Source organism: Macaca mulatta, chromosome 16, assembly GCF_049350105.2.
Source record: "Macaca mulatta isolate MMU2019108-1 chromosome 16, T2T-MMU8v2.0, whole genome shotgun sequence".
Classification (NCBI taxonomy): domain Eukaryota; kingdom Metazoa; phylum Chordata; class Mammalia; order Primates; family Cercopithecidae; genus Macaca; species Macaca mulatta.
Genome location: NC_133421.1, coordinates 17,611,870 through 17,752,140, shown reverse-complemented (window position 1 = coordinate 17,752,140; position 140,271 = coordinate 17,611,870). Strand labels below are relative to the sequence as shown.

Below are 140,271 nucleotides of genomic sequence, written 5' to 3'. Positions count from 1 at the left end.
AAGACTTTCAGGCAATTTGATTATGAATATGTGACAAAATTTCACTATAGTCTTGCTACAACAACAAAGGCCTCTGACAGACCAAGTCAAAGATTTCTCTCTTGGTAGAAACAATGGGGGAAAATGACTACATAATCACTATTTAGACTGCATACAAAAGAAATGCCTAATTAAAGATCTTGATAGACTCTTGACTGATAGCTGATATTCATCTTGGTGAGTGGGGATCTAGCTTCTCAGGAGAGTGTCTTAATTCGATGACAAACTATCAAAAAATTGCTTAAATTTTTTGTTGGGGTCAGGGGTAGGAGACAGAATCTCCCTCTGTCACCCAGGCTGGAGAGCAGTGGTACGATCATAGCTCACTGTAGCCTTGATTCCTGGGCTCAAGGATCCTCCTGCCTCAGCCACCAAATAGTTAAGACTGCAGGTGCATGCCACCACATGAGGGAATTTTTTAAAGTTTTGTGGAGATGGAGGGTCTTGCTATGTTGTCCAGACTGGTCTCAAACTCCCAGCCTCAAGCGATCCTCCCAACTTGGCCTTCCAGAGTGCTGGGATTACAGGCATCAGCCACCACTCCTGACCCAAATATTTTATTAGGGATACTACTGTCTTCCTTGAGAAGGTTGTGAATTACATTACCCAAAAATATTCCACCTCAAGCCAAGTTTAGGACAATTTTTCTTTTATAATAACCACAGTTGGATTGCTGTATCTAGGATATATGCATATTAAATTTTGTTTCTAAAGGGGTTATACCAGTTTACAGTCTTGCCAACAGTGGGAGAAAGTTCCTATTGCTCTACATCCTATCCAATACTTGATATTGTCTGAATTTTTAGGTTTTTTTTTTTTTCCCCTAGAAATGGGGGTCTCACTTGTTGCCCAGGCTGTTAAACTCTCAGCCTCAAGCAACTCTTCCACCTTGGCCTCTTAAAATGTTGGAATTACAGGAGTGAGCCACCACACTTGGCTTTTTTTTTTGCCCATATGGAGGTTGTGAAATGGCATCTTGTCATGGGTTTATTTTATTTATTTATATATTTTGAGGCAGAGTCTCACTCTGTCACCCAGGCTGGAGGGCAGTGGCACCATCTCATCTCACTGCAACCTCCGCCTCCTAGGTTCAAGTGATTCTCCTGCCTCAGCCTCCAGAGTAGCTAGGATTACAGGCATGTGCCACCATACCAGGCTGACTTTGTGTTTTTAGTAGAGACAGGATTTCACATGTTGGCCAGGCTGGTCTTGAACTCCTGACCTCAGGTGACCCACCCTTCTCTGCCTTCCAAAGTACTGGAATTACAGGTGTGAGCCACTGTGCCCAGCCTTATCTTTTTAAAAGAATAGTTTGGCTATTCCAGGTCCTTTCCATTTACATATACATTTTAAGAATAGTTCGTCAGGCCGGGCACGGTGGCTCAAGCCTGTAATCCCAGCACTTTGGGAGGCTGAGACGGGCGGATCACAAGGTCAGGAGATCAAGACCATCCTGGCTAACACGGCGAAACCCCGTCTCTACTAAAAACACAAAAAAAATTAGCCGGGCGAGGTGGCGGCGCCTGTGGTCCCAGCTACTCAGGAGGCTGAGGCAGGAGAATGGCGGGAACCCGGGAGGCAGAGCTTGCAGTGAGCTGAGATCCGGCCACTGCACTCCAGCCTGGGCGGCAGAGCGAGACTCCGTCTCAAAAAAAAAAAAAAAAAAAAAAAAGAATAGTTCGTCAATTTCTATTTTTAAAACAGGCCGGATGCAGTGGCTTATGGCTATAATCCCGACATTTTAGGAGGTCAAGATGAGAGGATCACTTGAAGCCAGGAGTTTGAGACCAGTCTGGACAACATAGGAAGAGACCTCATCTCTACTTTAAAAAAAAAAAAAAAAAAAAAAAATTAGTCCGGCAAGATGACTTATCTTTGTGTCCTAGCTACTTGGGAGGGTGAGGTGAGAATTGCTTGAACCCTGGAGTTCAAGGTTGCCGTACCTATGAATGTACCACTGCACTCCAGCCTAGGTGACACAGTGAGACCTTGTCTTAAAAAAAAAAAAGTCGGCCAGATGCAGTGGCTCACGCCTGTAATCCCAGCACTTTGGGAGGCTGAGGCAGGCAGATCACCTGAAGTCAGGAATTCGAGACCAGCCTGGCCAACATGGAAAAATCCCGTCTGTAATAAACATACAAAATGAGCTGGGTGTGGTAGTGCATGCCTGTAATCTCAGCTACTCAGGAGGCTGAGGCAGGATAATCACTTGAACCCAGAAGGCGGAGGCTGCAGTGAGCCGAGATTTGCGCCATTGCACTCCAGACGAAGTTTTGCAACAAGAGCAAAACTTCACCTCAACAACAACAACAACAAAATTATTTCCTAGGCTGGGTGAGGTGGCTCACGCCTGTAATCCCACCACTATGGGAGGCCAAGGTGGGTGGATCATCTGAGGTCAGGAGTTCAAGACCAGCCTGGCCAACATGGCAAAACCCCATTGTGATGGTTAATAATGAGTGTGAAGTTGATTGGCTTGAAGGATACAAAGTATTGATCCTGGGTGTGTCTGTGAGGGTGTTGCCAAAAGAGATTAACATTTGAGTCAGTGGGCTGGGGAAGGCAGATCCACACTTAATCTGGTGGGCACAATCTAATCAGCTGCCAGTGAATATAAAGCAGGCAGGAAAACATGAAAAGGAGAGATGGGCCTGGCCTCCCAGGCTATATCTTTCTTTTTAATTTTTGAGACAAGAGTCTCACTCTGTCGCCTGGGCTGGAATGCAGTGGCATGATGTCAGCTCACTGCAACCTCCGCGTCTTGGGTTCAAGCGATTCTCCTGCCTCAGCCTCCTGAGTAGCTGGGATTACAGGTGCCAACCATGACACCCGGCTATTTTTTATATTTTTAATAGAGGTGGGAGTTCCCTATGTTGGCCAGGTTGGTCTTGAACTTCTGATCTCAGGTGATCCGCCCACCTTGGACTCCCAAAGTGTTAGGATTACAGGTGTGAACCACTGATTCTGGCCCCAGCCTACATCTTTCTCCTGTGCTGGATTCTTCCTGCCCTCGAATGTTGGACTCCAAGCTCTTCAGTTTTGGGACTGGGACTGGCTCTCCTTGCTCCTCAGCTTGCAGACGGCCTATTGTGGGACCTTGTGATCATATAAGTGAATAGTTAATAAACTCTCCATTATGTGTATATATGTATATATACACACACACACATATAACCCCGTTATGTGCATGTCTATATATACATCCTATTAGTCCTGTCCCTCTAGGAGAACCCTGATTAATATACCCCTCTCTGCTAAAAATACAAAAATTAGCCAGGCACGTTGGCAGTCCCAGCTACCCAGGAGGCTGAGGCAGGAGAATCGCTTGAACCCCAGAGGCGGAGGTTGCAGTGAACTGAGATGGCGCCACTGTACTCCAGCCTGGGCAGCAGAGTGAGACACCATCTAAAAAAAAAAAACTTCCCGTTGACCAGGTCTGAAAAAATTGAAAAAAGAAAAAATAGGCTGGGCACGGTGGCTCACGCCTGTAATCCCAGCACTTTGGGAGGCCAAGACGGGCAGATAACGAGGTCAGGAGATCAAGACCATCCTGGCTAACATGATCTTGTGAAACCCCGTCTCTACTAAAAATATAAAAAATTAGCCAGGTGAGGTGGCGGGCGCCTGTGGTCCCAGCTACTCCGGAGGCTGAGGCAGGAGAATGGCCTGAACCCAGGGGGCGGAGCTTGCAGTGAGCTGAGATCGCGCCACTGCACTCCAGCCTGAGCGACAGAGCAAGACTCCATCTCAAAAAAAAAAAAAAAAGAAAGAAAAAAAAAAAGAAAAAATAATAATAAAAAAATCTTTTACTTTTACTTACTGGGATACCTTCATGCTCACTGAGGATTTACCTAACTATATATAAATATGTACAGAATATAAACAGATACATTTCTATACATGCTTATACCTGTGAAACAATCACCATAATCAAGATAATAAACATTTCCCTCACCCCTAAAAGTTTTTCCTGCCTTTATAATCCATCCCATCTCATTCCTCCTCCTTGCCTCCATCCTCAAGTGATCACTGATCTTTCTCTTTCATTAGTTTGCATTTTCTAGAATTTGATATGGAATGAAATCATACAGCTTATACCCTTTTTTGGTCTGGGTTCTTTCACTCAGCATAATTATTTTTGAGATTCATCTATGTTATGTGTATCAAAGGTTCATTTCTTTTTACTACTGAGTAGTATTCCATTGTATATACTACAATTCATTTTTATTTTGTTATTATTTTTGAGACGGAGTCTCGCTCTGTCACCTAGGCTAGAGTGCAATGGCGTGATCTTAGCTCACTGCAACCTCCGCCTCCCAGGTTCAAGCAATTCTCCTGCCTCAGCCTCCCGAGTAGCTGGGACTAAAGGCGAGCACCACCATGCTGGGCTAATTTTTGTATTTTTAGTAGAGATGGGGTTTCACCATGTTGGCCAGGCTGCTCTCAAACTCCTGACCTCAAGCAATCTGCCTGCCTCGGCCTCCCAAAGTGCTAGGATTACAGGTGTGAGCCACCACACTCGGCCTACAATTCATTTTTTAAATCACATGACCTTATTATGTGCCCTTCTCTTCGCACTGGCTGGGGGAGAAAAACTAAAAACCTCCCTCAAAACCCCACTAAATCTATGGCCTACCTCTACCAAAGGAAAAACTTCAAAACCAGCATTTTGTACACTAATCTCATTCCTAACTGTATTTTCTCTTTTCCTTTCCCTTTGTATATGTTCCTTGTCCACTTATCTTTATTTTATTTTGTTATATATATATTTAATTCAGTTACCTTGGATATTTTCTGGAACAAGAACTAATTACAAGTAAACAAGGCCAGGCGCAGTGGCTCATGCCTGTAATCCCAACACTTTGGGAGGCCAAGGCGGGTGGATCACTTGAGGTCAGGAGTTCAAGACTAGCCTGGCCAACATGGTGAAACCCCATTTCTACTAAAAATACAAAAAATTAGCTAGGCGTGGTGGCACATACCTGTAATCCCAGCTACTCAGGAGGCTGAGGCAGGAGAATCACTTGAACCCGGGAGGCGGAGGTTGCAGTGAGCTGAGATCTCGCCACTGCACTCCAGCCTGGGCTACAGAGTGAGACTCCATCTCAAAAAAATAATAAATAAATGAATACAAGTAAACAATGCTCTGTTTTTATTTGACTATATCAGTTCCTTCCTCCTGCTTTCTTTAGGGACACTGGCTTTTGTAGACTGAGCCTACTTATAGATGCTCATCATATCCTGCTTGGACAAATGCCACAATCTCTGAAGTGCTGTAATCTAATCTTCCTTCTAATCACCTGCTATGATGTCACCAAGTTATCATTCTAAAATAGAAATCTGATCATGTCATTCCCATGCAATACACAGGAAGAAGTCTTAAGTTCTTAATATAGCAAGGTGGGCCCTTCATTTGTCGCTCATTCATTCAATAAATATTTACTGGCTGGGCACGGTGGCTCACGCCTATAATCCTAACACTTTGGAAAGCCGAGGTGGGTGGATCACTTGAATCCAGCAGTTCAAGACCCATGTGGGCAATATGGCAAAACTCTCTCTCTGCCAAAAAAAAAAAAAAATATATATATATATATATATATGAAAAATTAGCTGAGCATGGTGGTGTGTGTCTGTAGTCCCAGCTACTTGGGAAGCTGAGGTGGGTGGATCCCTTGAGGCTGGGAGGTCGAAGCTGCAGTGATTGCGCCACTGCACTCCAGTCTGGGTGACAACTGAGACCGTGTCTCAAAAAAAAAAAAAAAAAAAAGATTAATTACTTACAAATAAATATTTACTAAGTCCTGATTATGTAGAAGGCACTATGCCAGCTGGCTACGTGTGGAGATATGGTGATAAACTAGATAGACAAGGCCTGTACCCTCGCGGAGTTTACGTTCCACTTGGGGGAAAACAAAGAGATAAGCAACCAATCAAGCAGTAAAGTTACAGATTGAACAAATACAAAATAGTTCTTTTTTTTTTTTTTTTTTGAGACAGAGTCTCGCTCTGTCACTCAGGCTGGAGAGCAGTGGTGTGATCTTGGCTCACTGCAACCTCTGCCTCCCAGGTTCAAATGATTCTCCTGCCTCAGCCTCCCAAGTAGCTGAAATTACAGGTGCCCACCACCACGCTCGACTAATTTTTATATTTTTAGTAGAGATGGGGTCTACTACCACATCCAGCTAATTTCTGTATTTTTAATAGACACAAGGTTTCAACATGTTGGCCAGGTTGGCTGCCTCGACCTCCCAAAGTGCTGGGATTGCAGGCATGAGCCACTGGTACCCAGCCTAATATGAAATTGTTGAGAAAGAAATAACCTGGGTGTTATGACTGAGATGCAGGAGCAGAGGTGGATGTCAGAGGTCTTTCTGTGGTGGCAACATTTACTCTGCCTAAAATATGGAACAGAAATGGCCATGAGAAGAGTTTTAGGCAAAGGAAACATTGGTTGCAAAGGTCCACACGTGGGAAAAAACCTGGTGTTTCCTAAGAACTACAGATGGCCAGGATGGCTGGAGATGACGAGGCTGCTGGCGAGTTGAGCCCTGGCTGCTTCTCCCATGGAAAACCACAGGCCCACAAGCAGCTGCCCTAAATTCCAGCTATAAATTGCTCCCCACTATTTCCTCAATACTCTATGCCTTCTCATCTTTCACCTATTCCCTCCTGCCTTGTGACTGGGTTTCTAAATAACGCCTTCTCTGAAATGTTCTGGTTCCCCTCCTGCCCTACTCCAGACCGCTAAACGGCCCCTTCCTCCTCTGTGCCTCCACAGAAGTCTGTATGTGCCTCTGATTGGTCTGTCTCAGTCAGCAATCAGTTAGTTTTCTACATAGCTAATATTTATTGAGTGCTTTCAACACCCAGGATCTGTTCTAAGCATTTTAGCCATATTAACGCAACCATATGAGGCAAGTCCATTTAATCCTCAAAAACTTGGCCAAGTGGCTCACGCCTATAATCCTAGCACTCTGGGAGGCCGAGGCAGGCAGATCACCTGAGATCAGGAGTTTGAGACCAGCCTGGCCAACATAGTAGAACCCTGTCTCTACTAAAAATACAAAAATCAGCCAGGTATGGTGGTACATGCCTGTAATCCCAGCTACTCGGGAGGCTGAGACAGGAGAATTGCTTGAACCCGTGAGGCGGAGGCTGCAGTGAGCCAAGATTGTGCCACTGCACTCCAGCCTGGGCAAGTCAGAGTGAGACTGCATCTCAAAAATCAATCAATCAATCAATAAACCTCAACACGAATCAACTCAATGAATTCTCCAACAACTCCTTAAGGTGGATACTGTTAGTCCTCACAATGACCCCCTTACGGGCACCAAGACCATCTTTCTCTTGGGTGGAGTCCATATCCTGTCTCAGTCAGCAATCTAAATGCCTCCCACACCCAGAACTTGCTCAACAAACGTCTGCTGACTGGATGAATGACCTAGTATCTTTCTCTTGGCTCAGGATTCAAACTTCAAGAGCATAACAATGCCCAGGAATAGCTGGCTGGAGGAATTTACGATAATGGTTGTAAATGCATTGTAGTATATACACATCAATGAGAACATAATATAAAGGCTGATTTAATATGTATAATCACTGTATTTCAAATTTATGTATCAGAGATTGTTTTATATATATATACACACACATATATACACACACACACACACATATATATATATATATATATATATATGTATTAGGTCCCCTAAGTGTAATCTATGTTTAAATGCAACACAGCTGGCCATAAATCTAATGGGTCTCGCTCTGTCACCCAGGTCAGAGTGCAATGGCATAATCTTAGCTTACTGAAACCTCCTCCCGGGTTCAAGAGATTCTCCTGGCCAGGCGCGGTGGCTCAAGCCTGTAATCCCAGCACTTTGGGAGGCCGAGACGGGCGGATCACGAGGTCAGGAGATCGAGACCATCCTGGCTAACACAATGAAACCCCGTCTCTACTAAAAATACAAAAAAATTAGCCGGGCGAGGTGGCGGGCGCCTGTAGTCCCAGCTACTCGGGAGGCTGAGGCAGGAGAATGGCGTAAACCCGGGAGGCGGAGCTTGCAGTGAGCAGAGATAGCGCCACTGCACTCCAGCCTGGGTGACAGAGCGAGACTCCGTCTCAAGAAAAAAAAAAAAAAAAGAGATTCTCCTGCCTCAGCCTCACAAGTAGCTGGGATTACAGGCACCCGCCACCACACCTGGCTAATTTTTTGTATTTTTACTAAAGACTAGGTTTCCCCATGTTGGCCAGGGTGGTCTCAACTCCTGGCATCAAGTGATCCGCCCGCCTTGGCCTCCCAAAGTGCTGGGATTACAAGTATGAACCACCGCGCCCAATCTAATCTATGTTTAAATGTCCTATCTCGGCTGACTGCAACCTCCACCTCCTGGGCTCAAGCAATCCTCCCACCTCATCATCCCAGATAGCTAGGACTACAGGTGCATGCCACTACACCCAGTTGTTTTGTATTTTTGTAGAGATGGGGTTTTGCCATGTTGCTCAAACTCCTGAGTTTAGCTCAAGGAATTCACCCGTCTCAGCCTCCAAAAGTGCTGGGATTACAAGAGTGAGCCACCGTGCCCATCCATAACAGAACTTTCTGACAGCTTGGGAAATTGCTACAGCAAGCCTCAGTTTCTTAGTTTCTTGACTAGGCTTGAGAATTCCCTAGAAAAGCATAGGAAAAAAAAAAATCAGTCTCCCAAAGGGCAGCTCTGAAAAGGCAATGGAAACTAGGCAAAAAGACAAAGATTTAAGACTCACCTTAATTTCACAAGGTAGGATAACATCTAGTCCACATTTTTTTCTTTACAGATAGGGAAACCAAAGGTTAAAAATGAGTAAATCAGGCTGGGCACGGTGGCTCACACCTATAATCCCAGTACTTTGGGATGCCAAGGCGGGCAAATCACAAGGTCAAGAGTTTGAGACTAGCCTGACCAATATGGTGAAACCCCGTCTCTACTAAAAATACAAAAAAAAAAAAGGCCGGGCGCGGTGGCTCAAGCCTGTAATCCCAGCACTTTGGGAGGCCGAGGCGGGCGGATCACAAGGTCAGGAGATCGAGACCACAGTGAAACCCCGTCTCTACTAAAAATACAAAAAATTAGCCGGGCGCGGTGGCGGGCGCCTGTAGTCCTAGCTACTCAGGAGGCTGAGGCAGGAGAATGGCCTGAACCCAGGAGGCGGAGCTTGCAGTGAGCCGAGATCGCGCCACTGCACTCCAGCCTGGGCAATAGCGTGAGACTCCGTCTCAAAAAAAAAAAAAAAAAAATTAGCTGGGCTTAGTGGCGGGCACCTGTAGTCGAGCTACTCGGGAGACTGAGGCAGGAGAATCGCTTGAATCCAGTAGGCAGAAGTTACAGTGAGCTGAGATCGCACCACTGCAGTCCCACCTGGGCGACAGAGCGAGACTCCATCTCAAAAAAAAAAAAATGCCAGGTGCGGTGGCTCACGCCTGTAATCCCAGCAATTTGGAAGGTCAAAGTGGGTGGATCACCTGAGGTCAGGAGTTCGAGACCAGCCTAACAAACATGGTGAAACCCCCCTCTTTACTAAATACAAAAAATTAGCGGGGTGTGGTGGTGCATGCTGTAATCCCAGCTACTTGGGAGGCTGAGACAGGAGAATCACTTGAACTTGGGAGGCGGAGGATGCAGTGAGTCAAGATTGCGCCATTGTACTACAGCCTGGGCAACAAGAGAAACTGTACCTCTAAAAAAAAAAAAAAAAAAAAAAGGAAAGGAAGAAAAAAATGGTGCAACTGCTATGGAAAACAGTATGGTGATGCCGCAAAAATTAAAAATTGATCTTTTCTGCATTTTGGAAAAGAAAAAAATAAAATTTTAAATTAAAAACTTTTTTTTTTTTTTTTTTGAGATAGAATCTCGCTCTGTCACCCAGGCTGGAGTGCAGTGGTGCAATCTCAGCTCACTGCAAGCTCTGCCTCCTGGGCTCACGCCATTCTCCTGCCTCAGCCTCCCGAGTAACTGGGACTACAGGTGCCCGCCACCATGCCAGGGCTAATTTTTTTGTATTTTTAACAGAGACAGGGTTTCACCATGTTAGCCATGATGGTCTCAATCTTCTGACCTTGTGATCTGCCCGCCTTGGCCTTCCAAAGTGCTGGGATTACAGGCATGAGCCACCATACCCAGCCAAAAACATTTTTTTTACAGAGACAAGATCTCACTATATTGCTCAGGCTGGTCTCAAACTCCTAAGTTCAACTGATCCTCCTGACTTGGCCTCCCAAAGTGCTGGGATTACAGACGAGAGCCACCATTTTGGGCCAGGCACTGTGGCTTGCGCCTGTAATCTCAGCACTTTGGCAGGCTGAGGTGGGAGGACTGCTTGGGGCTAGAAGTTTGAGACCAGCCTGGGCAACATAGTGAGATTCCTGTTGCTACAAAAAATTTAAAAATTAGTCAGGCATGGTGGTACATGCCTATAGCCCCGGCTACTCTGGGAGCTGACATGGAAGGATCCCTTGAGTCTGGGACATCAAGGCTACAGTGGGCTGTCATTGTACCACTGCACTTTAGCCTGGGCAACAAAGCAAGACCCTGTCACCAAAAAAAAAAAATTTTTTTTTACATTGAATTACCATATGGTCCAGCAATTCCACTTCTGGGTATATACCCCAAAAGATCTGAAAGGACTTGAACAGATATTTGTACACCCATGTTCATTGCAGTATTATTCACAATAGCTAAAATGTAGAAACAACCCAAGTGTCCATCAACAGATGAATGGATAAAGAAAATGAGGTACATACAAGGGAATATTAGTCTTAAAAAAGGAGGCCGGGTGCGGTGGCTCACACCTGTAATCCTAGCACTTTGGGAGGCCGAGATGGGCAAATTACTTGAAGTCAGGAGTTCAAGACCAGCCTGGCCAACATGGTGAAACCCCGTCTCTACTAAAATACAAAAAAAATTAGCCGGGCATGATGGCGGGTGCCTGTAATCCCAGCTACTTAGGAGGCTGAGATGGGAGAATTGCTTGAACCTGGGAGACAGTAGTTGCAGTGAGCTGAGATCTTGCCACTGTACTCCAGCCTGGGCAACTGAGCAAGACTCCATCTCAAAAAAAGAGGGAAATTCTGTCACATGCTGAAACATGGATGAACCTTGAGGACATTATGCTAAATGAAATAAGCCAGTCCAGGCATGGTGGCTCATATCTGCAATCCCAGCACTTTGGGAGGCCGAGGTTGGAAATCGCTTGAACTCAGGAGTTTGAGACCAGCCTGGGCAACATGGTGAAACCCCATCTCTACAAAAAATACCAAAATATTAGCCTGGTGTGGTGATGTGTGCCTACAGCCCCAGCTACTCGGGGACTGAGGCAGGAGGATCACTTGAGCCTGGGAGGTCGAGGCTGTAGTGAGTCACGTTTGCACTACCGCACTCCAGCCTAGGTAACAAAGCAAGGCCCTATCTCAAAAATAAATAATTAAATAAGCCAGTAACAAAAAAAACACATATTGTACAATTCCACTTATATGAGGCATTAAAGTGGTCAAACTCATAGAGACAGAAAGTAGAATGGTGGATGCCAGGGTTGGGAGGAGGGGGAAAAGGGAGTTATTATTCGATGTAGACAGAGCTTCAGTTTTACAAGATGAAAAAGTGCCACAGAACATCTGTTGCACATGGCCAGGCGCAGTGGCTCACACCTGTAATCCCAGCACTTTGGGAGGCCAAGGCAGGTGGATCACTTGAGGTCAGGAGTTTGAGACCAGCCTGACCAACATGGTGAAACCCTGTCTTTATTAAAAATACAAAAATTAGCTGGGCGTGGTGGTGGGCACCTGTAATCCCAGCTATTTGGGAGGCTGAGGCAGGCGAACTGCTTAAACCCGGGAGATGGAGGTTGCAGTGAGCCGAGATCGCGCCACTACACTCCAGCCTGGGCAACAAGAGCAAAACTCCGTCTCAAAACAAACAAAAAAACAAACAAAACTGTTGCACAATAATATGAATATAGTTAACACTAGCAAATTGTACAATCAAAATTGGGGGTAAATGTCAGGTTATGTGTTTTTTTTTTTTTTTTTTTTTTCTGAGACGGAAATCTTGCTTTGTTGTCCAGGCTAGAGTGCAGTGGCGCAATCTCGGCTCACTGCCAGCTCCACCTCCCAGGTTCACGCCGTTCTCCTGCCTCAGCCTCTCGAGGACTACAGGTGCCCACCACCATGCCCAGCTAATTTTTTGTATTTTTAGTAGAGACAGGGTTTCACCGTGTTAGCCAGGATGGTCTCAATCTCCTGACCTCGTGATTCACCTGCCTCGGCCTCCCAAAGTGCTGGGATTACAGGTGTGAGCCACCGCGCCGGGCCAGGTTATGTATTTTTTTTAAATCACAATTTAAAATTTAAAAATAAAGGTTTTTTTTTTTTTTTGAGACAGAGTTTCGTTCTTATTGCCCAGGCTAGAGTGCAATGCCAACATCTTGGCTCACTGCAACCTCCGCCTCCCAGGTTCAAGTGATTCTCCTGTCTCAGCTTCCCAAGTAGCTGGGATTACAGGCATGCGCCACCATGCCTGGCTAATTTTGTATTTTAGTATAGATGGGGTTTCACCATGTTGGCCAGGCTGGTTTCAAACCCCTGACCTCAGGTGATCCACTGCCTGTCCTCAGGTGATCTGGCCTCCCAAAGTGCTGAGATTACAGGTGTAAGCCACCATGCCTGGGCCAAAAAAAAAAGGTTTTTAAATGCTTAAGCAAATTGGGAATTATATGGTATTTGGTTTGTTACCTCCAGCTTTCATGAATTTATGTAATATTTCATAACAATATTGTAGCCAGGCAGAGCGGCTTGTATGTGTAATCCCACCTACTTGGAAGGCTGACACAGGAGGAGTGCTTGAGCCCAGGAGTTGGAGGCTGAAGTAAGCTATGATTGCACCACTGCACTCCAGTCTGGGCAACAGATACTCTAAAATAGATAATAAATATGTTAAAAAAAATTTTAAGTAGCTATTTTTTGTTTGTTTGTATTTGAGATGGAGTCTCACTCTGTCACCTAGGCTGGAGTGCAGTGGCGTGATCTCAGCTCACTGCAACCTCCACCTCCTGGGTTCAAGGGATTCTCATGCCTCAGCCTCCCAAGTAGTTGGGATCACAGGAATGCGTCACCACGCCCAGATAATTTTTGTATTTTTAGTAGAGATGGGTTTTGCCATGGTGGCCAGGCTGGTCTTGAACTGCTGGGACTCAAGTGATCCACCTGCCTCAGCCTCCCAAACTGCTGCAATCTGCCTAAAGTAGCTATTTTTTAATGGATAGATTTCTGTACTTTTCAGGCCTAACATGAAAACAGTACAGAATTTTGCTCTGTGTTCCTTTGGGCATTCAATATCAAAGTTTCTCACTTGCTTGTAAAAAAATCAGGAGTCCATTACATAATTGTATTGAAATAGCCAAATGTGAAATATAAAGGAATTGACAAATCAGAGATTAATGCCACATTTTAAACATCACCAAATAATGTCAAGAAAACAACTATGAACTTTTAATTGGAACCACAGTTTTCTCACAGATTTTCATTAAAAGGCATCTAGCCAAGTAAAATCACTTAGATCTCAGAATCAATCCCCCTTTGTTTCTTTTGAAGGAACTGCCAGGGCAAATACCATTTGCCTATGGAGATGAAATACAGTACTCTACTGTCTTTTTGCTTTGTGTTTCAAGGCTGTCACAAAATTTCTTTTTTCCAGTTGAACAAAAGAGAAAATTGCATTTTCGTCACTGAACAAACACTTATTGAGCACAGTGCCTACTGTGCCAGATTACCAAATTCTTGATCTTAAGTTACCAAATTACCTACTTTGGGAAAACACTGAACCAGGAGCCTGTATGACTGACTATAAGTTCCGGCAACTGCTAGAACTTCCCAGTGAAGTCATTATACCAGTCATGAGATCTGCCTTCTAGCTCATTCCTCGATCAACATGTATGATTCAGGAGGAGCTGCTTGTTGGTGAAACAAATTTCAGAATCACTGTTAGGCTAACAAAAAGGAAAATCCATACTTTGTATAATCAAATAAACGTTTTATAAACCACCTCCCAAGTCGTTCAAAATCACTTCCAAAATTAAACTGTTTATTTCTATCTCCTGCTTATTCACGTCAGGAGACAGTAGATCCTGGTTTTACTTAATTTAACTGAAAGCTGTCTAGGTGTTAACTCATATACCAGCTCATTTGTCGACAGCTTCCCAACGTTATGATCAGGTATGTTGAATTTAGTAATTAGCGACCTTTCTAAGTGATGTTTACTTAATTGTATTAATATGCACATTTCTAGACTACTTCTTACATTATGAAGGTTGGTATCACGTGAAAAACAGGCAATTTCATGTTTACTTCCACCCCACCCCCGTGACTCTGCCAGGCACCAGGATCCAAACACATCTGCCTTACTCACCCTCCTTGGGTTATCTCCTTGCAGGACGAGTGGCCACACCCAGGGTGTAGGGAAACCCGTCACTTGGTCCTAGCTGGTTAACCCCACCCTTGCACAACAAGCACGTCAATGGGAGCAGTATCAGCTACTTTCTTATAGGTGAATTACCGTTTCTTGAAATGGGGTTTCGGCTCCCTAATCTGCACTTTTTTTTCTTACCAGTTTGGAGAAACAACAGGGAAGGACTGGATTTGCAGGTATTGCAGGAGCCAGAGAGAAGCCCAGCCACTGTCACCCTGGACTCTAGCCTCGCCTCTCTGGGCCTGGTGGTGAGGGGCTTCAGCAACAGGTGCCCGGGCCCTGCCGAGGGTCCCACTCTGAACTCCAGATTTACAGACTGTCCTAGGGCCGTGATGAGGATTAAGACAACACAATTAAGAGCACTCTGACTACAGAAGCATGATTTAAAGCTCCACAACCCTGCAATAACCATGAACAAAAATAAAAAATGGCTAGTCCGCCAGGCACGGTGGTTCATGCCTGTAATCCTAGCACTTTGGGAGCCCGAGGGAGGCAGATCTCTTGAGCCCAAGAGTTCAATAACAGCATGGGTAACATAGCAAGACTCTGATCTACCAAAAAAAAAAAAAATCAAAAAAATTAGACCGGGCACGGTGGCTCACACCTGTAATCCCAGCACTTTGGGAGGCCGAGGCAGACAGATCACCTGAGGTCAGGAGTTCAAGACCAGCCTGACCAACATGGTGAAACCCCACCTGTACTGAAAAATACAAAAATTAGCCGGGCATGGTGGCAAGCACTTGTAATCCCAGCTACTCAGGAAGCTGAGGCAGGAGAATCGCTTGAATCAGGGAGGCGGAGGTTGCAGTGAGCCACATCATGCCACTGGCCTTCAGGTTGGGTGACAGAGCGAGTCTCTGTCTCAAAAAATAAATACAAAATTTAAAAGCCAGGCGTGTTCCACACCTGTGGTCCCAGCTGCTTGGGAGGCTGAGGTGGAGGATAACTTGAACCCTGGAGGTCGAGGCTGCAGTGAGCAATGATCACGCCACTGCACTCCAGCATGCGGGACAGAGCCAGACTTTGTCTCAAAAAAGCAAAAACAACTGGCCAGTGTATGAGGGGCTCGCGTTGTTTGTTTGTTGAGACGGAGTCTCGCTCTGTCGCCAGGCTGGAGTGCAGTGGCGCGATCTCGGCTTACTGCAATCTCTGCCTCCTGGGTTCAAGCAATTATCTGCCTCAGCCTCCCAAGTAGCTGGGATTACAGGCGCCTGCCACCACGCCAGGCTAATTTTTAAAACATTTTTAGTAGAGATAGGGTTTCACCATCTTGGCCAGGCTGGTCTTGAACTCCTGACCTCGTGATCCACCCGCCTCGGCCTCCCAGAGTGCTGGGATTACAGGCGTGAGCCCCCGCGCCCGACCAGGGGCGCGTGTTTTTTAAAACATGGGACAGGGAACTGTGCTTCACAATCACCACCAGGTGTCGCGACATCAGGTGCCATGCCGTCCCGCTTCTGAGGCACGGCGGCCCACTCTGGGAGGCCGAGGCGGGTGGATTACCTGAGGTACGGAGTTCGAGACCAGCCTGTCCAACATGGTGAAACCCCGTCTCTACTAAACATACAAAAAATTAGCCAGACGTGGTGGCGCATGCCTGTAATCCCAGCTACTCGGGAGGCTGAGGCAGGAGAATCACTTGAACCCGGGAGGCGGAGGTTGCGGTGAGCCGAGATCGCGCCATTGCACTCCAGCCTGGGAAACAAGAGCGAAACTCCCTCTCAGTAAAAAAAAAAAAGAAAAAAAAAGGAAAAAAAACAAACACCCTCCTCCTTCTCCCGCCGGAAATACCCTCTTTCAGGAAGGCGCGCCCGTGCGGCGCACGCGCACTCAGTTACTTAGCAACGTCGGCGCTAAACCACCCCAGGCGGAGCCCAGCAACAATAGAGTCACTGCGTCCCCCACCAATCAGCGCCGATCTCGCCTTCGCATACCTAACCAATCAGTGCCGGCGCTGCAAGGAAGTTTCCAGAGCTTTCGAGGAAGGTTTCTTTAACTCGAATTCATCCGCCCTATAATTTTCTTATATTTTCCTAAAGAAGGAAGAGAAGCGCATAGAGAAGAAGGGACATAATTTGTTGGGATCCTTCCTTACGGCTATGAGGAATTTGTGGCTCAGTTGAAAAGCCTAAACTACGTCTCGGGAGTTTGGGCGCGGAGAACTACTTTCAGTGGCGCACGGAGACGGCGTCTACGTAAGAAGTGATAAGTAACGCAACACACGTTGTATAAATTTGCGCTCCGCCAAACGGGAGCATTCAGGGGCGGCCGGCTTTGTTGGGTGTGCTTGGTTTGGTGTCCCTGCGGCTGACCGTGATTGGTGATTCGCAGCATCTTCGTAACCGCTAACAGGTACTGTCCCGCTGCCATTACGACCTCCGGTGGCGTGAGAGGGGGGAATGGGTGAAGTCAAGCTGGAGGCTTTTTGGGGTTGGGTGGGCCGCTGAGGGGAGGGCGTGGGGGAGGGGAGGGCGAGGTGACGCGGCGCCGGGCCTTTCTGGGAGAGAGGGCCTTGTTGACCTGAGGGGGGCGAGGGCGGTTACCGCGCGCGCGGGCGCGCGCCGAGGGAAACTGAAGGACGCTTAACCGACGGCGATTTCCTCGCGTTTACTTCGGGGGAAGGCGGAAAAGAGGTAGTTTGTGTGGCTTTTGGAAACCTTTACTTAAGAAAGGTGCCCCTTGTGTTTCAATGGGATTTTTACTTCGCGAGTCTTGTGGGTTCGGTTTTGTTTTCAGTTTACCTAACACTGTGCTTAGGTTTGAGGCGGATTGGAGTTCGGTCGGGGGAGTTTGAATATCCGGAACTGTTAGTGGAGAAAGCTGTGGACGCCTTGTTAGAGAGTGCTTTGAATTCTCCGCGGTTGACGTTGAAACCTTGAGTGACGAATTTCATATTAAGTGACTTAGTCTGGTATAAATGAGGGGAGATTTGCGGAATGTTAACGTGTTTAAGGCATTTTGAAGGAATAGTTGCTAACTTTGAAGCTTATTAGATGAAGCAAGAATTCTTGAAGCAAGAAATACAATAATCTTGAGATGACACGCTTATGTTTTACTTTTAAACTAGGTCAAAATGCAGATCTTCGTGAAGACCCTGACCGGCAAGACCATCACCCTTGAGGTGGAGCCCAGTGACACCATCGAAAATGTGAAGGCCAAAATCCAGGATAAGGAAGGCATCCCCCCCGACCAGCAGAGGCTCATCTTTGCAGGCAAGCAGCTGGAAGATGGCCGCACTCTTTCTGACTACAACATCCAGAAAGAGTCGACCCTGCACCTTGTCCTGCGCCTGAGAGGTGGTATGCAGATCTTCGTGAAGACCCTGACCGGCAAGACCATCACCCTGGAAGTGGAGCCCAGTGACACCATCGAAAATGTGAAGGCCAAGATCCAGGATAAAGAAGGCATCCCTCCCGACCAGCAGAGGCTCATCTTTGCAGGCAAGCAGCTGGAAGATGGCCGCACTCTTTCTGACTACAACATCCAGAAGGAGTCGACCCTGCACCTGGTCCTGCGCCTGAGAGGTGGTATGCAGATCTTCGTGAAAACCCTGACCGGCAAGACCATCACCCTGGAGGTGGAGCCCAGTGACACCATCGAAAATGTGAAGGCCAAGATCCAAGATAAAGAAGGCATCCCCCCCGACCAGCAGAGGCTCATCTTTGCAGGCAAGCAGCTGGAAGATGGCCGCACTCTTTCTGACTACAACATCCAGAAGGAGTCAACCCTGCACCTGGTCCTGCGCCTGAGGGGTGGCTGTTAATTCTTAAGTCTTGCGTTTGCAGTGCCCAGTGATGGCATTACTCTGCACTATAGCCATTTGCCCCAACTTAAGTTTAGAAATTACAAGTTTCAGTAATAGCTGAACCTGTTCAAAATGTTAATAAAGGTTTCGTTGCATGGTAGCATACTTGGTGTTTTGTCATGAAATTCTGTAGTGATGTGTGGGTACACTTAAAACTAGTGAAAATGTCGAGGGGGAGGGATTTAATTTTGAGATTGGTATTGTGCCCAAAGTGAAGTCACTTGACTCTAGAGTTGGGTGAGCTGAGGGGTAAGAGCTTTCTTTGCTGTAAGTCATTACAAGTTAGGATCCTGGATTAATGGCGAACTTTCTGAAGCTCGAATTTAAAGTCTGTTGGGAGGCCGAGGCGGGCGCATCACGAAATCGAGACTATCCTGGCTAAGATGGTGAAACCCTGTCTACTTAAAAAAATTAGCTGGGCGTGGTGTCGCGTTCCTGTAGTTCCAGCTACTTGGGAGGCTGAGGCAGGAGAATCACTTGAACCTGGGAGGCAGAGGTTGTAGTGAGCCGAGCTCGTGCCACTGCACCCCAGCCTGGTGACAGAGCAACACTCCATCTCAAAAAGTTGGATAGGCAGGCTTTTTTTAAAAGAGGGTCTTGCTCTGTAGTCCAGACTGGTGTACGGTGGTACATTGATAGCTCACTATCATTCCTGGGCTCAAGTGATTGCAGGCATTTTCTTTACATTGAAGGAAAGCAAATGTGCTTGCCTAGACCTAATCAAAGATGGCCGGAGAAATAAAGTTTTGACGCTGCTTGAATAGTGGTAACTGCTTTCAATTCTGCAATTACTGAGTGACTATCGGTTGTGTGTTTATTGCTCTGTAGTGTATTACAGCAAAGTGTTTAACCTGGGTAGTAATACGGGACCATTAATGTCTCTGCTGTGTATGTTTTAACTGATGAGCCAAGAAAGCAGCTAATCAGAGTATGGAAGAAGACTGGCTGTGGAGAAAGATGGCTTGCAGGTACTTAATGTTTAAAACGGTATCCTGATCTAAGACAATCTTCCTGATTTGATGAATTAGGTGACAAATTAGAGTGGTTCCTCACACTTTTTTTTAAACTCACAATCTTACTCTTGCCCCAGACTGGAGTGCAATGGTGCGATCTCGGCTCACTGCAACCTCCACCTCCCAGGTTCAAGCAGTTCGCGTGCCTCAGCCCCCCACATAGCTGGGGACTACAGGGGCACACCAGCTAATTTGTGTATTTTCAGTAGAGATGGGGTTTTACCATGTTGACCAGGTTGGTCTCAGACTTCTGGCTTCAAGTGATCCGCCCACCTTGGCCTCCCAAAGTGCCTGGATTATAGGCATGAGCCACCACACCTGGCCACACTGTTCTTAAGGACTAACAGCTTAACTTTATTGTGAAAAGATTGCAACAACAAATGAGATTTTACCTGTATTTGGTAAAAATGCTTATCCTTGTCTCAGTCTGGCAACATAAGCAGTTCTTAGGCTTCTATGCCAATGGATACCAGGCAGTAATACATGCACAGTGCTAATAGAAAATATTTGAGGGAGTAAGGGTGTACTAAGGAAGTTCTCAATCCTCCCCCTTCACTATCTTCTGTAATATAACTTCAGTAAATGTGATTTTTGGCACAAAATTGGGAGTGGTTGTGGGGAGCCCTGTTTGGTTTTTTCAGGTTTATAGTAGAGAAATAACATTTTCTGGTACTAAAACTGGCATGGTTTAAGCGCATACTTAGGACTTTAAATCACTGGCCAGTTAATCTCTAGTTAGTGGTTTGGCATGCAAAAAGTACCCATGGGTATATTACACAAATGCAGGAATAGCGTATCTATAAATACGCCTTTGATATTCATGGTGTACCTGAGAATGGTTTCACGCATAATTTTAGGTAATCTGCCTTAGTCACTCTGGTTTTACCGTTCTTTGCCCACAGTTCCTGTCTCATAACTTCTATAGCCCTTGTTATAGTCATGTTGGGTGTGTGAGGCCACAGGAAACTCACCTAACTTGTGCCCTTTTACCTTCCCTAAGACAGGACTCCTAATCTTCCCCTACCTTTCTGTGAGTCCTAAGACCCCCATTTCAGAGAGGGTTCTGTCCTATACCCTGGGGAAAGGAATGCTGTCATCGTGAAGCCTCCCTAGAAAACCAAGAGGACTGAGTTTGGATATCTGAACACATGGAGGTTCCTGGAGGATGGCACACCCAGGCAAGGCATTAAAGCTTTGCACCCCTTCCCCCATACCTTGTCCTATGCATCTCTTCATCTGAGTCCTTTGTAATACCTTTATAATAAACCAGTCAACGTGGCCAGGCATGGTGGCTTATGCCTATAATCCCAGCACTTTGGGAGGTGGAGGCGGGAGGATCATTTGAGGCTAGAGCTTGAGGCCAGACTAGGCAATTGGCTGTTTACCAAAAAAAAAAAAAGTTTAAATGGGCATGGTGGCATATGCCTGTAGTCCTAGCTACTTGGGAAGCTGAGGTGGAAGGATTGCTTGAGTTTAGGAGTTCCAGGTCAGCCTAACATAGCAAGATCTTGTCACTAAAAACCTAGCTCTTCAAACCTGGAAAATTAGAACATTTCACTGAATACCTAAAAACTATTATCTGGGGCAATAGGGCTTAAAAATACTGTGCAGTCATTTCTCCCAAAGCATCGCTGTCTGACACGATAGGCTCATAGGTCTGTAGTCTGGTGAATCCTTCAGAAGAAGATTCAGCTATTGCTCTTTAGTTCTCTTTTGGAATATCTTCTTTTCTTTTTTTGGGGGGGGGGGAATCAATCTTATTTTCTGTAGAAATCCCCCTCTAAGTAATTCATGGATCTCAGCAAATTCAGTCTGCACACAAATGAGCAATTTTGAGACAGAGTCTCACTCTGTAGACCAAGCCAGAGTGCAGTGGCACGATCTTGGCTCACTGCAACCTCCGCCTCCCAGGTTCAAGCAATTCTTGTGCCTCAGCCTCCTGAGTAACGGATTACAAGAGTGGTCACCACACCTGGTTAATTTTTTTTTTTTTTTTTTTTTTTTTTTTTTTTTTTTTTTTTTTTTTGAGACGGAGTCTCGCTCTGTCACCCAGGCTGGAGTGCAGTGGCCGGATCTCAGCTCACTGCAAGCTCCTCCTCTCGGGTTCACGCCATTCTCCTGCCTCAGCCTCCCGAGTAGCTGGGACTACAGGCACCCGCCACTTCGCCCGGCTAGTTTTTTGTATTTTTAGTAGAGATGGGGTTTCACCTATGTTAACCAGGATGGTCTCGATCTCCTGACCTCGTGATCCGCCCATCTCGGCCTCCCAAAGTGCTGGGATTACAGGCTTGAGCCACCGCGCCCGGCCAATTTTTGTATTTTTTATTAAAGACAGAGGGTCACCATGTTGGCCAGGCTGGTCTTGAACTCCTGACTTCAGGTGATCCACCTGCCTCGGCCCCCCAAAGTGCTGTGATCGCAGGCATGAGCCACCGCACCTGGCCAGGGAAAGGCTCTTTAAATATGTGTTGGAGGCCTGGTCTATGGCCTGATGCCAGTCCAAAATAGTTTTTGTCAGCTCTCAGGTAAATAAAAATGATAACAGTGGCCAGGTGTGGTGGTTCATGCCTGTAATTGCAGCACTTTGGGAGGACGGGGTGCGGGGGTGTGGGGGGCGTGCGGATCACGAGGCCAGGAGTTCGAGACCAGCCTGACCTACATGGTGAAACCCCGTCTTTACTAAAAATACAAAAAATTAGGTGGATGTGGTGTCACGCGCCTGTAATCCCAGCTACTCAGAAGTGTGAGGCAGGATAATTACTTGAACCCAGGAGGCAGAGATTTCAGTGAGACATGTCCTCTGTAAAAATGTTGTGGTCTAATGGTTTAGTGTGGCTCTGGATACAAGACTTCTTGAGTCAAATCTGGCTAACTACTTACAAGCTTGTAACGCTGGGCAACTAATTTATCCTGTCAGTACATCAAATTCCTCATCTATAAAAATTGGGTTAATTACACCTGTCTCAGAGTAGTTATAATTACATGTGAAGTACTTAAAACAATGTTAAAAACTTGGCCAGGTGAGGTGACTCATGCCTGTAGTCCCAACTACTTGGAAAACAAGCAGAATGGCTTGAGCCCAGGACAGGGCTGCAGTGAGTTACGGGTAATGCCACTGCACTGCACTCCAGCCTGGGCAACAGAATGAAACCCTGTCTCTAAAAACAAAACCAAAAACCCCACACACTTGCATAGTGCTTAATATGCTATTTTTTGTAATAAAATTACCAATCAAAAAGAGATGATAGGTTGGGTGCTGTGGCTCACACCTGTGTAATCTTAGCACTTTAGGAGCCCGAGGTGGGAGGATCGCTTGAACCTGGTAGTTTGAGATCAGCCTGGCGACATAGTAAGAACTCATCTCTACAAAAAATAAAATAAAACAATAATAATAAGGCAGGAGGATCACAGCAACGAGGTTAAGACTGTAATGAGCTGTGATCTTGCCACTGCACTCCAGCCTGGGTGATGGGAATGAGACCCTATCTAAAAAAAAAAAAAAAAAGGTGGTAATGCAATAAGTAAACTGAATGAAGGTGATGGGAACTTCATGGGGCAATATCCAATAGAGTAAAAATTGCTATAGGAAAAAAATATGCCTAAGCACAAAGACGGGTGGGCCACTGTTAACAATGGTTGCTTCAGGAGAATAGAGGAGTAGTTTTAAAGGCAGGCATATTTCAGCTCCTCTCTAGATATTCTTAAATTTGGCACCCACATAACATAAGCATTGTTCACAAGTACCCCATGTTTAACAGCCAGCAATGTAACTCAGCCCTGAAGTCAGACTGTGTTTCTGAATTGGATAGAGTAGACATTTTGCACGAGTCTCTGGTTCAATCTCTATCACTCCTATAGGGCCTCTAGAAACTCTATCTCATGAGACTTCCTGAACCTCAACATACTTTATTTAAGCTATACCTTATTCATTCCTCAAAGAATCTGAGGGGGCACTTCATGACTCCATTTTAATCGGGCCCAGCTAACTCTAAATGGAAGCTTTAGATCCATGTTGGGTTCTGGGAAAGGACCTTATACTTAGTGCAGCAATAATTACTTAGTGATATAAGTACTTAGTTTCCTTAGTCCAACAATAAGTACTTAGCTTCTTCAGTGCAACAAGGAAGTAGGTTTTGAGGTTTTTCCTTTTTTCATACTTTTTTCTTTTCTTTTTTGAGACAAAGCCTCTCTCTGTCATCCTGGCTAGAGTGCGGTGGTGTGATCTCGGCTCACTGCAACCTCCACCTCATGGGTTCAAGCAATTTTCCTGCCTCAGCCTCCCGAGTAGCTGGGTTTTATACTTTCTTAATCTCCCACCTTTTTTTTTTTTTTTTTTTTTTTTTTTTGAGATGGAGTCTTGCTCTTGTCTCCCAGGCTGGAGTGCAGTGGCACGATCTCGGCTCACTGTAACTTCTGCCTCCCAGGTTCAAGCGATTCTCCTGTCTCAGCCTCCCATGTAGCTGGGATTACAGGTGCCCATAGCCACGTCCGGCTAATTGCTGTATTTTTAGTAGAGACGGGGTTTCATCATGTTGGTCAGGCTGGTGTCGAACTCCTGACCTCCACTGATTTGCCAACCTCGGCCTCCCAAAGTGTTGGGATTACAAGCGTGAGCCACCGTGCCCAGCTCATCTCCCACTTTTTTTTTCCTTTTTTCTTTTTTGATAAGGCGTTTCACTCTTGTTGCCCAGGCTGGAGTGCAATGGCGCGATCTTGGCTCACTACAACCTCCACCTCCCAGGTTCAAGTGATTCTCCTGTCTCAGCCTCCTGAGTAGCTGGGATTACAGGCATGCACCACCACACCCGGCTAATTTTGTATTTTTAGTAGAGACAGGGTTTCACCATGTTGGTCAGGCTGGTCTCAAACTCCTGACCTCAGGTGATCCGCCCACCTCAGCCTCCCAAAGTGCTGGGATTATAGGTGTGAGCCACTGTGCCTGGCCTCCCACTTTTTTTAATATCAAAAGTTGGGTGGTGAAGTTCACTCTCCAGCCAGCAGGTCCTAGCCAGCTTCTATAAAATTCTAAAACCTATTCTAACCACACAACACTAACCAGGACCCGTTTTAAGAAACACCATTATCTTCAGAAATTTCTGATGTCAGTGTTTCCCCAAACTGTATCTTCCAAACGTTACAACCACTATGAAAAAGGATGCTGTGATCACAAGGAGCTTGGGAAGTTATCCATTATCTCCCTCCGGAAGACCTACAATGTCCTACAATGTACATTAGCATATTGAAGTCTCCAAGGAGTGCTACCTTATAGGAACTGGTTTAACATTGTTTAACCCAGTGTTTTCCAATTTTCAATTTCACTTATTGAGCCACAGCGCCCGGCCTTACTTTTTTTTTTTGATGGGGGAGACAAAGTCTTGGTCTGTCACCTAAGCTGAAGTACAGTGGGGCAATCTTGCCTCACTGCAACCTCCACCTCCTGCGTTCAAGAGATTCTCCTGCCTCACCCTGCCGAGTAGCTGGGATTACAGGCATGTGTCACCATGCCCAGCTAATTTTTGTATTTTTAGTAGAGACAGGGTTTCACCAGTTTGGCCAGGCTGGTCTTGAATTCCTGGCCTCAAACGATCCACCCACTTCAGCCTCTCAAAATGTTGGGATTACAGGTGTGAGTCATTGCGTCTGGCCATCACTCTTTTTTTTTTTGTCCCCAAGGCTGGAGTGCAGTGGCGCCATCTCAGCTCACTGCAACCTCCACCTCCCGGGTTCATGTGATTCTAACAGGAGGTGACATATTATTATTAATGAACTGTAATAGTTAACTCTTAATTGCACTTACCATGCAATAGGCATTATTCTAAGATTTTACATGCACTGGCTTGTTTGATTTTCACAACTATCCACCCACTCAGGCACACAGAAATGGGGTTTGAGCCTAGGCAGGCTGGCTCCAGAGTTCTTGCTGTTAATGATTCAAGATAAAATCTCCTGAGAGAATAAGCAGAAGACAGTCATATAAGGATCTGGAAAAGAACATTCCAGAAAATTTTGAGCAAGGCTCAAGTTTTTGAGGCTAGCCGGCACCGAGATATTTGGAGATCCACCTACCTCAGCCTCCCAAGTAGCTGGGACTACAGGTGCGCACCACCATGCCCAGCTAATTTTTGTATTTTTAGTAGAGACAGGGTTTTACCATGTTGGCCAGGATGGTCTCAATCTCTTGACCTTATGATCCACCCGCCTTGCCTCCCAAAGTGCTGGGATTACAGGCGTGAGCCACTGTGCCTGGCCATCACTTTCTTTTTTAATGACTTAACATTTTTCATACTTTGAGAAACAGTGTTCAAGCCATCCCTCTCTCCTGTCTCCATATCTAGTACTACTGATTGTGCTTGGTTCTAGGCGTGTTTCAATGACAGAAACATGCTGCTGTGAATTTGAGGCAGGCTGCACACTGGTCTTGGATCTTCTACTTTTAAAATAGAACAATAGGGCCAGGCGTGGTGGCTCACGCCTGTAATCCCAGCACTTTGGGAGGCTGAGGCGGGCAGATCACAAGGTCAGAAGATCGAGACCATCCTGGCTAACACGGTGAAACCCCGTCTCTACTAAAAATATAAAAAATTAGCCAGGCCTGGTGGTGGGTGCCTGTAGTCCCAGCTACTTAAGGGGCTGAGGCAGGAGAATGGTGTGAACCCAGGAGGAGGAGCACGCAGTGAGCCGAGATCGCGCCACCGCACTTCAGCCTGGGCAACAGAGCAAGACTCCATCTCAAAAAAAAAAAAAAAAAACAGGCCAGGCACGATGACTCACATCTGTAATCCCAGCACTTTGGGAGGACGAGGTAGTTGGATCACCTGAGATCAGGAGTTCGCTACCAGCCTGGCCAACATGGTGAAACCCCGTCTCTACTAAAAATACAAAAATTAGCCGGGCATAGTGGTGGGCACCTGTAATTCCAGCTACTCAGGAGGCTGAGGCAGGAGAATCACAGGAACTCGGGGCAGGAGAATCACAGGAACTCGGGGCAGCAGAGGTTGCAGCGAGCTGAGATTCCGCCACTGCACTCCAGCCTGGGTGACGGAGTGAGACTTTGTCTCAAAAAAAAAAAAAAAAAGAAAGAAAGAAAGAAAAGAAAAGAAAAAAAATGTATGAAAAAAGGAAAAGCAAGACTACGTCTCAAAAAAAAAAAGAACAATTCAAATACTGGGGAGACGAAGTCTTGGTCTGTCACCCAAGCTGAAGTACAGTGGCATGATCTTGGCTCACTGCCACCTCCACCTGCCAGGTTCTGAGGCGGAAAATTAAAGAAAAATAAAATTTAAAAGAAAGAGAAATAAATTGTCCTGTATTAGGCTGACTTGTCCCAGAGGTGGCAACAGGCACAGCCCAGACCCAGGAAAAGTCTTGATAATATTATCTAATGTGTTCTGGAGACTCCCAGCACTCCCTCAACATGGGAGAAGAAAAACAGATTTTCCTTTGTTTCATGGAATGAGTTTATGGATTCTTGTTCTCTGTAACTAATGATTTCAAGTATTCTGTTTTATCTAAGAAGTACAACGAAGGTCACAAGAAGCCCGAGTAGGCCTGAACTACAGCTGCCTGGGCACCATAGTGAAGGTTATAGGATAAGCCTGTGCCCAGACAAACCTAGATAACGGACATCTGGGTTGCTTGGCAACAGTCATGTGCAATCCTGTCTTTGTCCTGCCTCTGTATGCCTGATTTCATGCCACCATAACCTTGCTTCAAGCTAGCCCACCCCCTTTTGTGAAGTGTGTATAAAAGTCAGGTGCTGTCTTTATTCTGGGCCCAGTCTTTTAGATATGAGTCAGCCGGGCCTGAGTGCACTCAATAAAGATTCTCCTATTTCAACCCGAGATCTCTCTTGTCCTCCTGAATCCTGCAACAGTTCAAGCAATTCTCCTGCCTCAGCCTCCCGAGTAGCTGGGACTACAGGTGTGCGCCACCACACCCAGCTAATTTTTGTGTTTTTAGTAGAGACAGGGTTTCACCATGTTAGTCAGGCTGGTCTTGAACTCCTAATCTCAGGTGATCCACATGCCTCGGCCTCCCAAAGTGCTGGGATTACAGGTGTGAATCACTGCACCCGGCCAATTTTTTGTATTTTTAGTAGAGATGGGGTTTCACCGTGTTAGCCAGGATGGTCTGTATATCCTGACCTCATGATCTGCCTGCCTTGGCCTCCCAAAGTGCTGGGATTACAGGCGTGAGCCACCATGCCCGGCTTATAGATTATCTTAATCAGTTGCCACTTGGCTGCAGGTTGTCTTTAAGCATATGTTACCAGACAAATTAACAGACACATTTCAACATGGAATTTTTTTTTTTTTTTTTTTTTTTTTTGAGACAGAGTCTCACTCTGTCGCCCAGGGTAAAGTGTAGTGGCATGATCTCAGCTCATTGCCACCTCTGCCTCTTAGGTTCAATGGATTCTCCTACTTCAGCCTCCTGAGTAGCTGGGACTATAGGCGCATGCCACCACATCTGGCTAATTTTTGTATTATTTAGTATAGATGGGGTTTCACCATATTGGCCAGGCTGGTCTCAAACTGTTGACCTCGTGATCCGCCCACCTCGGCCTCCCAAAGTTCTGGGATTACAGGAGTGAACCACCGTGCCGGGCCTGGACATGGAATTTAAAAAAATTATCTAATTGGTTGTTTTCTTCTTTTTGAGACAGAGTCTCACTCTATCGCCTAGGCTGGAGTGCAGTGGTGCAATTTTGGCTCACTGCAACCTCTGCCATTTTTTGAGGCAGAGTCTCACTCTTGCCCAGAATGGAGTGCAGTGGTGTGATCTCGGCTCACTGCAACCTCTGCTTCCAAGGGTCCAGTGATTCTCATGCCTCAGCCTCTGGATAGCTGGGATTACAGGCATGCACCACCATGCCCAGCTAATTTTTTTTTTTTTTTGAGATGGAGTCTTGCTCTGTCGCCCAGGCTGGAGTATGGTGGCATGATCTCAGCTCACTGTAACCTCCACCTCATGGGTTCAAGTGATTCTCTTACCTCAGCCTCCTGAGTAACTAGGATTACAGGCGCACACCGCCATGCCCAGCTAATTTTTTTTATTTTTAGTAGAGATGGGGTTTCACCATGATGGCCAAGCTGATTTCGAACTCCTGACCTCAAGCGATCCACCTGCCTCAGACTCCCAAAGTGCTAGGATTACAGGTGTGCCCTGCCTAATTTTTGTATTTTTAGTAGAGACAGGGTTTCACCATGTTTGGCCAGGCTGGTCTCGAACTCCTGACCTCAGGTGATTAGCCCCTCTCTTACAGGCCTGAGCCACCCCGCCCGGTCCTGGTTTTGTTTTGTTTTTTCAAAACAGGGTCTCACTCTGTTGCCCAGGTTGGAGTGCAGTGGCCCAATCTCTGCTCATTGCAACCTCTACCTCCCGGGTTCAAGCGACCCTTCTGCTTTACTTTCCGAAGTAGCTGGGATTATTGGTGCCCGTCGCCACACTCTGCTTTTCGTATTTTTAGTAGAGATGGTGTTTTGCCATGTTGGCCAGGTTGGTCTCAAACTCTTGACCTCAAGTGTTCCGCCTGCCTCTGTCCCCCAAAGTACTGCATTTACAGGCATTAAGCCACCATGACCAGCCTGATTGGTTTTGTAAAATACAAAAGTGATAACAAGCTCTTGATAAAAATACATTTAGTGGCATATAAGAGTATCCAGCAGGCTGGGCACATGTCTCACACCTGTAATCCCAGTACTTTGGGAGGCCAAGGCGGGCGGATCACTTGAGGTCAGGAATTCAAGACCAGCCTGGCCAACATGGTGAAACCCTGTCTCTACTAAAAACACAAAAATTAGCCAGGCATGGTGGTGCACGCCGTAGTACCAGCTACTAGGGAGACTGAGGTAGGAGAATTGCTTGAACCTGGGAAGCGGAGGTTGCAGTGAGCCAAGATCTCACCATTGCATTCCAGCCTGGCAGTTGCAAAAAAAAAAAAAAAAAAAAAGATATCCAGTAAAAACTCCCCTCTAACCTTTCCTTGTATCCCCAGAAAAAAACCGTTTAATGAGAGTATATGTTTTCATTTATTTATTCATTCAACAAATATTAGGTGTTTGCTGTTTTTTAAAAAAATTTAATTTAATTTTTTAGAGACAGGGTCTCACTCTGTGGCCCTGCCTGGAGTGCAGTGACACAATCATAGCTTACTGCAGCCTTAAACTCCCGGGCTGAAGCCATCCTCGCACCTTAGCCTCCCGAGTAGCTAGGACTACAGGCACCTGCCACTAAGCCAGGCTCATTAAAAAACTTTTTCTTCTTCTTTCTCTTTTTTTTTTTTTTTTTGATATGGAGTCTGGCTCTGTAGCCCAGGCTGGAGTGCAGTGGTGCGATCTCGGCTCACTGCAACCTCCGCCTTCCGGTTTCAAGCAATTCCCTGCCTCAGCCTTCGGAGTAGCTGGGATTACAGGTGTCTGCCATCACGTCCAGCTAATTTTTTGTATTTTTTGTAATTTTTTGTATTTTCGGTAGAGACCATCTTGGCCAGGCTGGTCTTGAACTCCTGACCTCGGGTGATCCACCCGTCTCGGCCTCCCAAAGTGCTGGGATTACAGGTGTGAGCCACGGCGCCAGGACTTTTTTTTTTTTTAATGGAGTCTTGTTCTGTTGCCCAGGCTGGTGTGCAGTGGCGCGATCTCGGCTCACTGCAGGCTCCACCTTCCGGGTTCACGCCATTCTCCTGTCTCAGCCTCCCAAGTAGTTGGGACTGCAGGCGCCCACCACCACGCCCGGCTAATTTTTTTGTATTTTTAGTAGAGACGGGGGTTTCACCGTGTTAGCCAGGATGGTCTCGATTTCCTGACTTCGTGATCCGCCCGCCTCGGCCTCCCAAAGTGCTGTGATTGCAGGCGTGAGCCACCGCGCCCGGCCGAGACCTTTTTCTTTTTTTTTTCTTTTAAAGAGATGGGATCTCACCGGGCACTGTGGCTCACGTCTATAATCCCCAGGATTTTTGGAGGCCGACACAAGGGGATCGCTTGAACCCAGGAGTCGAGACCAGCCTGGACGACATAGCGAGACTTCGTTTCTGAAAAAAATACAAGCATTTTGAACCCGGGAGGCGGAGGTTGCAGTGAGCCGAGATCACGCCACTGCACTCCAACCTGGGCGACAGAGCGAGATTCCGTCTCAAAAACAAAACAAAACAAAACAAAAAAACAAAAAAACAAGCATTTGGCAGGCATGGTGGTGCACACGCCTGTGGTCCCAGCCACTTTGGAGGCTGAGGTGGGAGGATCACTTGAGCCAGGGAGTTCGAGGCTGCAGTGAGCGGTGATCGCGCTGGGGGACAGAGCCAGAACTTATCTCAAAAAAAAAAAAAAAAAAAAAAAAAAAAAAGAAAGAAAGAAAAAGAAAAACAAAAAACTGGCCAGTGTGTGAGGGGCGCGCGTTTTTAAGATGTGAGAGGGAATTGTGCTTCACGGTCACCACCAGGTGTCGCGACATCGGGTGCCGCGCCGTCCCGCGTCTGTGGCGCGGTGGCCTGTCTGAGAAACTGGCTGCAGAGCCCGCTTTTCCTAGCCTACTGCCCGAAAACGCAGAATTTGGGGAATTGGAACTTTGGAGGCCGGAGCGAAAGACCTCTCCTTCTCCCGCCGGAAATACCCCTCTTTTCGGGAAGCGCGCCCCTGCCTTCCAGAAAGGAAGGACCGTGATCGCGCCACTGCACTCAAGCCTCTGGGTGACAGAGCGAGGAGACCCTGTCTCCAAAACACAAACAAACAAAAAAGGTAATAGGGGGCCGGGCGCGGTGACTCAAGCCTATAATCCCAGCACTTTGGGAGGCCGAGGCTGGTGGATCATCTGCGGTCAGGAGTTCGAGACCAGCCTGGCCAACATGGTGAAACCCCGTCTCTACTAAAAAAACACACACACAAAAATAGCTGGGCATGGTGGCGGGTGCCTGTAATCCCAGCTACTCGGGAAGCTGAGGCAGGAGAATCGCTTGAACCCGGGAGGCAGAGGTCGCAGTGGGTTGAGATCACACCATTGCACTCCAGCCTGGGCCACAAGAATGAAACTCTGTCTCAAAAAAAAAAAAAAAAAAAAAAAAAAAAAAGGTAATAGGAACATTGCTGGTAATTGCTGTGTGAGGACACTGTAATGCCACATTTATACCTGTCTTTCTGAACTTCTATGCCAATGTAAACATGCATATGTGTATAGATATCTCCATATATAGTTACTCCCACCTTGTTCACGGCTGCATTTACACTAGATATAACATTTTCTCCTTCAAATAATGTTATTGCTAACTATGAATGTAATACATGCTCAGTGTAGGAAATTTGGGAAATATAGGAAAAGAAAGCACTCATTATCCCTACGATCCAAGTATATTCAGTTTGGCATGTTTCCTCTTTTCCCAGTATTAATTTTTTACTTAAATAAAAACAAATACAATGCAGTTGTAAGGACTCAACCAGCAGATACATAGTGAGTAAAAACATTGAAGTCCTTTTTCAGCGTCCTTTCCCAGCTGTCCTCTTCCCACGCATCTTTTTCTGTGCCACTTGCTAGAAGTTTGGTGTATTTACCACCAGATTGTTTTCAATGTGTCACATATGTTTGTGTTATATAAAAACATACTTTAAAAATTATATATAAATGGAATTATACATTACATACCCATCTTTCTTAGAGACATTTCCATGCTAGCACATATAGATGTGCCTTATTCTTTTTAAACTGCTGCAAAACATTTCATGGTATAGATACACCATATTTTATCCTTCTCCTTGCTGATGGTATTTAGATTGTTTCTAATTTTTTACTATTAATACTGCAATTAACATCCTTGTAAATGTCTCTTGTCACAAATGTGCAAGTATTTCTTCAGGATATACTAGAAGTAGAATTGCTGTATCAAAGATTATGTCATTTAAAAATTGGGGATTATTACAAAATTACCCTTCGAAAGACTGTACAACAAACAATGGAATATTATTCAGCCTTAAAAGGAAGAAAATTCATTTAGCAGAGCAGAAACTGAAAAATAAAAAAAGGAACTCCTGACTGGGTGCGGTGGCTCATGCCTGTAATTCCAGCACTTTGGGAGGCCGAGGTGGGCGGATCACGAGGTCAACAGATGGAGACTATCTTGGCCAACATGGTGAAACCTCGTCTCTACTAAAAATACAAAAATTAGCTGGGCGTGGTGGCACGCACCTGTAGTCCCACTCAGCTACTTGGGAGGCTGAGGCAGGAGAATCGCTTGAATCTGGGAAGCAGAGGTTGCAGTGAGCCGAGATCAGGGCACTGCACTTCAGCCTGGAGGCAGAGAGAGACTCTGTCTCAAAAAAAAAAAAAAAAAAAAAAAAGAACTCCTGCTAGGCGCGGTGGCTTATGCCAGTAACCCCAACATTTTGGAAGGCCAAGGAGGGCAGATCACTCGAGGTCGGGAGTTCCAGACCCGCCTGGCTAATATGGTGAAACCCCGTCTCTACTAAAAATGCAAAAATTAGCTGGGTGTGGTGGCGCACGCCTGTAATCCCAGTTACTCCGGAGGCTGAGGTAGGGGAATCGCTTGAACCCAGGAGGCAGAAGTTGCAGTGAGCTGAGATTGAGCCACTGCACTCTAGCCTGGGCTACAGAGCGAGACTCCACCTCAAAAAAAAAAAAAAGATCAGCCTTGCCAACATGGTGAAACTTGTCTCTACTACAAATACAAAAATTAGCCGGGTGTCATGGCAGGCGCCTGCAATCCCAGCTACTCTGAAAGCTGAGGCAGGAGAATCTCTTGAACGTAGGAGGAACTTCTGACACATATTACCACATGGATGAATCTTAAAGACATTACATTAAATGAAACAAGACAGACACAAAAGGACAAATACTGTGTGATTCCACTATATGAGGTAGCTAGAGTAGTCAAACTCATAAAGACAGAAAGTAGAAGGGTGGGTGCCAGGGACTGGGAAAGGAGGGAATGGGGAGTTAGTGTTTAGTGGGGAAAAAGACGAAAAGAGTTCTGGAGATGGATAGTGGTGATGGTCACACACAATGAATATTAATTACTGCTACCAAACTGTACGCTTAAAAATGGCTTAAATGGCACATTTTTTGTTATTGTTGACCACAATTTTTAAAAAGACTGTACCAATATCAATTCCCACCAATACTGCATAAGAGAGAGTATCTAGTCCTCCACCACTTCATTAATATTATACTTTGGACACATTGAGGGGCAAAAACAACACTTTATTGTTTTAATTTGCATGTGCCTGATTACTTCTGAGATTGGATCCCTTTTAAATGTTTATTTAACATTAATTTGTCTTGTGAATTATCTGTTCATTTCCTTTGCCCAATTTTAGTATGAATTTGTACGACTTCTTTATATATTCTAACAACTAATAATTTATCTAATTGTGGTAAATATTGTCTTTCAGACTTACTTCACTTTTTTTTTTTTTTTTTTTTGAGACAGTCTTACTCTGCTGTCTAGGCTGGAGTGCAGTGGTGTGATCTCTGCTCACTGCAGCCTTCACCTCCGGGGTTCAAGACTCTCGAGTAGCTGGGCTTACAGGTGCACGCCACCACACCCAGCTAATTTTTGTATTTTTAGTAGAGACAGGGTTTCACCATGTTGGCCAGGCTGGTCTCGAACTCCTGGCCTCAAGTGATCCGCCTGCCTCACCCTCCCACAGTGCTGGGATTACAGGCGTGAGCCACTACGCCTGGCCTTACTTCACTGCTCAATTGTGGTGTCCTTTGTAAAAACAGACATTTTTAATTAAAAAAAAAAAAAAAAGCTCCCATCTCTCCAAAAATACAAAATTAGCTGGGGGTGGTAACACACACCTGTTGGCCCAGCTATTCGGGAGACTGAGGTGGGAGGATCACCTGAGCCCAGGGGTCGAGGCTGCAGTGAGCTGTGATCTCCCCACTGCTCTCCAGCTGGGGTGACAGAGCAAGACCCTGTCTCAATCATCATCATCATCATCTGACAATCTTTTTCTTTATGGCTTCTGGGCCAAAGGATTAAATGAAGGTTTAAGGCTTGTTGATAACTATTAATAACACACATTAAAAAAAAAAACAAAAACTATACATAACACACATTTGAAATCTACGGCACATTGCCTGAAGTTAGCATGTTGGGTTCTGGTTCTGTCTCTTGCTTGAACAGTGTTTGGAACGAACAGACCAGGGTGCTCCCTCTTCCAGCCTCTGATCGCCTCCCAACTCCTTTCCACTTGCAGCCTCCGACGCCATCTTCTTGGCAACCTCCTGCTTCTGGGCCCAGCCAACACTGTTTTTGTGGTTATCTGCTTCTTGTCCCCAAGCATGAGCTCCCAGATGTGTCAGAATGATTCCGCCCAGGCAGAGGCAGCCACCAACTGCCTGGTCAACCGGCATCTCTCTGAGCTTCTACTTCGGCTGCGACTATGTGGCTCTGGAAGGCAAACTGGCCAAGTGTCTCTGGAAGATGCAAAGTCAGAGTGGCGGCTCACTCTTTTGTAGGACCTGCAGATGAGATGAGTGGGATAAAACCCTGGACGCCGCAGGGGCAGCCTTGGCCCTGGAGTGGAGCCTGAACTAGCCTCTTCTGGGTCTTCATGCCCCAGGTTCTGCTGGCACAGACCTCAGGACTTCCTAGAGAGGCCTTTCCTAGATGTGGTAGTGAAACTTGTCAAGAGAGTGGATGATCGCCTGACCTCTGCGGGCTGGCCGCCAGGAACCAGGCCAGGCGACTGTCTTTTCCAAAGTCTTGCCACCCTCAAGCACGACTGGGAGCCTAGCGAGCCCAGCGACCTCTGAGAGGCTCCTTTCAAAGGATCAGCGTTTCTGCCTGCCTGAGCCTCCCACTCCAGCCACTAGGCGGCTACCACCCTGGAGCCCTCGCCCAAGCCTCACCCAAGCCAGGGACAAAAGGGGCAGGGGCTGGGGTGGGGAAATCAAATTCATGACCTTCTTAGGGTAAGGATGTTCCAGGAAGAGGAAACCTGCCATCCCACAACCCCTAGACCATAATAGCATTTATTCCCTCCAGGGATCAACAAACCAGTGATCGAGAGACTGTGGAGCCATTGAAATCTGCTAATTAAGGCCGGGCATGGTGGCTCACGCCTGTTGGCACTTTGGGAGGCCAAGGCGGGAGGATCACGAGGTCAGGAGTTCGAGACCAGCCTGGCCAACATAGCAAAACCCCATCTCTACTAAAAATACAAAAAAAAAATTAGCCAGGTGTGGTGGTGGGTGCCTGGAATCCCAGCTATTCAGGAGCCTGAGGCAGGAGAACCACTTGAACCTGGGAGGCAGAGGTTGCAGTGAGCCAATATCGTGCCATTGTACTCCAGCCTGGGCGACAAGAGCAAGACTCCGTCTCATAAAAAAAAAAAAAAGAATCTACTGATTAATGCCTATCTTAACTCCAGTGTCAGTAGTAGCTTTGACAAACGCCTTTTATATCACATGACTATACTTTGCCAAGCATACTGAACACTATTATAATTGTTTCCTAATACCCCATGTGATACCCCCATGCTTCTTCATAAGTTCGTAACACATTTAAAAATAGCATGATGCCGGGGGCGGTGGCTCATGCCTGTAATCCCAGCACTTTGGGAGGCTGAGGCGGGTGGATCACCTGAGGTTGGGAGTTCAAGACCAACCTGACCAACATGGAGAAACCCTGTCTCTACTAAAAATACAAAATTAGCCAGGCGTGGTGGCCCAGGCCTGTAATCCTAGCTAATTGGGAGGCTGAGGCAGGAGAATCGCTTGAACCCAGGAGGCAGAGGTTGTGGTGAACCGAGATTGCATCAGTGCACTCCAGCCCGGGCAACAAGAGCAAAACTCCGTCTCAAAAAAAAAAAAAAAAAAAAGAATTAGCTGGGCATGGCGGGTGGGAGCCTGTAATCCCAGCTACTAGGGAGGCTGAGGCAGGAGAATTGCTTGAACCCAGGAGGCAGAGGTTGTGGTAAGCCGAGATCGTGCCATTGCACTACAGCCTGGACAACAAGAGCGAATCTCCATCTCAAAAAGAAAAAAAAAAAAAATTCAGATAATCTGTAACGGTAAAAAGAAAAGAGTAAAATTACCCAAATAAATTACCAAATTCCCATCATCTGGAGGTAACTACTGATAGCACAGATTTTTTAAAAATGGGTTATCATATAATGCTTTCTATTTTTTATCCTGCTTTTTTAAACTTTTCTTTTTTTTTTTTTTCTTTTTTTTTTTTTTTTGAGACGGAGTCTCACGCTGTTGCCCAGGCTGGAGTGCAGTGGCGCGATCTCGGCTCATTGCAAGCTCCGCCTCCTGGGTTCACGCCATTCTCCTGCCTCAGCCTCCTGAGTAGCTGGGACTACAGGCGCCCGCCACCGCGCCCGGCTAATTTTTTGTATTTTTAGTAGAGACGGGGTTTCACTGTGGTCTCGATCTCCTGACCTCGTGATCCGCCTGCCTCGGCCTCCCAAAGTGCTGGGATTACAGGCTTGAGCCACCGCGCCAGGCCAAAACTTTTCTACTTAACATTGCTTTATTCTAATAAATATATATCTTCATTTAAATAGCTGCATAGCTTTCTGTTGTATATATCATAATTTATTTAAATCATACTAATGGGGCACTTATAAACAACTCTATGATATAAATGCATCTCTTCGCCGGGCGTGGTGGCTCACGCCTGTAATCCCAGCACTTTGGGAGGCCGAGACGGGCGGATCACGAGGTCAGGAGATCGAGACCATCCTGGCTAACACGGTGAAACCCCGTCTCTACTAAAAAGAAGTACAAAAAACTAGCCGGGCGAGGTGGCGGGCGCCTGTCGTCCCAGCTACTCGGGAGGCTGAGGCGGGAGAATGGCGTAAACCCGGGAGGCGGAGCTTGCAGTGAGCGGAGATCCGGCCACTGCACTCCAGCCTGGGCGACAGAGCGAGACTCCGTCTCAAAAAAAAAAATAAATAAATAAATAAATAAATGCATCTCTTCATATATTTATATATGTGTGTGTGTGTGTGTGTGTGTGTGTGTGTGTGTGTGTGTGTGTGTGTATTTAGAGATAGGCTCCCACTCTGCTGCCCAGGCTTGTGTGCAGTGGTACCATCATAGCTAACTGTAACCTCAAATTCTGGGGTCAAGTAATCTTCCCACCTCAGCTTCCTGAGTAGCTGGGACCACAGGCACGTGCCACCATGCCTGGCTAATTTATTTTTATTTTTAAGTTTTTGTAGAGCTGGGTTGTCACCATATTGCCCAGGCCGGTCTCAAACTCATGGCCTCAAGTGATCCTCCTACCTCAGCCTCCTAAAGCATTGAGATTTAGAGGCAGGAACCACTGTGCCCAGTCTCTTGACATATTTTGTAAATAAAAAACAAGGAAGAAATGTTTACAACAGAGGCGTGTGCCACCATGCCCAGCTAATTTTTTGTATTTTTAGTAGAGACAGGGTTTCACCATATTGGCCAGGTTGGTCTCAAACTCCTGACCTCAAGTGATCCGCCCACCTTGGCCTCCCAAAGTGCTGGGCTTACAAGCATGAGGCACTGCGCCTGACCTTAAATGACTACTTTCTTTCTTTTTTTTTCTTTTCTTTTGAGACAGGATCTTACTCTGTCACCCAGACTGGAGTGCTGTGATGCAATCAGAGCTCATCTCAGTCTCCACGGGTCCCAGGCACAAGTGATCCACCTCAGCTTCCCAAGTAACTGGGATTACAGGGGCACATCACTATACCTGGCTAATTTTAAAAACTTTTTGTAGAGACAGGTTCTTGCTATATTTCCCAGAGTGGTCCTGAACTGCTGACCTCAAGCAATCCTTCTGCCTCAGCCTCTGAAAGTGCTGGGATTACAGGCATGGGCCACCGCACTCACCAAAAGGACTAATTTCTTCAATATATAAGCGGTTTCTATAAATATATGAGAAACAGATTAATAACACAATAGGAAAATGGACAAAGGACAGGATCAGACAATTCACAGAAAAGAAAATTGTTCTTTTTTTTTCTTTTTTTTTTTTGAGACGGAGTCTTGCCCAGGCTGGAGTGCAGTGGTGGCGCTATCTCGGCTCACTGCAAGCTCTGCCTCCTGGGTTCACGCCATTCTGCCTCTGCCTCCTGAGTAGCTGGGACTACAGGCGCCCGCCACCACGCCTGGCTAATTTTGTTTTTTCGTATTTTTAGTAGAGATGGGGTTTCACCGTGTTAGCCAGGATGGTCTCGATCTCCTGACCTCGTGATCCACCCGCCTCGGTCTCCCAAAGTGCTGGGATTACAGGCGTGAACCACCATGCCCAGACGAAAATTGTTCTTAAATGCATGACAAGATGTGCAGCTTCACTTAGCATAAGAAAAATGACCATTCAGTGTATGAAGTGGCTTTTTTTTTTTTTTTTTTGAGATGGAGTCTCGCTCTGTTGCCTAGGCTGGAGTGCAGTAATGCGATCTCGGCTCACTGAAAGATCCATCTCCCGGGTTCACGCCATTCTCCTGCCTCAGCCTCCCGAGTAGCTGGGACTACAGGCGCCCGCCACCACGCCTAGCTAATTGTTTTGTATTTTTAGTAGAGACAGGGTTTCACCGTGTTAGCCAGGATGGTTTCGATCTCCTGACCTCATGATCCGCCTGCCTCGCCCTCCCAAAGAGCTGGGATTACAGGCGTGAGCCACCGCACCCAGCCCTGAAGTGGCATTTTTTAATATTTCAGATTGACAAAGATAAAATGAGACTGTTAATACTTTTGTTTCCAAGAGTGCAGAGAAATGCATCCTCGTGCATTGTTGATCAGTGTAAACTGGTACAACCTCTTTGGAAGGCAGTTGGGTAAGTAGCTATGAAAATCTCACATGCAGCTGGGTGAGGTGCCTGTCATCCCAGCACTTTGGGAGACCAAGGCGGGTGGATCACCTGAGGTCAGGAGTTCAAGAATAGCCTGGTCAACATGGCGAAACCCCGTCTCTACTAAAAATACACACACACAAAAAAATTAGTCAGGCGTAGTGGCGGGCACCTATAATCCCAGCTACTTGGGAAGCTGAGGCAGGGAGAATTGCTTAAACCCAGGAGGCAGAAGTTTCAGTGAGCCGAGGTGGCACCATTGCACTCCAGTCCGGGCGACAGAGCGAGACTCTGTCTCAAAAAAAAAAATAAACAAAAGAAAATCTTGAGTGCACATACCCTTTGTGCCAGCAATTCCACATCTGGGAATTTTACAGATACTCTCACAGATGTGAAAAAAGAAGTATGAGCACAGATGTTCCCTGCAGTATTGTTAATAGAAATACACTCAAGGCTGGGCACGGTGGCTCATACCTGTAATTCCAGCACTTTGGGAGGCCGAGATGGGTGGATCACTTGAGGGCAGGAGTTGGAGAGCAGTCTGGCTAGCATGGTGAAACCCCGTCTCTACTAAAGATACAAAAATTAGCCAGGCGTGGTGTCGCACCCCTGTAGTCCCAGCTACTCGGGAGGCTGAGGTGGGAAAATCACTTCAACCCGGGAGGCGGAGTTTGCAGTGAGCCGAGATCACACCATTGCACTCCAGCCTGGGCAACAGAGAGAGACTCCATCAAAAATGGAATGGAATGGAATGGAATGGAATGGAATGGAATGGAATGGAATAGAATAGAATAGAATAGAATAGAATAGAATAGAACAGAACAGAACAGAACAGAACAGAACAGAACAGAACAGAACAGAACAGAATAGAATAGAATAGAATAGAATAGAATAGAATAGAATAATGTAAACCTTAGCAGCAGCAAGGCAGCCATCACCTTTGCTCTCTGAAGCCTGCAGTAGGGATGGGTATAAATTAGCTGTGACGGGAGGGGCTGAGTAAGCTCTGAGACCAGGTGGCTCTGCTGGAAATAGCAGAGGGAGGCAGTGGCCCAGGCTTCCCAAAAACCAGCCTTCAGGAATAAAGATAATGCTCCCAATTTTCAGAACTGTTCTGCTCACTCTGAGTCAGAGTGGAAAATACTGACTGCTGCATCTAGCAAAGGAGATGTTTCAGCACTCTTTTGGGAAGAAGGGCCTGTAGGGCTTATCTGACGAGGGCCTTACTGTCATCTCCCCACCATGCCAAACAGCCTGTCCTTAGACCCAGGGCTCCCACCCCCACTTTCAGATTAGCTGCCAGCCTCCAACACTCTGCAGTTTGCCTTTCCTGAGAAGCAGCCCCTGTGAAAGCTGTTTGTCTGAGCATCAGGCCTGAGCATAATCTGCTTTAGAAGCTGACGTGACCTGTTCTTCTTTTACTGACAACACTTTAATACAGAAATTCTGTTGGCCTTTTAGATTTATATATGCTTCTCCTTCCCCTCTGGGCTTTTCCTGGAAGCAGGCTGGCAAGGTTTACTGGAACAGTATGGCTCCTACCCCCACACCAGCCAAGTCCTTGAGAAGGGAGAAGGTGCTGAGCCACTCAAGCACATGGCCAGGGGAGCTTAGAAAAACAGGGACTTGCAACCTGCCTGGGCAATACAGTGAGACTCCATTCTCAAAAAAAAAAGGGTGGGGGGAACCAGAAAAACAGGGACCTCTAAACACAAGGAGGGAGAAGCTGAAGAAGTGGGTGCTAGAAGAGCCTGGAGATGTGTAGATGGCAGCCTGTTTGCTGCTCTGGGCCTCGGCCATCGCCTGTGCTGCTCATGCTTCTGCTGTCTCTTCTGCTTTCACAAAACTATAAGAGCTCAGGTTGGGGCTGTTCAAAAGCTTCCCGCAATGTGCTGATTCACTCTAAGTGCCTGATCCTCTGCAGACTGACTTCATACACTTAAAATAATTCACTCGTTTCATTGTTAGCTCTGTCCTCTCCACTTGCATTTCAGGCCAGAGCAGTACAGTGAGGTCCCAAGCTCTGTCCTGTAAACCACAAATACAATTCTAAGGCCCCTCCACAACCATCTGAATGGGCCCTTCTCCTTGGCTAAGGATATTCCCAAGCAAATCTGAAAATCTGGTTCAGGCCATGATGGAAGAGCAGGTCCCACAGGCATCATTATAACCTCCTCCCTTTTGGAATTCAGGAAAAGCCAACCAGCATTAACATCAACACAGATCTTAAGTCTGGTAAGAAACATTTACGATCTATTTTCTCTGAAGCTTGCTACCTGAAAGCTTCATCTGCCTGATAAAACCTTAGTCTCTACAACCCCTTATCACAACCCAGACATTCCTTTCTACTGATAATAACTCTTTCTTCTTCTTCTTCTTTTTTTTTTTTGCTAGACAGAGTCTTGCTCTGTCACCCAGACTGGAGTGCAGTAGCGCCATCTCGGCCCACTGCAACCTCCTCCTCCCAGGTTCAAGTGATTCTCCTGCCTCAGCCTCCCGAGTAGCTGGGATTGCAGGCACGTGCCACCACACCAGGCTAATTTTCTTTTTTTTCTTTTTTGAGACAGAGTTTCGCTCTTGTTGCCCAGGCTGGAGTGCAATGTCGCAGTCTCGGCTCACCACAACTTCTGCTTCCTGGGTTCATGCGATTCTCCTGCCTCAACCTCCCTAGTAGCTGGGATTACAGGCATGCACCACCACACCCAGCTAATTTTGTATTTTTAGTAAAGATGGGGTTTCTCCATGTTGGCCAAGCTGGTTTTGAACTCCTGACCTCAGGTGATCCACCCGCCTCAGCCTCCCAAAGTGCTGGGATTACAGGCGTGAGCCACGGCACCTGGCCAACTCTTTCAACCAATTGCCAATCAGAAAAAATTTAAAATCTGTGTGTTACATGGATACACTCCCCCCAAGCACTTTGGGTTGTCCTGCCCTTCCATATGGAACCCATGTAAGTCCTATATGTATTTGACTGATGTCTCATGTCTCCCTAAAATGCATAAAACTAGGCTGTGCCCTGAGCACCTTGGGCACATGTTCTCAGGATCTCCTGAGGGCTGTGTCACAGGCCATTGATCACTCATGTTTGGCTCAGAATAAATCTCCTCAAATACTTTTTTGTCAACAGTCGAGTGGGCTCAGGTGAGCAGGGCCTGAAACAGATAACATGGAAATTTATAATAAAATAAGGGGCCCGTGCCTTAAGACATACCACAGGGTAAATATAACACTGTACAGGCTCTCTCGGGTGACCCTGGACTACAGAATGTGGGTTGTGGGGAGGGAGAGACGTGGACTTTTTCCTGCAGGTCATGGCTTGGGTGCACCTAGAAACAGGCAAATACCACCCCTTCTTTTCTGGAAAGGTGGGGCCTGACAGCTTTGTGTGGGGAACCAGTTCCCTGTTAGAGTCCAGGTCTAAAATGCCTCCTCAGTAAATAAGCATGTTGTTCTCAACCTAACCCTAAAAGCCTGATATTTGTAGGAATAAAATTGATCTTTCCTACCCTGGGCAAAGTGCTCCCCTGACAAATATGCTTAGTCATGGAGTGGAGACAGATAAGTAAACAGATGCTGGGAATAGAGTGGAGACAGCTTAAGTAAACAGATGCTGGGGATATGTCGTGATACAGAGCCAGGCCAGAGTCAAGCAAGGTCCTGCATTGAAAAGGTGTGAAAAAGCTATTGCGGTGATGGGAAGGGGTGTACTGTTTTGAAATGGGAAGATAAAAACAGAGCCACGGGGGTTCTGCACCATTGCCTTGGAACAAACAGTATCTGCCTCCACATCTGCAATGACTCAGATCTCTGCTCTGGGCATACTTGCAGTCAAATCAGGGCTGCCCAGATATCCTGTGTTTGTGAAATGCTGAGAAAAACAGATGGGGACTAACTGGCTTCCAGCAGTTGCCTACTCATCCACCCTCTTCCAAACACCCAGGCTGGGGAATGACATTTTGGGGATGAGTCCTCCTAACGCTGCTTCTCTTTGGAGAGCAATGTGTGAAAATTGACCCAAGGAGTTGTCTCATGGGGTGAGGCACGATTGGCTGTCTTTTTTCGGAGCCTCCCTGAGCTCATCTGCCCCCATTCCCTGAGATCACTGGGGCCTGCCTGGCCAAACAGAATATACCCACTAAGGGAAATAAATTTCCAGGCCACAATAACAAGCATCACCACTTTGAAAAGAAAAAACCATAAAATGAAATTCTTCAGAATAAGAATTTTTAATTAGCCTGATAAACACATTAAAAGATATAAGGAAGATACTAGAACTATGAAACAAATGAACACAAAAACACCAAAAAGAACCAACAAGAAATACTAAGTTGAAAATATAACAGTTGAGGCTGGGCACGGCGGCTTATGCCTATAATCCCAGCACTTTGGGAGGCCAAGGAGGGTGGATCACCTGAGGTCAGGAGTTCAAGACCAGCCTGACCAACATGGTGAAACCCCGTCTCCACTAAAAATACAAACATTAGGCGAGCGTGGTGGCGCCTGCTGTAATCCCGGCTACTCAGGAGGCTGAGGCAGGAGAATTGCTTGAATCTGGGAGGCGGAAGTTGCAGTGAGCAAAGATCGTGCCACTGCACTGCAGCCTGGGTGACAGAGTAAGACTCCATCTCAAAAAAAAAAAAAAAGAGAAAATAGTACGGTTGTTGCCAGGCGTGGCAGCTCACTCCTGTAATCCCACCACTTTGGGACTCCGAGACAGGTGGATCACCTGAGGTTGGAAGTTCAAGATCAGCCTGACCAACATAGAGAAACCCTGTCTCTACTAAAAATACAAAATTAGCTGGCTGCGGTGGCGCATGCCTGTTATCCCAGCTACTCAGGAGGCTGAGGCAGGAGAATTGCTTGAACCCAAGAGGCGGAGGTTGCAGTGAGCCAAGATCACGCCACTGCACTCCAGCCTTGGCAACAAGAGCAAAACTCCGGCTCAAAAAAAAAAAAAAAAAAAAAAAAAAAAAAAAAAAAAGGCCGGTCGCAGTGGCTCATGCCTGTAATCCCAGCACTTTGGGAGGCTAAGGCAGGCGGATCACGAGGTCGGAAGATCGAGACCATCCTGGCTAACAGGGTGAAACCCCGTCTCTACTAAAAATACAAAAAAAATTAGCTGAGCATGGTGGTGGGCACCTGTAGTCCCAGCTACTCTGGAGGCTGAGGCAGGAGAATGGCGCGAACCCAGGAGGTGGAGCTTGCGGTGAGCCGAGATCGCACCACTGCACTCCAGCCTGGGCGACAGAGCAAGACTCTGTCTCAAAAAGAAAAGAAAAGAAAAGAAAAGAAAAGAAAAGAAAATATAACAGTTGTACTAAAGAACACAAATGATTGAATAAACAGCAGAATGGACAGAGCTGAGGAATATATTAGTGAACTGGAATAACATAAATTCCCCAAAAGGAAGAAGAAAAAATAAAAGAACAGGAAATATAAAAGAATGGCTAAGAGATATGGAGAATAAAAGTGAAATGGTAACATTCAGAAGATAAGATTCATGGAAAGAGAAAGAGAAAAATAGAGAAGAGGAAATATTTGAAAAAATAATGAAGAAAAAATTCTCAGAATTAGGAAAAAAAGATGAAGTGTGAACACAAGATCTGTATACAGATTATTCCTCATTGAAAATAATTTTGGCCAAGCGTGGCCAGGCACGGTGGCTCATGCTTATAATCCCAGCACTTTGGGAGGCCGAGGCGGGTGGATCACGAGGTCAGGAGATCGAGACCATCCTGGCTAACATGGTGAAACCCCATCTCTACTAAAAATACAAAAAATTAGCCGGGCGTGGTGGCGGGCCCCTGTAGTTCCAGCTACTCAGGAGGCTGAGGCAGGAGAATGGCGTGAACCCAGGAGGCGGAGCTTGCAGTGAGCCGAGATTGTGCCACTGCACTCCAGCCTGGGGGACAGAGCAAGAGTCCGTCTCAAAAAAAAAAAAAATTTTTTTTTGGCCAAGCGTGGTGGCTCGCACCTATAATCCCAGCACTTTGGGAGGCCCAAGGCCAGAGGATCTCTTGAGCCTAGGAGTTAGAGATCAGTCTGGGTGGGCAAAACCCTGTCTCTCAAAAAAAAAAAGAAAACCTAAAAAAAATTAGTCTGGTGTGGTGGCACAAACCTATAGGTAGGAGAGTCGCTTGAGCCTAGGAGATGGAGGGTGCAGTGAGACGTGATCACTCCACTGCACTTCAGCCTTGGCAACAGAGCAAGACCCCGTCAAAAAAAAAAAAAAAAAAAAAAAATGAGAGTTGGAATATGTCAATGAGGAGAGAGAAGGAAAAACTTACAGCCAGCGCCCAGTGTGGTGGCTCACACCTGTAATCCCAGCACTTTGGGAGGTCGAGGTGGGCAGATTACGAGATCAGCAGATTGAGACCATCCTGGCTAACACGGTGAAGCCATGTCTCTACTAAAAATACAGAAAAAAAATTAGCTGGGTGTAGTGGTGGGCGCCTGTAGTCCAAGCTACTTGAGAGGCTGAGGCAGAAGAATGGCATGAACCTGGGAGGCAGAGCTTGCAGTGAGCCGAGATCGCGCCACTGCACTCCAGCCTGGGTGACAGAGCAAGACTCTGTCTCAAAAAAAACAAAAAACAAAAAACAAAACAACTTATAGCCAGAAACATTTGGGGGAAATTTAAGAATATCAGAGACAGAAAGAGCATTCTAAAAATTTCCAGAGAGTCAGATCACAGATAAAGGAAAAAGAGATCTATTTGTTTATTATTTTTGAGACAGAGTCTCACTCTGTTGCCCAGGCTGGAGTGCAGTGGTGCCATCTGGGTTCACTGCAACCTCTGCCTCCTGAGCTCAAGCGATTCTCCTGCCTTAGCCTCCTGAGTAGCTGGGATTACAGGTGACTACCACCAGGCCCAGCTAATTTTTGTACTTTCAATAGAGATGGGGTTTCACTATGTTGGCCAGGCTACTCTTGAACTCCTGACCTCAGGTGATCTGCCCGCCTTGGCCCCTCAAAGTGCTGGGATTACAGGCGTGAGCCACTGTGCCAGCTGAAGAGGCCTATTTATTAACATTAGATTTTTCAACACCAATACCAGGTGGAAGAAGACAATGGCATAGAATTTTCAAAGTAATGAAGAGAAATATCTTAGAACCTAGAATTTCTTTTTGAGACAGGGTCTTGCTCTGTTGCCCAGGCCGGAGTACAGTGGTGTGATTATAGCTTACTGCAGCGGCAATGCCCCACGCTCAGGTGATCCTCCCATCTCAGCCTCCCAAGTAGTTGAGACTATGGGCACACACCACCATGCCCAGCTAGTTTTTTTTATTTTTAGTAGAGACCCAGTCTCGCTATATTGACCAGGCAGGTCTTGAAGTCCTGAGCTCAAGCAGTCATCCTGCTTTGACCTCCCAATGTGCTGGGATTATGGGCGTAAGCCACTGTACCTGGCTTTGACCTTTAAATCAAGAAATCTCCCTACTGCCCATGGACCCCATATTTCCTTCCAGTTAGTTGCCACCTCTCTGCTTCCCTCTACAATGAAGCATCTCCAAAGGGTGATCTGCAGACATTGTCTCCACTCCCTCCGCTTTTTTTTTTTGTTTTAGATTTCCTTTTTTTTTCTACAGTCCTGAAAATCATCACATATAGATTGTCTTTTAAAAAGAAATAAAATAGGCTGGGCGCAGGGGCTCATGCCTATAATCCCAGCACTTTGGGAGGCCGAGGCAGGTGGATCATCTGAGGTCAGGAGTTCAAGACCAGCCTGGCCAACATGGTGAAACGCTGTCTCTACTAAAAATACAAAAATTAGCCGGGCGCGGTGGCGGGCGCCTGTAATCCCAGCTACTCAGGAGGCTGAGGCAGGAGAATTACTTGAACCTGAGAGGCAGAGGTTGCAGTGAGCCAAGATCGCGCCACTGCACTCCAGCCTTGGCGACAGAGTGAGACTCCGTCTCAAAAAAAAAAAAAAAGAAAGAAAGAAATGAATATGACAGTTACGTTTGGTTTCCAGTTTAAAAATGGCTTCCTGCACAAATCCCTCTAGAATAATTATACAAAAATTAAAAAGTTGTCGGGTGCAGTGGCTCATGCTGTAATCCCAGCACTTTGGGAGGCCGAGGCAGGTGGATCACCTGAGGTCAGGAGTTCAAGACCAACCTGACCAACAATGGTGAAACCTCATCTCTACTAAAAACACAAAAAATTAGCCGGGCGTGGTTGTGGCGGGCGCCTGTAATTCTAGCTACTTGGGAGGCTGAGGCAGGACAATCACTTGAACCCAGGAGGCGCAGGTTGCAGTGAGCCCAGATGGCGCCACTGCACTCCAGCCTGGGCAACAGAGTGAGACTCCATCTCAGAAAGATCTTATTTTCTTTGTGTGTTTTGTTGTTGTTGTTGTTGTTTTGTTTGCTTGTTTGTTTTTTTCAGAGACTGTCTCAACTTGTTACCTAGGCTGGAGTGCAGTGGAACAATCATAGTTTACTACAGCCTCAACTCCCAAACTCAAGTGATTCTCCTGCCTCAGCCTCCTGAGTAGCTGAGATTACAGGCATTCACTCCCATGCCTAGCTAACAAGGAGTTCTACCTTATAGGAACTGGTTTAACATTGTTTAACCCAGCGTTTTCAAATTTTCAATTTCAGTTTCTATTTCAGTTTTTGTGTGTGCGTTTGCGGTGGGTGGGGTGGGGGACAGAGTCTTGCTCTGTTGCCCTGGCTGGAGTACAGTGGTGCAATCTTGGCTAACTGCAGCCTCCGGCTCCCTGGTTCAAGTGATTCTCAGCCTCAGTCAGTAGCTGGGACCACAGGCCCACGCCAGGATGCCTGGCTAATTTTTGTGTTTTTAGTAGAGACAGGGTTTCACTGTGTTGGCCACGCTGGTTTTGAATTCCTGACCTCGAGTCACTTTAGGAGACCCTCCTCGGCCTCCTAAAGTGCTGGGATTATAGGCGTGAACCACCGTGCCCAGCTTTGTCCCTGGTTCTTTAGCTAATGTGTCATCCCCTCAAAACATTCTTCCCACTCTCCTTTTCCCCAAGCAGTGGCAATAAACTTTCCTTAAAGTCTGTGAGTCTGGAAGAAGGCGGAGGCTACAGTGAGAGGTGATCGCACCACTGCACCACAGCCTGGATGACAGATGACAGAGAGAGACTCCGTCTAAAAAAATTTTAAAAATTTTAAAAAAAATTTTAAGAAAAGACTATGGGTCTGGGAGGCAGGTCAGACACTGCCAACGGCAACTGCAGCAAGAATAAGAAACACAGTCCCTTCAAAGGAGCCAGGTGCACAGGTGCGCACCAGGGGACTCCACTCCCGTGGAGACATGGCAGGGATGCAAGGATAGAAATCAGATTAATGATTATCAGAGACTGGTGGCAGGCGAGGGGGGTGCAAAGGGGCACCAGGGCACTTTTTTTTTTTTTTTTTTTTGAGATATTTTCTCATTCTTGTCACCAAAGCTGGAGTGCAGTGGCCGGATCTCAGCTCATTGTAACCTCCGCCTCATGGGTTCTAGCGATTCTCCTGCCTCAGCCTTCCAAGTAGCTGGGTTTACAGGCGTGCACCACCACTCCCGGCTAAGTTTTTCTATTTAGTGGAGATGGGGTTTCACCATGAAGGTCAGGCTGGTCTCGAACTCCTGACTTTAGGTGATCCACTGGCCTCCGCCTCCCAAAGTACTGGGATTACAGACAGGTGTGAGCCACCGCGCACCAGGACACATTTTGGGGTGATGGAAATTCCCTATATGTTAATTATGGTGCTGCTGGGTGCGGTGGCTCACACCTGTAATCCTAGCACTTTGGCAGCCCGAGGTGGGCGGATCACGAGGTCAGGAGATTGAGACCATCCTGGCTAACAGGCTGAAATCCCTTCTCTACTAAAAATACAAAAAATTAGCCGGGTGTGGTGGCGGGCGCCTGTAGTCCCAGCTACTCAGGAGGCTGAGGCAGGAGAACGGAGTGAGCTGGGGAGGTGGAGCTTCCAGTGAGCCGAGATCGTGCCACTGCACTCCAGCCTGGGGGACAGAGCAAGATTCCATCTCAAAAAAAAAAAAAAATATGGTGCTGCTCACACCGTTTGTCAAAATTCTTTGAACTATATACTTAAAAAGAGCGTAAACTTTTAAAAATTAAATGAGTGTAAATTAACTAATGTTAAAAAGGGTGTAAATTATACCACAATAAATCTGATTTTTTTTTTTTTTAAGTAGGAGATGAGAAGGTAAAGGGAGAGAATACTGTATTGTAGTCTATAGGAATGAGACCTTCTGGGTTCAAATCCCACCGTCATCACTTGCAAACTGTGCAATAACCTACAGCAAGTCAGTTACTTTTTCTTTTCTTTTGACCGAAATGGAGGTTACAGCAGAACCTACCTCCTGGGGTGTGGAAAGGATGAAGAAAGAAAGCGGCCGGGCGCAGTGGCTCACGCCTGTAATCCCAGCTCTTTGGGAGGCCAAGGCGGGCTGATCACGAGGTCAGGAGATCCAGACCATCCTGGCTAACACGGTGAAACCCCGTCTCTACTAAAAATACAAAACATTTGCCTGGCGTGGCGGTGGGCGCCTGTAGTCCCAGCTACTCCGGAGGCTGAGGCAGAAGAATGGCATGAACCCGGGAGGCGGAGCTTGCAGTGAGCCGAGATTGCGCCGCTGCACCCCAGCCTGGGCAACAGAGCAAGATTCCATCTCAAAAAAATAATCCTAATAAATAAAAGAGAAAGAAAAGAAAAGAAAAGAAAGAAAGAATCGGACTGCGGCGGTGGCTCACGCCTGTAATCTCAACACTTTGGGAGGCCGAGGTGGGCGGATCACCTGAGGTCAGGAGTTCGAGACTAGCCTGGCCAACAGGGTGGAATCCGGTCTCTACTAAAAATGCAAAAACTATCCAGGTGTTATAGTGGGCACCTGTAATCCCATCTACTCGGGAGGCTGAGGCAGGAGAATCTCTTGAACCCGGAAGGTGGAAGGTGCAGTGAGCCGAGATCATGCCACTGCACTCCAGCCTAGGCAGAGCCAGACTCCATCTCTAAATAAATAAATAAACAAACATTAGCCAGACGTGGTGGCACGCGCCTGTGGTCCCAGCTATCCGGAGGCTGAGGCAGGAGAATCGCTTGAGCCCGGGAGATGGAGGCTGCAGTGAGCCGTGATGGGGCCGCTGCACTCCAGCCTGGGCGACAGAGTAAGACCCTGCCTCGAAAGAAAGCGTCCCAAGGCGCCTGGCTCACCGCTCCAGAGCGCGCTCCCGGGTCGGCTCCCGCCCTCCAAGCCGGAGGGAGATGCTGTGGTCCCGCCGTCCGCCTGCATCCTCAGGTTCCTTTGGAGGGAAGGGGAGTGGAGCCCACAGTCCCTGACACCCTTACAGTCCAGCTCAGTGACTTGGGGAAGGGAGCGGCGCATGAGGAGCGCGAAGCCGGAGTCCAAAGGAAGGTCCTTCCGTCCCGGCCCCCGACCCCGGATCCGCCGAAGCGACTGCGGACGCGGTTCCCAGGCCTGTCCCAGGAGGGCGTGTCCGGCAGGGGGACCGATGCCTACGTCAGATAACAGGGCGGGAGACTCGCGGGATTCGTGGGGAGGCGTGAGGGGAAAGAGCAGGGAACGCGCGCGGGGGATGCGGTCGAGGCGCAGTGGGAGGGGGCCCAGGATTCTGGGTAGTTAGTTGGGGGGACGCGCCTGAAGCTCAGTAGCTAGAGGAACTGGAGTCGCGGTGGGGGTCTTAGCAGAACCGCTGTGGAGCCGACTACCCGAGAGACGGGGTGGGGGGCGCGGCTGAGGCGGGTCGGGGTGTGAGGGGTGGGAGGCGCGGCTGAAGTGGGATGGGAGGGCGTGGAGAGGCAAGGGTGGGAGGCGCAGCTGAGGTGGGGTGAGAGGAAAGTAGCGGGGTAAGGGGTAGGGGAGGGAGGTGGGGGTGAGGGGTAGGGGGGTGAGGGGTGGAAGAGGCAGAGGTGGGGTGGGAGGCAGGTGGGGGTGAGGGGTGGGTGGTGAGAGGTGGAGGAAGCAGAGGCGAGGGTGGGAGGGAGGTGGGGGTGAGGGGTAGTGGGGTGAGGGGTGGAAGTGGCAGAGGTAGGGTGGGAGGCAGGTGGGGGTGAGGGTAGGAGAGGCGGATGTGGGGTGGGAGGCAGGTGGGGGGGTGAGAGGTGGAGGAGTTGGAGGCTGGAGGGGTCGGGGTAGGGGAGGAGGAGGCGCGGTGGGAGGCAGGTGGAAGAGTGAGCGGTGGTGGGGAGGCTGAGGCGGTTGGGAATGCATCCTGTGCCTGCGGAAATTGGGAAAATTCCCCAGAGGGGTAGGGGCTTGGGGCTGGGCTCCTAGATTTGGCCCAGGACCTGGCTGTGGCTCTTCTTGGTCCTGGAAGAGACGGAACGTCCGGGCCTGGCCAAGCTGTGGCCTCTGGGGCTCCCTGGGGCGGTGTGGGAAGGGGCACGCTTTCCGTGAGAGCGGAAATTCTCTCAAGCCGGGCCGACTGTACCCAGCCAGCTGGTCCCCGTTGGTCCCCTCCGGCCCTGTTTGAGGACCAGCTAGCATTTTTTTTCCTCCGCCGCCTCAGTCTTCCTTGCTCCAGGAAGCCTGTGCTGCCTGCTAAACTGCCTTATTCTTTCTTCTTTTCTGTCAGACTCAGACACAATCTGCTCAGGGAAGCTACATCTGGCCAGTTAGACATAGCCCCAGCCCTGGCTCGGGGCCAAGTTTCAGAATTAGTACAAAGAGAAGCAAAGGCTGCAGGTTCAGGCCCTGGCTTGTCTACACCGCTCCAATCCCTACCCCCAGCACCCTCAAGTGTCCCACCTTTTTTTCCTTTTAAGGCCAGGGCAGTTTCCACCTTCCAGACCCTGAAATCCTCTCTCCCACCTCTTTTTTGAATTTATATTATGCACAGGGTTTAGACATCTCTTGCACATTTGAGTTGAATTTTTTTTTTTTACATCTAAATGAGATGCCAATTTTATTTTTTAAAGCCAGTGGCAAAAATTTCAAACAGGCGGGGCGCGGTGGCTCAGGCCTGTAATCCCAGCACTTTGGGAGGCCCAGGCGGGCGGATCACCTGAGGTTGAAAGTTTGAGACCAATCTGACCAAGATGGAGAAACCCAGTCTCTACTAAAAATATAAAATTAGCCGGGTATGGTGGCACATGCCTGTAATCCCAGCTACTCGGGAGGCTGAGGCGGAGGTTGCGGTGAGCTGAGATCCTGCTATTGCACTCCAGCCTGAGCAACAAGAGTAAAACTCCGTCTCAAAACAAACAAAAACAAAACAAACAAACAAAAAAACCGGGCGCGGTGACTTATGCCTGTAATCCCAGCACTTTGGGAGGTCGAGGTGGGTGGATCACCTGAGGGCAGGAGTTCGAGACCAGCCTGCCCAACATGGCGAAACCCTGTCTCTACTGAAAATACAAAAAATTAGCCAAGCGTGGTGGCGGGAGCCTATAATCCCAGCTACTCGAGAGGCTGAGGCAGGAGAATCGTTTGAACCTGGGAGGCGGAGGTTGCAGTGAGCCGAGATCGCACCACTGCACTCTAGCTGGGCGATGAGCAAAACTCCATCTCAAAAAATGAAAATAAAAATAAAAAATAAAAAAATTTCAAATATACAAAGGATGCATCTTATGTGCCTTCCCGCCCCGACCTCTAGTTCCCTGCTCCAGAGGAAACATCTGCTACATATTTTTGTGATCTCTCTTTGCTCTTATTAAAAATCTATCTGAAGGCCGGGCGCGGTGGCTCAAGCCTGTAATCCCAGCACTTTGGGAGGCCGAGATGGGCGGATCACGAGGTCAGGAGATCGAGAGACGATCCCGGCTAACACGGTGAAACCCCGTCTGTACTAAAAAAAATACAAAAAAAAATAGCCGGGCGAGGTGGCGGGCGCCTGTAGTCCCAGCTACTCGGGAGGCTGAGGCAGGAGAATGGCGTAAACCCGGGAGGCGGAGCTTGCAGTGAGCTGAGATCCGGCCACTGCACTCCAGCCTGGGTGACAGAGCAAGACTCCGTCTCAAAAAAAAAAAAAAAAAAAAAAAAAAAATCTATCTGAAAGAAAATTCAAATAAAAGAAACATTTACAAAAAGTTACCAAATGAAATGAAGCACAATCGGAAAAATAGGGTACAAAGCCTGCTTGGGGTAGATTTTCCTTAGGTGGACACTGGACTGAGTGAGGCTTCTTTTTTTTGTTGTTATTTCTTTTAATGGAGTCGGAATCTTGCACTCCATCTCCCAGGCTGGAGTGCAATGGCACAGTCTCGGCTCACTGCAACCTCTGCCTCCCAGGTTCAAGCAGTTCTCTTACTGCAGCAGGACAGGCCACAGACAAAACCTTTCGGACACCAAGTTGTAGAAGGAAGGGCTTTATTCAGCTGGGAGCATCGGCCAAGCTACTGTCTCAAAATCTGAGCTCCCCGAGTGCACAATTTCTGTCCCTTTTAAAGGCTCACAACACTACAGATTTCACATGAAAGGGTCATGATTGATTGAGCAGTCTAGGGGATACGTGACAGGGGTTTAATGCACGGATAGAAACAGAACAGGGCAGGGAGTTTCACAGTGTTCTTCTATACAATGTCTGGAATCTATGAATAACGTCGGTTTCTAAGTTATGAATTGATTTTTAACTACTGGGTTTAGGCCAGGCAGACCCAGGCCTGGTTTTGGGCCTGGCGCTGGGCTACCTGTCTTTGGTTTTACTTCCTTGTTTTTTTTCTTATAAGAGGTACTGAGTATAAAACAACATAAAACAGTGTGAGAGGGTCTTTTTCTTTCCTCATTACCTCAGCTTCCGGAGTAGCTGGGACTACAGGTGCGTGCCGCCATGCCCGGCTGATTTGTGAGACTTCTTAAAATATGAATCCAGTGGTATTGAGATTGAGGAAGTCTTGCTTCCCTGCTTGATTCACTTCCCACTAAAAACACAGGCATTCTTCCCTACACAGAGGACTTTTTAAAACAAAGATATAATTCACATACAATTCACAAATATAAAGTGTACATTTCGTTGGTCTTTTAGTATAATTCACAAAAGTTACACAGCTGTCATCACAATCAACTTTAGAACATTTTATCACCCGCAAAAGAAGCTTCATACCTGAGCTGGGTGCATTGGCTCACGCCTGTAATCCCAGCACTATGGGAGGCTGAGGTAGATGGCTTGAGTCTAGAAGTCTGAGACCAGCCTGGGCAACATGGCAAAAACCTGCCTATATAAAAATGCTATACATGGCAAAACCTGCCTATACAAAAAAAAAAAAAAAAAAAGACCCAGGTATGGTGGCATGTGCCTGTAACTACTTGGGAGGTCAAGGCAGAAGGATCCCCCGAGCCTGGAGAAGTTGAGGCTGCAGTGAGCCGTAATCATGTGCCACAGCATTCTATCCTGGGCGATGGAATGAGACCCTGTCTCAAAAAAATAAAAAAAGAAATCTCATACATTTTAGCAGTCAGTCCTTTCTACACTCACCCCCCAACACCCCCTTGCCCTAGACAAGCACTCTACAGTTCCCTGTTTTGGATATTTCATATAAATGGAATCATGCAGATTACTTCTTGACCTTTCAGCTAAAATCAAGTGTAATATCTGTTCTTACCAGATTGATGTGTCCCCTATCTGAGGATGTAATAAAAATAAGCATAAATAAATGGAATCATGCAATATGTGATTTTTGTGACTGACTTCTTCCATTTAGCCTAATTTTTCAAGTTTCTTCCATGCTGTAGTGTATATCAGTATTTAATTTCTCTTTTTGTGGCCAAATAATATTCCATTAAATGGATATGCCACATTTTATTTATCCATTCATCAGTTAATCATCATTTGGGATGTTTCTATTTGGTTATTATGAATAATGCTGCTGTAAACATTCATGTACAATTGTTGTGGACATATGTTTCTATTTATTTGAGTACATACCTAGGAGTGGAATTGCTGGGTCATATGGTAACTATGTTTAACTTTTTTTTTTTTTTTTTTGAGACAGTCTTGCTCTGTTGCCCAAGCTGCAGTACAATGGCAGGATCTCAGTTCACCACAACCTCTGCCATCCGCCATCCGGGTTCAAGCAATTCTTCTGCCTCAGCCTCCCCAGTAGCTGGGATTATAGGCATGTGCCACTGTGCCCCTCTAATTTTTTTTTCTTTTTTTTTTTTGAGACACAGTCTTGGTCTGTCGTGTAGGCTGGAGTGCAATGGGGCGATCTTGGCTCACTGTGACCTCCGCCTCCTGGGTTCAAGTGATTCTCCTTCCTCAGCCTCCGGAGTAGCTGGGATTACAGGCATCCGCCACCATGCCCAGCTAATTTTTGCAATTTTAGTACAAACAGGGTTTTGCCGTGTTGGCCAGGCTGCTCTCGAACTCCTGACCTCAGGTGATGCACCCGCCTTGGCCGCCCAAAGTGCTGGGATTACAGGCATGAGTCGCCGTGCCCAGCCTAATTTTTGTATTTTTAATAGAGGAGGGTTTTCGCCATGTTGTCCAGGCTGGTCTCAAATGCCTGACCTCACATGATCCACCCACCTCGGCCTCCCAACATGCTGGGATTATAGGAGTGAGCCACCGCGCCCAGCACTCTATGTTTAATCTTTTGAGGAGCAGCCGGACTGTTTTCCAAAGTAGTTGCACCATTTTACAATCTCCCAGGAGTGTAGGACAGGTCCAGTTTCTCCACACCCTTGCCAACACTTTGTTGTTACATGTCTTTTTATAATAGCCATGCTAGTAGTGTGAAATGGGACCACATTGTGCTTTTGATTTGCATTTCCCTGATGGCTATGATCCGAGGCCTTTTTGTAACCAGAATTTGCAGTTAAGGTTGTTTGTCCAGCCAACTGTCATTTTCACCAGATGTGGTGATGGCTCTGGAGGACTTCAGGTTGTCCACTTTTCACTTTTTTCTCAGCAGCACAGCAGTGCCCTCTGCACTGTGATTATAATTAGCCACCCTGTCACTCAAAGCCTTCTTGAGCACCACTTGCATGCCAGGCACTGTGCTGGTTGTTGGGGACACAGCAAAAAAGCAAGATCTCACCCCTTGGAAAGTATGGTGGTAAGCATGGGACCCTGGACTTGAATCCCTGCTTTCTCACCTCCTAGCCTTGTGGCCTTGGCCTTTCCCATGCTCAGTTTTCTTGTCTGTGAAATAAGGTTGCTCTGGGAGTTACACATTGAGCACTTAGCACAGTGTCTGGTACATAGTGAGTGCTCACTAAGTATTTTTTATTGTTAAAGGTGAAGGCAGGCATGGTGGCTCCTGCCTGTAATCTCAGCACTTTGGGAGGCCGAGGTGGCTGGATCACTTGAGGTCAGGAGTTCGAGACCAGCCTGGCCAACATGGTGAAGCCCCGTCTCTACTAAAAATACAAAAATTAGCCGGGTGTGGTGGTGTGTGCCTGTAATCCTAGCTACTGTGGAGGCTGAAGCAGGAGAATCACTTGAATCAGGGAGGCGGAGTTGCAGCGAGCCAAGATCATGCCACTGTGCTCCAGCCTGGGCAACAGAATGAGACTCTGTCTCAAAAAAAAAAGTGAAGCCAGACAATATAATAAATATTACAGTAACAGATAATGAGATGTGATAGGGGAAGTACAGAGTGTCATGGGAGCACAGAGTGGCCATCCCCAGCCCAGTTCAGGGTCTAGGAAAGGCTATCCAAAGAATTGATGCTTAAATTGAGAGGTGATGGATGAGCAGTAGTTGGCTAGATCAGATCAAGAGCAGTGTGTGTGTGAGTGTGTGTGTGTGTGTGTGTGAGTGTGTGTGTGTGTGTGTGTGTGAATGTGTGTGTGTGTGTGTGTGTGAGTGTGTGTGTGAGTGTGTGTGTGTCTGTGTGTGTGTGTGAGTGTGTGTGTGTGTGAGTGTGTGTGTGTGAGTGTGTGTGTGAGTGTGTGTGTGTGAGTGTGTGTGTGAGTGTGTGTGAGTGTGTGTGTGAGTGTGTGTGAGTGTGAGTGTGTGTGTGAGTGTGTGTGTCTGTGAGTGTGTGTGTGAGTGTGTGTGTGTGAGTGTGTGTGAGTGTGTGTGTGAGAGTGTGTGTGTGTGTGAGTGTGTGTGAGTGTGTGTGAGTGTGTGTGTGAGTGTGTGAGTGTGTGTGAGTGTGTGAGTGTGTGTGTGAGTGTGTGTGAGTGTGAGTGTGTGTGTGTGAGTGTGTGTGTGTGTGTGTGTGTGTGTGTGTGTTCCTGGCAGGTGGAACAGAAGAGGCATGGTATACTGGGGAGACTGAAATGTGTTCAGAATGTCTGGAGCAGTGCTGTCCAATAGAACTCTATGTTTACGAAAAATTTCTCAGGCCGGGCATGGTGGTTTACGTCTGTAATCGCAGTACTTTGGGAGGCTGAGGGGGGCGGATCTCCTGAGGTCGGGAGTTTGAGACCAGCCTGACCAACATGGAGAAAACCCGTATCTACTAAAAATACAAAATTAGCCAGGCCTAGTGGTGCGTGCCTGTAATCCCAGTTACTCGGGAGGCTGAGGTAGGAGAATCACTCGAACCCAGGAGGCGGAGGTTGCAGTGAGCTGAAATCACGCCGTTATGCTCCAGCCTGGGCAACAAGAATGAAACTCTGTCTCAAAAAAAAAAAAAAAAGAAAAAGAAAAATTTATCTCTCTGTGTGCTGCCCGATATGGTAGCTACTAGCCACATGTGCTGATTGAGCATTTGAAATGTGGCTAATGGGACAGTAGAACTGAATGTTTACTGTTATTTTATTATGTATTTATTTTTGAGACAGAGTTTTGCTCTTGTTGCCCAGGCTGGAGTGCAATGGCACAATCTTGGCTCACTGCAACCTCTGCCTCCCAGGTTCAAGCGATTCTCCTGCCTCAACCTCCCAAGTAGCCGGGATTACAGGCATGCACCACTACGCCTAGCTAATTTTTAAATTTTTAGTAGAGACTGGGTTTTACAATATTGCCAGGCTGGTCTCGAAGTCCTCACCTCAAGTGATCCACCTACCTCGGCCTCCCAAAGTGCTGGGATTAGGGGCGTAAGCCACTGCGCCTGGCCTAATTTTGTATTTTTAGTAGAGATGGGGTTTCACTATGTTGGTCAGGCTGGTCTTGAACTCCTGACCTCAAGTGATCCATGTGCCTCGGCCTCCCAAAGTGCTGGGATTGCAAGTGTGAGCCACCGCGCCCGGACTTGGTTCCCATTTTTAAAAGGTCACTTCAGTTGCTATAAGGAGAAATGGATTATGAGTGTGGGGCAAGAATGAAGCAGGGAGACCAGTTTGGAGGTGGCTGCAGTTGCCTAGGGGAGCAATGATTGTGGCTTGGACCAAGCAGAAAGACGAATTTTGGAGGCAGAGCTGATGCCAGGTTTTGGGAGTGAGGGAGAGGGAGTCCTAGGGCTACTTCGGTGGCGGCTGGGTCCCCAAGCTCCAAGACTGAGTCCAGACCAGGGCCCAGTCGGTGGTGAGGTCTGATTTTAGCAGTGTGTGCCCACCTCCTTGTCTCCACCTGCTGGCTGGTGCTGGGAGCATCTTTAGGGGAACTTTAGCCATGAGTCCTGGGGTCAGGAGGCTGGGGGAAGGTCCTGGGAGGTGGGAAAGTCCCCCAACTGCTGGGTGAATGGGTGGGTGGGACTGCGTTCCCAAGGGCGTCTGCTGGGCTGAGCCTCTCCCTGGGGGCTGTCCACATCAGCTCTCTCCCCTGCTGTGGGTCAACTCAGGCCCATTTATGGGCCATACGACTGCTGGAAGGGTGTGGTGGTGGAGAATGGGAGGGGATAGCTGTCAGTGTACTTGGGGAAGAATCTCCCATCCATGGCAGCTTCCATGGGAGGCAAGGCCCCAGCATCCAAGGGCTGCCTCTGATTGTTACCCACCCCCACCTGAGACCTTAGTGGTTAGATGGGGGAGGGGTGGGGGCGGGGCCTGATTCGCAGCAGGGTGTGTCCAGATGGTCAGTCTGTGTGGCTAGCCTGTCCTGACAGGGGAGAGTTAAGCTCCCACTCTCCACCGTGCCGGCTGGCCAGGTGGGCTAAGGGTGACCCAGAGACCAGAACCTGCTTGCTGGAGCTCAGTGCTCAGAGCTGGGGAGGGAGGTTCCGCGGCTCCTCCGCTGTCAGCGCCCGCAGCCCCTCCCCGCTTCACTTCCTCCCGCAGCCCCTGCCACCGAGAAGCTCCAGGATCCCAGCAGCCGCCACACCCTGCTTTCAGCCTGCGCAGTAAGTCGGTGAGCAATGCTGGGGATGTTGGAGGGGGCCGGGTCCCCAAGCCTGACAGCGAATGATGGGGCGGGGAAGGCTAGTGGGCTCCTGGCTTCTACAGCCTGGAGTCAGGGTCTGTGTGGGGCTCCGGCTCCCTCTCCCTGGACCTCCACACCCCTTCCTCTGCTGCCAGGGTGGGTGGGGGTCCCAGGAGGTGGGGTAGGGGCTGGACAGACAGCTGTTGCTGCTGAGGCTTGGGAGTCTTGGGCTGGAGGAATGGGCCAGGGTTTGGTTGGGGACAGAGATGGGCTAAATGGTACGAAACAGAAAGGATGCCCTCCTGCTCCAGTGTGCGTAGAAAGGGTGGTGGGTCACATCTGCAAACTGAGGCAGTCAGGTAGCTCCCCGCCTCCCATATTTCCATGGGAAAATGCCCCACGTGGGTCCCCAGGGCCTGATCCCAGCCTACCCTCTCCACTTCCCTCTGCTGCTGCTGCTCCTCTCTGCTGTCTGCCCCCGGCCCCCTTCTCCACGCTTCTGTCTCTTTATCACTCTCTGACTTGTTTTTCTTCTTTCTGATCCTGCTCACTGGGCCCACGGGGGTTGCCCATCCCTGACTGAGGCCCCACCCTTGCCAAGTGATGGAGGCTGTGGTTTCAGTTTTCCTGTGAGGGTGAGATTGTGCTGTTTGCTGAGCTTCCTAGGCCAGCCTAAGGCCCAAGGTAGGGTGGTGGAGACAGCCTGGGCCACAGGCTAGGGGCCTCCCTCCCCTCGTGAAGCCCCCAGAGGCCCTGAGGCACAGAGGTGGCATTCGATGCCTTCAGAGCTGAATCAGACTGAAAATATAGATAGACCCTGAAAGACTTTGAGAACGGAAGAGGAACCTCATGGTAGACGCATGGTGTCAGATCCGGCTCTGCCAACAACTGGTGACCTTGGGAAAGCCACTCCCCCTTCTAAGCCTTAGTAGTCTTGGTAGCAAAATGAAGGGCTTGATAGTCTAGTGGTTTTCCCAATTATTTCTCCTTAGAGCTCCCCTTCTGTGGTGAGGGGTTGAGTGACTGGCCCCATCCCAGCCATCGTACTTTTCTCTGTTGGAATATTGGCCGCCGGGCAAGATGTTGTGTGAAGAAAGTGTTGTGCTGTTAATGCAAATGGGAACAGGGGTTGCGACCCCTCAGATACCAGGAAGTCCCAGAGGAAAAGTCGGGGACAGTCATGGCTCTCCTGGGGGACAACATCAAAGGGGTGGCCCTGTTGGTTCCCTGTTCCTCACACCATGGGCTTCCCTCCCTCTCCTCACCCCTGCTCCTCATCCCTCCTGGCAAACTTCCTCTGTATTGTGGCTGGGCTCCCACACAGCGGGTGGACCTACTTGCGCTTGGCTTTTTGCCATTAGAAGTAATGAGAAGTAATGGCAAAAACCGCAATTCCTTTTTTTTTTGAGACAGAGTCTTGCTCTGTTGCCCAGGTTGGAGTGCAGTGGTGCCATCTTAGCTCCTGGGTTTAGCAATTCTCCTGCCTTAGTCTCCCAAGTAGCTGGGATTACAGGCACAAGCCACCACGCCTGGCTAATTTTTGTATTTTTTTTAGTAGAGATAGGGTTTCACCATGTTGGTCAGGCTGGTCTCGAACTAACGCCTGACCAGCCTGCCTCAGCCTCCCAAAGTGCTGGGATTACACGTGTAAGCCACCGCGCCCAACCTTTTGCATCAACCTAATACCTCCTTTTTCAGGCTCCAGTAAGGCCAACACCAACCTGCAGCTGGGAGGAAGACGGGACCCTTGACATCTCCATCTCCACAGAGGTCCTGGCTGGACTGAGCAGCCTCCTCCTCCTAGGATGACCGTACCCCCCAGCTCTCCAGTTTTCAGGCTGGAGACATTAGATGGAGGCCAAGAAGATGGCGCTGAGGTGGACGAAGTAAAGCCGGCTTTGGGGAGCGGGCTGACTCCCATGGAGTCACCGTTCCAGGGTGAGGACCGGAAATTCGCCCCTCAGATAAAAGTGAACCTCAAGTATGGAAAAGGAACAGGTGCCAGGTGAGGCAACAAGTGGGGTCAGGGAAAAGGGGGCCCCCTGGCCAGCTCCAGCAGAGAACCCGGAGTGAGACTCATTGACCAGCCCAGCACCAGTGCCCCTTCCCACAACCTGTGGCGTCCTCAGTCTGCCTCTGATGGCTCCTGGGCCTGACCGGCTGACCTCTGCTCTGCTATCTGACATTGCTCTTTCCAGAGGCTTCTCCATTCTTGGCCTTCTGCCTTCTGAGGTCATGTTCTTTGTGAGATACATTCTTGAGCTCTAAGTCCTCAGCTGACCCTCAAATCCCCCATTCATGCCAACTCCCACCCCTGTCATGGTCCCTGCTGGGGAAGGCAGCAGGATCCACACTCCATCCAGTGAGAATCAAGGACATCTAGAAATGTCCCAGGCTCTCCTCAGTTCTGCAAGGCTGAGCCTGTCACTCAGGGGACGTGAACTGTGGGATTGAGGATAACTGGCTTCTGCTTGGAGTCATCTGCACTTTGATTTTTCCTGTGGTCTTCCCACCAATTCAGATTGTGTGAGCCCCATATTCCTGAGAGTCCCGCTTCCAGTCCTGCTGCATCTGGCACCCCTTACCTCCCTGCCTGGGGTGGGGGCCTGCCCAGTGAGACTGGAGAATCCTCATGGGCCAGGCTAGACTCTGCCACAGAAGCCCCTTCTTCCCTTGATGCTTGAGGTGCTTGAGGTACAGCCACCAGCTTTGGCCTCCCAGGCTAGAGCTGCTTCCTGTTTGTCTTGGAGGATTGTGGTCAGATTCAGCACCAGGGTAGGGGAGGTTGCGTGAGGAGCTTCTGGGAGCTGTGGAGCCTGCCCGACACAGGCAGGATGGGCCCTCGATGCCTTCAGTGCCTCAATCTGTGCCCTCGCTGGGCTTCTCTACCCCAGGACCATGATGCCACCCTGGTGACAGAAAGTCATTTGCCCACATGGCCACTTCTATGAGCCGGACTGTCCACAGGGCTCCGGTCAGCAGCAGATAGAGCCCTCATGATCATGTGTGGCTTCCTGGTGCTGACGAGGGAAGCCTGGCTGTAATTACAGTCATAGCTGTTGGCTTAAAAAGTCAACCCTTGAAATCCCCACCAGAGTCAAGGAGGCAGAGGTTGCAGTGAGCAGAGATTGTGCCACCATACTCCAGCCTGGGCGTCAGTGAGACTCTGTCTCCAAAAAAAAAAAAAAAAAGTGACTGATCCCAACAGTCACCTTGTCACCAACTTTTATTTGGTCGACCCATTCCACAAGAGAAGTTAAGCTGGGATCTGAGGGTACACAAAGCATCGAATAGCACCCCCTGTTATTTGTCTTCGCATATCTGCTGGTGGTGGTGCCAGAAGCCCCAGAGGCAAGTTGGCCCCTGTGAATAGTAACATAGCCCAGGAGGGAATGACTCATGCCCTTCCCACTTCCAGTCACCAGACGCTGCTAGATTCTGATAAGCTACCAGACCCCTTCCGGGGTCTGTGGGAGAGATTTCTCCTTAAGTGTGCCTTCTCGGTGGTGTCTGATATGTTTCAACATTGGGCCCAGCGTTAGGCCCAGGTAATGCTCTGTTTCTGGGAAATTACTTGCTGCCAAGCCTAGAATCTCTCTGGGGGTTCAGAGTCAGGGTCTAAAGTTAAACAGCCCTGCTGAGATTCCCAGTTTGGCGCTGTGTGACTTTGGCAAGCTACATGACCTCCTTGTTTATCTAAAGGAGAAATGAGTGGTTTCCGACCGGCAGGGCTGAAGTGAAGATGAAAGACACAGAATATTCTGTAGTTAATAGATGATTTCTGAGAGGAGAAGGGAGATTTTCTCCATTCTTTCTTTGAGGGCAGTGAGCAGGCAGCCACTGTGAGTCTGCAGGGACCTCCCACAGCCCTATCCAGACCCAGGCCCAAGCTCAAGAGCCACCACAAGTTGTGTGTGCTGGAGGAGACTCAGTGGGATATCGAGGCTGTTGAGAGATGGTACATCAAGGCACCTGGCACATGACAAGCACCTGATGCTGAAAAGTGTCTGTGATGACTGGTCTCATGGGGATGAAGCAGCTTAGTGCCTGGACAGGCCCCTTTTCCTCCTCTCGGGGTCTCCTTGGTTGGCTGTAGGTGGATAGAGGCCCTCAGAAGGGCTCTCACTGGGCTCTTGGGCCTGAGGGGTGCGCAGTGTGTACAGGACTCCCTGAAAGGGCTCCCTGGGATGGAGGGCTTTTGCGGGGGCCTGTGGTCCTTGTCCAGCATAAGTCACAAACCACATCCTCCACAGTCAGCCGGATCCAAACCGATTTGACCGAGATCGGCTCTTCAATGCGGTCTCCCGGGGTGTCCCTGAGGATCTGGCTGGACTTCCAGAGTACCTGTGCAAGACCAGCAAGTACCTCACCGACTCGGAATACACAGGTAGACCCTGCCCTGTGCATCCAAGGCTAGGCATCCTGTGAGCTGATAGTTAGGTGGGCTGGGTGGGTGTGATCCCGGGTCGGAGCCGAGGAGTGAGTGTTCTCAGCAGCCCTCCCACTAGAATGGTTGCTGGGGGGCCCTGTGGACAGAGCTAATCAAGGATGGCCTCCTGTCGGTCTTGGCTGTGCCTCCCACTTCCACCCACCCCTCAGAGCTCCTGGCTACCTCTGTCACCCCTAGCCCATTAGCCCATTGCAGTGGCTGAATGGAAACCCAAAGCAATCTTTTTTTTTTTTTTTTTTTTTTAAATAACAGTGTTGTTGAGATATAATATATAATGGGCATACCATATACTTAACCCATCTAAAGCACTCTTTGCCAAAAATCTAAATATATGTATTGTTTGGGCTGATCAGAAAAATAACATAAGTACTCTAGAAGATTCAACAGTAAGGAAACATATAGAGCCAAGGTTAAACACAGTCTCTCATCCTGGGCCCCTATTAATGGTTTGGGAATGCATCTGTTTGGAGTTTCTTTCTTTCTTCTTTTTTATTTTTGGAGAGATAGGGTTTTACCATGTTGCCTAGGCTGGTCTCAAACTCCTGGGGTCCAGTGATCCTCTCACTTTGGCCCCCCAAAGTACTGGGATTATGAAGCCTCCATGCAGCACCTGTTCAGACTTTCTTTCTTTCTTTTTCTTTCTTTCTTTCTTTCTTTCTTTCTTTCTTTCTTTCTTTCTTTCTTTCTTTCTTTCTTTCTTTCTTTCTTTCTTTTTCTTTCCTTTCTTCTTTCTTTCTTTCCTTCCTTCCTTCCCTCCCTCCCTCCCTCCCTCCCTCCCTCCCTCCCTCCCTCCCTCCTTCCTTCCTTCCTTCCTTCCTTCCTTCCTTCCTTCCTTTCCTTCCTTCCTTCTTTCCTTCCCTTTTCCTTCCTTCCTTCCTTCTTTCCTTCCCCTTCCTTCCTTCCGTCCTTCCTTCCTTCTTTCTTCTCTTTTTTCTTGAGAGAGTCTTGCTCTGTCGCCCACGCTGGAGTGCAGCAGCGCTATCTCAGCTCACTGCAAGCTCCACCTCCCAGGTTCACACTATTCTCCTGCCTCAGTCTCCCGAGTAGCTGGGACTGCAGGTACCCACCACCATGCCCAGCTAATTTTTTTCTTTTTTTTTTTAGTAGAGACGGGGTTTCACCGTGTTAGCCAGGATGGTCTCAATCTCCTGACCTTGTGATCCGCCTGCCTCAGCCTCCCAAAGTGCTGGGATTACAGGCGTGAGCCACCGCGCCTGGCCTTATATTCCCTTTGAACCTTACAATAACCTTGGAACATCCCCATTTTACAGTAAGGAAAACTGAGGTTAAGAGAGGCCACGTGACTTGCCAGAGTGGAGAGAGACATTAAGTGGTGGAGTCATGTATAAATACTGCTCTGAATATTCTCGTGTAGACAGCATTTCACGAATGATGACTTATGTCTTAGAAATTTAGTTTCTAAGCCGGGCACGGTGGCTCACACCTGTAATCCCAGCACTTTGGGAGGCCGTGGCGGGCAGATCATGATGTCAGGAGATCGAGACCATCCTGGCTAACCAATGAAACCCCATCTCTACTGAAAATACAAAAAAAAAAAAAAAAAAAAAAAAAAAGCTGAGCATGGCGGTGTGCGCCTGTAGTCCCAGCTGCTGGGGGAGGTTGAGGCAGGAGAATGGTGTGAACCCAGGAGGCAGAGCTTGCAGTGAGCTGAGATTGCGGCCACTGCATTCCGCCTGGCTGACAGAGCAAGACTCTGTCTCAAAAAAAAAAAAAAAAAAGAAAAGAAAAAACAAAGAAATTTAGTTTGTAGGGCAGAAATTGTAGTCATACCTGTTGGTATTGCTTATGTGTTCCTTGGAGCCTTAATACCCTATAACATGGTTGTGCTCCCATCAGTTGTGTGTAGCACCTCTTTTAATCCTCCCAAGGGGTACTTGGAGCTAGGCTTGCTATACCAGCTATTGGGCAGTCCAGCCGCTCCAGATCTCAGCACTACTGTGCCCCTTACCCTCCCTTCTTCCCACAGAGGGCTCCACAGGTAAGACGTGCCTGATGAAGGCTGTGCTGAATCTTAAGGATGGGGTCAATGCCTGCATTCTGCCGCTGCTGCAGATCGACCGGGACTCTGGCAATCCTCAGCCCCTGGTAAATGCCCAGTGTACGGATGACTATTACCGAGGCCACAGCGCTCTGCACATCGCCATTGAGAAGAGGAGTCTGCAGTGTGTGAAGCTCCTGGTGGAGAATGGGGCCAACGTGCATGCCCAGGCCTGCGGCCGCTTCTTCCAGAAGGGCCAAGGGACTTGCTTTTATTTCGGTGAGTGAGCCTTTCTTGGATAAATTGAGGCAAAGAGCGGGTAAGGCCTTGTTCAAGGTCATATGATTAGTGTATGACAGAGCTGGCAGTTAAACCTAGGTCTGTCTGACCCCGACACCCTGCTTCTAACCACTAGGCTGCCTGAGAAAGCAGTTTGTTTTTTGCCCAGGCCAGTCTCAAACTCCTGGGCTCTAACAATCCTCCTGCCTCAGCCTCTCGAGCTGGGACTACCAGTTGCACCACTACATCCAGCACTAATTTGTCATAAGATAATTTGTCATAAGAGATGTTTCATCCTCGTCTGGCCACAAGATGGGCATGCACCCAGACCCAGGGAAGGGAGTAGTGGGCTGCTAGCACTGGCATGTGACTTGACCAGCAGAGCCTGAACAAAGAGGCAGAGTGCCTGGGCTCTGGCAAAGGAGACAGCAAAAGGCAGCAGGTTGGCTGGTCCCTGTTCTGCTCCCTTCAGTGGTAAAGAAGCCTGATCTGCTTCAAGGAGGGCTGGACTTTTGTCCAAGGAGCATGAAGAGTAGGCAGATGGAAAGCAGGAGGCCTGGGGCCCAAGCTGCTCTCTTGGCCTGCAGGTGAGCTACCCCTCTCTTTGGCCGCTTGCACCAAGCAATGGGATGTGGTAAGCTACCTCCTGGAGAACCCACACCAGCCCGCCAGCCTGCAGGCCACTGACTCCCAGGGCAACACTGTCCTGCATGCCCTAGTGATGATCTCAGACAACTCAGCTGAGAACATCGCACTGGTGACCAGCATGTACGATGGGCTCCTCCAAGCTGGGGCCCGCCTCTGCCCCACCGTGCAGCTTGAGGACATGCGTAACCGGCAGGATCTCACACCTCTGAAGCTGGCCGCCAAGGAGGGCAAGATCGAGGTGAGTGGCTGTCCCCTTCCCACTTTCCCTCTGCAGGAAGCAGTAGGTCTCACCCCAAAATTTCTGCAGAAAGAGCCCAGGGGGTTGTGAAGAGCAGTGGCTTCTCTGCTTTTCAATGGAACATTCCTGTTAGTAAGAAAATTTTCAGTATGTACCTCTAATATATGTGTGTTTATTTATAAATTGTATATGAACTATTGAATATATTACATTATAAAACATTGGGATTTTTTTTTTTTTGAGACTGAGTTTTACTCTCGTTGCCCAGGCTGGAGTGCAATGGCGCGACCCCGGCTCATCACAACCTCTACTTCCTAGGTTCAAGCAATTCTCCTGCCTCAGCCTCTCAAGTAGCTGGGATTACAGGCATGTGCCACCACACCCAGCTAATTTTGTTTTTGTTTGTTTTGTTTTGTTTTTTGTTTTTTTGAGATGGAGTCTCGCTCTGTCACCCAGGCTGGAGTGCAGTGACACAATCTCAGCTCACTGCAACCTCTGCCTCCCGGGTTCAAGCAATTCTCCTGCCTCAGTTCCCTGAGTAGCTGAGATAATAGGCACCCACCACCATGCCCAGCTAATTTTTTTTGTATTTTCAGTAGAGACGGGTTTCACTATGTTGGTCAGGCTGGTCTTGAACTCCTGACCTCATGATCCACCCGCGTCGACCTCCCAAAGTGCTGGGATTACAGGCACGCACCACTGCACCCAGCTAATTTTTTGTATTTTTAGTAGAGACGGGGTTTCACCATGTTGGTCAGGCTGGTCTGGAACTCCCAACCTCAGGTGATCCACCCACCTCAGCCTCCCAGTGTTGGGATTACAGGCGTGAGCCACGGCGCCCAGCCAAACATTGGGAATTTTAAAAAGTCGTTTGGGTTTCTTTATTAAGAGATCGCCTTTTTATATCTTTTGTCTATTTTGCTATTCTGTTTCTGCATATTTATTGATAACTTCATAATGAATTTAGTATTTTGTCTACTATAGCACTTGTAAAATTTTTCCTAGTTCATCATTTGTTTTTTGAATTTTATGATTTTTTTTTGCCATAGAGAATTTAAAAATTTTTATACTCTGCAAGTGTAATTATCTTTTCCTTTAAGATTCCTTAGTTTTGCTATTGCCTAATTCCTGCTACAAGATTATATATATAATATATATGTATATAATATATAACTATTATACATTATATTATAGATTATAATTATATATAGTATACATATAATCTTCATACCCATATTCTTTTTTTTTTTTTTTTTGAGACAGAGTCTTGCTCTGTCGCCCAGGCTGGAGTGCAGTGGCGCGATCTCAGCTCACTGCAAGCTCCGCCTCCCGGGTTCACGCCATTCTCCTGCCTCAGCCTCCCGAGTAGCTGGGACTACAGGCACCCGCCACCTCGCCCGGCAAATTTTTTGTATTTTTAGTAGAGACGGGGTTTCACCATGTTAGCCAGGATGGTCTCGATCTCCTGATCCCATGATCCACCCGCCTTGGCCTCCCAAAGTGCTGGGATTACAGGCGTGAGCCACCACGCCCGGCCCATACCCATATTCTTTTCCAAACTTTTGCAGCTGCATTTTTTTTTTTTGAGACAGAGTTTCGCTCTTGTTGCCCAGGCTGGAGTGCGGTGGTGCAATCTTGGCTCACTGCAACCTCCGCCTCCCGGGTTCAAGTGATTCTCCTGCCTCAGCCTCCCGAGTAGCTGGGATTACAGGCATGCGCCACCACGCCTGGATAATTTTGTATTTTTAGTAGAGACGGGGTTCCTCCATGTTGGTCAGGCTGGTTGCAAACTCCCGACCTCAGGTAAATCCACCTGCCTCAGCCTCCCAAAGTGCTGAGATTACAGGGGTGAACCACCACGCCCAGCCTGCAGCTGCATTTTTAATGCCTAAGGCTTTGACTAGCTGGAAGTTTTTCTGGTAGGAAGAGTAAACATGAGGCGGCCCCCACTTTGTTCCAAATAGCTTACCAATGGCCTGTTTCAAATAGTTTTTGCCAATAGCTCACCAGGGCTGGCCTCATGGGCTTATGGCGGAGATTTCTGAAAGGTTAAGGAAACGATGAACATAAATAGAAGTTTTAACCCTTTTTTGCTGCCCTCTCAAGTTTCTTGGAGTGCTCCCTGGGGTGTGTGAACCTCACTTTGTTGTCTAGAGGCACTGCTGTGTGGCCTATGAAATCAGTGCCCTGATCTGTTCCTCCTTTCCCATTCCTCACGCGTGAAACCAGAATGCTTTCTAACCTGTTTGGATTAGGGACCACTTTCTAGTCTGCTGAAAACTCTGGATTCTAACCATGAAATTGCACACACAGATACAGCTAGTAGACTCTGATCTCCGGGGCCTCAAAGACCCCAGGGGTAAGGATCTCTCTGCCATTTGAGGAGTTCAAGGAAGGCCACAGGGTTGGGTGGGGGAAGGAAGAGCCAGGCTGGTTGGCAGGCTGGGGCAGATGTAGCTGGGTGTGTGTGTGTTTAAGAGTTTAGACACGCCGGGCACGGTGGCTCAAGCCTGTAATCCCAGCACTTTGGGAGGCCAAGACGGGTGGATCACGAGTTCAGGAGATCGAGACCATCCTGGCTAACACGGTGAAACCCCGTCTCTACTAAAAATACAAAAAACTAGGTGGGCGAGGTGGGGGCACCTGTAGTCCCAGCTACTTAGGAGGCTGAGGCAGGAGAATGGCGTAAACCCGGGAGGCGGAGCTTGCAGTGAGCTGAGATCCGGCCACTGCACTCCAGCCTGGGAGACAGAGCGAGACTCCGTCTCAAAAAAAAAAAGAAAAAAGAGTTTAGACACACAAGGACCTGCATGTATGGGGGCATGTGCACGTGTCAGCTGCAGCTCTGCAGACCGTGGGCAGCTGCAGGGTCCTGGGTGTTTCCCAGTCTTGGCCCAGGATCAGTGCCAGGAGGGGACCGTAAAGGCAAGCTCGTATGGTCACCCTGCAGATTTTCAGGCATATCCTGCAGCGGGAGTTTTCAGGACTGAGCCACCTTTCCCGAAAGTTCACCGAGTGGTGCTATGGGCCTGTCCGGGTGTCGCTGTATGACCTGGCTTCTGTGGACAGCTGTGAGGAGAACTCAGTGCTAGAGATCATCGCCTTTCATTGCAAGAGTCCGGTGAGCCCACAGGGGCATTGGTGCACATAGAGGACCCAACAGAGCTCCCAGCAAGGTCCACAAATTGGGGCTGCCTGCTGGACCATATCTGCCCCATTCCTGTGCCAGTGGGGGTGTGGCTGCATGTCCCAGCAGGCATGACCCTGACCATGGCCACTGGGCCCATACTCAGTCCATACTCTAGTCCCATCCAACACAGGGATCATGCCAAGGGCCTTGTGGCAACCATCCAGGTCCTCTCTGTTAACCAGCATCTCGTTTGGAGGGCAAGCCCCTTGATCACACTGTAGCTGGGAGGGTTGGGGTGAGGTCCTTTGGAGTTCCTGGGGTGTGGAAGCCTGCTCCCTGTCCTCTCTCCTCATTTCCTGGGCCCTTGCTTTGATCCTGACATGGAGTGGGCAGCCTATTTGCACTTGTTGACTGTACCCATGGCTCTCCCCTCCCCACCCCAGCACCGACACCGAATGGTCGTTTTGGAGCCCCTGAACAAACTGCTGCAGGCGAAATGGGATCTGCTCATCCCCAGGTTCTTCTTAAACTTCCTGTGTAATCTGATCTACATGTTCATCTTCACCGCTGTTGCCTACCATCAGCCTGCCCTGAAGAAGGCAAGGGCGGGAGGTGGGTGGGGGGCACATCTTGGGGGAGGCCTGCTTGAAACAACCCTGGGGGAAGATGGGGCAATAATAGTGCTGAGGCATGGGCTGCTGGAGTGACATGCCCAAGCTTATGGGAGCCAGCACCCCAGTGCTAACAGTAATACAGTGAAGATTTGCTGAGTGCTCACTGTATGTGAAAAAGAATTCTAGGTGATGGACATGTGTTGATTAATTAATGTTCCCCAAAACCCCTGAGATGGTGAATTATAATCACCCTCAATTTATAGTAGAGGGAAGGGAGGCACAGAGAGGTTAAGTAACTTGTCCAGGGTCACACAGGCTGAAAGTGGTGTGGAGAGGGAATCTGAATCCAGGCAGTCTGGCTTCAGACCCCACACTGAAATGCTACACAATGTACCTCTCAGGATCTGGTGGTCCTTCCCTGGAGCCCATGTTCCCCTGCTGTTCTGAGGGGTTCTCCACAGCTCAGGCTCAGAGTAGGCCCTCAGCTTCAGCTCTCAAGGGTGAGCTGCTCAAGAGAGGACCCAAAGCCCTAGGTCTCATCTGAGTGTGTCTTCAGCAGGCCGCCCCCCACCCGAAAGCGGAGGTTGGAAACTCCATGCTGCTGGCAGGCCACATCTTTGTCCTGCTAGCGGGGATCTATCTCCTCGTGGGCCAGGTGAGTGCCCCTCCCCTTCTCCCACCAAGAAGTAAACCTAGAATTCTGCTTCAGGGGACTTAGAGCAAGTTAGCTGCATCCCCTCACTGACAATACCCGGTCCCATCCACAACAACCAACCTCACCGAAGCTGAGGGCCAGAGGTTCTGGCCTTGCTTTCTGAGTCCCCGGCAACCCTCTGCTGTGCTTTTGGGGTTCCTCGGGGTAGCAGATAACTTCTCTGATTCCTTGGCAGTACAGGCTCTGCTCCCCCAGGAATGGAGCTGGAAGCCCCTGTCCCCAGCCAGGCCCCTCGGCTGGGAAGTTCCCCTCTTGGGGAGCACAGAGACCGGGGGTAGGTGGGGTTCAGGCCAATTCACCCAGTAGGGCCTCTTCAGTGGGAAATGCTGTAAGCCTGCAGGACACAGGCTGGACACCAAGACATTGGGACCTCCTTAGAGTGGGCAGAACTTGGGCACCAAACCCAGGTTGGCTGGGGTATGGGTGCTCCCTGTGAGGCCAGGGAGAAGGGAAGGGAAAGGCGCCCTTCCCCTTCCTGCATGCAGTGCAGAGGTTCTTCATCTGTACCCCCCGGCCTTGCGTAGGTGGCTGCTCTTTCTGGAAAAAGAGTCCCAAGCTATCTCAGCTATCAGAAGTATTCATGAGTCCCCCAAAACCAAAGCTGCTGACTTAGCCCTAGCCAGGGTGGCAGGCTCCCGCTCAGCCAGGCCAGCAGGGGGCATTCGGGAGAGCAGGTTTCACAGCCCTCTGTCCTCTCTTTCTCCGCAGCTGTGGTACTTCTGGCGGCGCCACCTGTTCATCTGGATGTCGTTCATAGACAGCTACTTTGAAATCCTCTTGTATGTGGATTCTCACTCCTCCTCCCCTCAACTGTCTCTGAGGCCTGGAAGGGGCAGGTGTGGCAGAAGGCACCAGGTTGACTTTAGAGCTGAGGATACGGGGCGCAGGAAGTCGGGACCTGTGTCCAGGCCAGACCCAGGAGTCTGGACTGCTGTCCAGCCTGGGGCCTTTTGTGCTTCTATCACTGTAGATGGTGATAGTGACATTTACTAGGCCTCGGCACACACCTGTTTCACTTAGTCCTTGAAAACACTCTTTGTGTCAGGCATCATTATTATTATGCCCATTTTACAGTGGGAGGGAACTGAGGCCCACTGAGGTTAAATGTCTTGCCTAAGATGGAGGTCAGGACCTTGGTCAGCGCAGGCCAGTGAGGGCTCAGGGAGCCAAGTGGCCAGCAAGCCCACCTGGATCCTGCTCCCATACAGCCTGTTCCAGTCCCTGCTCACAGTGCTGTCCCAGGTGCTGTGTTTCCTGGCCATCGAGTGGTACCTGCCCCTGCTTGTGTCTGCGCTGGTGCTGGGCTGGCTGAACCTGCTTTACTATACACGTGGCTTCCAGCACACAGGCATCTACAGTGTCATGATCCAGAAGGTGAGAGAAGGGGGTGGTCCAGAGGGACTCTTTCGGCCTCATCAGGCAAGAGCCTTCCTCCGCAGCTATCCTAGGCAGAGGAGGGCATGTGTACATCTGCCTGCGTGCCAGCACCCAGATACTTGCTGGATGGAAGCTTAAGTACAGGCATGCATATACCTCTCTCAGGGTTCTGCACGCACATGCAAACACATGCACATATGTGTGTTTGCAGGTGTCTACACGGGAGCATGTGCATCCTTCCACATGCAAGGAGCAAAGAATATGTGCATAAGCTCATCTGTGTGTCTGTGTCCTGGGATGTGTGGGCGTGGGCATGTAACTGCGTTCATTTATGTATTCAGCATATGTTTAGGGAGTGCCTACTGTGGGTGGGGCCTTGTTCTAGGTGTTGGGAATATAGCAGAGAGCAAAACAAGTCCTTGCTCCCCTGAAGCTGATGTTCTGGTGGGAGGGAATGAAAACCTTAAGAAAACAACTAAGAACATTCCACACTGCTAAATTCTATGAAGGAAAAATAAATGCACAGGACAATGTGATGGGGAATGGCTGGGATCAAGCACCCTTTAGATGGGATGGTCTGGGAAACCTCTCTAAAGAGGGGATGTTTAAGTTGAGACCTGAAAGAATGATTCAGCCACCGCAGGGTGAGGAGGAGATATTCTCAGCAGAGGGCACAGCAATGGCTGCCGTGAGCCAGAAGCAGCTTGGGGTGCTTGCGACAGGGCGAGGAGGCTGGGTGGCTGGGGAGATGGCAGGAGGGTGGAGGTGAGGAGGTTGGGAGGAAGGGAAGGGCCAGGGGCCCCTTCCATGGGGAGGAATTTGGAGGCCCCCAGAGGCTTTTTTTTTTTTTTAATTGTAGTAAAATGCATCTAACATAGAAATTAACTGTTTTTTTTTTTTTTTGAGACGAGTCTTGCTCTTGTTGCCTAGGATAGAGTGCGATGGCATGATCTCGGCTCACTGCAAACCCCTATTCCTGGGTTCAAGCGATTCTCCTGCCTCAGCCTCCCGAATAGCTGGGATTACAGGCACCCATCACCATGCCTAGCTAATTTTTGTATTTTTAGTAAAGACAGGTTTTCACCACGTTGGCCAGGCTGGTCTCGAACTCCTGACCTTAGGTGATCTGCCTGCCTTGGCCTCCCAAAGTGCTGGGATTACAGGCGTGAGCCACTGTGCCTGGCCCATTTTAACCATTTAAAAAAATACATACAGCTAAGTGTCATTAAGTACATTCACACTGTTGTATAACCATCACCACCATCCATCTCCAGAACTTTCGTGTCATCCCAAACTGAAACTCAATGCCCATTAAAAACAACTCCCCATTCTCTCCTTTCCCCGGTCCCTGGAAGCCACCATTCTACTTTCTGTTTCTACGAATTTGACAACCATAGCTACGTTGTATAAGTGAAATCATACAGTATTTGTCCTTTAATGTCTGGCTTATTTTACTCAGTATAATGTCCTCAAGGATCAGCCATGTTGTAGCATATGTCAGAAATTCCTTCTTTTTTTTTTTTTTTGAGATGGAATCTTGCTCTGTTGCCCAGGCTGGAGTGCACACTGCAACCTCTGCCACCCAGGTTCAAGCGATTCTCTTGCCTCAGCCTCCCGAGTAGCTGGGACTACAGGCATGTGTCACCACACCTGGCAAGTTTTTTGTATTTTTAGTAGAGATGAAGTTTTTCCATGTTGGCCTGGATGGTCTTGAACTCCTGACCTCAGGTGATCCACCCATCTTGGCCTCCCAAAGTGCTGGGATTACAGGCTGAGCCACCATACCCAGCAATTCCTTCCTTTTTAAGGCTGAGTAGTATCCCATTGTGTAGATACACATTTTGTGCATCCATTCATCTGTCGATCCAGTCACCTGTTACTTCCACCATTTGATCTTTGTGAATAATGCTGCTATAAACAGGGGTGTACAAGTATCTGTTAGAGTCCCTGCTTTTAATTCTTTTGGGCATATAGATACCCAGAAATGGAATTGCTGGGTCATACGGTAGTTCTATATTTAATTTTGTGACCCTGGAAGGTTGTTCTTTTTTTTTTTTTTGAGATGGGACTCATTCTGTCACCCAGGCTGGAGTGCGGTGACATGATCATAGCTCATTGCAGCCTTGACATTCTGGGCTCAAGCAATCCTCCTGTTTCAGCCTCCTGAGTAGCTGGCACTGTAGGCTTGTGCCACCATGCCTGGCTACTGGAAAGTTTTAAGCAGGAAAACAATGTGATCTGAGACATATATACATACATATATTATTATTATTTTGAGACGATGTCTCACCCTGTAGCCCAGGCTGGAGTGCAGTGGCGTGATCTTGGCTCACCACAACCTCTGCCTCCTGGGTTCAAGCGATTCTCCTGCCTCAGCCTCCCGAGTAGCTGGGATTACAGGTGCAGGCACGCCACTGCACCCGGATAATTTTTTGTATTTTTAGTAGAAATGGTTTCACCACGTTGGCCAGGCTGGTCTTGAACTCCCAACCGCAGGTAATCTGCCCGCCTCAGCCTCCCAAAGTGCTAGGATTACAGGCATGAGCCACTGCACCCAGCCAGATCTGAGATATATTTTTAAAAGACTCCTCTGCTCAGTGTGGCTCCACAGGGCCCATGTATGCATAAGTATGTGTGCGTATGTTCAGTGTACACGGGAAACATGCTGCTGTGGGTGAGGCAGGGGTCTGGGGCCGTGACTGGTGGCCCAGCTACCCACTTTGGCCCCTGGGCACATGTGTTCCAGGTCATCCTGCGGGACCTGCTGCGCTTCCTTCTGATCTACTTAGTCTTCCTTTTCGGCTTCGCTGTAGGTAAAGGCTCCCTCCGGCCCCCTTCCCCTTCCCCACGTTCCTTGTCCACCCTGTATACTCTCAAGGCTGCCTGCCGGTCTCCTGGGCTGAGGACCCCTCTCCCTTCATCCCATAGCCCTGGTGAGCCTGAGCCAGGAGGCTTGGCGTCCTGAAGCTCCTACAGGCCCCAATGCCACAGAGTCGGTGCAGCCCGTGGAGGGACAGGAGGATGAGGGCAACAGGGCTCTGTACGGGGGTATCCTGGAAGCCTCCTTGGAGCTCTTCAAATTCACCATCGGCATGGGCGAGCTGGCCTTCCAGGAACAGCTGCACTTCCGTGGCATGGTGCTGCTGCTGCTGCTGGCCTACGTGCTGCTCACCTACATCCTGCTGCTCAACATGCTCATCGCCCTCATGAGCGAGACCGTCAACAGTGTCGCCACTGACAGCTGGAGCATCTGGAAGCTGCAGGTGCCACCAGAGAGGCTCCCTGCCCCCACCCCACCCCACCCCGCACTCAGGTGGTGGGGAGTGCTCTGCATCCCGCGGAGGTGGGCCTTCCCTAGCCAAGGGGTGCCGGGTTGGGCAGCTCTACGTTGTCAGAGTCTTCCTCCTCCTTTTTTCCCTGGAGACAAGGTCTTGCTCTGTCACCCAGGCTGGAGTGCAGTGGCACAATCACGGCTCAATGCAGCCTCGGCCTCCTGAGTAGCTGAGGTTACAGGCAGTTGACACCACACCTGGCTAATATGTTTATTTTTTGTTTTTTTTTGAAGAAGGTCTCACTATGTTGCCCGGCCTCAGGTGATCCTCCCACCTTTGCCTCCCAAAGTGCTGGGATTACTCCCTCCTCCTTAAGAAGCTCATAGATGTACTCAGGACAGTGTCCAGCACCAAGTAGGTGCTCAATGTGCCACCAGCTACTATTATCATCATTGTTGTCCAGTTTCTTTTTTTTTTTTTTTTTTTTTTTTGAGTCAGAGTTTTGCTCTTGTTGCCCAGGCTGGAGTGCGATGGCATAATCTTGGCTCACTGCAACCTTTGTCTCCTGGGTTCAAGCAATTCTCCCACTTCAGCCTCCCAAGTAGCTAGGATTATAGGCATGTGCTACCACACCCCCACTAACTTTTTGTATTTAGTAGAGACAAGGTTTCACCATGTTGGTCAAGCTGGTCTTGAACTCCTGACCTCTGGTGATCCACCTGCCTTGGCCTCCCAAAGTGCTGGCATTACAGGTGTGAGCCACCATGCCCCACTCTGCTGCTAATTCATTGTTGATCTTGGGGAAGTCATTTATCTCCTCTGAGCCTCGGTGCCCTCCTCTGCAAGGTTCTGTGCCCCACCTGACTCACTGGTATGCCTCTGGGCAGGCACATGTGTGGGGTGAGCAAATGAAGTTCTGTCCCTGGTGGTGTGGCCATCTGGAGCCTGAACCATGTAAGAACAAGTATCTGTCAAGTACTTATAACGTACAGACTTCCCATCAGCTGTCTGAGGCACTTTGTTCTCAGTCTACAAATGGGGAAACTGAGATGCAGAGAGGCTGAGGGCCCAACCCCACACAGGTAATCGGATGTTGGAGCCGGATTCTAATCCGTGTGTTTAGTTGACTTTGGCTTATACTGTGAAGTGCTGCGGGGCACTTTCCTGCTCCGCTTGCCTTGTGTGCCTTTGCCCCCAGGCAGGGTCCCAGGACGTTCTGTCTGATGCATCCTTTGTCCCCAGAAAGCCATCTCTGTCCTGGAGATGGAGAATGGCTATTGGTGGTGCAGGAAGAAGCAGCAGCGGGCAGGCGTGATGCTGACCGTCGGCACTAAGCCAGATGGCAGCGCCGATGAGCGCTGGTGCTTCAGGTGAGTGAGTGGTGAGAGGGTCTCCTGGCCCTCCTGTCCAGCAATCCCTGGGGCCCCCACTGCAGTGCAGGGCACAGCTGCCAGGAGCCAGGTCTGGTGGGAGGGGCAGGTACAAAGAGCACCAGGGACTGAGCCTGAGCAGGTGAGGTCAGGGGTCTGGATCTCACAAGCCATGGCTGCCACATGACTGGCCATCTGCCTGTCCTAGTGGCTTAAACTGAAGATCCCCTCCTGGTGATCTCAGACTCCTCCTTGTAGCCTGAAATGTGGTACAGTAAGGAGGCCAAGAAGTCAGAGGGACCCTTGGGTTCCCAGCACTCTAGCCTTGCCCTGGCTGCTCTGTGTCCCCCCACCTCCAATTCTGCCAGCCTGATCTTGGAGCTACAACCCCTTCCATGGAGAACGTGCCCTTCTGTGTCCAGGAAAGGCTGGGACACTGGGTGAGGGAACCTAGTGACAAACACACAGCTAAAAACAGATACTGTCGTGAGGCAGCAGACGAGCAGAGAGAGCAGAGAGAGCAGAGAGCAGAGAGAGCAGATGAGCAGAGAGAGCAGAGTCTCAGGCGTGAGGAACAGCCATGAAAGTCCCCAGAACCCGGAAGCACAGATACACCTGATCTGAATTCCTCTTTTCTAGTTGCTCTGGGCAACCCAGGCTGCTGTGAGCAGCCAGAAGCGATGGATGCTGATTCCTGCAAGTGGGCACCTGCCTCACAGGACAGGGCTCCAAGTGGGTGGCCCAGAACCCTGCAGAGAGAAAGCCTGTCCTCCTCAGGGCCTCTGTGTCCACCAGAGAATCTCTGCATAGTCTCCCAATTTGGGGGGCCAGGCCCCTCTCTGGGGTGGGGGGGCATGGTCAAAGCAGGCAAACCTCAGAGCTCCTCTGTTGCCTTCAGGGTGGAGGAGGTGAACTGGGCTTCGTGGGAGCAGACGCTGCCTACGCTGTGTGAGGACCCGTCAGGGGCAGGCGTCCCTCGTAAGTAGCCTGGTGACTGGAGCCTCTGCCCTGGGGTGTGTGTCTCTGCTGCTTGGCCACAAAGCCTTGGAGAGTCTGGGGCAGGACCCAGAGACCTCCTCATAGTCACTTTGCAGATCCCCACACACCAGCTCCTCTTACAGGGATTGCCTCCTTAAAACAGTGGTTTTCTCCTTTCCTTTCCACCCACACCTTGCTTTCAGGCAGGAACCAGGGAAAACCTCTGAGGCTGTTAGCGCTTCCACCAGCCCAGCCTCTGGCTGCCCTCTCTCCGATGCCAGCCAGTCACACCCTTTGCCCATTCAATTGATTATCAAGGGTCTGTCCCCAGCCAGGCCTGAGCTGAGCCTGGGGACTCAGCAGGGGAATAAGTTAGGAAGGGCTGTGTCACAGCGCAGCCCACAACAGAGGCACCATCTCCCTGGACCCTCAGAGGAACTGCCCTGCATAGGCCCTCAGCTCCTTCACACCCCAAATCCCCCACCTCTGAGAAACCACTTCCCATGCCTCCCCCATGTCCGTGGCCTGTGTCCTCTCTGTTCTAGTGTAGTGATGGCCCCTCCTATCCCCACCCTGCTGCCTCCACCAAGATCTGTTCCTTCCTCCCACCCTCAGAGGCCTGAGGATTAGCTGTCTCCCCTGCATACCCTTTCTTTCTAGAACCTTCAATAGCTCCCACCTTCCACTGGTTCACCTCCTCTCCTTTCTCCATGTCTTTCCTGACAAATTTCACTTGCTTGTGCCTGTTGCGCCCCACAACAGCCTCCTGAGTCGCCCGTGGCCCCTGTTGTAGGGAGGCTACTCTGGCCTCTTCTGCCCCACAGCCTGCTGGTTTCCCAGGCTCCTGGGCCGTGACCATGGCCTCACATACAAACAGGTTTCCCTTCACCCTCTCTTTGCATCTCCCTCCCTTCACTACAATGCCAGGAAAGTCACCTCTGAAAGTCACCTTGTCCCTCCCTCATCTTGCCCCAAGCACTCCACACCCCACTGCCTGCTGGGGCCTCCAATGTGACATTCCCAACAGGAGCAGCCTTGGGGTTGCCCCAGCAGGTCACATGTATGTCACCCCACCCCCTCCTTTCCCAGGTAGAAGGCCTTGAGTCTCAGCCTATTCCCCCCGCTATACCGGCTCTCCCACCTGGAGCTGAGTGTCCTTGACCTCTCAGGCGGCCACTCATCCCTCTGCCCTGCCTCTCACTTCTGCTTCTGCACCACTGCAGGGCGGCCCAGCCTGCACCTTATCCCATTCCAGTCCTGCTAATGTGGACAAAAACTACATGCAGCCCACACTACACAATGCCTCCCGCTGCCTGGAAGGCTGCACTCCTCAGAGCGGAGGTCAGGGCCCAAAGCTGTCTGACCCACTGCCCACACCTCTATCCAAGGTGGCGTCTGCAGTGCCCCTTGTTCTTTGCTTTCCTTGGTTCATCTCTGGATTTGTCTGTCAGAAGCGCTCTTCCTCCCCTCTGGGTGTCCAAATCTGCCACCTCCCCTGCGGGATGGGTCCCGTCTCTCCTCTGAGCTCCCCCCAGCATGTCTCAGGTGTTCTGATCTCTGACACAAAGTCTGTCACCTCCAGGCACTTTAAGCTCCTGGGGGTGTTGGGAAGCCCCTGACATGGCGAGGGATTGGGAAATGCTTGTGGAGTGAGGGAAGCAGGGAGAGGGACTGCTGGCCTCCAGAACTGCTGAGGCTGTCCCCATGGCATGACGTGTTTTCATGACTGTGGCCCCTTGTTTCCCTGGTGCCTGCTTCCTGGGGACACACTCAAGGGTTAAGCCACAGTGCTTGCCATCTGTTAACAGGAACTCTCAAGAACCCTGTCCTGGCGTCCCCACCCAAGGATGAAGATGGTGCCTCTGAGGAAGACCATGTGCCCCTCCAGCCTCTCCAGTCCAACTGATGGCCCAGATGCAGCAGGAGGCCAGAGGACACAGCAGGGGATATTTCCAGCCACATCTGCTGGCTCTGGGGTCCCAGTGAATTCTGGTGGCAAATATATATTTTCACTAACTCTTCTGGAAACATTATTTGAGCAGAGTTGCTGGGACCCATAGAGCTGGTAATGTCTGCACCTCTCTGTGTACACAGGTCTGTGGATGGGACTAGGTTGCTCCTGCCCTTGCCTGGGCACAGAGACCCTCAGCTGCTGTGTCCCCACCCTCAGCCCCACGTCCTCAAGTCTGGAGACTGCCCTCTTCCTGGGTGCAGGCAGCTGGCTGAGGTGCTGTGCCCATTGTGGCAGATATATGGTGGTGGACATGTGCAAACAACCACCTCTCCTCTCTCTCCACCACGACACCCTTTGCTTTCCACACCCTCCCTGCTTTCGGGCAGGCACCTGGGAAAATCCGTTAAAGCCACCTCTCTTGCTTTCTCTTCCTACTGGGCTTCTTGCTCAATTCCCCCCCTCCCAAGCCATTCTCTGCAGGGCAGCCAGAGAGGCCTTCCTAAGATACAAGACAAACATGTCCTTTTTGTGCTCTGAAGGCCTGAGAGGCTCCCCAGTACCCACAGAATGCCCTAGCTGGCATCCCGAGACCCCCACGGTTTTGCCCAAGCATTTCCAGACACCTCCTCCCCTCCACCTCTGTTGCCCCTCCCTCCTTAGCACTCTCCCCAAATACAGGCAGGCCGAGGGACCTCGTGCTTGATCCCTTAACCTGGCTCTTGCTGGAAGCCCCCTCCTCCATTAAAACCCTACTCTTGCCAGGCACCTGTAATCCCAGCATTTTGGGAGGCCGAGGCGGGCAGATCACCTGAGGTCAGGAGTTCGAGACCAGCCTGACCAACATGGAGAAACCACGTCTCTACTAAATATACAAAACTAGCCGGGCGTGGTGGCACATGCCTGTAATCCCAGCCACTCGGGAGGCTGAGGCAGGAGAATCACTTGAACCGGGGAGGCAGAGGTTGCGGTGAGCGGAGATCGCGCCATTGCACTCCAGCCTGGGCAACAGGAGAGAAATTCCGTCTCAAAAAAAAACCCAAACAAACAAACAAACACAAAAACTAACAACAACAAAAAACCCTACACTATTTCTGAGGCCAGCTCAAAAGGTGTTATGATTGCCTTCCCAGTTTCTTGCAGTCAAAATGAATTTCGCTCCCTTGGTATAACGTGTGCAAAACGTGGTTGCATCCATTATTTTTCAAGGAGAGAGCTGAGTATGTTCATAGGCTGAAAGGAAAGCTTCAGTATAGAGAGAGTTTTCCATGGAAAGTGAGACAGGGGCATAGGTGGATGAGGCCCCAAGGAATGAGAGGAAAGAAGGTGGGCAGAGCTTTACCCCAGAGGCGAACAGAGGATGGACGTGGATCCAGATAAGACGTCAGCTCGTTCCCTAAAGGTCGTGCTGAAGGAGTAATGAGGGTGGCCAGTGCGCAGGGGTTTGAGAGGCCCCGTGGATATGGTGCTGTGGGGAAAGTATTTGGCGATGCTCAATAGTTCAGGAGAAGATACTAGGATGAATGGTTGCTGTGTGCCACGGTTCTATAGGCTTTCACGTGTGTTATCTTATGTGATCTTCCGGGGCGCCGGTGTCTCCGTCTTCTGGATGACCAATCGGAAGCTCACAGAGAATAAGTAATTGGCCCTAAACCACCCACCTAAGGCGTGGCAGAGGCGGGGCCCAAACGCGCGCTCCAGCCCTCGCGCAGGCGCCTTGGAACTCGCCTGCGTGTTGTGACCCAGAATTCCTGGGGCTGTGGAAGAGACCATAGGCTCAACAGGAGGGGGAGCCCTGGGTTGCGCGCCGGTCTGCATCGCTACTTGGCGGAAAGTTCCCATGAGTCTTTGCCAGCGTCCCCCTCCTTTTGTGACGAATAGGATATCCCGACTCCTTAAGGGCCTGGAGCGCATAAGTTGTGACCTTTTCATTCCCGTTGTTATGGAGGTAGGGTCTCCGCGAATCTGGGGGTGGTAGCTGGGGGCAAAAGCAAATAAAGAGCTCGAGCTTCTGTGGTCTCTGGGGAGATGTTCCCGGGAAGCCTGGCTAGAGGGCAGAGGGCAGCTGTTGAGATGGCGTGGCTCCCCGCCTCCTGCGCTCGCGTGGCCTTCGGCCCGGTGTTGGACAGCCTGGCAGGGCAGCGGGGGGCTGAATCCGGCTGCCTTGGATGAGGCTCATGGATCACCCTTTTGTGGTAGGGCCACATCTGCCAGAGCCTGGAGTCTGCGAAGGCCGGGACCCGGTTCTCCGGCCCGCCGTGGGCAGTGTGCAAACCCGAGAGAGCTGGGTAAGTTGGTGTCGGCTTGCAGTTTGGGGTACCCCGAGGGCGGTGTACGTCGGTAAGATTGTAACGGGATTACTGGAAGACTTACTCGACTGTCCTGATGATACTTGTAATAGGAAGTGCCGTCAGAAGCGATAACTGACGACGTTTAACGTCTATCTGACTGCAGTCGCTGAAATCTCTACAACTTAGTTGACCATAACTGCCAGAACCTGCCCTGAATTCCTGTCCTTCACTCCCTCTTTCAGATTGCCTGCCCACCGCAGAGTGCTGAAGACGGGGTAGCCATGAGGTAAGAGGCCCTCTGGGGTAGGGTTTAACATGGAACGTAGTTTTGTCATCTTGAATGCACGGAAATTGGCGTTTTGACAGTTTTCTACGTTTAGGTGTTTTATACACTTGAGGGTAATGTGTCAAATCATTGCATATGATGGAACTGAAATAGAAACTGGAGATGGCTGCCCACATTCCTAACCTAGAACTGCATTTAAAGCAAAGTGATAGGCAGAAGCAAACTCCTTCGTTAAGAAATGTCTCCAGTGGCAGCGTTAGATTTTTCAGGTAGGGTCTAGATCTCGAGCAGTACTGGAGAGTTGTGAGGTGCTTGACTGCTCTGATGAAATCACTAATAGGAAGTGCCATCAGAAGCGATAACTGACGAAAACTACTCCTGTCTGATTGCAGTTAAGTCTTCACCATTTGCTGGTTCCCAGGAGTAAAACTTGTCTGAACGGTGACCTAATTGCTATATTCACCTAGGTTGCAAATTCGTGAAGATATCAGCAGCATGTTTGGCAGCTGAGTATTGGAGCAAGGAGCCTGCCACAAGGTAAGCCTTGCTCTATGGGGAGGCTAGTGGCTGACCATGCCTAGCTGTCAGGTGGAATGTTGGCAGTTGAATTTGGTTAACCTGATACCTTGTAACAGTGTAGCCTATCCCAGAGATACCGATTTTGGTTTCCGGTGGCATTGGAGCCAGGGTGGAATAGCTAGAAAGAGGGGCTACTCTATTTACCTCTTGGCTGTTTAGTCTTGGGCAAATTACCTGTCTGCTGAGATGTAGTTTTCCTCAGATATGAAAAGGAAAAGTAAGCTCTGTGAAGTTTAAAGTGATGTGACTGAAATGTAGATTGCAACTCCCTGAGGCTGGCTGGGCACGGTGGCCTATAATCCCATCTATAATCCCATCACTTTGGGAGGCTGAGGTGGGTGGATCACCTGAGGTCAGGAGTTCAAGACCAGCCTGGCTGGTCAACATGGTGAAACCCCATCTCTACCAAAAATTAACCGGGTGTGGTGGCGTGTACTTGTAATCCCAGCTGCTTGGGGGGCTGAGCCAGGAGAATCGCTTGAACCCGGGAGGTGGAGGTTGTAGTGAGTTGAGATTGTGCTACTGCACTCCAGCCTGGGCAACAGCGAGACTCCATCCCCAAAAAAAAAAAAAAAATTACAACTCCCTGAGAAGCTAATTAAGATTTGTAGTCCTCAATAATTTACAAAAATTACCTCTAATAAGGTCTTAAGGGGCTTTTGTTAGGATGGACTTAAATTTGTAAAGTCATTAATTGACGCTGTCATCAGAAATGCCTCTCCTGCTCTGCAGTCTCTAAGATGTATGCACCTTCTCCATTCCCCCAGGTTTTGAGAACAGAGTGCCGTTTTAGAGCTGGCGGCAGCATCTTAGCCCAAAAGAAGGTAAGCCTTGAGCTGGCTAATGACCCCCTCAACCCAATAGTGGAATGAATAAACAGCTGATCTTCTTAAAACTCGCTTGAAAAAAAGATATCAAATGATGAAATCACCCAAAATAGCTGGAATTACCGGCAGATTGTGTAGTGGTGAACCTACGGTTTTCTGAAGATATCTGTTACCCTGCGATTGACTGTCAGTTGGTGCAGAAAGTGAGATTGAAATGTAGTTTCTTTGCAGGTTATATTCCCAGAGGATGTCAATCCCAAGGACCAGTAGCTGCCGTCAGTTTGGATTATGAAAACTTTAACCAGCATCAACATTGGGTGTAGAAACATGATTGCTTTGTGTATCAGAGGACATGCTCAGCAGATCCAAGAGATATATTTGGCAACTTTTTCTAGAAAAGGCACATTGGGTATCATTCATTACATTCTTGAGTTTTTTTGGGTTTTTTTTTTTTTTTTTTTTTTGAGACAGTCTTGCTGTGTTGCCCAGGCTGGAATGTGGTGGCACAATCACAGCTCATTGCAGCCTCAATCACCCAGGCCTAAGCAATCCTCCTGCCTTGTAGCTGGGACTATAGCTCACAGCACATCTGGCTAAAATTTTTTTTTTGTTGAGGTGGATTCACTGTGTTACCCAGGCTGGTCTCAAGCTCCTGGGCTCAGATGGTCCTGCCTCAGCTTCCAAAGGCATAGGCCACATTGTAGCTTTGTCCCTTGCCATCCTGCCCAACGGGGTGCTGTACCTTTTAATGAATTGACTTTCATAAATTGGTTATGTTGGTGGGCAAGTTCTTTAAGCTGGAAATTGTAAATTCTTCCTGAAATGTTTTTTCATGCAGTTACCATGAACTAAATACTACAATAAAGGATGGTCTTGGGTATCGATTCTTAAAAATGTGTATTTGAAGAAAAAGTAAATTTTGCCTACTATTGTCAGATATTAGCAGTCCAGATATTTGCTCTAGCTTGTAAACTTCCCTGTGGTCTGCCTAAGCTCTTAACCCCCTATTCTACAGCTTTAGACTGAAGGCAGAAATTCAAAGCATTTCGGCCCCTGCTGCTCTGTGTTCCTTGGTGTGCCCTTCTTCCAGCTCCTGCAGCACTGCACCATTCCTAACCACAACCTTAACAGCACGCAGGGCCCATACTCTAGGCCCCATCTTGCTGTCTTCCTGTGTTGGAATCTTGCTTACCAAGGCCTGTCGGAGCATACTCCCCATACTGTTTTCCCACAAGGTTCAAGAGTGATTGGCTCCCAATCTCCCAGCTACTTGGGGGGCTGAGCCAGGAGAATCGCTTGGCTCTTAGATCTAGGGGTTGCCTGTTATTTAGAAGAGATTGCTTAACTGGTAGGGCCCTTTCACTAGGAGAGCATTTGGGTAAGGGGAGGGTGTAAGATGAGAACCTTTGCTAAGTTAGGTTCCTTTGGGAGCCCCCAGTTTGTTTCTCCCTCTCCCCAGGCATCTTGCTGGATCTGCCAAGGGATTGGACTCTGTCGTGGTCCTAGGTTTTTAAGGTTTTAAAGCCCACCTTCTGCAGCAGGTGTTCTGGAATGTGTTAGTGGATTACTTAAGAGTTATGGGAAAAGAGTTCCTGTGGCCTGTCTAGGTCAGTGAAGTCATACTGACAAGTGATGAGAAGGAAGCCAGGCCTGTCACTTGGACTGCATGCTAAGGACATCAGAGCCCACACAGAAGTCTGGTAGTTTTTCAGCCAGCAGTGGGTAGGGAAGGTTGATGAGGGATTTCTGAACAGGACTTTATGCCTGTATGCATGGGCACCATGTCTGCCCTGAGCACTGCCACAGGGCATCGTAGGCTGCTCTGATTGTTAAAGGGCATAGTGATAGCTGGTCCTATAGGTAGATACCTGGAATCACAAGGTGGGCCTCAGAAATGGAGCTGAGTCTCCATAAGGAGGTAGACCACGTTCAGTCCACCTGTATCATAGATGGAACTAGGGTCTCTGGCAACCAACCCCTTCCCCCCAGGTTCTTGAGTTACAGGAGTTTTGCTAAAGATTCCCACCTCCCTTGAGTGGGGACACGTTCACCTGGTTGGAGCTTGTTCCCCTAAATGAAAAATGTAATGCAATGCAGGTAGGGGCCCTACTGTCTAATTTTTCTGGGGGAAAGCTCTTGGTTTTCACAATGGCTCAGGCTTCCAGTACCTCTAGCCATGTGCCCATTTCCACAAGTCTTTGGGGAAGGCCATGGGCTGAGCTGAGAGTTCTCTGGGGCCTGGGATGACTTAAGAGCCAAATGGCAGATAATGGGATTGGGGGCAGATGGAGAGGACCAATGGGAAGTTTTAACACATCCCCTTCCCCAGATGCTATGGTTTGCCTTTCTGTAGGTGGGTGGCCCAGGCCAATTTTTGGCAATATCCTTAACCCACCTGATAGAAGCTCCCTCCCCTTGCGCATTCTACCCAACAAGGACTCCCTAGTGAGGCCCTTCACTTCTATGTCACGTCTGAGCTGCAGCTACAGTCTCCTTGCCATCATGGTGGTCTTCGGCAGGTGCCACAGGGCCCCCTCCAGGGTCTTCCTGGCCTACTGTCCCTTCCCGGACCTCCTCCCCACTACCCGGGCCCTCACCCAGCTCCAGGATGGTGGGTAGGTGGCCCTGCTTTGGTGAGCGCTTGCGCAGGCTGAGCAGGAAGGGCTGGGGCAAGGAGAAGATGTCCACGTTGTTGCCCAGGTCAATCCACGTGACATTGGGGAACTTGCTGGGATCCTTAAGGATGTCAGTGAGGTCGCGCAGCACAGCCCGGGTCAGCCGGTTGCCATTGAGTGCCAGTGTGGTGAGGCGGGGCAGGGTGCTGAGCGCCGGCAGCAGCTGCAGGACCATGTCATCCGTGAGGCCTGTGAAGCCCAGCTCCACGCTGTCCACCTGCTCCCCACAGCGCTGTAGGTAGCTGGTCACCCGCTCCAGGTCTCGGGAGGTCAGTGGGATGCCCGACAGGTCCACTGTGTTGTCTGGGGGGCTCCCGGCCAGGACAGCCTTGAGGCTGAAGGGAAAAGGGACAAGGAAGGCTCAGGCACATGGGGCAGGCCTTTCCCCCAGAAGCTGCAGTGCCAGCCTCTGCTTGGCTCTCTGACACTAGGGACCGCTTTTACGAAACGCTTGGAGGTTCGGACGCCACAAGTGCAGAGGTGGACGTAACCAGAGACCTCAGTCCCCTGACATTGCTGCACATCTCAGCTGTCAGGGCCCAGCTGGCCATAGCCTGAGGTATATGGCTGCCCTCATTTACCAGAAAAATGGTACCAGTTAAGAGTACCATTGGGCTGTTACATGAAATAAGTTCATAAGTGCAAAATAGTGCCTTGTATAGGTGAGTGATGAATAAACATTTGCTGCTGTATTCATCACTTCGACTCAGCTTCCCACTTCTACCACCCTTGGGTGGCAGCTCAGCTCCCATGAATGGCACAAAGGATATCTGAGTCCCCTCTTTCAAGACCATCTTCCCCACTGAGAAGGATTCCCTAGGGGGAGCCGGTAAGACAGCAGGCAGGGCAGGGCTCAGGGGCTCTGAGCCTGGTGGCAGTTGCTGACTCCTGGAGGCTGAGTGCCTTACTCCTTGCTTCTCCTGCTTGCTCTTGGGACAGACCCCAAGCAGTTCAAGCTGAAGGCAAGTGTGCCTTTCCCGGCACACCCCTACCCCCCACCCCACCCCCACTGTCTGTCTGCTGGCTCTAGGCCCAGGTGCAGAGGTGAGATGTTCATTTTCCGCATTTCTTTTCTTTTGTTTTTGGAGACAGTCTCACTGTCGCCCAGGCTGGAATACAATGGCACGATCTTGGTTCACTGCACCCTCTGCCTCCCAGGCTCAAGCGATTCTCCTGCCTCAGCTTCCTGAATAGCTGGGATTACAGGCGTCTGCCAACATGCCTGGCTAATTTTTATATTTTTAGTAGAGACAGGGTTTTACCATGTTGGCCAGGCTGGTCTGGAACTCCTGACCTCAGGTAATCCCCCCATCTTGGCCTCCCAAAGTGTTGGGATTACAGGCATGAGCCAACACGCCTGGCCATTTTCTGCATTTCTTTTTCTTTTTTCTTTTTTCTTTTTTTTTTTTTTTTGAGATGGAGTTTTATTCTGTCACCCAGGCTGGAGTGCAGTGGCACCATTTTGGCCCATTGCAACCTCCGCCTCCCGGGCTCAAGCAATTCTCCTGCCTCAGCCTCCCGAGTAGCTGGGACTACAGGCGTGTGCCACCACGGCTGGCTACTTTTTTTGTATTTTTAGTAGAGACGGGGTTTCACTGTGTTAGCCAGGATGGTCTCGGTCTCCTGACCTCATGATCAGCCCACCTCGGCCTCCCAAAGTGCTGGGATTACAGGCGTGAGCCACGGTGCCCTCACCTCAGCCTCCCAAAGTGCTGGGATTACAGGCGTGAGCCACGGTGCCCAGCCCCATTTTCTGCATTTCTAAGTGTGCTGGGAAGGAGAGGGAGGTGGAGGGGGCTCCCAGCCCGCTCCAAGAGCATATGCTACTGTCAGCAGCTCAAGGGTCATGGCCTGTACTTCCTGGCAACACAGGGCACATTCGTCCTTGAGATCTAAGCTGGGAGGCTGTCCACAGTTTGTTCATTTTGATTCTGACTGGGGTCCAGCCCCAGGGAGCTGGAAGGTAAAGCTCTCAAGGCGTGACATTTAAATGCTTGGAATGCTGTCAGCCATCTGTGCAGCTTGATTTAAGTGTTGGTGCTATTATCGATGCCATTCCACCAGGGAAGCAGTGTGGTAGTGAACAGCCTGAGTTGGGTTTGAATTCAGCCCCACCGCTTACCAGCTGGGTGATCCTAACCAGTCAATTGACAACAGTGATATCTCCTCCCCAATTTGTTGCTTTTTGTTTTTTGGAGACAGTCTCACTCTTGCCCAGAGGGGAGTGCAATGGCGCGATCTTGGCTCGCTGCAACCTCTGCCTCCCAGGTTCAAGTGTTTCTCCTGCCTCAGCCTCCTGAGTAGCTGGGATTACAGGTGTGCACTATCATGCCCAGCTAATTTTTTTATTTTTAGTAGAGACAGGGTCTCACTATGTTGGCCAGGCTGGTCTTGAACTTTCTACTTCAGGTGATCCGCCCATCTCGGCCTCCCAAAGTGCTGGGATTATAGGCGTGAGCCACCGTGCCCGGCCCATTTGTTCTTTTAACAAACATTTGTTAAACTCACCTGTGTGCCAGGCAGTATCCTAGACACTAGGGTCACAGTGGTGAACAGGATGGACAAAATCCCTGTTCTTCCTCTACCGGGGGAGACAGACCACACACAAAACCATGTGAGTGTAGGGCGACATAGTAGCGTGGGGCTGTGGCTACTCAGGAGAAGGTAATGTGTGAATTGACACATGAAAAAGCAAGCATGGGCCATCAGAAGAGTTTGCTGAAGGTTCCAGCAGAGGGCACAAAGGCCCCGAGGCTGGAAAGGGCCTGGTGTGTCTGTGAACCAGCAGGAAGGCCAGTGTGGCTGGGGTGGGAGAGCAGGAGGTGAGACCAGGGGGCGAGGAGGGCAAATCAGAGGCCCATGCTTGAATTTCATTCAGGTGCCATGAGATTCCACCCGAGGGGAATGAGACCTCATGACATGGCTTCCGAATGAAGATTAGACTGAGCATGCGTGTGTGTGGGGAACCAGGAGAGGCCCTTCCAGCAGAGCTCAAACTTCCAGCTTTCCAATGCTAAAGAACCAGCTCAGTCTCCTCATGGCTTTTCAGGTTCCAAGGGCCCCCTGTCTTGCTGTATCCCCATATATGTCCCCTCTACCCAGGTGGAGCCCCTTCCGTGGCCAACACCAGGACAGCCTTACACTCTTCATCCACCTGGGAATGGGCCTCTCCAGGATCCATCTCCTGGTTGTGGGCGGGGGTGGGGGGCGGGTCCAGAACAGAAGGAGGCACCAGAGTTCTTTCTTCTTCATGAGGGAAGGGGACAGCCCCTCCCTCCCCAGCCTGCAGAGACCTGCTGGGATGAGCTAGCAGCAGCACCAAGGCCTTGCCAGAGTCTTTGTGAAGGCACACCACTGGGCTACCATTTGCAAAAAGACAGGTGTGCTTCCTCCTCCAGGAAGCCTTCCTTCCAGGCTCCCTCTACTTGCTTCCTACAGTGTTATCACAGCCCACAGGTTCTGTGTCCTATTTGCCCCTCAACCCCTACCAATTTTCAAGGGACTCTGAACCCCCTTGTTGCTGTATGGACCAGGGACATGGCTGGCTGGGGTCTGGGTCCCTCTGAGGACATCCGAGATAACTGAGGAGTTCAGTAGGGAGTGCTCTGTTGCCCAGGCTGGAGTGCAGTGGTGCCATCTCTGCTCACTGCAACCTCCGCCTCCTTGGTTCAAGTGATTCTCCTGCTTCAGCCTCCTAAGAAACTGGGATTACAGGTGTATGCCACCACGCCTGGCTAATTTTTGAATTTTTATAGGGTTTCGCCATGTTGGTCAGGCTGATCTCGAACTCCTGACCTCAAGTGATCCACCTGCGTCAGCCTCCCAAAGTGCTGGGGTTACAGGCATGAGCCAAACACTGTGCTTGGCAGGGAGTGCCCACTTTAGCACACCAGGAATTAGAAATTTCTCAAATCTTCCTCCTGCCCATCCCATCTCAGTGGGCCCATACTCCCCAGCTCCCACCCACCAGACCAGGGTCCCCCTCTAGCTGTTTCCCCATCCTGGAATCCTCCTTCCATCTTACCTCTTTCAGGCAGCTTCTATGACCGCCCCCCATGACTCCCGCCCTTCCCTTCCCTACATCCCTGAGAGGGGCGCCCTGTATCACACACTCAGCCTGGCATAGACCCACCCAGGGGACTGTAACTCACCAAGCCTGTGGCTTCCTTTTCACCAGTCCCCGGTGCCGCCTCCACTGGGAGTGGGGGCTGAGGTGGTATGTCAGCTGCCGGCACAGCTTCTCCATGGTGCCCAGCGCATCGCCTTCCTGCAGAGGCAACCAGGGGTGGTGGGGCCCTGAGTGGCTGGGTGCACCAGTCTCAGCCCCCAGGCTTCCTGTCTCCTGGGTACGAGCCCAGCTCCCCCAGGCTGAGCTGGGGGAGGCCTTGCTCTGCTGGCCTAGGGTGGGCACCCTAGGCAGATGGCAGTGGCTACAAAGAGGTCTGCAGGATGGTTTTAGTTTTTGTGAATTAGTTGCTAGCATTGAAAAACAGATGTATATAAGTCTGGATTCCAGGAGATTGGACAACAGTTGGCTGGAGCCAAGTGCCTGCTGACCCCCTGGCTGGGACTCATCATGGTCCCCACCACTCCCCAATGTCCAGGGCTGCTCTGTGCATTTTCTTGCTCAGCAGATTTATTGAGCATTTACTGGGAGGCAGGCACTTGTTCTAGGAAGCTAGGATACGGCCAAGAACAAATGTTCATGTCCTTGTATTTCACACAGTAAAGAGGAAAATGAGATATTTTTACCAGTGTCTCCCTCAAAAGTGAGAACAAATGAATGAAGAGGCCAAGTCTTTCCCAGCCCAATTCATTCACAGGCATTCTTGTCTGGCCCATCGGCACTTGAGTTTGAAACCCTGGGTGTCATAGGCTGAACTGTATCCACTGAAAATCACATATTGATGTCCCTAACCCCTAGTACCTGGGAATGCAGCTGCATTTGGAGACAAGGTCTTTAAAGAGGTGACTAAGGTAAAATGAGGTCAGAGGAGTAGGCCCTAATCCTATATGACTGGTGTCCTAAGAAGAAGAAATGAGGACACAGACATGCAGAGGAATGACCACTGGAGGTCATAGGAGGAGGAGGGGCCGACAGACCTAGGAGAGAGCCTCAGTAGGAAACCCACCAGCCAGCCTTGGATTTCTGGCCTTTAGAGCTGTGAGAAACGAACTGTCTGCTGTTTAGACCACCAGTCTGTGATTTTTTGTTATGGCAGACACTGGGTTAAATGATGCAGCTGAAAGATGCTACAGACTCCGACTACATCCCTAGGAAAGTCCATCCAACAGTCCCCGGAGCCAAACTGGTGCTGGACAGGGTGAGGGCATGAGTCACTCCAGGCAGTGAGGGCCACAGTGTGCCCTTGCCAGTGAGCCAGTGCTGAGGCTTGGATGCAAGCGCTGGGCTCGGATGTGAACCCACACGCGGCCAACGACTCGGTGTGGGGAGGTCCGGCGCGTTAACCACACGCAGTGGTCAGCATGGCGCCTGGCACAGAATGGGTGCTCAGTAGGCCGCTTTGTCATTACAATTCCCACACGCCTCTGCTAGCGGACAAACAGCGTATTGAGTAGTGAAGAGCAAAGACCTGGGGCCAAACTGCGGGGATTTAAGTCCTGGCTTTGTCTCGTTCTGTGTGGCCTTGGACAACTGCTTGACTTCTCTGTGCCTCCAAGCCACATCTGTGAAGGGATTACAGTATAGACCTCACAAGAGTTTCTGTGAGGATTAAATGAGTCACTACTAGTGTAGTGCTTTGAATAGAGGCCAACCCACAGCGACCTCTCCAGGCACGCTCTCTAAGTGAATACCGGCACCAGCATAGGGAACTCTGGCAGGGCAAGGAGGGAAGGTTACTCCTGCCCAGGCTTAGATTTGAGCTCAGCTTTGTTTTAATTTTATTTATTTTTTTGAGACGGAGTCTTGCTCTGTTGCCCAGGCTGGAGTGCAATGGGGCGATCTCGGCTCACTGCAACCTCCGCCTCCTGGGTTCCAGCGATTCTCCTACTTCAGCCTCTCGAGTAGCTAGGATTACAGGCACCTGCCATCATGCCCAGCTGATTTTTGTAGTTTTAGTAGAGATGGGGTTTCACCATGTTGGTCAGGCTGGTCTTTTTTTTTTTTTTTTTTTGAGACGGAGTCTCGCTCTGTCGCCCAGGCTGGAGTGCAGTGGCCGGATCTCAGCTCACTGCAAGCTCCGCCTCCCGGGTTCACGCCATTCTCCTGCCTCAGCCTCCCGAGTAACTGGGACTACAGGCGCCCGCCACCTCGCCCGGCTAGTTTTTTGTATTTTTTAGTAGAGACGGGGTTTCACCGTGTTAGCCAGGATGGTCTCGATCTCCCGACCTCGTGATCCGCCCGTCTCGGCCTCCCAAAGTGCTGGGATTACAGGCTTGAGCCACCGCGCCCGGCCTGTCAGGCTGGTCTTGAACTCCTGACCTCAAGTGACCCACCTACCTCGGCCTCCCAAAGTGCTAAGATTACAGGTGTCAGCCACCACGCCCAGGCTGAGCTCAGCTTTTGAGAGCGATGGGTTAGTGATTTCGGATGGAGAAAGAAAACGTGAGGCATCTCTGAGTGAGGAGGAAACAGTCTGTGGCAGGGCTTGGGGATGTGGCAGCCATGGGGTGTGTTACTGACATGAGGGCAGGTGAAGGCCTGGGGCCTGATCACATCTGGTCCCTCCATGGTTCAAGCCACTGTCAGCCCTGCACACCAGACATCATGCAAGAAGGTTATGGAATTCCCACAGCACCCCAGGGCAGGAGATACTTTCGTTATCCCCATTATGCAGTGGGGGAAATTGAGGCCCAGAGGGCTGGGGATGGGCCTGGGGCTGATGGGAAGGCAAGAGAAGGAGAATCTGAGGAAGGGGGACGAGAGAGAGGAGGTGGGAAGATGGGAGTTGAGTTTCCAAAGGAGAGAGGCATCTGTGGAGGGACCCAGGAGGCAAAGGAGGGTCCGAGACTGAACTGAGTGGATTTGGAGGAGCCCCCTGGGCTCCAGTTCACAGCCCATCCCCACCCCTGCCCCCAGCTTCCTGGTGCCTGGCCGTCTGATGAATAAGCTTGTATCACCTGCCACTTGTGCCTGTATTACACCTGTGTGCTACACCTGTGTGTCACTCTTGTGTGTTGCAGATGTAGAGGCAGGTGAGCATCTGCCTTTACAGCTTCATTCCCCACCCCTGGAGTTGACACCTTTTGGTTCCTAGACTTGGCTTCTTGCTGAGCCTGGCCACACTACTGTGGGGCGGCGGGGGGGGAAGTAAGGTGGGTGAAGCAGGAGGAGCTGGTCATGAGGCCTGCAGGGGAGTCCCTGAAGGGGGCTGTTCCTTGGACTGGGAGATGGAGAGGGGTGGACAGGAGATGGAGAGGGTGACTCAGGGCCAGGCTATTGGAAGAGGCTGAGGGGACAGAGGTCACGCAGCTGACTGATATGCTGGATGGAGAAGGTGTGGGCAGGGAGGGTGAGGAAGGTCTAGGCTTTGGGCTTGGGACCTGAGTAGAAGTCAAGGGGCTCAGGACAAGAAGAGGGTGAGAAGGCAGGAGGGTGAGCCACGTGGGGCCACGGTAAGTTTGAGGGGCTCACAAGACCTCCAGCTGCGGATGCCACTGGACTTACGGGGCTGGGGCTCAAGACAGGTCCAGGCTGGACACATTCATCAGTAAGATTAAACTGGCCAGAGAATGAGCCGAGCAGAAGGGAGAGAGGACACTGGACACACGGCGGTCCGAGAAGACTCCGTCAGAGCAGCAGGAGGAGCAGAGTCCAGACACCAAGGAGAAGAGTGGCTAATGCGGTTAGACCCCCACCCAGAGGCCACTGGGTCTCCAACAAGGAGGCCATGGCCAGCACAGGTTCAGGGAGAGGGGCCATGCTGGGAGCTGACCTTGGAGCTCAAGGGGAGAATAGGGGCTGGGTACAGTGGCTCATGCCTGTAATCCTAGCACATTGGGAGGCCAAGGTGGGCAGATCACCTGAGGTCAGGAGTTCGAGACCAGCCTGGCCAACATGGCAAAACCCCGTCTCTACTAAAAATACAAAAATTAGCTGGGTGTGGTGGCGGGAGCCTGTGATCCCAGCTACTCCGCAAGCTGAGGCATGAGAATTGCTTGAACCCAGGAGGCAGAGGTTGCAGTGAGCCAAGATTGTGCCACTGCACTCCAGCCTGGGTGACAGAGACTCTGTCTCAAAAAAAAAAAAAAAAAAAAAAGGCATGAATAAAAACAAAGGGAGAATAGGATGTGACACTGGAGATGGCCCATCTAGAGCTGTGCTTCTTCACCTTGGAATCTTGCACACTGGAATCTCAGGGGAGCTTTAAAGTTCACTGATGGGCCAGGTGCTGTGGCTCACTCTTGTAATCCCAGCACTTTGGGAGGCTGAGGCAGGAGGATCACTTGAGCCCAGGAGTTCAAGACTACCCTGGGCAATATAGTGAGACCTGCTCTCTACAAACAAACAAACAAACAAACCAAAACAAAAAACGAAGCCCAGCATGGTGGCTTGTGCCTGCAGTCCCAGCTACCCGGGAGGCTGAGGTAGGAGGCTGTTGAGCCCCGAAAGTGAAGGCTGCAGTGAGCCGTGATCACACCTCTGCACTCCAGACAGAGTGAGACCTAGTCTCAAAAAACCAAACCAAACCAAACAACAACAAAATAACACTGATGCCTAAGCCACCCCAGTGATGGGTGGGTGGCTCAGGAACGGGGATTTTTTTTCTTTTTTTTTTTGAGATGGAGTCTCACTCTGTTGCCCAGGCTGGAATGCAGTGGTGTGGTCTCGGCTCACTGCAACCTCCATCTCCCAGGTTCAAACAATTCTCCTGCTTCAGCCTCCCAAGTAGATGGGATTTACAGGCGCCTGCCACCACGCCCAGCTAATTTTTTGTATTTTAATAGAGACAGGGGTTCACCAAGTTGGCCAGGCTGGTCTCGAACTCCTGACTTCAGGTGATCTGCCCGCCTTGGCTTCCTAAAGTGCTGGGATTACAGGTGTGAGCCACCCCACCTGGCCACATGGGGAAGCCTCAGCTTGTGGAGTAGCTGGGATCACAGGCACCCGCCACCACGCCCAGCTAATTTTGTATTTTTAGTAGAGATGGGGTTTTGCCATGTTGGCCAGGCTGGTCTCGAACTCCTGACCTCAGGTTCCCCAAGTGATTCCCTAGTACAGCCGAGGTGGAGAAGCACCAGTTCAAAGACCATGGGTGGGATCAGGTGGTCTGCCCAGCATTGCTCCTGGAACCACCCCAGGACAGAATGTTGCCAGTCTCCAAAGCTTAGAACTGAGCTCCTCAGCTGCAGCTCCTCCTTCAATCACTTCCCAGGGTTTCCAAAATCTGGGGCCAAAATCCCTGTCCACCCTCTCAGCCTGGGCAGCTGAGCCTTAAAAGAAGAGAACAGAGGCCAGACGCGGGAGTTCACGCCTATAATCTCAGCACTTCGGGAGGCCAAGGCGGGCGGATCACAAGGTCAGGAGTTCAACACTAGCCTGGCCAATACGGTGAAACCCTGTCTCTACTAAAAATACAAAAATTAGCCAGACATGGTCGTGGGCGCCTGTAGTCCCTACTCGGGAGGCTGGGGCAGGAGAATCACTTGAACCCGGGAGGTGGAGGTTGCAGTGAGCCGAGATCATGCCACTGCGCTCTGGCCTGGGTGACAGAGCAAGAGTCTGTCACACACACACACACACACACACACACACACACACACACAGAGCAGAGGACAAGGGGGCATCACTGCACTGCCACTGCCACAAGGGGGCAGCCACGCACAGGGCCAGGCTCCGGATGGACGTGCATCTGCCACTATCAGGGAGAACTGAGGAGCCTTGGTCTCCTCACTGGCTAGACAGGAACAATAGATATGGACACCTCATAGAGTTGCCTTGAGACCACAAGTGAGCTGATGTTCTCTCTGGAGTGAGAGTTCCCTTCTGCTTGTCTGAACATGTACTGAGCAGCTGCGATGCATTGGGCATCTCCTCTGAGCAGTGTTTGCATGAACTTTTTGGAGCTCAGAACACAATTCCAAAGCATGGTGCCGGGGCCAGCAGAGAGCTTTGAACTAAAGGAAATTGGAAAGCCTCAGAAGCAAAGTTTTTCTGCCCTTCTGCTGCCCTCCTCTGTCTCTAGCCCTTCTCCCCCAGAGTGAGTCAGAGAAACCAGAATTCTTCTTCCCCAAGGCAGGTCACAGAAACTAGAACCCCTCTCCCTCAAAGCAAGCCTTAAAACTAGGTAGGTCACTCTCTCCCTTCTGTCTTGAAGAACATTCCAGAGGGGTAGGAAGGAACACTGCACAGAGAGGCCAAGAAGAATCTGCGCAGACAGCCTTCCTGGGTCCCCTCAGCCTATCACCATTGAATCACACCCTTTGTCCAATCGCATTGCTACAAGCTGTGTACTCTTTACCAAACCTGAGTATAAAAACAGACAGCTGGCTGGGCACGGTGGCTCACGCCTGTAATCCCAGCACTTTGGGAGGCCAAGGTGGGTAGATCTCCTAAGGTCAGGAGTTTGAGACCAGCCTGGCCACCATGGCGAAACCCCGTCTCTACTAAAAATACAAAAAATTAGCTAGGCGTGGTGGCGGGCACCTGTAGTCCCAGCTACTTGGGAGGCTGAGGCAGGAGAATTGCTTGAACTCAGGAGGTGAAGGTTCCAATGAGCTGAGATCACGCCATTGCACTCCGGCCTGGACGACAGAGTGAGACTCTGTCAAAAACAAACAAACAAACAAAGAACCAGGCTGGGCGTGCTGGCTCACGCCTGTAATCCCAGCACTTTGGGAGGCAGAGCAGGCCCGAGACTAGCCTGACCAACATGGAGAAACCCCATCTCTACTGAAAATACAGAATTAGCCGGGCATGGTGGTGCATGCCTATAATCCCAGCTGCTCAGGAGGCTGAGGCAAGAGAATTGCGTGAACCCAGGAGGTGGAGGTTGAGGTAAGCCAAGATCGCGCCATTGCACTCCAGCCTGGGCAACAAGAGTGAAATTCCGTCCAAAAATTAATTAATTAATTAATTAAATTAAAATAAAAAATTCAAACAAACAAAAAACCAAAAAAAGAAAAAGACATCTTTCCCTGAGTTTTGGGGTCATTTCTTTCTCTCTTTTTTTAAAGAGATGGGAGTCTCACTATATTGCCCTTGCTGGTATTGAATTCCTGGCCTCATATAATCCTCCTGCATCAGCCTCCCAAGTAGCTGGGACTAAGGGTCTTCATTTCTTTTCTTTCTTTCTTTTTTTTTTTTTTCAGTGACGGAGTCTTGCTCTGTCGCCCAGGCTGGAGTGCAGTGGCGCCATCTAAGCTCACTGCAACCTCCGCCTCCCTGGCTCAAGTGATTCTCCTGGCTTAGCATCCTGAGTAGCTGGGATTACAGGCGCACGCCACCATGCCCAACTGATTTTTGTATTTTTAGTAGAGATAGGGTTTCACCATGTTGGCCAGGTTGGTCTTGAACTCCTGGCCTCAAGTGATCTGCCTTACCTACAGTTTTAGCACCTTGATCTAACTTGGCTGTCTGTGGGCACCACAAGACACCTCGGTATCTGAGGGACACGTTTTCTTCCTTGCTGGAGCCAGCCTGCCTGGGCTTCTGTTATGTACAGCAGAATCCTAACCCACCCAGGAGGCGCAATGACTGTGTGCAGAGTCAACTCTCTGCAACCCTCCCCCGATCCCTGAAGAAGGCAGGAGTGGAATGTGGCACAGTCAAGGTGACTGTGAGTGCAGGTCAGGGCAGCAGCCTCTCTAGACCTTCCCAGTAAGGCTGCCCAGGTCCTGGGGCAGAGCGTGTTTGAGGGGCTTCGTATTCATCTGTCAGGAAAGATGGCATGCCGACCTGCAGGCTGACCTGGAAGGGGTCCCAGCACCCGACACTGCTCTGGCTGTCAGCCATCAGGCAGTGATACCATCTGCCATCTTCACTCCCCAGGCACCTCTGTAACTGCTCCAGGACCCCGACAAGCACAGCCCTCCACTGCCCTCCATTCAAGGGTATCCCTCCCTCATTCATAAATTCATTCATACATTCATCAAATGTTGACTGTCCCGCTCATTATGCCGGACACCATTCCAGATGCAGAGACTGTGTGCCGGCTTTTCTGTTTCTTCTCGCCCCACAGTCCACTCTGCCCTTCTCTGCTCAGAAGGCTGGGCTCTAGAGACCGCATCACTGGGCTCTCTTCCCCCTGGCTTCCTCTTGGGTTCAGCTAATGGGAGCAGTGGCAGCAAGACCAGAGGGCAGGAGGAGAGACAGATGGGGGGCTTTATTCTGATTCCCACACTTCGGCATGTGCAGCAGCCAGCCTCCAAGACAGCCTTGCTGCTCTTGGCTCCTGGCATCTGTGCCCCTGTGTAGTGTCCTTCCACATTGTAGCAGGGCTGGTCTGGGTGAGCAACAGAATCATCAGAATCAATAGAATGGCAGCAATGCTGGTTTGTGACTTCTGAGACTGGGTCTTAAAAGGTATTGTGGGAGTTGGGCTCACACCTGCAATCCTAGTGCTTTGGGAGGCCAAGGCAGGGGGATTGCCTGAGGCCAGGAGTTTGAGACCAGCCTTGGCAACATAGTGAGGCCCCCATGTCTATAAGAAAAAAACCCAAAAAATTAGCTAGGCATGGTGGTGCCTGCCTCCAATCTCAGCTACTCAGGAGGGTGAGGTGGGAGGATCACTTGAGCCTGGTAGTTCCAGGCTGCAGTAAGTTATGATCACACCACTGCACTCCAGCCTGGGCATCAGAGTGAGACCCTTTCTCAAAACAAACAAACAAACAAAACAAAACAAAAAAACAAGGCCAGGCATAGTGGCTCACGCCTGTAATCCCAGCACTTCGGAAGGCCGAGGTGGATCACCTGAGGTCAGGAGTTTGAGACCAGGCTGGCCAACATGGCGAAACCCCGTCTCTACTAAAAATACAAAAAATTAGCTGAGTGTGGTGGCAGGTGCCTGTAATCCCAAGCTACTTGAGAGGCTGAGGCAGGAGAACTGCTTAAATCCGGGAGGCAGAGGTTGCAGTGAGTCGAGATCGCGCCACTGCACTCCAGCCTAGGTGATAGAGTGAGACTCTGTCTCAAAAAAAAAAAAAAAAAGGCATTATGGCTTCTATATTATCACCTGTTGTGGGATAAGCCAGCTGCCATCATGTGAGGACACTCAAGCAGTCCTATGGAGAGACTACAGGGCGAGTGTGCCGCCCTGGAAGTGGACCTGCCAACTTCTTCTTTTGTTTTTGAGATGGAGTTTTGCTCTTGTTGCCCAGGCTGGAGAGCAATGGTGCGATCTCGGCTCACGGCAACCTCCGCCTGCCAGGTTCCAGTGATTCTCCTGTCTCAGCCTCCCAAGTAGCTGGGATTACAGGCATGTGCCACCACTCCCGGCTAATTTTGTATTTTTAGTAGACATGGGGTTTCTCCATGTTGGTCAGGGTGGTCTCCAACTCCCAATCTCAGGTGATCTGCCCCCCTCGGTCTCCCAAAGTGCTGGGATTACAGGCGTAAGCCACGGAGTCTGGCAGAGCTGCCAACTTCTGCAAAGTCTTCTGACACCTGCAGCCCTGACCAATGTCTTGAGAGACCCAAAGCTAAACTACCTAGTAGCTGAGACTAGAGGCAGGCACCACCATGCCTCTGCAATCCTGACCTGCAGAGACTATAACAATAAGTGTCTGTTGTTTTGGGGTAGTTTGCTATAAGGCAACGGATAATGCAGCATGGCTCTGGACCAGGTGTTCTCACCCTGCCTCTGGCAATACAGCTTGTCCTCCTGTGAAACAACTTCCTACCGCTGCTGTCTCTGGATGTCTCAACATCCCCTGTTGACTTCCTTTATCCTGTCCTCAACCCTTTACTAAACTCCCTTCAGACTTCACAATGGAATATGTTACCTCCTTCCCGCCTGGTGCAGGATGGAATTGTGAACAAGACAGACACCATTCCCTTCAGAGTTTATATTCTAGTGGGGAAAACAGACCATAAATTAGCCAACAAGTAAATAAGCAAGGTAATTTCAGAGACCAGTAAGTAAAATGGAGAAATGAATGGAAAAATAAATGGGGCTCGAGACAGGCTGATCAGGAGCCTCCATGAGGCAGGTTTGTCAACGAAGGCCTCTCAGAGGCCGGAGGCTCAGTCTGAACTCAGGAGAAGGAAGCTCGGACAGAGGAGGCTGGAGCAGTCAGAGGGAGCAGCGATGTCCCTAAGGTAGGAGAGGGTGTGGAGGTGTCAGGGGCAGAGGAGGAAGACCCACATGCTAGAGCAGAGTTCGCAGGGTGGCAAGTAGGAGAGGGGAGCTCAGAGACTCAGGCAAAGCCAGGTGAGGAGTTTGGGTTTTATTTAAACTACAGCACGGCCCCTCACTGAAGGATTTTCAGTGAGGGTCCGTGTAGTATCCAATTTACCTTTGGAACGAGCTCTCCGGTCTTGACACCTCTGTCCACAATATCTAAACCCATAACGTGGGCTGACATGAACTCAGATGCAAATTGCTCTGACCAGGACATCCTGGTCAGCCCTCTGGGGTGGATGGAGGGGCTGCTCCTACCACCAGCCTGGGGACCTCCCACCCCTGCCTCATCCAGAGAGCCTCGCTTGCCACATGGGCACGAAAGGGGCCCCCCAGGTCTCTGGGCTTCAGCAGGGCTCACCCACTCCGGCAGGGTCTGACTTGTTTTGAGGAAAACAAAGTCCAGGTAATGAAGTGGTTTGAGGAAGGTTACACCATGCAATGGACTGAATGTTGGTATGTCCTCAAAATTCACATGTTGAAACCTAATTCCCAGGGTGATGGTATTCAGAGGTGGGGCCTTTGGGAGGTGATTAGGCCACGGGGGTGGAGCTCTCACAAAGGGATTCGTGCTCCTTTGCCCATTTCCTGCCATGTGACGACACAAGAAGGTGACTGTCTGTAACCCAGAAAAAGGTCCTTGTCAGTCACCAACCAGGCTGGCACCCAGATCTCAGACTTCCAGCCTTCAGAAGTGTGAGAGATAAATTTCTACTTTTGTAAGCCCCCGGTCTACAATAATTTGTTACAGCTACCTGAATGGACCACAACAACCCAGGTAGGCACCCCCCGGCCCCCCCCTACCCAGACGGAAAGGGAAGATCAGAAGGCAGGAGTTCCTGCCCCTCCTCCTGGCCTTGCCTGGCCCTGTCTCACAGGGTCTCCCGATGGCCCTTACCCACTCCCTGGCCTGCCTCTCTCTCTGAGAGGGTGGGTCCTTCTCCCCACACAGGCCGTCCGTGAGGCAACCTGTGAGGGGCAGGTTGGGGAGGGAGGGGAGCTCGGCTGCTTCCACCAGGCCCCTCCTCCTGCCCCTTGAGCACTGACCGCCCAGGGACCCCCGGCCTGTGTCCCGCCCAGCTCTGAGTCACTGCATAGGCCCAAATCACACCCATGGTTCTCCTCGGAGGTGTAACCTTGCTCAGATCATTTGACTGAAGTTTGTTTTCCTCAACTCAAAGATGGGCGTACACATAGCTCTCCTGTTTCCTTTTTGCTTTTTTGAGAGTCCCATTGCCTTTCGCTGTCTCATCTCTGAGCAACTCCATTCCTGCTCTAGGAAAGGCAGGGTCTGGCACCCGGCAAGGCCTCCTCACAGGCCTTCCCCCCCGCCCCAAGGCAGAACCAGGTGGAACTGCATGAGAAGCGACAGAGGCGCCAGCCCCAGCCAGCACCCCGTGGCTCCTGGCACCAATCAGGCCTCAAGGCTTCCTCAACACCAGCTTTCCTTCCCCTCCCATTGGGCCCTGCATCCCGACCTTCTGCAACATTGTGCTCCTGACCCTGGCCAGCTCCCAGCCCTCCACAGCTGGGCCCCCACCTCAGAGCCTTCGTATCAGGTAGCCCCAGAGTCAGAGAGAAGGCCCCCGACAAAGCCGCAGATGGAGCTCAGCCCCAGGAAACGCCTTTCCAGAGCAAGGCTCCAGCTCACTGTAGGATCACGGTCAAGTCTGTGTCCAGGCCGAGCGAGGGGTGGGCTTGGGAACCATCTCACTCCTGGCCTAGATCCTACACCAAAAGGAAAAACTTCCCTCCCGCACCCCTTCATCCTGCTCTGGTTTCCTGACTGCCAGCGGGGAAGCACTTCTTTTGGAAGCCACTGGAAATTGAGGGATGAGACAGAAAAAACCAAAGCAACAGAGAAGCGCTCAAGTGTGGGAATGTCCCCGCCCAGCCCTCCCCTTCCCACCGGGTCCAGCTGCATAGCCCCAGGGAAGCCTAGACCTGGAACTGCAGGAACAGGGCAGAACCTCCCATCCAGGAGGGGCTGAGCGGCAGATGTGGAGCCTGGAGAGCCATGGAGCTTTCCCTTCCGAGCTCCCAGGGCCAGCAGGAAGAGGACATGAGTGAAGGGATGGGTGTCAAAGGACACTCAGCCTCAGAGGTGAAGACATCTGGGAGTGGTGGGACTGAGGCAAAGTGGACAGCCCCATGCAGGGCCCCGGCCAGCTTTCTATGACACCTTTGTGCAAATAAGAAAAAGTTCACCTCCAGGGGGACACAGGCTTGCACCAGGGCTCACGGCTTGGTGGGTAGAGAGAGGGCTGGATTTGAACTTTCCCCTTCCGCCCCTACCCCGCCACCCCTCTGTACGCATGCTTTTGTGCAAGGCACAACCTGTACAACTGTATGTGGTGGCCTTGGCCCCGTATAACAGGGATGGCTACTTAGCTCCAGCCCTGCAGAAATGAGGGCTTCATGTTGCTGGAGCTTCCAGTTTTTCAAGGGCAGCCGAATATAGGGGTCATGTGAAAAATTCTGGTTTTTAAATGTTGGCAGTGAATTCACCCCCTGGGCCAAACAAAACCAATCTGTGCTGGTGGCACCAAGGGAGAGCACCTCAGGCTCTTGGCACCTGCAGGATGGGCTTGTCCTCCTTGGGCATAAAGCTGCTCTGCCCTGAAAGGCACCCACCGCACACCCCGGGACCTGGCTGGCTCGGACCACAGCCTCCCTACCGGCTTGGGACAGTGGATGTAGCGTGCCAGGCTGATGATGAGGTCGTGTGTGATGGGGTCCACCAGGTTCCGGAAGCTGGCGTAGCGATACAGAACATCATCTAGTGAGGTCGACTCCATGCCCAGGTCCTGCAAGAGCAAAGGATGCCCAGAGGTCAGGGCTGGCTGCCCCACCCAGCTCACCCACCATCCCCAGGAGAAGTAGGCACAGGCCCCTGGAGGCAACGCTGCTTCCCAGAGCCCCAGTGGGGAGCGTCTGCAGAACTTCCCTCAGGGGCCGGGCAGGCCCCTCCTGTTTGTCTTTACCTCCAAGTTGAGAAGAGTGGGGACTGGCCTCTGCAGGCTCCGCAGTTTGTGCGGGTCATGGCTTGTGGCCCTCTCCTGGGACAGCCTCTGACCTTTGTCTCTCTGGTTTTCCAGAGGAGGAAGCCAAGGGTGGCCCGCCTTGGTGCAAGCAGCTGCTTCTCCATCGTGGCAAAATTTGGAATTGACAAAACTGCCTTGTGACAGGATGGTTTATTGATATTTATTTGTGTTTTCTTCCTGCTTCCGACGTTTTTACTGCTCCTTCTGTAGCTGATGCAGCCTGAGTGTTCCTTTGCCTTGGGGGTTTCGGGGTTGTAAGGACAGCCTGCCAGGCACCCAGAAGGAAACCTCACCAGGACTCCCTCAGAAAGGTACTGAGTGGAATCTTCCCGATGGGAGGGGAGTAGCTTGGAGGCGAGTGACACTAAGTGTGGTGGGGCCGCAGCAGAAGCCGCTGGAGCAGAGCTTCCCTGGGTCTGAGGGAGGAATTGGGTTTGGGGGCTCAGGACACACCACCCCAGAATATGGCACCCTGGCATCTGAGGTGGCAGCTGACGCAGGAAGGTCTCTCTGACTGCTGTCCTCCCCTGAAGCAGGCCCTGAAGAATCCTGTGACCTTCCTCTAAAGTAGGTCATGAGACCCTGAGCTTAAAACGGAGTGATGGGCTTTGGAGAAGTAAGGAAACATGACATGCCTGCCCTGGGGTGGGGACTAAACTTGGTGCCACTCCATGTGAAAGGGGTAGTTACGCCTGCTCCCTGTCCTCAAGCTCCCCCGCCCCCACCCCTGCCCAATTTCTGCCATCCTTGGGTATGAGCTACACTGCAGTCCCTGACCCTAGTTTGGTGCCTTACACAGAACAGGAAATGCTGACATTCCCATCCGGAGACTGTCCTCACGCCATCCTGGGGAGCAAGAGGCATTCCTGGGTGGGGGGCAAAGCAGGCCCACCCACTGCGGGCCGTCCTCGTTCTCGGGGCTCCCACAGCTTCCCCAGCACAGCCCAGAGAAGAAAGGCTCCCAGCCCAGGTGGCTGGGGTCCAGTACCCTGGGGACGGGAAGTCTGGGCAGGGAATGTGTGGGTGACCAGCTGAGTTTGCTCTTTGTCATTTTGTTTGTATTCTGAACTTTTAAAATACCTTCCCCACATGATTCTTAGAAATCCCTGGAAGGCAAACAGGCTGGACATCATTATACACTGTCTACAGATGGAGACACCAAGGCCCACGCCTTCTGTGCTGTTGGAATTTCAGGAAGGATGGGGGTGGGGCGGCGCGGCCTCAGCCCTGGGCCTGTTCTGCATATCTCATTGCTCTTATCTGCCAGGGGGTGGTGAGAGGGTGGCTGAGCTGGACAGATGGAGGGCAGGGATGGGCTCCGTGGTCTGGCAGCTGACATTGCTACAAGCAAATAAAAAGTCTTTGCTGGGGGCTCTGGAGGTCCTGGGTGTCATGCCTGGGGGTGGGAGGAGCCTCCTGGGGGGAGCCCCTTGGAGCCCACCTGCCAGCCAGGTCCTACCTGCCATGGTTAGGGGGCACTCTGCCCCCACCCTCATTAAGGCTTCATTCATGCCTCAATGAGGACACAAGAGGCCAATTGTGAGGACTCTGTTTTCCACGTGGCAGGAATGAACCTTGGAGGTGAACTGCCAGGCCCTGTGCCAGGCTCTCTGGCTGCTGAAAAAATTTGCTGGGAACCAGGACCTGGGGGCTCAAGGTCTGGTGTGGATGCAGTCGGGGGAGGCTTCTGAAGCACTGGCTGGTACAGGTTCCAGAGCTGCACTCCCTTGTAGAAGCAGGTGCAATACCCGCCGTCAACCTCTGGCCCTACCCCGGCTTTTTCAATCCCTCAGCCAGGGCTGCGTCCTGAAGCAAGCAACCTGCCACTGCTGAGCCTGTTTCCTCATCTGTAAAATGGGGACAGTGACCCCAGCATCACAAGGAGGTAAGGGGAACAAGACCAAGTGCTACATGTAAAGCCCCTGGCAGGGAACAGAGAAAGCAGCAGTGCCCTTTCTACTTCATTTCTGCCCCCTCCTCCCTGGAAGGCCCGTCCTCCCCTTCTGCAGGGGTTCTCCATCTCCGGGACCACAGACCCATTTGAGAATCTGTCAAAAGCCATGAGCTCTCTCCCTAGAAAAATGCAGGAGTCAGGGCCGGGCGGGGACCTGGGCACAGAGAGTCCACGCTGGCCTCATGATCAGGAGGGTGTGTCGGAGCCGTATGGACACGAGGGACACCAGGATACAAATTGTCACCCACTAATGTGCAAAATCACAGCCCTGCCCTCCCTGGGGCAAGAGGAGGCTGGGGACACAGGAAGGCCAAAAGTCAAAATGCTTGTGTTCTACCATCTCAGAGGGCCTGTGTGGTCAAACGGGCTGTGGCCCAGTGCCCGGCTTGCCAGCCAGACCCTGCCTACAGCTTGAGGCTCCCCTTCCTAGGGACAGGGAGCTGGGGAAGGAGGGTAGATGAAGTGGAAACAGAAGGGTGGTTATTCCCATGGTCAGATGCTGCCCTGGTGGCCACGGGGAGGAGGCCAGAGGCATGCAGTTATTTTTCTTTTACAGTCTGTCAAGCAGGCTGGGCTGCTCCTCTGTGGTTGGTGACTTAGTGCCAGCCTCTATCCCTCCTCTGCTTCACCCCTGGGCACCCCTCTCCTCTGTGGGCACTCCTGGCACCTAGTGGTATCCTCCTTCCAACTGTCTCTGAATGACCCTGGGAAATAGCACTGGGTTTTAGGTCCTGGCCAGCCCCAACTCGCTGTAAGTCTGTGGTAAGGGACTTCCCTCTTGGGATCCATTTTCCCATCTGTGAAATGGGCAGATGAACCGCACTAATGGTTATTAAACTGTGTTCCAACATCTTGGGGCTGACGGTCGGGGGCTGCAGTAGACAAGAGGGAGGTGAGAGGAACCAGCAGGGCTGTAGGCTGCGGCTCTTACAAAGCAGCTCCTGGTTACAAACAAACGCAGTTCTGTTCCAAAGAAAAGCATGAAAGCCCTGGACCAGATGACTGCCTGGGTTTCTTGTGTTCCTACCAGCCTTGCCTCATCTTCCTGGACCCCCTACATCTCCAAGCCAGTCTAGGCCACCCCTGGAAGGACCAAGAAAATCCTAGTTGCTAACCCAGGAGGCTGGGCAGGTCTGTGAAGATGCCAAACGTCCTTTCCGGAGCCCACTCCCCTGCCATCTCCCCGCGCCATCCCCCTGGTTGCCCAGCTGCTGACTGTGGCTCCACCTCTCTGGAGCACTGTCTGGGTTCATGTGGTTGCTGCTTGGGAGGGGAAAAGGAGTGTAGAGGCAGGATGGGAGGGAAGGAGGAGGGTCTTCTAGAAAGGCAGCTCAGGGTCACTGTGAGTCACGGCCAACCAACGCCGGCCCGCCCTGCGAATTCCAGCTGGGGTGGGGCTCCCCGAGGTCCCAGGGCTAAAACAGGGAAAGCCAGATAGAGGCTGGCCAAAGGCCATGGCACACATTATTGCTTTATTGCTTTATTTCGACCCCACCTAGGTCCACAGGATGCTTGTGCTAATTGAGGGCACTTCATAGTCCTGAGGACCTTGGGCTACTTCCTGCCTCCGTGATGTCCTCTCCATCCCCCCCCTAAGCCAGGCTATTGGAGATGATGGTGTCACCAGCTGCTGGGACTACCCATGGGGATGGGTGTGAAGGAGAAGAGGTTACCAGATCCTCAGGTGTCTCAGGCGGCTGCAGCCTGGGCCACAGCCCTGGGAACAGGCTCCTTTCTGACTCTGCACCCATGGCCTGCCCTCGTTCTCAGGAAGACACAGAATGGGGGTAGGCACACGAGGCCTGCTGCATGTGCAAAGGAAGTGGAAGCATCAGATCCAGGTGTGGTCCCGGCAGCCCCTCCTGTGCACTGTACTAGTCTTGGAGGGGCTGGTTTGTCTTAAAAAGCACAAGGCATTGAGGACAATCCCATTTTCCTCATGATAGGTCTAAACGGTACCACCTCTAGTACTGTTTGTGGACGGTTCCTCATCAGGATGTCTGGGAACACCAGGAGGTACACCTGAGTCACTGCTGGTGGGGAGTGACACTCGGAGAGTGTGGCTGGCCTGACACCAAGTCACCCTTGGCTCCCTTACCGAGCTGCCGACCCAACACACAGCAGTACATGGTATCTCAAAGAAGGGGGCCCTACATGACTGGAGCATGAATAAACAGGTCTGGGGACTCACTGCAATGGGGAGAGATGATGGGCTTGGGAATAGGGGTGCATGTTTCCAACAAGTGAGTAGAGATTCATACAAGGCAGTCAGAATGGCATTTCTCAAAGTGTGGTCTGTAGACTTTGCAGAAGCACCCTTAAGACCATTTTAGGGGTGCTGTGGGGACCTCTTTTCCAATGACATATCTATGTGATGCCAGATTTTCTTCATAGACGTCAATTAAAACAACCTGTCGCAAGATCCAATGCAAAAGCACAAGTCTGATAGCTGTCTTCTAGAAAGTGAGACATGCAAGAGAGTCACAAAAATGGGGAGCAACACCACTCTCCTCACATGGTTTTTCTTTTCCTTTGGAAAATATAGTTATTTTCATAAAAATGTATTTCTTCACTTGTGAACTTATTCTTTTTTATTCTGAGACAGGGTCTTGCTCTGTCATCCGGGCTGGATTGCAGCGGTGCGATCATAGCTTGCTGCAACGTTGAACTCCTGGGCTCAAGTGATCCTCCTGCCTCAGCCTCCAGGGTAGCTGGGACTACAAGTGTGAGGCACTGTAAGGAGCTGCTGTTATTTTTTTAGATGTGAAAACAACCCTATGAATGGTAACAGCTGGCATTTTGCATTCACGTTGGCACACGTGTGAGCAAGGCAATGGCACGGAGTGTACATGCTCACTGCCACTCACTCGATGCCTCCCCACAGTTGGACTTGCACCTTCACTCTGTATTCCTGTGCCGTAGGGAAGTCACCCAGTACATGTTTCCCCCAAAGCGGAATACACAGGTGCTTTCTCTTCTGAGCTCTAGCCTCCCCGAGAATTCGTTCATGTTGATGACACACCTGAAGACAACCTGGCTCAACAGAAACTCCCTGCAAAATATCGCAGATAGACTTGGTTACCCTCTGACTTTCAGTCCTGCAGATGAGAATGAGGCTATCTGATTTTTATTTCTTTAGCTGCTTGTTCAGTCCTGGCACCTATAGTGCTGTATTTGCCACAAAACCCCACTGTGTCTCCTGGACAGCCCCAGCAGACTGTCCTTTTCCTAGGAATATCAGTTCAGCATACAGGAGACCTCTGAAGCAACTGAATCTCTACAGCAACTTCTCCAAGTCACCAAAGGGGCATCTCATTCATGACATCGCCCAAACTCCAAAAATCCCTTCCCTGTATCTTCCTCGCTACTCCAACCATCCCTCGCTTTCTCATTTCCACCCTGAAAACCCAGCCCAAATCTTTCTAATACAAATAAACTTAACTTCTCTGGCCAATCCAGTTCTCAGATCCAAAAAGCCCCGTAAAATCCCAGAAAATAACAAGGGTTGGCAAGAATGTGAAGAAACTGAAACCTTTGTGTGCTGCTGGTAGGAATGCAAAATGGTGCAGCCACCATGGAAAATGGTGTCGCAGTTCCTTAAACAAATGAAACACAGAATTGCCATATGATCCAGCAATTCCACTCTTGGGAATATATACCCCAAAGAACTGAAAGCAGGCACTCAAACAGCAGCTATGTTTCCAGCAGCATCATTCACAGTAGCCAAAAGGTGGAAACAATCCGAGTGGCCATCAACAGATGAATGGGTACACGGAGTGGGGTCTAGCCATGCAACGGAATATTATTCAGCCTTAAAAAGGAAGGGGATTCCAACACATGCTACAGCATGGTGAACCTTGAGGACACAGGGACAAATAAGTGAAATAAGCCAGACACAAAAGGACAAATACTGTCTGATTTTACTTATATGAGGTACGGAGACTAGTTAATTCATAGAGACAGAAAGTAGAATGGTGGGTACCAGGGGCTGGGGGGAGGGGAAGGAGGAGTTACTGTTTGATGAGGACACAGTGTCTGTTTTGCAAGATAAGAGTTCTGGAGATCAGTTGTGCAACAGTGTGAATGCACTTAACACAACTGAGCTGTATGCTTAAAAATGGTTGAGATAGTACATTTTATGTTATTGTATTTTACCACAAATTTTAAAAAGGGCCAGGCCCGGTGGCTCATGCCTGTAATCCCAGCACTTTCGGAGGCTGAAGCAGGAGGACAGCTTGAGCCAGGGAGGTTGAGGCTGAAGTGAGCTATGACAGTGCCACTGCACTCCAACCTGGGTGACAGCCAGAGCCCCAAGAAGGCAAACATAGACATGTTCCTGGGATAGGAGGGAGCAGGTGAAAGGTGCACATTCTACCTGCTGTTCTTTTTCTGGCCCTGACACTTGGTTATTAAACATTTTTGCCACCATGTGTCTAGTGGTGGATCTGTTTTCTTTGAATTTCCTTTCAGGTATTGGTCTGCGGAACATAGACCTTTTCTCAGGCTGGCGCTTCCTCAGGAAAACCAACGCTGGCTCTGTGTCTTCTGTATTTGTCTTTTTTGGTATTCTGTGCATGATACACTTTCATCCAGGGTTTCCAGTTTGCCTTCCATGTCACTGATTTCACATCCATCCTTACCGCTCTCACTGCCCCCAAGAAGGATTGCAAGTCGGCTAGCATTTCATTTCCTTGCAAGTCTTATTTTGCTTGTTAATCTCTCCTTTCATCTCATCCTATTAGTTTTCTTTTCCATCTCAGCTTGGCCTCTTTGGGTGGCCTTTTATTCTTTTCCCGCAAAGTTCATTTCTTCTGGATCCTGCTGTAGATCATTTTCAGAGGTCGGGGTTCAGGTTCCAGGAAGCTCAGGCTTCCCCCATCCCCAGCTTGTGCACTCTCGAAGAGATCTAGTCTATCAGCGCATCCTTGTCCCCACGACAGCCTCCTTGGGTTGGGGCTGAGTCCACCTCTCAGGACTCTGGCTTGCACAAGAGTCCGGCCCCAGGATGAGACTCAGGCACCGTGCTTACGTGACTCTGACCTTGAGAAGGGACATCTTCACCCACTTCATGGCCTCAATCTCCAACTCTCACAACAGTGAAGTCCACGGAAATCTGTAACAATGTCTGTATGTTCAGGACGCTTCCTGTCCTTGGACAAGCCCACTGGCTGCACTGGATTTCTCAGAGGCCCTCTCTTCCCGCCTTGGGAGTTGCTGTCTCTGAACGGATGCAGACAGAGACATGGGAGAGGATGAAGGGAGAGGGGAGTGGAAGAGCCCTCCTTCTACCTCCAAATTGTCACTTCCATGGTACAGGACCAGTTGCCTGGCTTTCTGATTGGCACAGTCCTCAGACTAAGGGAGAAAGCGGCTTCCTCCCTTCCTTCCGGAGGTCTCAAATTCCTGGAGGAAGGCTGGATGGTGTCTTTCTTGGCTTTGCTCCATGTGTCTAGCAGTGAGGAGGCTCCTCTCAGACTGCCCACCTGTCTTTGTTTCCAGTGTGCTGAGCGTTTGTGTTTTTTTGGTGTGTCATCTTAGGTGTCTTAGGGGAAAGCTAGGAGAAGCCACAGAGGAGGCCGCCAGCCATACTCTATTTTAAACCTCAACTCCCCCCTTCCCTCTTCAACTCATTTTTAACCCCACTCCCAGAAGGAAGGCCCCACGGGAAATTAGCTTTCATTTGTCTGTCTCCTCCAGGCATGACTCCACAGTTTCTGCAACAACACAGCCGAGGAAAGGAGGACGCAGCAAGTGCTGAATATTAACCAGCAAAGGTAGATGCTTCAATATCGAAAACACCAGGGCCCGCATGTGCAAAGCTACTTAATGAGGGTGTAATCAAACACAGTCCACCAGAAGGAAATTAATTAGAGTCCAGAGGGCAAGCAGGAAGCAGAACCAGGCTGCTCCCCCTCCTGGCTCTAGAACATCACTGGCAGCCACTGCTAAGGGAGGGACAAGCCTGGGGGATGCCAGGACTCAGCTGGGTGCCAGGGCTCCTGTCCTCTTCCCCATGACATTCCGGCTTGCCTTTGGGGGATACCCAGGGGAGGGAAGGGAAATGTCAGGTTCTATTAGGGAAATACAGCCTGAGGAAGCCCCCAGGGAGAGAAGCTGGGACATCCCAGAGTTAAGGAGCTGGGCACAGAGAAGGCTTGCTTCTCTAGGAAGACAATGGCCTCATAAGAAGGAGGACGGAGTCATAAACAACAGAAATGTATTCTCTCATAGTTTGGGAGACCAGAAATCTGAAATCAGGGTGTTGGCAGAGCTGCACTCCCTCTAGGGATTCTAGGGGAGACTTCATTCTTTCCCCATGTGTGACAGGGAAGGGAGGGACGCCAGGCACAGACCTATGCACCAAATGAGAGAGATAGATACAGGGTGCAGTGGGATGAATGGTGGCCCCCAAAAGACATGCCCACGTGCTTGTGCCCAGAAACTGTGAATGTGACCTCATTTGGAAAAAGGGTCTTCACACACAGATTACCTTCAGGACCCTGAGATGAGATGATCCTGGTTTATCCAGCTGGGAGGGCCCTGAATCCAAAATAAGTGTTCTTACAAGAGACACAGAGAAGGCAGCAATGTGTAGGTGGAGGCAGAGAAGGGAGTGACGCGGCCGCAACCACCAGAAGCTGGAAGGGTGAAAGAGTGAAATCTGCCCTGGAATCTCTGGATGGAACACGGCCCTGCCGACACTCTTACCTCAGACTTCTGGCCTCCGAACCATGAAGAGTATGTTTCTATTGTTCCGAGTCACTCAGCCGGTGGTCATTGGTTACGGCAGCCCCAGGAAATGAATGTACCAGATTGGATCAGGACAGAGGTGGCATTTTCCCCAGGGGCACACCAGGCAAAAGGGAGAAGAGATCAAGGCAAGGGGCCGGGACTCCTCCCTTCTTCCACTGCTGTGGACCTCAGCCAAGAGCACAGCTATGGGCAACCAAGGACATTACTGCCAGAAATCAACTTGCTGTCTCCACCAGCCCCGGAGCCTCTGTGGGTACATGTACCCCTGACACACTCTCCTTTGCCGTCTGCTCGCAGAGGCAGGGCTATACTAATCAGAAATGCTTCCTATAGGACCCCCAAGGTGGTTCTCAGCTCAACAGGGGAAAGAACCTTTCAAAACAGGTGATGAAGGAAATGCCGACACCACTCATGACAAGGGCGAGGCTTGAAGACACTCCACTAAGAGAAATAAGCTAGGCACGAGAGGACAAATACTGCACGAGGCCACTTACATGAGGGACCAAGAGTATCTAATTATTCAAAGTACTCAAATTCACAGAGACAGAGAGTAGAATGGTGGTTGCTGGGACTGGGGAAGAGGGAATTTGTGTTGGGTGGGGACAGGGTTTCAGTTTGGGGACGATGAAAAAGTTCTGGAGATGGAAGGTGCTGATGGTTGCACAGCAATATGAATGTGCTTAATGCCACTGAACTGTGCACCTAAAATGGTTAAAACGGCATTTTATATTTGTATATTTTATCATAACAAAAAAATAGTGGTGAGCTCACCGTCACTGGAAGGATACAAGCAGAGGAGAGACCACTCATCAGCCGGCACTGCTGAGGCAGGATTTCTGGACCACAAGGAAGGTGGCCACTAAGAGTTGCCCTCCGGCCCCCTGTGACTCTTCTCATCAGCATGGCCCAGGATGCAGGACCCTGGCATCCAAGGAGGTGCCACTAAGTAGCTATAAGACGTGGGGCCTGGCGAGAGGAACCAGGAAAGAACTCAGAAAAAAAAAAAAGAAGCAACAAAAAGCCAGTGACGAAGTTGCGTGGATGGCGGAAGGCAAGCAGGAGTTTGGTGATGGAGTTTGAAGACCAGGACTGAGACGCCCCCCGCTGGAGGGGTATGTGGGGTGCAAAAGCAGAAGTGGCACCAGTGGGCTTGACTGCTCCAGAGAGGGGCATCGCTCCTCAGTGCAGTGACAAGGCGCCTTTAGCCCTGAAAGTGCCACTGTCACACAGGGCGGCCCTGGAGCAAAGTGAGTGCTAATGCACTGAGGCACATGGAAATCTGGTATTTCACACATTGGTCATGTCCAAGAGAATTAGGCGTATCAGAGTATCTAACAGATTGGCCTTCCAATCCCCATTTAAAACGGGTAATTGAGTAGCTGATTTTAAGCTTATGATTTTAAGCAGAACACCGGAAGTGGATTCAGCCAAGTTTGTAAGTTTTGAAATGTTTCAGAGAACTAATAGTCATCATATTTATCAGCTTATTAAATTTTAAGAACTGTTTAGGAACCCGGGAAAGTCCTGCTTTTTAGGATGAGTATTTATAAACTTAAGAACACTGGTTATGTTAAATTTTTAAATTTATAAAATCGCATCAAGATATTTAAAGAAATTTAATTACTTAAGTTATAAACCCCCTACCCTTGAACATGGTCATTTAAATGAACTAGATTCGTGAGATGAATAATGAAATTGGTATGTTAAATGCTTCAGGAAACACTAGGTTTAAAAATTTCCACTTCAATATATATTGAATATTAATTGAAAAAATTCAAGTAGTTGTAAGTAGTCTGTGTGTGTGTATACCCCAATAATAACTAATGAGAGATAATGCAGACGAGGTGGGCACCCTGCAGAGTCTGGGGCAAGAGCATCAGCACAGCTAGAGAGGGAGGACTATGCAGTTAAGAGCCCGAGGCACACTGCTCGGGCTTGGAAGACACCAAAGCAAAGCAGACTAGCAAAAGTAATGAAAGCAACTGCTACATCCCCTCCCCCTAACAAAACCACTGGACAGCGTGGGAACCCTGTTTGAAGGTGAGGCCTCCTCACACTCCTGCTGATGTCTAAGGTGGGCATTGCCTGGCTCCTGGTCCCAGTCTTGGGGGTTGCCTCTCAAGGGCACCCTGGCTTGGTGCCCGTCACCCCCACAGGCCTGTGAGTTTGGTGCCCAAGGAGGTGCCCATGAATACCCAGCTAACCGAAGTCAGCCAGATGCTGCCAGGGAGGGCTGCTCTGTGGAGGTCTGAGCCAAGAAACTGCTGCTGGGGGGTCACTGGCACCCACTCCCCGCTCCACCAGACTTACCCAGCCTGTCTGAAGGATGAGAGGTAAAGACTGGGGTTCTCTGGTTCCACCTCAGGGCCCAGGGGCAGCTCATGACTCTCCCACCCGTCCAAGGCCATGTGGCTCCTGCAGGTTTTTTAAGCCAGGCACCCCGGCAGGCTGGCCCTCCTCAACAGTGACGAGTGTTGCCACCAGGTCTGCCTTGCCCAGCAGGAGTCAGCAGCCTGGGCGGCAATGTTTGGCAGCTTTGCTCAGTGAGGGGCTTCATGACTGCATGTTGTTTGTGTTTTAACTTTGAAGTCTTAAAAAATGACACCCTCTGTGTGAAACAGGCCTCTGGAAACAGATGCCCGGCCGTTGCCAAGTGTAACTTAATTAAAATCCAAGAAACGGCTTTAGCAACAAATAAATAGCTAAAGGATGCCTTCTCTTCAGAAAAATCTAAAGTAAGCTGGGAGGCGCATCAAGCCATACGGAGGATTTTGTCTGCTCCTCCATGGTCATGGCTCTGCCCACACGTGGCTGAGGGTGAGGGACAAAGACTGGGGTTAGACCCTAACTCACTGTGTGGCCCTGGGCAGGCCACCCTTCTACACCACAGCTTTCCCACCTACAAATGAGAAGGTCGCACCAGCTCATTCTTCCAAAGAGTTGGAGAGGGCAGCAGAAGAGGGACTTGGACCAAATACATTTGGAACACAAAGAATTCAACAAATAACCATTTTCCTTTTCGTGCTGGACATTTCAGCTACTGTTTTATGACTCCGAAAGGGTGGTGGCATTTGCAATATTTCCCAGATTTATTTCCCAAGCCCCTCCCCTGCTTCCCCATGACCTCTCGTGGACTCGGATTCTGCAGTATGTCTGGGGCCAGATGGTCTCTGAGGTCCGCAGTCCCCTACATTCCACGAATTCTCGGCACTTTGTCATCCATCCCAGCGCCCTCCTAATCTCTCTGCTTGGGAAATTATCTGAATCGGTTGTTTATACCTTCTGGCAAACGCATTTAAGTCCATTTGTCCCTCTCTGCAGTAAATTTTGCCCAAGTGAAATGAAACATTTGGTTCATCCTCAAATGATTTGCAGGTAAAACGGCAAAGAGGTAGAGGAATGACTTAGAAGATCCTTCCGCCTCCCTAACAACCTGCATTCCAAGCAGGAGAGTCTTCATGGGAACAGCCCATTTCTCAGAGTGAAAAGCTGGGGGCTGGAAGGTTGTCTCAGACAGTTAGCCAGTGGCAGGGATTGGGGGCTCCAGAGCCCCCAGAAATTTCTGACTCTGCCTCTATGAGCCCTTGGAAGTTAAGTATTAGCCAGGGTTCTCCCAAGAAACAGAACCGATAAGATGTATGTGCGTGTGGAGAGAGAGAAAGGGATTGATTTATTTTAAGGAATTGGCTCACATGATTGTGGGGGCTGGCAAGTCTGAAGTCTGCAGGGCAGGCTAGGAAGCTGGGGACCCAGGGAGGAGCTGGCAGTGCTGTCTGGAGTCTGGAGGCAGAATTCCTTCTTCCTCGGGGACCTCTTGGAGCCTTCAACTGATTGAATGAGGCTCACCCATATTATGGAAGGTAATCAGCTTTTATCCATTTATGCTTTTGAGATGGAGTCTGTCACCCAGGCTGGAGTGCAGTGGTGTGATCCTAGCTCACTGCAGACTAGAACTTCTGTACTCCTGTAGTCCCAGCTATTCAGGAGGCTGATCCTCCTGCCTCAACCTCCTGAATAGCTGAGACTACAGGTGCAGGCTACCATGCCTGACTAATTTAAAAAAAATTTTTGGTAGAAATGGGCTGAGCATGGTGGTTCATGACTGTAATCCCAGCACTTTGGGAGGCCGAGGAGGGCGGATCACCTGAGGTCCAGAGTTCGAGACTGGTCTGGTCAACATGGTGAAACTCCCTCTCTACTAAAAATATAAAAATTAGCTGGGTGTTGGCTGGGCATAGTAGCTTACACCTGTAATCCCAGCACTTTGGGAGGCCGAGGTGGGTGGATCATGAAGTCAGGAAATCGAGACCACCCTGGCTAACACGGTGATACCCTGTCTCTACTAAAAAATAAAATAAAATAAAATTAGCTGGGTGTGGTGGCGGGCGCCTGTAGTCCCAGCTGCTTGGGAGGCTGAGGCAGGAGAATGGCGTGAACCCGGGAGGTGGAGCTTGCAGTGAGCCGAGACTGTGCCACTGCACTCCAGCCTGGGCAACAGAGCAAGACTCTGTCTCAAAATAATAATAATAATAATAATAATTAGCTGGGCGTGGTGGCACTTGCCTGTAATTCCAGCTACTCGGGAGGCTGAGGCAGAAGAATCACTTGAACCCGGGAAGAGGAGGTTGCAGTGAGCCGAGATTGCACCACTGCACTCCAGCCTGGGTGATGGAGTGAGACTCTGTCTCAAATTTTTTTTTTTTTTTTTTTTTTTTTGTAGAAATGGAGTCTTACTTTGTTTGCCCAGGCTGCTCTTGAACTCCTGGCATCAAGCAATCCTCCCGCTGTGGCCTCCCAAAGGGCTGAGATTACAGGAGTGAGCCACTGCACCTGGTTTTATTTGGCTTTTGTTTTTACTCAAGGTCTAGTGATTTCACATGTAGGTATTTCAGATTTCTTTTTTTTTTTTTTTAGGCTGAATTTCACTCTGTCACCCAGGCTGGAGTGCAGTGGCGCGACATTGGCTCACTGCAACCTCTGCCTCCCCAAGTTCAAGTGATTCTCCTACCTCAGTCTTCAGAGTACCTGAGATTATAGGTGCCCGTCACCACGCCTGGCTGATTTTTTTCTTTTTGAGGTGGAGTCTCGCTCTGTCGCCCATGCCGGAGTGCAGTGGTGCTATCTCGGCTCACTGCAAGCTCCGCCTCCCGGGTTCACGCCATTCTCCTGCCTCAGCCTCCCAAGTAGCTGGGACCACAGGCACCCGCTACCATGCTCAGCTAATTTTTTGTATTTTTAGTAGAGACGGGGTTTCACCGTGTTAGCCAGGATGGTCTCGACCTCCTGACCTTGTGATCCACCCGCCTTGGCCTCCCAAAGTGCTGGGATTAAAGGTGTGAACCACCGTGCCCGGCCACGCCTGGCTGATTTTTGTAGTTTTTCTAGAGACCGGTTTCACCATGTTGGCCAGGCTGGTCTCAAACTCCTGAGCTCAAGTGATCTACCCACCTGGGCCTCCCAAAGTGCTGGGATTACAGGCATGAGCCACCATGCCTAGCCTCAGATGTTAATCACATCTGAAAAATACCTTCACAGCAGCATCTAGACTAGTATTTGACCCAAAATTGGGCACCACGACCTAGCTAGACTGACACATGAAGTTAACCATCACAAGCTAAGGGTCTTTACCACTTTAAATCTCTAGGTCAGAGGCAAGGCCAAGGCCAAGGCCAGACCTCCAAGAATCTAGATTCAGACCTCTTGCTGCCCTCCCTCTGGGTGAGCAGAGATGAGTCATGCTGGATGAGGAATCCAGCTCCAATCCAGCTAGCTTTCAACTTCAGGCAGGAAGGGGAGAGCGGGCGGGATAGAGGAGGAGGGCCCCAGGACCCACGACTGTGGCCAGGGCTGAGGCCCTGCCTGTGCTCTTCCACCTCTCCATGCTTGGCCACTTTCCCTAAGACCTTTCAAAATGCGCTCTGGGCAGTGGGGAGGGCAGGAGCCGGCCCAGGAAGGGAGCCACAGATGCCCTTCCAGGGGCCTTCCTAGCAGGAGCCAGAAGGAGCACCAAGGGGCTGCCAGACCCTGCAGCCAGGCAACGTCGTTCCCATCTTAGGGCCCTGCTTCTCAGGGCCTGATTCCCCTCCCCAGGGTGGAAAATCAGCACGCCTTCTGGGCTGCAGAGGAGGGGACAGGGTGGGGGTGGTGTCCTCAGGGCTGGGAGGGGCCTATGCCTGGTTTCTCAGTGGTCACTGAGTTTGTCTACAGCTTCAAGATACTGGGAGGGAGCAGGTAGGAACTGTGGGAGTGGAGGTGGGTGAGGCAAGACAGCCAATGCCATGGGCCAGGCAAAGGCCCTGCGCTTCCTGTGGCATCTCAGGCCTCTCTCTCCATCCAGCATCCCTGATCCCACCCTGAGGGTCTCTCTCGCTGGACTCCCTCCCTCAGAGCATGGCCCAGGTACAGACTTGGAGCATTTTGCTGCATACCTGCTTTCAGGTCACCAACCAGCTGCCCACACTCCACCTCTTGCCCATTTTCTTTTCTTTTCTTCTTTTTTTTTTTTTTTGAGATGGAGTCTCATTTTGTCACCTAGGTTGGAGTGCAGTGGCATCATCTCAGCTCACTGCAACCTCCGCCTCCCAAGTTCAAGTGATTCTCCTGCCTCAGCCTCCCAAGTAGTTGGGGTTAGGCACGCACCACGACGCTCAGCTAATTTTCGTATTTTTAGTAGAGATGGGGCTTCACCATGTTGGCCAGGCTGATTGTGAACTCCTGACTGCAGGCTATCTGCCTGCCTCAGCCTCCCAACGTGCTGGGATTATAGGAGTGAGCCATCGCACCTGGCCTCCCATTTTCTAAAAGAGTCTACTTCCAGCCCAAAGTCCCTCCCCGCTCCATGTCCCCATTACCCTCAGAGAGCCCTCTTCTGGTCCTGGCTCATGGACCGGCCTCTCCCTAAGACAAGCGACACCAAAGCCATTTCCATTCACCTCGCCCTGCTGGACCTTTTCTGGAGAGATGGGAATTCTTGGAACAGGTAACTTATTCTCTTTTGTGTCTGAGTTTCCATGTCCCAAACCAACCCCTCTGAGTTCCTGCTGGTCTGTCTTGGGCCGACAGCTGTCTGGAAACCCCACCAGTGAGAATCCTGCCGAAGACTGTTTTTACTCCGAAACGCCACAACTCCAGAAGGCTGTGGAAAACATAAGTCTGCAGTTGAGAATCATAAAAAGTTCAGAAGACTGGCACATCCTAGGAAAAACTAAATCCACTGGAGTGACTAAGCCTGAAGAAGTGGAAGTTACTTACTGGGGTAGGAGCACCCAGACCTCATTCCCCCAGAACTGCCAGAGGCGAGGATGTGAACCGTCTGGGAAGCTTGAGGGGAGTCCTGGACCCCTCCAATACTGCAGGGTCTGGGGCTCAAGGGAGCCCAACAAGGACACCCTGATGCCTCTGCTGGTGCCCTCGGTGCCCCTGACTGGGTGAGTCCAGATCCACTCAGGTTGTCTTAGATTCTGTCTGATCCTCTTTGAGAGCCAGGGTGTTGAGCTGGAACTTTCTAGAAGATTCCCAATTCCTGCAGCTCCTCGATTCAAGAGAAAGAGGGCAAGTACCCAGTTGAGAGGCAGAAGCCAAGTTTTGTCAGGTGTTCCGCAGTTCACTGCCTCAGGTGATTTAAGAAGGCTGTGCCCGAGGAGATGCATGGGAGAAGGGCTAAGGCTCCTTAAAGGCCTCAGCTGATAAAGACTCTAAACTTCCGTGCAGTCTCACCAATGCTGCCAAGTACAGCTGTGCAAGGCATGCACTGCACAAGGGTGTCTGGGTGGGGCTGAACTCACCAAGCCTTGACTCTGACTGTGCCCAACCAGACAGGCACCTTCTTCCACTTCTCATAAAGGCACTCTATGGGCTAGAAGCCACATTCCACCTCAGTGAAGGAAATCAAGGTGATAGGCATCCTTGAGTGACCTGACTCAGTCACTGAATGGCCTCTACACCCCCGAGTTCTTGGTTTTCCTGGGCTGCCAGGAGCAGAGCTGTAGCCAAATTCTAACATGGAGGCAGCGAGCTCATGAAGCTTGCCCCTCGATAGGAATACCTCTTCAGGTCATGGTCCTGCTCTCTGCTTCCTCCAACACTAGGTCATCATTGTCATAGCCACTACCATCTCAACATCTTACTTTAAGAAATAAACTGTTTGCCTGTGGTCCCAGCACTTCGGGAGGCCGAGGCAGGTGGATCATGAGGTCAGGAGATCAAGACCATTCTGGCTAACATGGTGAAACCCCGTCTCTACTAAAAAATACAAAAAATTAGCCGAGCGTGGTGGCGGACGCCTATAGTCCCAGCTACTGGGGAGGCTGAGGCAGGAGAATGGCGTGAACTCGGGAGGCGGAGCTTGCAGTGAGCCGAGATCACACCACTGCACCTCCAGCCTGGGGGGCAGAGCAAGACTCTGTCTCAAAAAAAACCCAAAATAAATAAAATAAAAATAAAAAAGAAATAAACTGTTGAAAAAGTGTCACTAGGAGCATGGGTCCCGAACCCCCAGGTCACAGACCAGTACCAGTCTGTGACCTGTTAGGAAGCAGGCTGCACAGCAGGAGATGAACAGTGGGCCAAAGTTCCTGCCTGAGCTCCGCCTCCTGTCAGATTAGTGGCAGCATTAGGCTCTCATAGGAGCACAAACCCTACTGTAAACTGCAAATGTGAGGGATCTAGGTTGCACACTTATGAGAATCTAATGCCTGATGATTTCTCACTATCTCCCGTCACTCCCAGATGAGACCATCTAGTTGCAGGAAAAGCAGCTCAGTGCCCTCACTGATTCTACGTTATGGTGAGTTGTATAATTATTTCATTATATGACAATGTGATAATAATGGAAATAAAGTACATAATAAGTGTAATGTGTTTGAATCATCTCAAAACCATCCCCCACCACTGGCCATGGAAAAACTGTCTTCCAGGAAACTGGTCCCTGGTGTCAAAAAGATTGGAGACCGCTGACTTAGGAATACACTCAAGGTAACTATGCTCCCCATTCTTCCCCTCTCCTGAGGCTGTCCCTCCCCATCTCCTTCTCCTGCCACAGTGAAGGGACAGCACAGGTCCTCTGTGTCCCAGAGCCCCCTCTTCCATCTTGCCTATGACGAGGGTACCCAGCCCACCTGTCCCAACCCGAGGAAGCTCAGAAAACACCGAGTTTTTCACTGGGACAGACCTAGGCATCACTTCCAATGCTTCTCCAGGGACCATTGGGCAGGGCAGGGTCTTGGGAATCAGGGACCTGGTTCCAGTCCTATGTGACCCTGCAAAGGCCACTCCTTGTCTCTGGGCTGTGTGCGCCTCTGTTGAACATCTCAGCTCTGACTGCAGCAGGCCTTCTCACCAAAGGAGCCATGGAACCCCTCCTTCTGCCATTTCCTCCAGGGAGGGAAAGGGGCAGAGGCAGATCCAGGCCACTTGGCCCTCTAAGGACATTAGAACCTCAGCACTGCCTGTCCTCTGATGGCAGTGAGCCACGACCATTGCCAGGAGAGAGCTGGTGAGACCACAATGTGCAAGGCAGCCAGGTAGCCTGTTACAAGGCCACAGGACTGCACCAGGTACTAGCACCTACCTGGTGCCAGGTGAGATGAGAGCCCCTCCATGTTTCCCTCTCTGTAGCCCCTGCTCTCTGCTGCCCACTCATAGGAAGTGTGATAGTCAACTGTATGTGTTTATACATGTAAATCTCCTTTTGATTCTGTTTCTCTGGAGAAGACTGGCTTATAATATAGGAAGTAACATCCCCACGGGAAGACATTAAGAGCCTTAAGTAGGAAATTATGAACCAATCTCAGGAGCATCTCACTGTCATGCTGAGTCCACTGTAGGCCCTGCCATAGGAACGCAGAGCTTCAATCTTCAACAATCTTCAACACCTGGGCCCCGGCAGGTGCAGTGCAGGAGGACTGCTGGCTATCCCCTGCCCTCCCCCATGATGGCCTGGCAGAAGCAGGTGTCTGTGGGTGGGCGAGATGGTCCTGGCATTCAGCAGAGGAGGGGAGATATGTCTCCTCCCCGAGCCCTGTCTGTGCTTGTCCTCATCCTGCATCTGAGCTACGGGCTCTCCAGACAGTGGGGCAGGCAGCTCCAGGCTCACCATTTACCAGGAGGGAATCAGAAACAGAGGTTTTGTTTTCAGCCGCCCAGCCCACCACAGAGCTCTGCCTCCCCAGGAGCACCTGCAGCTCCTGTTCCTCTGACTCCCCCATCATCTACAACACAGCCCTTTCCACAGTCTGCACCCACAGGGGACTCCCCAGGTCCCCATGGGGAAAGGGGTGTTGGAGGGCTGCCAGGTGCGCGGTGTGTGTTGGGCGGTCCAGGTCCAGGGCAGGAATTCTGACTGTTATGCTTGGTGCGGGGCAGCCTCTCCTGGGCCCTTACCTGCCCCTGGCACCAAGGGAGAGAAACCTGCCCCACTCCTGTCCTTTTCTGTCGGGCAGGGCCTGAACCTGGGGCTCCAGGAGGCCGTGACTGCATAGACAGAAACTAAGGGCAGTGGGGTGGGACGGGGGGCATCACAGGTTGCCAACTTCCCAGGCTGCAAGTGCTGGCTCCCTGTGGTGCTGGGTGTCCCTCGGTGGATGAGGGCTGTCCTGCAAGCCTCCTTGGCACCTGTATCTGTGGGCGGAGGCTCCATGGGGACAGCGGCTGTAGGGTAGGAATGTGCAATGCATGGGGTCCCAAGATAGCTGGGGGCACTTCCTACAGGTCCCTGGCATGCTCTGGGAGAGATCTGGGCTGAGGGCCGTGGGAAGGCCAAGTGGGTAGGAGAGGGACAGGCTTGAGGACCAGGGCCGCTGGGAGGCACTGGCAGAGCAGGTCAGGCAAAGCCCACCTAGGAAGTGGGGGAGATGGGGCTACCCACAGCTCCTGGGCCTAGTGCCTGTGTCCACTCATGAGCCCCATTGAGGAAAGGGGTTTGCCTAGCAGTCAGTGTGTGCGTGCCCTGCACCTGTGTAGGCCCCCATGGCCAGAGACAAGGGCAGAGCTGGAATCTGACCATGGCCAGCCCTGCAATCACTTGCCAGTCCTCTATGGCATCAGTGGCTGCTCTGAGCCCTTCTAGAAATGAGCGCCTTGGCCAACCCTGCCTTCCCTACTTGTTCCAACTGGTGCCAGCTCCGCTTAGGTGCCCAGGGACGTCTGCTGAGTAAAAGAACCGAGTACTAGTGCACAGTCAGCTGCCAGGCAGGGTTCTTGCCCTCTGAAGGCAAAGGCCCTGAAGCTTGGCTGGGGCTGGCAGGTCTGGGTCTCTGTGGACAGGACAGAGGCCGGAATGGGGACAAGCTCCATCCAGATGAGCATGGAGAGTAGCCCCTCAGAAAAGGCAGAGCGGAAAGTAGAGGGAGGGGAGAGAGACCAGATGTGCGAGGGGCCAGAGCAGCCCCCACAGTAGGCGGAAAGGTGGCAAGGGAGCCAGGCACTGAGTTATGTGGGCAGTGGGTCCCAGCAGTGCCTGCCCCAGCCTCATTCCCCTCCCCAGTGCTCTGAGATGAATGGCTTATGGCACACAGGGCAGCTCGGGCCTCTGTGAGTGCTGGGCTTTGCTCACGTGTGAAAGTCTGCAGGTTCCCTGGTTCTGGCCTCTGCCCCTGGCACCATGTGATGAGGCCTTTCACCCTCCATCAGCTAGGACTGCGGTCAGCACAGACAGGTTGGCCTCAGCCGTATGGGGGTCGGCCCCAGTTACCTGGTGGGGAGGTATCTGTGTCCCCTCTCTGTCCTGGGACCGCTGCATCCCAGCTCTTGCACCAGCTGAGGCCAAGGTGGGTGAACTTAGGGCTCGAATGTGAATCTGGCTCAGGGCCTGGAAGAAATAACTGACCACACATGGGAATGAAGGGGGTCTTTCCAAAACCACAGGCACCTGCTGGAATCTCAGCAGTGGTAGTGAACCTCAGGGGTCATTTCACCCACCACGCCATCATTCTGGAGATGGGGAACCCAAGGCCAGAGAAGGGAAAGGGCTGGGCAAGTTAGGGTTTCCACTGGGGCCAGAACTGAGGGCTCCTGGCTCCCAGTGAAGCCAGCCTCCCTTCTGTGCCAGGCTGTGCACCTGTACTGGTGCTGGCTTCTGGGGTCTTTGCCATCCCTCCCGGAGGGAGGGAAACAGTTGCTGCCATGGTTTTCTCCTGGTGAGTTGCCTGTTGCATCCCCAGTGCCTAGACTGGTGCCTGGAGGAGCAGGAACTCGATTGTTGAATAAATGATTTAATGCATACTGGTTTTTTTTTCTTTTCTGCTCATCTAATTTTCTCATTTTTCTATAATTGTATATTGCTTTTATAAAATTTTAAAAACCACCATTTTTACTTTAAGCAACATTCTGTCAGCTTCACAAAACCACCTAATGAGGCCAAGCGCGGTGGCTCATGCCTGTAATCCCAGCACTTTGGGAGGCTGAGGCGGGCGGATCACGAGGTCAAGAGATCAAGACCATCCTGGCCAACATGGTGAAAGCCCATCTCTACTAAAAATACAAAAATTAGCTGGGCATGGTGGTGTGTACCTGTAATCCCAGCTACTCAAGAGGCTGAGGCAGGAGAATCGCTTGAACCTGGGAGGCAGAGGTTGTAGTGAGCTGAGATGGCGCCACTGCACTCCAGCCTGGCGACACAGCGAGACCCCATTTCAAAAACAAACAAACAAACAACAAACAAAAAACCCCACCACCTAAGGAGCAAAATAAACATGAGAAAATGCTTTATGGACTAGAAAGCCATGTGCAGATGGGGGAGGTGTCCCTAATGCGTGCTCCCCTGCCCAAGGCACGGCTGACACTCAGACAATCAAATTGAGCTGGGCGCCCTTCTTGACCGCCACCAACCGCTTCCAGTTCTCACAGCCCCACTCCCCAACGGCAAAGGATGGGAGGCTGCAGAGGGGAGCTGACCAAGATCCGGCAGAGGAACAAGAGTCTGCTTCTCACCCAGGGAAGCGGAAAACACACAGCAGGGAAGACACAGTGAAAGAAACAGAGACACCAAGAAAAGCCGCAGGGAGTGGGAGGCAGAGAGGCAGAAGGACACGCGGACACCGCCTGGACACCGAGGGTCGAGCAGGGGCAAGGGGCAGCTCTGAAGGTGGCCCCGGCATACACTCACACACAAGGGCACTCCCCACACTCAGCTGCGCTCCCATGTCTCTCCTGGTTAAGATAAAGTTAGAAACATCAAAATGCCACATCTCTTTGAGCAGCAGCCGCCGGCAGAGCTCCATATGGCTGCAGCAGCCAGGAGTCTGAGCTAATAAAAGTTTAAAAAAAAAAAAAAAAAAAAAAAAAAGCTGGGAAATGCTCCTGGAGAGCCACGTGGGCACTGCTCGGGGCCGGGTGGGGGTGGGGAGGAGAGCAGGCACCACAGGAGGGGGGTCCCCGCCCCTGCTTGGCGCCCCAAGGTCTCTGTTCTCATTTAGAACACCCAGCCCTTTTAGTAATGATGAGTCCAAGATGCAGCAACCAAATCTGCTGTTTTAGATGCCTGGGCCCTCTCCTACCTCCATTCCAGTTTCTCTTAATGGGAGAGGACATGACAGTCAGTGCTGAATGTTTGCGTCCCCTCCTCTCCACTCCCAAATGTATATGTTGAACTCCTGACCCCCAAGGTGATGGTATTGGGAGGTGGGGCCTACAGGAGGTGATTCGGTCATGAGGCTGAAGCCCTCATGAATGGGATTAGTGCCCATATAAAAGAGACCCAGACAGACCCTTCATTCCTTCCACCATGCGAGAATGCAGTGAGAGGGCACCATCACCAGAAAGCAGCCTCGCCAGTGAATCTGCCAGCACCTTCATCTTGAACTTTCCAGACTCCAGACTGTAAGAAATAAATATCTGCTGTTTATAAGCCACCCAGTTTATGGTATTTTGTTATAGCAGCCTGAAAGGACTAAGACAGTCTTCGAGAACAGCCAGGAGGAGCCAGGACCAGCAGAGAGAGAGAGAGAGAGAGAGAGAGAGAGAGAGAGAGAGAGAGAGAGAGAGAGAGTGTGTGTGTGTGTGTGTGTGTGTGTGTGTGTGCGCGTGTGTGTGTGTGTGTGTGCGCGCGCGCATGCGTGGTTTTCTTGCAGGGCACCAGCAGCCCTGCTCTTGGTGAGGAAGGGGAGCCAGATGGCTGGCTGAGGATCCCCACACTAGGGGGAGAATCTCCAATGCTGACCCCACCCCCTCTGCATCCTGATGGGGGAGTTAGAGAAGACCCTGGTCACTAGATAACCCTTCTTCAAGGAGCCTCTCCCCTGCAGACAGGGTGTGGGGATGCAGGGAGGAGTCATGGCTTCCACCCCACAGGTTACAGGGGGATGGGGGAATATCCCGGCCCATGCTCACGGTAGAAACACTTTAGAAGTCTGAGCCAAACCCCACTGTCTCCTGCGAGAGAACGCCAGGGACAGAGGCTGGAGGAAGTGTGTGCCTGATGGGAAGTTTCAATCCATTCTGTAAGAATTTCCTGAAAACAGATTGTGTGCCAGTTTTTATGGCCTCTGCCCCAGAAAAGCACGCATGGCAATGAAATGACCCTGGGGGAGGGGAGGGTGCACCCACCCTGATGGTCCATGGATAGAGGCCAGGGTACTTTAGGACTTCTGAAGACAGCAAAGCAGTTTCTGGTAATCTCTGAGGAGGTGGCATTTGTTCCAGAAAAAAGGACCCTGTAACCCCACCCCACCACCTCACCAGACCCTAAAGTCAGAATAATTGGCCCAGCTACAGCCCCTGCAGTCGTGCTTAGCCACTACAGAGGCTGCTATTTCCCCAGTCACTGTCCCTGGCAGCCTTGGAAACCAATGAAGCAGGCTCGACACAGGAATCCCTCTGCATCTTTATCACTGGAAAAGCCTCGATCCAGCCCAGGCAGAGAGCGGCGGATTTTAAAAAGGGAGGTTTCTCTTTGTGGAGGAAATGAACATGATTCAGCACAAGAGCCGATCAGGAATGTGGAGGCCAGGCTCTCCCATCAGGCTCCACTCCCCTCCCGCCACCTCGGCAGAGGCCCCAGACTGCACCTGCCGGATGGGATCCCGTGGTGCCACGGAGCCTGGGCACCATGCCACTCCTCTCTCCAAGAACACCACCACCTGGCAGGCTGCCAGGAACAGCCAAGCCCTGTGGACATCACTCCCAGAAATCCAACCACACGGAAAACAAACGTGCTGTGTCTCATGACAGTACTAACAAGCCTGGTAAATCAGCCCACAGTTGCACAGCCGTAGCTGGGGAATCCAAATGCTTTCTGAGGACACACTGACGACAGCAGCAGAGACACACACGCGTACACACATCTTCACGGCACACAGACTCACTAAGGTATGCCACAAGCCTGCAGGTTTTCAATACCATACAGTGGATAACAGCGGTGGTGGCGGGTCTCCACCCTCAGGAAGCACTAGACCTTATCTGACAAACAAAAGGAAGATCAGGGAAAAACTCTGCATGGACTGAATGCCTCCCAGTGTGGTAGGACCTCAGAGGCACATGGATCTCTGAGCTTAGGCTGACATGCCCAGGAAGGTGGCCCTGGAAAGGTAAGGTGCATTCAGTGGAAACAAGAAAAGCATTCCAGGTGGAGGAAGAAGAGCAGGCCCAGCGCAGGGGCCCCCTGCTTGGAGTCTGGTAGACTTCTAACCTGCTCACCTAAAGAGGCGTTCTTAGGTGGGGGTGGGAGGAAAAAGGTGACCTTCAGAGGTCATTATGCTCATCTTTCTGCTTCCAGGTAGTAATGACCTGTCCAGTCTCCACATCTCCAGGGAGTCTCCAGGTGCCTGTCCATTATTCAGCTCCTCTTGAGGGATGAGTTAAACTCTTAGGTCCTGGCTCTGTGGCCCAGGCTGGAGTGCAGCGGTGTGATCTTGGCTCACTGCAACCTCTGCTTCCCAAGCTCAAGCCATCCTCCTACCTCAGTCTCCCAAGTAGCTGGGACTACAAGTGCACACCACCATACCTGGCTAATTTTTGTATTTGCATTTGTAGAGACACCCATGTTGCTCAGGTTGGTCTTGAACTCGTGAGCTCAAGTTATCCGCCTGCCTTAGCCTCCTAAAGTGCTGGAATTACAGGTGTGAGCCATTGCGCCTGGCCTCAGTGGTTCTTGTTGGCATTAGCTGATGTGGCTCCTATTCCCAGGTGCAGAGTGAAGCCAGCCCCACCACCCCAGACAGCAGAGGGAACCAGGATTCCAGGCCCTAACCATACCAATGGGGGGCCCAAACAGGTTAATATAGGAACAGCCCTGCTTAAGGGGCGTGCACCATACTTCAAGTAAACCAACCCCATCAGCCTCTTCTCATGGAAAGCTGGGGTGCTGGTGAACATGAAGACAGGGGCTACCTCAGCTGGGTGTGTCCCAGGAAAACAGATGTCTTTTTCTGCTGCTCCATGACACAGGCTGACAGCTCAGTCCAAAATTTTGAGGACTCAGGGAAACTGCTGGGCTGAAGAGATGACAGCTCACCTTCCAGGTGGCCTAGTGACGGAAGGTTACTTCTTCTCTCAGTGACGGAAGGTTACTTCTTCTCCAGGCCTCCTTAAAGACAGCAGGCCTGGCTGGGCGTGGTGGCTCATGCCTGTAATCCCAGCACTTTGGGAGGCTGAGGTGGGCAGATCACGAGGTCAGGAGATCGAGACCATCCTGGCTAATGTGGTGAAACTCCGTCTCTACTAAAAATACAAAAAAATTAGCCAGGAGTGGTGGTGGGCACCTGTAGTCCCAGCTACTCAGGAGCCTGAGGCAGGAGAATGGCATGGACCCGGGAGGCGGAGCTTGCAGTGAGCCGAGATCATGCCACTGCACTCCAGCCTGGGCGACAGAGCAAGGCTCCATCTCAAAAAAAAAAGACACCAGGCCTGAGCCCAAGACTTAGGGAAGGACATCTGGGGAAGGGGAAGGCCTGGAAGGATGGCGGCCAGAAAAGGGCAGAGGAACGGCCTCTCCCATCCAAAGCTGGCTTCTTTTATCTCCACGAGCACTTGCTCCAGATGCTTCTAAATGTGCAGTGAGTTTTTGATCCAGACTGAACCCTGGCCAGGTAGATAGAATCCAAAAAATCCTTGGGCCAGGCCTGAGAAAGGATGCCACAACCCTGCCCCTAGTCTGGCCAGACCCAAAGTGAGGCAGATTTTCCTGTTTCTTATCATAGTCACCAAGAGAATGTGTCTTAAATGGCAGCACCAATACCATGTCACACACTTTGTAGCATTTGCTCTGCTCCGTACCCCAGATCCCTCTTTGGGAAACAAAGAAACACAACTCAGAGAGGTTATCTGCTGGGCCCAAGGTCACAGCTGACTGAGGACCGGAAGGCGAGCTGCCTACTTGATCCTTGGCCCTGGACTCTTCTCAGATTACACTCATCTTAAAGGGAAGGGGATTACTTTCTGTTCCTTCAAGGTAGATGCCTGGCATCCTGCCTGCACCCCTGGCCATAGCTCAGGGTCGTCTGTGCTGAATGAGGCTTCCTGATACCCCTGCAGCAAGTGACAAGCTGGAGAGACACCCTCCAAATCTTAGATGCTGAAGAGGGGCATTCAGAAGAAGTGGCACCAGCAGCCACAGTCCTTCAGCCCACCGTGAACTGCCACACATGCACCCGGGTTGGGTCTCTCTTTCCAGATCCCCAGCCTGGAGCAAGTCACAGCAGGCAGAACAGTGGTATTGGACTGGAGCAGAGATTCTGAACTTGGAGTCTGTAGCTGGGTTTCAGGGGCTTTGTGAACCCTCCGAAATTGCCTGTGAGATCGCGTGAGTCACTGCATTTGTCTGGGAAGACTGTGTGTAGCTCTTTCAGAGCCTCAAAAAGATCAAGGACTCGAAGAGGCTAAGAAGCACAGGAACAAAGGCTCCTGAGGCCCCACCAGCCATATGGCTCTGGGCATACACAAATCCAGCAGCGAAATCCACGTTATCAAATGCAGGAGAACATGCTGTGTGAATGGAGGTGAGGGCTACTGTCCTCGCTGCTGTGCCTGCTCACTGACACCCACCCCAGAGGCCTGCATGACATTCCTGCAGAACTCAGTGTCCCACGCTTTGCAGACCCCTGTCTTTACTGGCTGTCTTGCTGGTCTGACCCCAGTGAGGCTTGGGTGTTCTCATGGCTCTCACTGGCTGCTCATTCCCTTTCTGAACATCACCACCTCCAGACTAGAGGAGGAAACTGGAATGGAAAGGAAAATGCAATTTGGGAGAAAGAGCCACTTCAGTGCACAGCACAAATCCAGCTGGACATTCCTCCAAATGGCCTCAGGGTCCTAGAAAGCCACCTCTCTGTCACAGGCATGCGAACACTCCTGTGCTCCACTGCCACACTGCTCAAGGCCCATGACCACTTCCTGGAGGGGTCCTGCTTCATCCGTTCCAGGACACACAGGGCAGCTCCAGGCCCATGGCCCTCACATCCCCAGCCAGCGGTTAAAGGAGCCCAACATGAGCCCAGAGCCTGAGGACCTGCTGCTTTCACAGAAAAGGGGGAAGTCTGATAAGCCCCTTCCCACCGCCCATCAGTCCTCCCAGTCCTCCCAGTCCTGCAGCTGAGGCGGGTACCAGGACACCAATAAGACCCATGTGCAGATGTCTGAGGAAATGCTTCTTGCTTCAAGGATCCCACAGTGGGGCTGCAGGGGCTTATCTACTCCCCTGCAAGGCAGGCAGAAGCTCAATGTTCCCAGGATGTGGAATCATACTCAGCCATACAGGGACTGGGGAGCCCAAAGTATCTGCCCACTTTGGGTCCAGTCTCCTCCCGTGGGCCTCCAAGCGACCCTCCATCATGCGAGCTTCACTCTGGTCTTTCACCCTCCAAGAAGTGCTTGCCAGCTCCCTCTGCTCTTCTGTATCCCCCAAAGCACCCACTGCAGGGTGGGGGAAACAGCATGTGATCAGGAAAACCTTACTGTATGGTGTGTAAATGGGATACCATGGTCTGGAAAACCCATTCTTCTGTTTAAAAGTGAAAGAGTTACTACAAAGGCCATATGTCAGTTTCCAATTTTCAAAAGACAAAGAAATACACACTGCTAAAGTTAAGTGGTACATAATGTCATCTTTCTTTGATGACTGAACTCAGAGAAGGCACATGGGGATCTGGCAGCGTCTTGGGCATCATTCTGGAGGTTGTTGGGAAAAGCAGAGGCAGGAGCAGAAGTCTCACATCTTCCCAAGTCCCCACGTCTCTGCTTGCCTCTCCCTGCGCAGTGCGCAGCTTGGGGACACATACTTTAGGGTAAGAGCGCACCAGATACAAAGGTGGGGGAGAGAGCTGCAGAACCCAGGAGGGATGTGGGTCTGATTAGATTTTGGAAGCTCCTCCCAGGAAGGTGCTCCTACAGCCTCTTTCATCGGTGACTGGAAAACCTCAGAAAGGTCACCTGAGATTTTCCCTCTGCCATCCACGGTAGACTCTACCTCTAATGGGGTCAGTCTAGCAAGAATATGGGGCCTGGATTGTCTACCCCCCAAAGCCAGGCCAAGACAAGCTGTTTGGTGATGCAGGAGAGCAGCTTTGCACTCCCCTGCCTGACTTATACTCAACAAAATGCATGCTATGGGCCATGCTCCTCTCCCCACCAAAGAAACTGAGAAAGGAAAACAAGCCACAGAGAGGTGAGTGACAGCATTAGCCCCAGGGCAGCCCCAAAGCACTGGCCAATTCTGCAACATCTGTCCCTAGCCAGTGGGGCAGGCAAAGGCTAAGGACAGAGTCCTGGCAGCCTCCTGAAGTTCTTGCTGGCCAGGTGGTCACGCAGGACACCAAATCCAGCTCTCCTGTCTCTACAGCTTTCCACAGGGGCTCATGGTTGAGGATCTGCCAAAGTTAGTCAGGGGAGAGGAAACAGTCTCCTTGAACTACAATCCAGGATGCCTCCCAGGAGAGTGAAGGACCTAGGGACTGGAATCTCATTGGCCCCAGGGCTGTGTCCCTGGACTGGCTCTCGGGAAGCCAAGCCAGGTCCAACTGATAACCGCATTCCTTGAGGACCCTCGGCAGGGAGTGACTGCCAGTGGGCAGACCGGAAGAAAAGAGCCCTGGCCCAGATCAGGCAGGCATCCCGGCTTCCCCGCCCACCGACTATCCCCGGAGACCAGCCTTCTTCTCTGCCTGTGGAGGAGAGCAGTGGGGACATTATGCCAACAGGTCCCCTTTGGCGGGCCTCACCGGCCAGCCTTCCTCCACCCTGCCCTGAGGCCCCAAATTCAGCGGGAGCGCCGAGGCACCTGCTGCCAGACAGTGCTCCATCCCCGCGGAAGGGGGCTTTGGGCGGTGCCCCTCGGTGCCCCCAGCTTCCTCGGTTAGGGGTGGGGGGCCCCTGGCCCGGCGCGCCCCCCGCGTCCCCTCCCCGCGCTCACCTGGCGCAGGTGCTGCAGCAGTGTCCCCGCCTCCTCCCGCCGGCCCTGGCGCACCATCCGCAGCAGCTCCTGGACCATGCCGACGCGCCGGTGGTAGGGGGGCAGCCCCGCGCCCGCGCGCCCCGCCTTGTCCCCGGCGCGCAGCAGCAGCGACGCCCAGAAGTCGGGCCGTTCGCGGCGGGGGCCCGGCGCAGCGCCGGGGCTGGCTCTCTCCGCCAGGCTGCCCTTGGTCTGCCGGGTGCCCATGCTGCCGCCGCCGCCGCCCGCCGGGACTCTCTGCGCTGGGCCGCGAGGCCGCGTCCCCGCCAACCGCCCGCCCCTCGGCCGCCCGTGCGCGCCCGCCTCCCGGGCTGCAACTTTGGGGGAACTGTTGCGCGCGGGCGGCGCGGGGGCGGGCGGGCGGGCGGCTGTCGGCGCTCCCCGCGCTCCTCCCTCTTGGCTACCCGGGCGCGCTCCCCGGGCGCTCGCTGCCTGCCTGCCCGCCGGCCCCGCCCCGGCCCGGCCCGGCCCGCCCCGCCCCCGGCCCCCGCCCCCCGCCTCCGCGCCCGAGCTCCGCGGCGCCGCGCGCCTCCCTCCCCCAGCGCTCCGGCTCCTTCCCGCCCCGCGGCTCCGGGCGGGGGACCGCCAGGCGCTCCCAGCCTGCGTCCTCCTGGCAGTCGCGCCTCCTGCTGGCGGCAGCGCTGCGCTTCCCGGGGCCGTGGCGTGGGGGCGAGGGGAACGGGCAGGCCCCATGGGTCGTCGCTTTCGGTGCCCACCGGGATCCCCCGACGCTTCCACCACCACGAGCCCGAGTGAGGCCCGCGGGAGGCGTCCGGTGCGTCGGGCGAAATGGGGAAAGTTTGGCGCATGGGGGTATGTGTGTTGGGGGGCTCTCTCAGGCCGAGTCGGGTTTCTCAAGATGGGTTCCGCTGAGCCTTAACGCCCAAATCGTCGGAGGCGCTGATTAAAAACACAGGCTCCCAGGCCTCCCCCGAGACCTACTGAATGATAATCACCTTGGTGCTGGGATCCGCCTTTTTAGCCATCATCTTGGGTGATTCCCATGCACGCTCCTTTGAGACCCGGCCTGCTTGCAGGGCGCTGTAGTGGTGATGGTTGGTGCGCGAACCTGGAAACTGTGGGCGAACTTATGTGTTGTGTGCGTGCCCTTTCATGGAGAGGGCGTGTTGCTTCTATCATGCTCTCAAAGCATCTGGACTGGAGAGGTGTGAACTCCTGTGTTCTCTTGCTCTCACTCTCACGGCCCTGGAGAATGGGCCTTGGGATAGTCCTGGTACAACAAAGCAAACGCAAGTCTGCGAGTTGGCCCAGCGGCACACCCCTGCTGGCCCACCTTCCTCCCCGTGCCTCTGCCAGGCCCAGCCTGTAAGGGACCAGAGCCCTGGGATCTCACGGTGTTGCCAGGGCATGCCAGAGTGAAGGCGAAGGCACGTGGGGGAGCTTCTCTGTTGCAGACCACAGGCCGCCCTGGTCCCTGCGCAGGGCAGAGCAATTGTGCAAGGTCGCCTCTGACCCCAGCCCTGGGTGTTGCTTGAGGGTGTAAGGGCACATGGGCTGTAGGGGCAGGAGGCTGGATCCCAAATCACAGGAAGCCGAGCCCCACTACTTAGCCCTGAGTATCAGGCGAGTCTTCAGCTTATTCTTTTTTTTTTTTTTTCTTGAGACGGAGTTTTGCTCTTGTTGCCCAAGCTGGAGTGCAGTGGCACGATCTCGACTCACCACAACCTCCGTCTCCCAGGTTCAAGCAATTCTGCCTCAGCCTCCCGAGTAGCTGGGATTACAGGCATGCACCACCACACCCGGCTAGTTTTGTATTTTTAATAGAGACGGTTTTTCTCCATGTTGAGGCTGATCTTGAACTCCTGACCTCAGGTGATCCGCCCGCCTCGGCCTCCCAAAGTGCTGGGATTACAGGCGTGAGCTACCGCGCCTGGCCGGCTTCAGCTTCTTGAGTCCTGCTTCTTTCTCTGTCAGGCTGGGATAATAACACTGCCAAGAATTGGGAGAGTAAAATCGGTGGACACTGCTAGAGGAAAAAATTCTTTAATGACATGAGTTAAAGTATTGTAAGGAAGACTTTATTCAGGACCATTACCATAGGTGTAGGGACCGCTGCAATGAGATTTTGCAGTTGCGGGGAAAGAGAGATGGAGCTCAACTCCAATTATAGCATGGACAAGTGGGAATTCATTGCCAAGGAGCAGGGTGAGGGTCAGTGGATAGAAATTTACTAAGGGAAACATCAGGACTCAGGGGGATTCTGGCTAAACAGGGTGTATAGAGCACCCTTGACATAAGTAACTCCATCTTAGGAAAAGGGTTCATTTTACATTTGAAAAAGCCCTATGCCAACGGGAACCAGATGTTCGCCTAATCAATAAAGACTACACCCCACCAGATAAGGACATAAACAGGCACACTCTTTACTATCAGTCCTCACCAGAGGACTCTGGCCATAAAAAGAGCAGGACCTTCAGCAACTGGAGATGACCGTCTGGCTAGACCCCATCTTGCTCACACTCTGTGGACATCAAAGACTCTTCCTTGCAAGACATTGAGGACTGTTTGGATCAGGCCAGGAGTCTCTTCTTGTCCAAGTCACTCTCCTTGGACTGTATTGTTAACCCCTTCTTCCCTATCCCCTTTTCTTTTGACGTGAAATGTTACTTTGATGTGGAATATGTAATCTATAACATTGATATATTGATGAAGTATACTACCATGTATGGTTTGCAGTATTGACTGACTTGTGGAGTGACTTGGGCCTGTGTGCCCGTAGCTCTTATTACCAAGTGAATGGGGGAATACGAAGGAGAATTTGCCTCCTTGAGAACTCCAGGTAGCTTGTGGCTTTTATGACTGAAATAGCATCAATAAAAGCCGGACGTTGTAGAAAGACACACATGTGCATGAACCTGATTATTTCTGACCTTGTGCCACTCACAACACCAACCTAGCAGAATTCTTGCTTTAGACAGGCCAGGTGACCAGACATCACCTGGGGGAGGGTGGGGAATGATAAACCTAATCAGATATTGAAGATGATCAGATATACAAGATGGAGGGTTCTTGCTAAACTGGCTTAACAGGGTTCTTTGCTAAAACTGGATTTTACATGGGAGTGCACAGAGGCTCTAGGAGAAGGTTTGGGAGCCTGACTAAAGTTTGGCCAAGCAAAGAGTCTTTGTCAATATATAAACTTCAAGCAGAGTAGAGGTGCTCTGCAAATGAGAGTTCCTCTTCCTGCTCTGTGATCACGGGTTTTCCATGGGTGTCTTCTCCATTATCCCTGAGTACCTTGAGTATGAGTCCTGGCATCTCTCCTGCAGGCTTTCTCTTCCTTTTGGCCACCCCACTCCCAAATGTCCATCTCTGCCAGCAGAGAACACTCAGCCTTCCTACAAGCTGGCTTTGCAGGGCTTGGACAGCACTTTCCAAACTTACCTGAACCCTTTGTATACAGAATACACCTGCTGGCATCTTCAGATAACCCAGCTTGAAAAATACTTAGGTGTCTCTCATCTCTGGTCTGCAGGACCGCCAGAAAGAGTGACCACCAAGGAAACCTACTGACTAGGCCCCTCCCTGCAGACAGTGAGCTCTACCCACCTGGAGACGGACCACACAACCTAGATAGCCTGTTGGTCTGCTTGAGGGTGTGTGGTTGGGGCAAATGCCATTTCAGTGGGTGAGGGCCCAGACCAGCCCGTCACTTGGGATCTAAATATTAGCCCTCTCCTCTTTTTCAGAGACCTGATTCCATCCTCCTCCCCTTGCTCTTAATTTTTTTACTGTGACCTTTCCTCTTTTCTGGTTTGTTCTCCTCAAGATATGCTCTACTCAAGTCTCTTCCATCTATTTGAAAAATTTCATTTGCCTCTGCCTGCTTCAGTCACCAGTGCCCTACCTTTATTCTTCCTTTTCAGCTAAGGTTTTTAGTTATTATCATTCCTCCCTCCCTCCCTCCCTTCCTTCCTTCCTTCCATTTTTCTTCCTTCTTTCCTTCCTTCCTTCCTCCCTTTTTTTTCTCTCTCTCTCTGTCTTCCTCCCTCCCTTCTTTCTTTTTTTTTGAGACAGGGTCTTGCCCTGAAGCCCAGGCTGGAGTGCAGTGGCACCATCACAGTTCACCGCAACCTTGACCTCCTGGGCTCAAGCTAGCCTCCCACTTCAGTCTCCCAAGTAGCTAGGATCACAGGTGCACGCCACCATGGCTAGCTAACTTTTGTAATTTTTTTGTGGAGACAATTTTACCATGTTGCCCAGGCTGGTCTTGAACTCCTGGCCTCAAGCAATCCTCCGGCCTTGGCCCCCCAAAGTGCTGGGATTACAGGTGTGAGTCACCACACCCAGCCTATTGTCATTCTTTCTTTACCTCCATTCATTCCTCACCCACCTCAGTTTGGCTTCTGGCCACACCATGTCACTAAAATGTCTCTTGCTTTTAGCCTTTAGCAACGGCTAAATAAATGACCTAGTTGCTAAACTCAGTGGCCACATTCAGTCTTCGTCTTACTTGACTTTTAAGCAGCATCTGATCCTGTTGCCTACTCTTTTGATTGAAACTCTACTCCCTTGGCTTGCAAGGAACTACTCTCCTCTAGGTTTCCTTCTTGAGTTCTCCTGGGAGCTCCTTTTCTTACCCTCATTCTTTACTTGTTGCCATTGCCCAGGGTACTACCCCATATCTCTTCCTAGGCAATGCTATCTATCTATCTATCTATCTATCTATCTATCTATCTATCTATCTATCTATCTATCTATCCATCTATCTATTTATTTAAGACAGGGTTTCACTCTGTCACCCAGGCTGGAGTGCAGTGGTGCAATCATAGCTCACTGTAGCCTTGAACTCCTGGGCTCAAGGACACTCCTGTTTCAGCCACCCGTGTTTCTGGCACTATAGGCACGTACCAACATGTTCTGCTGGTGATATTATTTGTAATCCTGGCTTTACTTGCCAGTACACACTGATGACTCTTTCCAACTTATAAGCTAATAAATTAACCTGTCATTGATTCATGGATGCTGACAGAAGACATGACACTCCGGGGTCAGAAACATAGGACTTTGTTACTCAGAGCACAGCAAGAAGCATGTGGATCAGCATATTTGCCTCCAAGTCTCACGGGGCAATGTGGGGGGCCCCAGATGGTTGCTCCACAGGCAGTTGGTTAGCATCCTAGCTGAGGAACACTGAGCCTGGAGCTGCTTATGCAGGGAGGAGTAAGCAAGCCTGCTCTTCCTCCTCCAGGGAGATGGTACCTCATCCCTCAAGGCAGCTCGCTATAAACACAGCACTGAGAAGTGGCCCAGGTTAAAAATGGTCAGGGTCTTGCAATCTTGGCATACACAGCAAGATGTGTGAGAGTGCAAGGGACCCATGGAGGATCATCTCTTCCAATAGTGGGCACTTCATGCTCAACAAATGAGCTCATCCTCTTCCAGGCCTCCCTCCCAATCTACCCACTGCTGTCTCCGCTTTTAGTAACAGCAGGCCAGAAACCCGGGAGTCACTGTGCACTCTTTGTTTAACCTGCATCTGGTTAACCAAGGATAGTTAATGATGCCAAGGATAGGAGCTCTCGTTATCTGCGCATTTCCTGTGTGCTCGGTCTTGGGTTGTGTTCTTTGCATATATTAGGCAATCCATCCTTTCCGCAGCTGCAAGGTAGGCTTTGTTATTGTCCTGATTTCCCAGGTGAGGAAATGGAATCCTAGAGAGGTTAAATGACTTGCCCGAGGTCGCACAGGTAGTAAAGGGCAGTGTTGAGATTCACACTTAGGTCTGCTAGCATTGTTAAGGTCCTACGTTTTTTTTTTCCAGACAAGGTCTCACTCCCGTTACCCGTTACTCGGGCTGGAATGCAGTGACGTGATCATGGCTCACTGCAGCCTTGACCTCCCAGACTTAGGTGATCTTCCGACCTCAGCCTCTGGAGTTGCTGGGACCATAGGCGTGCACTACCATGACTGGCTATTTTTTGTATACACAGGGTTCCACTATGTTGCCTAAGCTGGTGTCGAACTCCTAAGCTCACAAGGTTCACCAGCTTCAGCCTCCAAAAGTGTTGGAATTATAGGCATAAGCTACTGTCCCTAGCCTTGGTCCTGCTTTTTTTTTTTTTTTTTTGAGATGGAGTCTTGCTCTGTCACCCAGGCTGGAGTGCAGTGGCGCCATTTTGGCTCACTGCAACCTCTGCCTCCTGGGTTCAAATGATTCTTCTGCCTCAGCCTTCCAAGTAGCTGGGACCACAGGCACATGCTACCACGCCCAGCTAATTTTTGTAGTTTTGAGTAGAGATGGGGTTTCACCATGTTGGCCAGGATGGTCTCGATCTCTTGACCTCATGATCCACCTGACTTGGCTTCCCAAAGTGCTGGGATTACAGGCATGAGCCACTGTGCCCTGCAGTCCTATGTTTAAAATACTTCCCCTTCCTACCACCACTGCCTTGGTTGAGGATCTGTCATTTTCACCCCAGCCTTCTTTCTAACTTGTCTCCCCACCTCCAGCCTTGCTTCCTCTGATGCTTCTTCCACGAAACAGTTGTAGTGATCATCATAGAAGGGAATCTCTCTCTCCACTTCAGTGATTTCTGTCACTTTCAGTCCAAGCTGCACACCATGGCATTGCTGTCCCAAGGTGCTACCATGTCCTTATGTCCTTCACATCAGTCATCATTCCACATTCCCTACCACTCTCCCAAGACACATTTTGTGCCTTTGCACATGTGGCATTACCTTCCTAGGGTGTCCTTCACCTCCTTAATAGATACCTGGCCATCCCTTAAGGCTCGGTGTAGATGTCACCTCCCTCAGGAAGCCTTCCCCAATGCTCCCACGTCCCCTTATGTGACTGTAAGGCTCTGTGAATAGGAAAGCACATCCTGTACTGTGCTTCTCCTGCTTGTTTGCACGGGCTG

General features: G+C 50.5%; 3 protein-coding genes, 3 long non-coding RNA genes and 3 other non-coding genes across 33 annotated transcripts; 8 read left to right on the top strand and 1 right to left on the bottom strand.

The window, feature by feature from the left end:
- The first annotated feature begins 16,797 nt into the window (after window positions 1-16,797).
- Window positions 16,798-18,495, top strand: UBB (ubiquitin B). Of its 2 annotated transcripts, NM_001194808.1 has the most exon segments (3): window positions 17,172-17,213; window positions 17,353-17,363; window positions 17,609-18,495. In NM_001194808.1, a coding segment is annotated over 1 exon segment (690 nt). In that variant the 5' UTR covers window positions 17,172-17,213; window positions 17,353-17,363; window positions 17,609-17,614; the 3' UTR covers window positions 18,305-18,495.
- Window positions 18,496-30,805: 12,310 nt separating this feature from the next.
- On the top strand, window positions 30,806-34,803 carry LOC144335348 (uncharacterized). Its single transcript, XR_013406139.1, has 2 exons — window positions 30,806-31,094; window positions 34,569-34,803. It is a non-coding gene; the product is annotated as an uncharacterized LOC144335348 (long non-coding RNA).
- Window positions 34,804-59,181: 24,378 nt separating this feature from the next.
- TRPV2 (transient receptor potential cation channel subfamily V member 2) lies at window positions 59,182-80,364 on the top strand. Of its 23 annotated transcripts, none has more exons than XR_013406134.1 (15): window positions 59,182-59,257; window positions 60,976-61,282; window positions 63,531-63,664; window positions 65,715-66,005; window positions 66,593-66,891; window positions 69,842-70,012; window positions 70,465-70,620; window positions 71,195-71,290; window positions 72,059-72,129; window positions 72,559-72,724; window positions 75,474-75,540; window positions 75,656-75,990; window positions 77,242-77,369; window positions 78,009-78,347; window positions 80,156-80,364. XR_013406134.1 is itself a non-coding variant. In XM_077970414.1 (15 exons), exons 2-15 carry the CDS (start codon window positions 61,261-61,263, stop codon window positions 80,251-80,253), a joined length of 2,028 nt encoding a protein of 675 aa, XP_077826540.1. In that variant the 5' UTR covers window positions 59,182-59,257; window positions 60,976-61,260; the 3' UTR covers window positions 80,254-80,364. The 23 variants fall into 23 exon arrangements, 16 of the variants coding, with proteins under 16 accessions (XP_077826540.1, XP_077826536.1, XP_014974182.3 ...); XR_013406132.1 differs by having other exon boundaries at window positions 71,192-71,290; XR_013406136.1 differs by having other exon boundaries at window positions 59,182-59,265; window positions 65,801-66,005.
- Window positions 80,365-82,676: 2,312 nt separating this feature from the next.
- LOC114673299 (small nucleolar RNA SNORD49) lies at window positions 82,677-82,748 on the top strand. Its single transcript, XR_003724019.2, has one exon. It is a non-coding gene; the product is annotated as a small nucleolar RNA SNORD49 (small nucleolar RNA).
- Window positions 82,749-83,192: 444 nt separating this feature from the next.
- Window positions 83,193-83,263, top strand: LOC114673298 (small nucleolar RNA SNORD49). Its single transcript, XR_003724018.2, has one exon. It is a non-coding gene; the product is annotated as a small nucleolar RNA SNORD49 (small nucleolar RNA).
- Window positions 83,264-84,215: 952 nt separating this feature from the next.
- On the top strand, window positions 84,216-85,175 carry LOC699779 (uncharacterized). The gene is made up of 2 exons (XR_013406137.1): window positions 84,216-84,278; window positions 84,513-85,175. It is a non-coding gene; the product is annotated as an uncharacterized LOC699779 (long non-coding RNA).
- On the top strand, window positions 84,371-84,443 carry LOC114673314 (small nucleolar RNA SNORD65). The gene has a single exon (XR_003724032.1). It is a non-coding gene; the product is annotated as a small nucleolar RNA SNORD65 (small nucleolar RNA).
- LRRC75A (leucine rich repeat containing 75A) lies at window positions 85,162-133,909 on the bottom strand. 2 transcript variants are annotated; one of them, XM_028836047.2, is made up of 4 exons: window positions 133,349-133,909; window positions 103,938-104,066; window positions 91,108-91,223; window positions 85,162-87,291 (listed from the first exon to the last, which is right to left on the bottom strand). In XM_028836047.2, the coding sequence occupies exons 1-4, from the start codon at window positions 133,592-133,594 to the stop codon at window positions 86,748-86,750; spliced, it is 1,035 nt and encodes a 344-aa protein (XP_028691880.1). In that variant the 5' UTR covers window positions 133,595-133,909; the 3' UTR covers window positions 85,162-86,747. The 2 variants fall into 2 exon arrangements, with proteins under 2 accessions (XP_028691880.1, XP_077826541.1); XM_077970415.1 differs by lacking the exon at window positions 103,938-104,066 and having other exon boundaries at window positions 133,349-133,788.
- LOC144335347 (uncharacterized) lies at window positions 101,855-107,877 on the top strand. Its single transcript, XR_013406138.1, has 5 exons — window positions 101,855-102,037; window positions 102,598-104,614; window positions 106,097-106,188; window positions 107,288-107,388; window positions 107,757-107,877. It is a non-coding gene; the product is annotated as an uncharacterized LOC144335347 (long non-coding RNA).
- Window positions 133,910-140,271: the final 6,362 nt, after the last annotated feature.

Excerpts from the sequence above, each read along its gene's own strand:
- LRRC75A (XM_028836047.2), bottom strand. The coding sequence starts at position 133,594 with ATGGGCACCCGGCAGACCAAGGGCAGCCTGGCGGAGAGAGCCAGCCCC. Across the intron at positions 104,067-133,348 it reads TGCTGCAGCACCTGCGCCAG|GACCTGGGCATGGAGTCGAC; the intron begins GTGAGCGCGGGG and ends TTGCTCTTGCAG. Across the intron at positions 87,292-91,107 it reads AAAAGGAAGCCACAGGCTTG|CCTCAAGGCTGTCCTGGCCG; the intron begins GTGAGTTACAGT and ends TTTTCCCTTCAG.
- TRPV2 (XM_077970402.1), top strand. The coding sequence starts at position 61,083 with ATGACCGTACCCCCCAGCTCTCCAGTTTTCAGGCTGGAGACATTAGAT. Across the intron at positions 72,725-75,473 it reads ACAGTGTCATGATCCAGAAG|GTCATCCTGCGGGACCTGCT; the intron begins GTGAGAGAAGGG and ends CATGTGTTCCAG. Across the intron at positions 78,348-80,155 it reads GTCAGGGGCAGGCGTCCCTC|GAACTCTCAAGAACCCTGTC; the intron begins GTAAGTAGCCTG and ends ATCTGTTAACAG.
- UBB (XM_015118664.3), top strand. The coding sequence starts at position 17,615 with ATGCAGATCTTCGTGAAGACCCTGACCGGCAAGACCATCACCCTTGAG.